General features: G+C 46.2%; 5 protein-coding genes and 1 long non-coding RNA gene across 11 annotated transcripts in view; 3 read left to right on the top strand and 3 right to left on the bottom strand.

Annotated features, from left to right (window-relative positions):
* The window catches only part of LOC100680661 (uncharacterized), a 16,455-nt gene extending 2,240 nt beyond the window's left edge, over positions 1 to 14,215 (bottom strand). Inside the window, 13 exon segments of one of the 2 annotated variants that reach the window (NM_001246858.2) lie at positions 2,087 to 2,200; positions 3,098 to 3,136; positions 3,222 to 3,245; positions 5,404 to 5,430; positions 6,142 to 6,204; positions 6,302 to 6,325; positions 7,700 to 7,741; positions 8,493 to 8,537; positions 9,445 to 9,474; positions 9,961 to 9,990; positions 10,338 to 10,361; positions 12,493 to 12,564; positions 14,162 to 14,215. In NM_001246858.2, coding sequence (NP_001233787.1) covers positions 2,087 to 2,200; positions 3,098 to 3,136; positions 3,222 to 3,245; positions 5,404 to 5,430; positions 6,142 to 6,204; positions 6,302 to 6,325; positions 7,700 to 7,741; positions 8,493 to 8,537; positions 9,445 to 9,474; positions 9,961 to 9,990; positions 10,338 to 10,361; positions 12,493 to 12,552 — 522 coding nt within the window. In that variant the 5' untranslated portion in view covers positions 12,553 to 12,564; positions 14,162 to 14,215. 2 annotated transcript variants of the gene reach the window in all.
* Positions 14,216 to 25,962: 11,747 nt separating this feature from the next.
* On the top strand, positions 25,963 to 36,798 carry CSN2 (casein beta). Its single transcript, NM_001246850.2, is given in 10 exon segments — positions 25,963 to 26,010; positions 28,758 to 28,820; positions 29,548 to 29,577; positions 30,515 to 30,538; positions 30,775 to 30,804; positions 31,407 to 31,433; positions 32,179 to 32,220; positions 33,960 to 34,304; positions 35,722 to 35,765; positions 36,791 to 36,798. Coding segments are annotated over 8 exon segments (570 nt in total). The 5' UTR covers positions 25,963 to 26,010; positions 28,758 to 28,769; the 3' UTR covers positions 35,743 to 35,765; positions 36,791 to 36,798.
* A 6,662-nt stretch (positions 36,799 to 43,460) lies between these two features.
* Positions 43,461 to 58,746, bottom strand: CSN1 (uncharacterized LOC103170570; the record flags this gene model as incomplete). Its single annotated transcript, NM_001291854.1, is given in 13 exon segments — positions 43,461 to 43,468; positions 45,101 to 45,148; positions 45,966 to 46,172; positions 47,587 to 47,628; positions 47,719 to 47,739; positions 49,518 to 49,544; positions 51,258 to 51,296; positions 51,389 to 51,412; positions 53,561 to 53,590; positions 54,953 to 54,994; positions 55,079 to 55,102; positions 57,222 to 57,251; positions 58,681 to 58,746. Coding segments are annotated over 12 exon segments (546 nt in total). The 3' UTR covers positions 43,461 to 43,468; positions 45,101 to 45,139.
* A 29,301-nt stretch (positions 58,747 to 88,047) lies between these two features.
* On the top strand, positions 88,048 to 106,392 carry SULT1E1 (sulfotransferase family 1E member 1). Of its 3 annotated transcripts, none has more exons than XM_029073465.2 (8): positions 88,048 to 88,269; positions 95,666 to 95,824; positions 97,641 to 97,766; positions 98,237 to 98,334; positions 100,722 to 100,848; positions 101,700 to 101,794; positions 103,549 to 103,729; positions 105,280 to 106,392. In XM_029073465.2, the coding sequence occupies exons 2-8, from the start codon at positions 95,680 to 95,682 to the stop codon at positions 105,411 to 105,413; spliced, it is 906 nt and encodes a 301-aa protein (XP_028929298.1). In that variant the 5' UTR covers positions 88,048 to 88,269; positions 95,666 to 95,679; the 3' UTR covers positions 105,414 to 106,392. The 3 variants fall into 3 exon arrangements, with proteins under 3 accessions (XP_028929298.1, XP_007667397.1, XP_007667398.1); XM_007669207.4 differs by lacking the exon at positions 88,048 to 88,269 and adding an exon at positions 88,367 to 88,571; XM_007669208.4 differs by lacking the exon at positions 88,048 to 88,269 and adding an exon at positions 91,016 to 91,153.
* Positions 105,315 to 127,198, bottom strand: LOC114814651. 2 transcript variants are annotated; one of them, XR_005660409.1, is made up of 3 exons: positions 127,174 to 127,198; positions 108,988 to 109,029; positions 105,315 to 105,485 (listed from the first exon to the last, which is right to left on the bottom strand). It is a non-coding gene; the product is annotated as an uncharacterized LOC114814651 (long non-coding RNA). The 2 variants fall into 2 exon arrangements; XR_003762405.2 differs by lacking the exon at positions 127,174 to 127,198 and adding an exon at positions 116,620 to 116,727.
* On the top strand, positions 116,740 to 141,640 carry SULT1B1 (sulfotransferase family 1B member 1). 2 transcript variants are annotated; one of them, XM_007669210.4, is made up of 8 exons: positions 116,740 to 116,797; positions 126,840 to 127,141; positions 129,086 to 129,214; positions 131,024 to 131,121; positions 132,674 to 132,800; positions 136,077 to 136,171; positions 136,608 to 136,782; positions 140,611 to 141,640. In XM_007669210.4, the coding sequence occupies exons 2-8, from the start codon at positions 126,994 to 126,996 to the stop codon at positions 140,721 to 140,723; spliced, it is 885 nt and encodes a 294-aa protein (XP_007667400.2). In that variant the 5' UTR covers positions 116,740 to 116,797; positions 126,840 to 126,993; the 3' UTR covers positions 140,724 to 141,640. The 2 variants fall into 2 exon arrangements, with proteins under 2 accessions (XP_007667400.2, XP_001510100.2); XM_001510050.5 differs by lacking the exon at positions 116,740 to 116,797 and adding an exon at positions 116,978 to 117,465.
* The last annotated feature ends 1,383 nt before the right edge of the window (positions 141,641 to 143,023 follow it).

The following is a 143,023-nucleotide window of genomic DNA, read 5'->3' as shown; positions in this document are numbered from 1 at the left end:
GTCTCTGTTCTGCAGTATCCTTATATGCAAACTGGAGATTAAATACCTGTCCTCTCTCCCCCTTAGACCATGAGACCTGTAGGTGATAGGGATTGTGTCCAATCTTTTTTTTAAAATGGTATTTGCTAAACTCTTTGCCAGGCACTGTACTAAGAGCTCTAGTATTTAGCTAATTAAGTTACAAGCTAATTAAGTCATTACAAGCTAATGAAGTTGGACACAGTGTATGTCCCATATGAGGCTCAGGATCAAATCCCATTTTATAGATTAGATAACTGAAGTCCAGAGAATTGAAGTGACTTGCTCAAGGTCACCCAGTAGACAAGTGGCTAGGCTGGGATTAGAACCCAGGTCCTTCTGATTCCCAGGCCTGTGCTCGATCCACTAGGCCATGCTGCTTCTCTGAATGTACCGTATCTGCCCAATGCTTAGTACAGTGCTTGGAACACTATAAGATAAACCCTTAAGGAATTCCATGACTTTTGTTTGTGTGTACAGTGGTACTATGTGCTAAACACTTAAGGAACATATAAAAGAAATAAAAGATGTGGTGCTTGCCCCCAAAGATTTTATAATCTAATGGAGCAGATAGTAGACTAAAATTGATGAAATCGATGTATACAATTAATCCACAACATTTGTGTCAAAGAAAACAGTTTTCCTTATTAGAAATATTTCTGTCATAAGTTGATAATTGCCTCTATTTTCCCCCTAGTTTTTCCGACGTAGGTACAACCTAAACATAGGAGATCATTTCATGTCCCTACAGTCAGAACCTCTCCAAAAACCAGTCCTTGCTCATCATCTAAGTTTGAGTTCTAGCTTCCAAGGTAGAAATTGTCCCACTAACTGCCAAGGGAGACTGGCTCCCTTGGATGTTGGGAAAAACCAATTGGTCTGCAAAGGCCTGGTAGACCACTGTAGCTGCATCTTGCTCTGAGCAGCTTCTTTCCTACCCAGAGCTTGGAGCAAACTCAGAGCTACTGATCCAGGGAGGAGAGCTGGAAACGGAAGCAAAATAAATTCCTCTCCTGAACACCACCTCTGTAAGTTTCTGTCACAACATAATGGCCTACAGCCCCACTGGAGAGGAGGAAAGCCTAGAAGAGAATTAATTTCCAAGCTTCAGAGCATTTCCTTTTCCCAAACCAGGATTCGTGCCACTGTTGGGAACGCAATGAAGTACCGGGATTCTTGGGGCTGCCATGGATTCTTGGGGCTGCTGCCCAAGGCTGGGAGCACCTGCATTTTCACTCTGCTCTTGGCAGGGGATGCTTTTCCCCAGGGTAAAATTGGGATGTCTCCTCATGCTCACCTTTCCCTTTCCCAACGTACAGAACCCTGATATCTGTAAACTCCCACCAGCAACCAAGGATCCAATAAAAGCCTAGGAGCTGCTGAATCAGTGGCATTTAGGGGTGCTCTGTATGTATGCTCTGTATGCTCTGCTCTGTATATGCCATCTCGATTGTTTTTGTTACCATAGACACCCCTCCTCCAGCACTGTTTCCAGAGTTGTAAGCTCCTCGAGGACAGAGATGATGGCTTCTACTTCTCTTCCTCTTCTCCTCCTCCTACAACTGCTATTACTATTAATAATAATAATTGTGGCATTTATTAAGTGCTTTCTATGTGCCAAGAACTGTGCTAAAATCTGGATTCAAGATAAGTAGGTCTGACCGTCTCTGTCTCCCATGGGATCTCATCTCTGTCTCCCATGGGATCTCACAGCCCAAGTAGACACTTATTGAATCCCCATTTTACACATGATAAATCTGAGGCCCCGAGAAGTTCATCGACTTGTCCAAGGCCTGGAATTAAAACCCAGTTCCTCTTATTCCCAGATCCATGCTCTTTCCACTAGGCAACGCTGCTTCTCTATTCTACTAACGCTGTTGTACTTTAGTGCTCTGTGCAAAGTAAGAGCTTATTAAATACCACTGATTGATTGATCTGATTATTAATCCCAAAGGCAAATTTATGTTATTTGCTCATTCTTTTTGACTGACTGATTGATTGGTTGATTACCCACAGGGGTAATAGTTAGTCCCCAGAACTTATATGTAAATAATTCAGCTGAACTTACCGGAAGAGGGAAGGGTACTTCCACTGGTTGGTGGACCTGGAGTCCGGCATAAGGGAGGGGGTGCCGTTGAAATGGAACTTGGTGGTTAGGATAGAATCTGAGGGGCCGGAGCTTCTAAAAGGAAAGAAAACCATTTTTCAATCGTACAGTCATTTAAGCCATTCTGATTCACTTGGGGCAGGGTTAACCTCCTTTGAATTCTCTGAGATCATCATTGGATTTACACATACAAACTATGTGGATAGTTCAGGGCACTGAAATTCACTTTTATCTGGCATATTCTGGTGACTGGGGCCACAGGGTTCTTTTGGAACCCGAATGATCACACTGATTTTCTAGCCTGGACATGAGCAGATGTTGGGGCTGAATGATCGAAAGGGCAAACATGGTCATTCCCAGGGTTGGTCATTCCCAGGGTAAATCGCCATCTGCTCTGGAAGTAAACTGATTCCTTTCAGGAGGCGAATGGTCTTTTCTAAAACATGGTTGAGTGAGGCTCTGATAGTCTCAGCAGCACAAGGGTCTCAACAGCTCAAGAGTCCCAGCAGCCCAGGTCTCAGCAGCCCAAGTCCAAGGGTTACCCCACCTGGGAATGATCACAGGCTTTGATCACCAATGATGCCGAGATCATTCATTCATTAAATCGTATTTATTGAGCACTTACGGTGTCCATAGCACTGTACTAAGCGCTTGGGAGAGTACAACACTACAATAAACAGACACATTCCCTGCCCACAATGAACTTACAGTCTAGAGGGGTCCTGTGACTGAATGTCTGCATGATAGAGGAGGACCTCAAAAGCCCCCAGACAGGCAACTAATCATGGCTTAGCCCAGCCTATAGGTTTGGGACTAGTGGCCTGGTCCATATGGAACTGTCCTGCACAATAGTTACTCGCTCTGGGAAAATGGGAGAGAAGAGGAAGACTGGATATGGGGGAGGGAAACAGGTGACTTCTTTTCAGTTCTGCATCCTAAATCACCACTTCTAATTCCTTAAAGAAAGTGTACCTGGGGCACGTGGAGTTTCCTCAGTCTCAGAAGGTGCTTCTGTTAAAGAAAAAACACAGAGTGTAAAAGTAGGGAAGGTACTGCCAAGAGTGGAAAGAGTTTCATTGAAGAGAAAGGTTCTTACTTCAACGGGTACTTGGACAGTTTCCTTTAGTCAAAATAAAAAGAAACCGATTAGATTCACAACCTGTACAAGTTGCTTTGTCAACATAAGCACTTATTTATATTAATGCCTGTTTCCTTTTCTAGACTGTGAGCTCGTTGTAGACAAGCAGCATGTCTATCAGCTCTTGTACTTTACTCTCCCAAGTGCTTAGTACAGTGTCCTGCCCATGGTAAATGCTCAAATAGATGCCACTGATTGATTGATTGGTAAATTGTGAACATCTGAGGTGAATAATTTTGGTGTCAAAATTTTGTTACTGAGAAAGAAAAGGGTATTGTTTTAAGCTGAAGCAATCGAATGGGCTGTCCAGATAGAAGAGATTCACCTGATAATTTTTCAGTTTCCCCACGGGCCCAAGGAAAAGAGAAAAACAATTCAGCCCAGAGGCTTGGTCTCCACTGCCAAAGGGAACTTGGACAGAATGTCCAAAGCCTGCCCCAATAATATAATGTTGGTATTTGTTAAGCGCTTACTACATGCAGAGCACTGTTCTAAGCACTGGAATATACAGGGTAATCAGGTTGTCCCACATGAGGCTCACAGTTAATCCCCATTTTACAGATGAGGTAACTGAGGCACAGAGAAGTTAAGTGACTTGCCCACAGTCACACAGCTGACAAGTGGCAGAGCCAGGATTCAAACTCATGACCTCTGTCTCCCAAGCCCGGGCTCTTTCCACTGAGTCACACTGCTTCTCTAATATAATATAGAAAAATAGATTCCAGAGCAGAACTCTGGAGCGGTGAGGGGCGTAGGGAATTGACTTGGGTGATCCAGCCAATCCCTGAGCCTCCATATTACGTGGCTCATGGCAGACCTCAGGTCTCGGGGTAAATGATGGGGGAATAATGTGATATATTCCCTCTAGACTGTAAACTTGTTATGGGCAGGGGGATGTATCTGTTTATCGTTACACTGTACTCTCCCAAGAGCTTAGTACAGTGTTCTGCAAACATTACGAGCTCAATAAAAAGGATTGAAGGAATGAATGATTTAGGCTAGAGAAATGACAAGTTAGATCAATAGCTGCATAGTGAAATTGTGGGATTGAGAGGATCCCAGTTCTAACCCCAGTCCCGCCACCAATCTTCTCTGGGACCATGGGCAAGTCACTTAACTTCTCTGTGCCTCAGTTACCTCATCTATAAAATGGGGATTAAAGCTGCGAGCCCCATGTGGGACATAGCTGTGTACAAACCGATTATCTCGCGTCTATCTGAGCACTTAGTATAATGTCTGATGCATAGTAAGTGCTTAACGAATATAATTTTTTTAAAAGTAAAAAATTAAAATAGTTATCTAGGTGATGTTCAGCCAAAAAAAGGTATTTCGTCTGCTTGAACCAGGAATTGAAGCAAATTGGAGCTTTGGGGGCTGTAATATCCAGATAGTAGATTTGGTTCTCTGCATTGTTGTGACTTTGGGGGTGACTAGCAGTAACTTGTAGTACAGTGCTGCGCACACAGGAAGCCCTCAAAAATTTCCCCTGATTGAGGAGCCCTGTGAACAGGTGCCATTTTAGGCCAGGAGACTCCAGCAATTGAGAGAGATCAGAAGGGAAGGAAGAACTCTCTGGGTCCAGGATTGTTAGGCTGCAAATTCTCTCTGTGCCCTCTCATTTTCTCGTACTCTCCAAGGTGCTTAGCATAGTGCTCTGCCTATAGTAGGTGCTCAGTAAATGCTGTTGATTGATTGGGTGATGTCACTTCATTGGATTTCCACTTTCATTCCAGTGTCTGGCTGCTCAAGGGAGAGAGAACTCCAGGTCTTAGTATAAGCCTCAGGGAAAGTAGAACGAGGGAGTTGAGGAAGATGAGTGAATATAGTATTTATTAAGTGCTTATTGTGTACAGAGCACTGTACTTAGTGCTGGGAAAATTACACAAAGGGGAATTAGACTTCATCCCTTTCCCTCGGGGTCCACAGTCTAAAAAAAGGAATGACAGATTGAGGCAAACAAGATTAAACTCTCTTGTAGGCCATCTTGACCGCCCAGTGTTGACACGTTTGTGTTCCATGCACTTCCTTGCCGACCCACTGATTCACTGACTTGCTGACTTGCTGATCTGTTAACTGGACCCTCTGAATCAGAGAGTTAAAGCCCCAGACTGAACAGTTACAGCAGTACAAGGTTTCTTACCTCACTGGAGGAGCTGCTGTCTTCCTTCTGCAAAGGAAAAGACAATCGACTGTAGTTTCATCGGTTAATCATGTTGCGAAGGGGCATCTCTAGTTCCTCCCCTATCAGCGTCAGGGAGATTCTTGGTGGATTGAGATCCAAAAACTGACCCAGGAGTCTATGTTTTGTTGTTTTGGTTTTTTTTGCGGTATTTGTAAAGCCCTTATTATATACCAGGCAGTGTACTAAGAACAGGGATAGACACAAGATTATCAGGTTGGATACAGTCCATGCTCCACATAGGGCTCCCAGTTTCAGTTCTCATTTTACATTTGAGGTAACTGAGGCATAAAGAGGGAAATGACTTGACCAAGGTCATACAGCAGACAAGTGACAGAGCTGGAATTAGAGCCCAGGTCCTTCTTTTCCCAGGCCCGTGTTCTAATGTGTTAGGGGAGGAGGAAGAGAGGATGGAATGAACCAATGATTCGGACAGTCACTGTTCATCTCTGTTAAAGATGGAGCAGCCCCTCAAGCAAAGAGGGTAAGACATTGACTAGCCCATTATTTTTCTCAATATCCCCAATCAAGTCACTTCCAACATCTCTCCCTAAGAATGTTCACAGCACTATTCTTGCTCCCCGGGAGTAAGGAAACAAGTGGCTTATGGTGGAGTTAGAAAAACAATAAAGAGGATAAATATACTTTTAAAATATACATTTTTTTCAGTTATACCTTTTTCCTGAAAAAAAAAATTACCTCGATAGGTTGATAGGCCTCAGGCAGTTCTTCAGGAAACAAAATGTTTCTAAAGGGGTGTCTCTGCTAACAGAAAAAGTAGGCATTGTCATAAAATACATCATGAATGAAATAATGAAATACTGAAATATTTCCTGTGAAAGGAAAGAGGCAATCTTACCTCAACAAACTTATTGACAGGCACCTACAGGGAAGAAAAATAAATCGGTGTTAGTGATTCTTCCCTTTCACACTAGCTAAAGGTCTTTGGAGTTAGAGGGTGAAAACAAAAGGAAATATTTTTCTCCCAGAGCTTGTGGCAAGCAAAAGGAATTTATTCCCACAGGAAATTGGGGAAGCAGAAGATATCAACACGTTCAAGGAGGGTTTGGATAAATTCATGAAGAAATCTCAAATGGGTCATTAAGTTAGGCCTAAAACAAGTTTAGATGGATTTGTGGATGATAATTTTTGATGGCCGATCAGAGAGAAATAGAGGTGCAATAGGGCAACTCTGCTATATTGTTATAGTGTACTCGCCCAAGTGCTTAGTACAGCGCTCTGCACACAGTAAGTGCTCAATAAATGCCACTGAGTGATAAAGTACGGGGAAAAAATTGAACCATGACACAGTTTCTTCAAGAATCAGAGATAGAATTCTGGACTGCAGAAACTTCAGGGAGATATTTACGTCTCCAGTGAGCACTTACCAGGCTGGAAGGGGAGAACACTGTTGTACTCTCTCCAGCGCTTAATTTGGTGCTCTGCCACAGTAAGTGCTCAATAAATGCGATTGATTGAATGATTAACACTGAGGATTTGCAGCAGCACTTTCTCAGAACAAATTGCTGAAACTAGATGTGAGAGACTACGCTTCCTCTAAGCCAGGCCGAGGTCTTCACCAGGGTGCATCATTCCTGCTAAGTCCCTCTAAAAACACTGAAACAATTTGCTCAGCCATTACTTCCACTCACTACAGCTAGGCTCTCGACAACCAAATATAGCTTTTAAAAAAATATATATAATTGAGCCCATTTGATTAACTTGTAGGTGTCTTTCAGAAATAAAAAGAGCCAGTTCAGGTCAGAGAGGGAGCAGGATTTGGTGGCAAGAACTTAATTCTGAGAGCCAGAAGGTTTGGGTTCTAGTCCCAGATGTACCACCAACCTGCTAGGTGACTTTGGGCAAGTCACTCCACCCGCTAAAGTGCCAGAACCCTCTGTTAAAATGGTGATAGTAATACCTGCCGCACTCTACCTCACAGGGATGGTGTGTGGACAAAAACCGATATCAGTAATGTGAAAGTGATTTGGAAAAAAAAAATCTATACAGATTGAAAGTAATATTGCATCAGACTCCAGGGAGCTGGGATTCGAAATTGAAGTCTAACTTGGTGACTTGTGACACAGTAACGCACTCTGGAGAACTCTGTAAAATAGAGCGATGTCTTAGCTTAAATGACACACCGCAGTGGGCATGTGAGGGACAGGAAGAGAGATGTATTTTTTTTCAGTTTCCATCCCAAATACTTCTCAGCTAAAAATCCATTTGCTTTGTAATGTCATAAGAGAAGTTGTACCAGATAGGTAGGTTTGAACAGTCTCAATCTCTGTTGATATTTCTGTGAAAGATAGGTAGAACAAAGGTTATAAAATCACCCATTGCTCAAGAAGATAAAAAAATTTGATCACTTAATGAAAGACTTTTCTCATTTCAGTACATGGCTTGACATGGTCCTTAGGGAGGGATATAGGGAAAAAACTTAAGTTCTTTGCCAGTACATGAGTGAAGAGTACTGAGCGAAAAATAATCAGAGAAGTGGCACAGTTTAGTGAAAAAGCATGGGCCGGGAAGTCAGGAGACCTGGGTTCTAATTCTGGCTCAGCCACTTGCCTGTGTGTGACCTTGGATAAGTCACTTAACTTCTCTGTGCCTCAGTTACCTCGTCTGTAAAATGAGAATTAAGACTGAAAGCCCCATGCGGGACATGGACTGTATCCAATCTGATTAGCTTGCACCTATCCCAGCACTTAATTATAGTGCCTGGCACATAGTAAGTGCTTACCAAATACCACTGAAAAAGAGCAAAAAGCCATAAACAAAAGATAAATTTCTCGGTGCCTCATTTGCCTCATCTGTAAAATGGGAATTAAATCCTCCTCCCCTCAACTTAGATTGTGAGCCCCATGTGGGATAAGGACTGCATCCAATCTGATTATCTTGTATCTACCTCAGTGGTTAGTATATTGTCAGGCACACAGTAAGTGCTTAACAAGTATTGGGAAAAAAAAGGAAAGATATTTCTAAAATATAATTTTTACTATCATAACATATTAAGAGATTTCACTATCACAACACACTAGGAGAATTACCTCAAGGGGCACGTAAACCTCTGGATGTCTCAGAAATTGCTCCCACTAAAAAAGAAAACATTCACTGTAAAATCACTATAAAATCACCATGCACACATAATCAGAAAATGAAAATATCTTAATATAAAGGAAAGTGTCTTGCTTGTTTCTCGTATTTGATATTTTCCTTAAGGGAGGAAAAATATAAAGAGTTTTATTTTGATGGATGGAAAAAACTGATTGAGAGTTCTGCCATGACCAAGAGTAATGGAAAATTGATGCAAACGCTTGAACAGATTAGGCTACAGAGTCAGTTTGGGGCTAAAATACTTTGTATCCTCAATTATCCAGCTAATATTCCTTGTTTCCATTTTACACAGTGCAGTTTCTGTCAGGTCTGTGAAGGGAAGTTACAAGGGAGCAATACGAGTGGGAGAGTCAGGGTGCCCACTGGTAATTGAAAGAAAAAAAAATAGAGCCATTTTCTGTAGGATTTTTAAAATGGTATTTCTTAAGCCCTTACTATGTGCCAGGCACGGTAACTAAGTGATGGGGTAGAAACGAGATAATTAGGTTGGACACAGTCCCTGTCCCACATAGGACTCACAGTCTTAATCCCCATTTTACAAAATAAAGTAACTGAGGCACAGAGAAGTTAAATGACTAGCCCAAGGTCACACAGCAGACAAGTGGCTGATTTGGGAGTGCATTGGAGACTGAAGGGAAAGGCACATTTCCAGTTGGGATCGCCAGTGTATTGAGGATTGAAGGGAGAAGCCAGCTGGGCCTCAGACATTGAGGATCACAAATTCAGTTTGCAGTTGTCTACTCTTACTATCCCTGGAAAATTCCTCCCTCCTCCCTTTCTTCCGGGTGAGAAAATGGCGGCACTGAAAAGGGTGTTTCAGCAGCAGGAGGAAGATCACTGCTCTTTCCTGCTCCAAGCAGGGGCACTGGCTGTCTAGTGACTTACCTCACTGGAGAAGATGGTAGGAAGGTCCTTCTAGGAAAAGGAAAATCCATTTCAGTGAAAGGACTGACCGAGGGGGAAGTGGTTTTTCTCCCGAAAACCAGCCCTTCTCCTTGGATTGGGAGGGCTTTTAGAGGGCTGCCAGCCAAGAATCATCACCGTGAGGAGTCAGGAAAAACCTGGCCAAAGGTGGTCCCACATTACGAGATTGTAAAGGGAAGGGAAGACTAGAGTTTCAGGTTGTGGGCACTCCAACTGACTAACGGTGAATAGTGTGGTGTCCCAAATCAGCCTAAGGATCAAGGAAAGCATTTTCCCATCTCCACTTTGTTCACTTCTTGCCAGGATACACCCAGTCTAGTGAATAAAGTCAGTGGCAAACAAAAGTCCACCCTGGGTCTAGTTATTTGCCTTGGAAGGGTGGGTAATGGTTCATAGGAGAAAATACACTGTGAAGCTTAAGTCCCTCTAATTCAACACAGGAAATAATGATAACGAATATCTTAAAAGAAAAGTTACCACAAGATCTCTGTGTTTCAGGAGTTTCTCCTATAGAAAAAATGTAGAGTGGAAAAGAAAAATCAGTCGGTCAATGATATTCACTGAGTGCTAACTCTGAGTAAAGAACATTGTTCTCAACTGGGAGAATACAAGAGTAGGTAGACACGATCCCTGTCTTCATGGAGCTTGCAATCTCATTTGGGGAGGCAGACACTAAAATAAATGATCAATCATGTATATTGAGCTCTTACTGTGTACAGAGTATTGCGCTAAGCACTACCTTTAATTTAGTCTTAAATTATTGGTGTGAGAGGCCCCAGGGTTCAAAATGTAGACAAATGTACTATGATAGTGGAGGTTTGAGGATTCAAGAAACTTTCAAGAAAGTACTTTACCTTAACCAACAGCTTGTCAAATTCCTAGGGAAAGAAAAAGATGAGCAGTTTACCTGCATGACGTAGCAAGGTGGAAACACTGATTGACAAAGTCAGAACTGTTAGAGTGAAATCGAGAACTGAAGACTTTATCTGTAAAGCTGCCCTGGTGGACTCAATTGACTTTGAGGCAAGGCTTGGGGTCCATCAGTGGGGTGGGAGAGAGGAAGGGGAGGCGACCCGGGCTTGAAGAAGAGAATGGAAGAGAGGAGAAGAGAACAGAAGAGAAGGGAATGAAAGAGAGAAGAGAAAAGAAGAGAAATGAATGGAAGAAAGGAGAAGAGAACAGAAGAGAAGGGAATGAAAGAGAAGAGGGAGAAGAATTATAGAGGCAGCAAAGTGAGGGGCTCCATCCTGGTTTGGGAGAGGGGCGGATCCAGGTTCCATTCATTCATTCATTCATTCATTCATTCATTCATCCATCCATCTATTCATATTTATTGAGCGCTCACTGTGTGCAGGGCACTGTACTAAGCACTCGGAAAGTACAATTCAGCAATAAAGACAGACAATCCCTCCCCCCCTGGGTTTACAGTCTAAAAGGGGGGAGGCAGAAATCAAAACAAGCAAACAGGCACCAGTATAAATAAATAGAATTATACCTATATATACATCAAAACAGACTGTGAACCCAGGGGATAGGGTGGGCTCGATGCCACTGGACCAAATGGTCAGAGACCCCAGTAAACCATGCTGACCACGAATTCACTTGGTTGTTGTCTTCGCTGCTGCCGGATCATTGCTCCCTCCCCCAGCACCTGCATTTGGGTGTGGTTGTGTGGACCTAGCTCACTGCTTGAGGTGAGAGGTCAGGGGAGCCCGGCCTGGACTGTAGCTGGGTCAACCAAAGCTGTCCAGGCCCAGGATTTGACCCTTTATTGAAGGACTCATGTCAGTGAAGGACTCACCTCACTGGATGAGCTGCTGCTAGGTAGTTTCTGCAGAGGAGAGACAATCTGTTCAGGGCCAGGGCTGATGCAGGGGAGGACACCATATTCTCCCTAGTCCCCTTCCCCCTTCCTGCCTGGGAAGGGTCCTCCACTTGGGGATGGAAGGCCTGGGCGGCCAGGGGCCACCACTTCTCAACTATAAGTAGATCATTCTGTGGTTGAGGGGCAGGATGGGGAATGGATCTCATTAGAAGGATTTCCAGCAAGAAAACCTCCCTGTCCGGGCATCACTGGCGTCATCGGGGGCAAACTTGCTGCTGAGCGAAACGAGGTCTTTGTGGAAGTGTGAATCAGGGCACTCCTGATCCCCAGCTAGCCTGCAGGAGACTCCTGGTCCTCATATCTCTAGGGCTGGTCTGTGCTCACGGGCAATTGCCGGAGCTCTGATGCCAGATTATTTCTAGTCACAACTACAGTTTTTGATCGCCTCCACTCTTTGGTCTTATTTTACTCTGTTTCCTTCCACCTTTTGGTCTCTCGGTCCTTTGAGGATTGTTTGGGACTTGGGCTAAGCCCTATATGTGGGTACGGGGGAAGCCCTACCGGCTCTCCGTTGTCCTCTCCAGGGTTCCACAGCCCTAATTCCCAGGCAGTCACTTGCCATTACCTCAGCCTCCAATTTAATGAATGGAGAGTGAGTCGCACAGCTCTTCTTCCATTTGGAAATCCTAGTCCTTTCCTCATCTCTGAGAATAATAATATGAATATTATATGATAATAATAATGATATTTGTTGAGCACTTTCTATGTGTCCAGCACAGTTCTACGTGTTGGGGTAGATACAGGTTAATCAGGTGGGACACAGTCTCTTTCCCAAATGGAGCAACTAAGTAGGAGGGAGAACTGGTATTGAGTCCAATTTTAGTAATAATCATAATTATTATTATGGTATTTTTTTCGGTGCTCACTATGTGCCAAGCACTGTTCTAAGCACTGGAGTAGGTACAAAGTAAGCAGGTTGTCCCACGTGGGATTCAGACTCTTAATCCCCATTTTACAGATGAGGGAACCGAGGCCCAGGGAAGTTAAGTGGCTTGTCCATGGTCACACAGCAGACAAGCGGCAGATCCAGGATTGTGGCAGATCCAGGTTTAGAACACAGATCCCCTGACTTCCAGTCCTGTTTTTTTTTGCCCCCGGGCCGTGCTGCTTCCCCTCCAGCCTACCGTGCTCACGGGAACTGCTACTGCAGCAGCCACCAGGCAGGCGAGGATGAAGACCTTCATGGTGATGGAGTCCTGCAAAGAGAGATGAGAGAGGTGAGAGATGTTTTTCCCAACAAGAATCTACGGGGTTGTGGATTTAGAGGTACAGAGCAGAAGATCACTTAAGGAAACATCCAACTTGGGGGGGCCAAAGCAGAGTAATTGTAATTACAGCATTCTAATTGCCCACTAAGAGGTACACTGAGTCCTCCCTTTTCAAGATCCATCAAGACCTAGATCCAAGGTCATAAGAATAATAATAGATTTTAAGTTATCCATTTATGTTAATGTCTGCCTACCCTGCTGGACTCTAAGCTCACTGTGGCCCCAGAACATATCTACCAACTCGATTGTACTATACTTGCTCAACTGCTTAAAAAAGTGCTCTGCACACCGTCAACGCTCAATAAATATCATTAATGATAAGGATGATAAAGGTCATCCACTTCAGAATTTCATATTGAGGGAGGAATTCTTTCAGATGAAAGTTCCTCTTTCCAAGCTGTGAATCCACTAATAATTTACCCTTGAGTAATATATCAGCACTTTTCCCACATTATTTTATAAAACTCTTCTCTGCCCTCATGTTGATGAAATGATGATAACTCTGCAAGAATTCCTGAATCTGAACAAGAGATTTTTCAGCTACTTTCCCTCATCACAGGGATTTCCAAAATAGCCGCGTCTGCTTTACTCTCTTCCTCTTCAAAGAGACATCGCAGCCCACAGATGTCACAGAGATCAGGGGAAAGCAAGCAGAAATCTCTATGGTCCCCACCTACCTAGAATTTCCCTATTTTAGGATGACAGGAGGAAATAGGAGTATTTTAGACTAAGTAGCATTACTTTCTGTCTGCTATACCTGTAATAATTTGAACACTTTCTCAGGTTAATGCTTTAAGCACTTTTATGGCTAATTATTTTAAATTTTGGTTTAGTTGAATACTACCCCAATTTTCTAAATAAATGCTCCACCATCTATTCTATTAGGGCTGTATTGACGTAGCTTGTACATTCAAAATCAAGTCATATTTCACCCTCATAGTATAATTCTCTTTTTTCGAAGGCTAGTCTCCCCAAAACAAAGCTACTTGATTCATTCTTGGGCTAGGATCATTCTTAAAGATGCAACTATTTCAGAAGGAAGTCATCTTTGAATTATTTTTTTTTCAGTTATCGTATTGTTCACACCCTACCCGGGGAGAATCTGAAGTCTTGAAAGGAGGATAAACTAGTTGCAATTGCTAAGTGAGTTAACAGTTGAGAGGAAAGCGCACCCAGGATATCAGATCTGGTAAATCCAACAGGCCAATAGCTAATTCAAATAGCAACGTGAAAAATATCAACCATTCTCTTTCCTCATTAGAAACTTCCCTAGAGAATAGTGAGAGTTTCTTTGATTTAGGGGTAAACTTCTTAAAACACTTACAATAGCCAGGTATCGGTCCCATTTACTCCAATACTCAATCTCAAAAATGATTACCAGTATTATCTTAAATTCATTTTTTTCCCCAGAAAATCATTATAAATGTAACCTATATAGTTTTATATGAGAGCTAACAGAGAAACCTACCAAAGAAAATGAGCTAGGATAATCCAGTATATTGAAATGATAAAAAGAAGTTAGTACCTTGTTTCCAAAATGGGAGGAAGAACAGAAGGAAAATCTGTGATCAAGATGATGTGTTTTGCTTTGTTTCACAACTATTTAAACTCTGGGTTTAATGATATGCAAATTCTGTGGTTTTCATTATTCCACTAGATAGAATTCTAAGAATTAGCTCTGATTGGAATTACTGTACTGCACATTTTTTGTCCATAGAAATTCCAAGGAGTATTGAAACAGCAGAGTGATTTACAGGAGGGTAAGAGGAAATTGTACAGGAAATGAAGAGGTCTGTTTCCCATTTGAATGGACTCTTTCTCTGTGGGATTTCAGACCCCCTTTAGTCATGTCAATGAAAATAACATTTTAGTAAGAACTGGTGCTCAAAACCACGGAAAGGACAACTATACCTCTGTTGACATCCCACATGGCCTAGTGGAAAGAGCAGGGAACTAGAAATTTAGAGACGCCAGTTCAAATTTCATAACTTGCCTGCTGTGTGATCTTGAACTAATCACTTGACTTCTCTGGGTCTCAGTTTTCTCATCTGTGAAATGGGGATAAGGCACACGCGTTCTCTCTCCTTTAGAATGCGAGCCCCTTGTAGGGCAGGAACTGAATATGATTTGATCATCCAGGTCCTATCCCAGTGCTTAGACACAAAGTTGGCCCTTAATAGATACCATAATTTTAAGTTTTAAACATCATTATTTCTACTATGGATACTACTACTAATTAATATTAATCATATATGTGTTCAGTGTTTATTATGTGCCAAGCACTGTTCTAATTGCTGGGGTAGATACAGGGTGATCAGGTTGTCCCACATGGGGCCCACACTTTTAATCCCCATTTGACAGATGAGGTCACTGAGGCACAGAGAAGTGAAGAGCTTTAAGATCTTTGTTAAGTGCTTACTCTGTACCAAGCACTGTACTAAGCACTGGAGTATGTGCAAGCTAGTCAGTTAGGGCACAGTCCCTGTCCTACATGGTGCTCACTGTCTTCATCCCCATTTTTCAGATGAAGTAACAGAGGTGCAGAGAAGTTAAGTGACGTGCCCAGGGTCACAGAGCAGTCAAATGACAGAGCCAGGATTAGATTCCAGGGCCTTATGACACTGGGGACTCTGCTCTATACACTATGCTTATTAACCGTGAGCCTCACGTGGGACAACCTGATGACCCGGTATCTCCCCCAGCGCTTAGAACAGTGCTCTGCACATAGTAAGCGCTTAACAAATACCAACATTATTATGATTATTACTGAAAAGTGAAGGCTGGCGTTTAGTCTGTCCGGCCTGCGCCCAGGATTTGAAGAGGATTTTTCAGTTTGGGGTCTGAATGGATGTGATACCAAACTAAGGGAAATTACCAAGCATAATGTCAGAGGGAATCGCAAGGTTCCAAATGGAATGAAGACCTGGAATTCTCCCTCTTCATATCTGACAGACCACCACTCTCACTACCTTCAAAGTCTTATTAAAATCGATCTCCTCCCAGAAGCTTTCCCCAACTAAGCCCTCATTTTCGCTACTCCTTCTCCCTTTGCCTTCACCTCTGCCTTTGGATCTGTACCCTATAAGCATTCGATATTCATGCACCCTCAGCACTAAGCCCCTCAGCATTTATGTAAATAACTGTAATTTATTTTAATATCTATCTCCACCTCTAGACTGTAACTTCTTGTGGGCAGGGAATGTGTCTCCCTACTCTGTTGTTTGGTTCTCTCTCAAGTGCTTAGAACAGTGCTGTGCACACAGTAAGGACTCAGCAAATGCCATTTGTTAATGGATTGATTGATTCCGAGGGACATTACCGAGTGCTTAGTTCAGAGTTCTGTATTCAGAATTATTAACCCAACAGCCACCTCCAACACCTATGTATTATTAATACCCATTAACCACCACCTATGGATAGATGCATTCTCAGTTGTCCATTCGATTATTTATTCTGGTTCCACTATCTGTAAATATTTTAGGTCTCTCTTCCTGAATAGAGTGTAAGCTTCTTGTGAACTAATGGGCTGCAGAGAGTTAGTAATATTAATGATTGTGGTATTTGTTAAGTGTCTGCTATGTATCTGGCAGTGTTCTAAGCGCTACGGTAGATACAAGATAATTGGGTTGGATGTCGTCCCTGTCCCGCGTAAGGCTCCCAGTCTTAATCCCCATTTTACAGATGAGGGAACTGAGACACAGAGAAGTTAAGTGACTTGTCCAAGGTCACGAAGCAGACATGTGGCAGAGCCGGGATTAGTACCTCAGTGACCTCATCTGGAAATTGTGCCACAGTGACCTCATCTGGAAAATGGGGATTAAAAGCGTGAGCCCCACGTGGGACAACCTGATCATCCTGTATCTACCCCAAGCGCTTAGAACAGTGCTTGACACATTGTAAGCGCTTAACACATACCATAATTATTATTAATTATTAGTAGTAGTATAAATAGTAGAAGTAATGATGTTTCTTGAGCACCCTCTGGGAGCAGTGTACCATACTAAGGTCCTGGACAGTTACAACAGATTGTAGAGATATGTCCGTCCTCCGCTCACGCAGAGCTTATACTCTAATGGTGGGAACGGAGAAGCTCGGTAATAATGTTGTAATGTTGGTATTTGTTAAGCGCTATGTGCCAATCAAACCTCACCATGACACAGAGGAAGAAATTTAGGTCTCCGTGGCAGTGAAAACACTCCGCTTGGCCTGATCTTTCCACAGGTTTTTAGGAACACGAGGACCCGAACTTGGTCCGCCTACCCAGGGCTCTTGCCCACATTAGAGGCTGTGAAATTTCTGGGAAAAGGGCAGTGTGGGGAAGAGTATTCTGGATGCTCTTTGTTGCCCCACATCCAGGTGGCCATCCAGAAAGCAGCCTGCTGAGAAATGGACAGGTTGCTGTCCTTCTTGGCTTTTCCAGGAACCCGCCCTGCTACCTGTATCAGCCCCGGCAGCCTGGGAGCGAGGCCCATCCTGTCAGTGAGCGTCCTCACCTCTGGAGGACAGCGGGAGGAGAGGAGTGTCAAGGCTCTGCTCGGTTCAGAGGGGCATTTCATGTCTTCCCATGCTGCCCAGGGACACAGCCCCCAGAGCAGAGGAAAGCAGAGGGCCCGGGCAGTGTCTACAGAAGCTCCTATCACTTGCCGTGGCCTGCATCATCTGAGCAACGTGGAATAGCCATGAAAATAAGCATTGGCCCACATGCCCAGTGGGTGTTCACTGATGCAACGTGAGAATACTGGACACTCCTCTGTCACCCTGGGAGCAACAGGGGTGAGTTGTGGGTGTTAGATAGGCTTTGTAGCATACCTTGATGACAACGGAAGGGCAGATCAATTTTCTTTTTTCGGAAATCCGCAGAATCTACCATTTGTCACTGGGAGGGCCTCTGATACCTCCCTAGGCCCATCGTCAGGGTGGACCTCTCCCAGGCCCCGTTACCGATCTGTGGAACTTGGAGATAGGAGCCGAGGAGAAGGGAGGCTGGAAGTTTAAAATAAAAATAACAGACATAAAGTCAACGAATACCATGTTAGTATGGGACCAGATGGAAACTGGATTGTCTCATATAAACCACTCAAATGGCCATTCTGGAACTCATTTCCTAAATTACATCAGGATATCCTAATGCAAATAAATCTTATTCTTTTCTTTTTTTTTCCCAGGATAATAAATTCCCTCGAAACTGTAAGCTCATTGTGGGCAGGGAACGTGCCTACCAACTCTTGTTTTTGTACCCTTCCAAGTGCTTTAGGGATCTGCACACAGAAAGCTCTCAATAAATTCCATTGATTGATAATAAATAAATATACGGGGACCCCTTTGCTTTTGGCAGTGGTGTGCTGTTCTTTTTCTCTTTGCCTGGAGTGGAGAGATGGAACTGGGAAAGGAGGTGAGGGCAATGATGGTAACCTGGCAAGCCAGATGGAACTCTTAGGGCCAGATGGCTCTTGAAGTTTTCAAGACTGGCAGCGTCTCGAGAACTGGGAGCAGCTTTGGGGTTGAAGAGGTAAAGGAAAAGAGGAACCCATTTTGTAGATGGATATCCATGTTTGGTTGCCATCGTGTGAGTCAGGATCCCGGTTTACACACCCTGAGCAATCCAGGACTGCAGGGGGTCGTTCCATCGAGTCTCTTTTGGTCTCAACACTGTTTTTCTGATAGAGCGGCTCCCTGCTGGACTTGGGAAAGAGTCCTCTCTCAGTGAATCAATCACTGGTATTTATTGAGGATTTACTGTGTTCAGAACACTGGACTAAGCACTTGGAAGAGTACAAGAGAGTTGTAGAAGTGTCTGCTTCATATCCGACAGGAGATCACTCTCAAAGCCTTATCAGAGGCATATCTCCTCTAAGAAGCCTTCCTTACTAGACCCTCATTTCCTCTTCTCCCACTCCTAAAATTTGCACCTTGTATTCACCCCTCCTTCAGCCCTGCAGCACTTATTTCCATGCCCATGATTTTTTTTTAATGTATATTAATGTCTGTCTCCTGCGCTAGGCTGTAAGATCATTGTGGGAAGGGAATGGGAGAGTTGTATTTTACTCTCCCAAATGCTTAGTACAGTGCTCTGTGAGCCCGTTATTGGGCGGGGTTTTTCTCACCTGTTGCCGAATTGTACTTTCCAAGCACTTAGTACAGTGCTCTGCACCCAGTAAGCGATCAATAAATATGATTGAATGAATGAATGCTCTGCACAGAGTAAGAGCTCAATGAATACTGTTTATTGATATGAAAAGCAGCACAGCTTAGTGGAAAGAGCATGTGCTTGGGAGTCAGAGGACATGGGTTCTAATCCCGGCTCCGCCGCTAGTCTGTGTGACCTCGGGCAAGCCACTTCTCTGTGTCCCAGTTACCTCATCTGTAAAATGGGCATTAAGACTGTGAGCCTCACGTGGGACAACCTGATTACCTTAGATCCATCCCAGCGCATACAGCAGTGCTTGACACACAGTAAGCACTTAACAAATATCATAATTATTATTAGGATTGGTTGATTACTGACCTCAAGGAGCTTACTATCTCTCTCTAACTCCAACGTAGATAGTCTGATCCCAAAATGGAACCAACTCAAGTCTCCTCCTCCCCCTCGCTTTCCATCCTTCCTCCTTCCCTGGCCTTTCAGATAACATTTGGGATGGTTGGCCCATCCTGACCTCTGAGTCACATCCTATAAATCTATCACCCATCTTCTTTCACCTGGAGACCAAGTCCTGATAAGAAGCAGCGTGGCCTAATGGGAAGAGCACAGTCAGAGCAACTGGATTCTAATCCCAGCTTTGCCACTTGCCTGCTGTGAGACCTTACGCAAGCCACTTAACGTCTCTGTGCCTCAGTTCTCTCATCTGTAAAATGGGAATTAAGACTGTGAGCCCCATGAGGGACAGGGACTATGTCCAACCTGACAACCTTGTATAATAATAATGATTATTATTATTATTATAGTATTTGTTACGCGCTTACTATGTGCCAAGCACTGTTCTAAGCGCTGGGGTAGAGACAAGGCGATCAGGTCGCTATGGGGCTCACAGTCTTAATTCCCTATTTTATAGATGAGGAACAGAGAAGTTAAGTGACTTGCCCAAGGTCACACAGCAGACAAGTGGCGGAGTTGGGATTAGAACCCATGATCTCTGACTCCCAAGCCCGGGTTCTTTCCACTAAGCCATGCTAATCCAGTGCTCAGTACAGTGCCTGGTGCATAATAAGCATTTAACAAATACTATAAAAAAATGAAAGGAGGAGCTGTCTGGCGAATCTGTATCTTTAGAATCCACTCGAAATTTGGAACCAGGAAAACTGAACCTTCATGCTGGAGGCCAGGCCTGGAGGGGATGGTGTGGTTTCTAAGAAAAAAAGCAACTTTCACATTCAGCCAACAAGCTGGTTGCTGATTGCGATTAAGGGAGTGTGAGCACTAATTCAGGAAAGAACCCCGCGGGGGAATAAAACCATCAATAGGGAATAAAGCATTCTCTCATGAGTAGGCAGGCAGGACCCAAATGGAGAGCAAAAGTCAAAGAGGTGGGAGGGTTTGGTGAGGTGTGACTGACCAGTCTCTGACTCAATTTCCCTCTCTGGCCCCGGGGCCAATTCATCCCTGGGCAAATCAGATGATTTCCCCCTGCAGGGCAGCCTTCTGTTGCCCCTGACTAGCCCAATGCCTTCGGGCATCTCCTCCCCCTTTTCTAACAACATTCTCTTTGTCAGTCAATCAATTACTCATATTTATTGAGCACTTACTGTGCCTAGAGCATGCCAGAGCTCTTGGGAAAGTACAGTTCATCTCTATGCCAATGATTTCCAAATCAACATCTCCAGCCCTGATCTATCTCTTTTTCTGCAGTCTCATATTTCCTTCTGCCTTCGGGATATCTCTACTTGGATGTTCCACCAATACCTCAAACTTTACATGGCCAAAACAGAACTCCTTATCTTCCCAACCAAAACCTGTTCTCCCTTGTGACTTTCCCATCACTGTAGACAGCACCACCAACTTCCCGTCTCACAGGCCCTTAACCTTGGTGTTATCCCCGACTCGTCTTTCTTATTCAACCCACACATTCAATCTATCACCACATCCTGTTGGCTTAACCTTTACGTCGCTACAATCCTCCCTTCCCCTCCATCCAAACTGCTATAGCTTATCTCACCTGGTTTACTGCATCAACCTCCCCGCTGACCTCCCTTCTTCCTGTTTCTCCTCACTGTAGTCCATACAGAATGAAGTGTGCCCAGGACGGTTTTCTACAAAATGATTCAGTCCATGCTTCCCCGCTCCTCAAGAACCTCCAGTGGTTTCCCATCCACCTCCTCATCAAAGAGAAACTTCCTACCGAAAGCTTTAAAGCACTCTGACACCTTGCCCCCTGCTTTCTTACCTCCCTGCCCTCCTACTACAACCCAGCTCACACACTTCACTCCTCTAATGCCAATTCCAAAGTATGCTCCAATCCCACCTCGACCCCCTCGATCCTATACTCACCTGTTGAAACCCTAAAACAGTTTCATTGCCTTAGGGTAACCCCAGTTTTCTTTTAATTGTATTTAAGTGCTTACTTTGTGCCAGATACTATATTAAGCACCGGGTAGATACAAGATAATCAGGTGGACATAGTCCTTGTCCCACCCAAGGCTCACAGTTTTGATCCCCATTTTAGAGATGAGGTAACTGAGAGAATTAAAGTGACTTTCCTGAGGTCTCACGGCAGACAAGTGATGGAACTGGGATTTGAAGCCAGGTGATGATGATGATGATGGTATTTGTTAAGCGCTTACTGTGTGCCAGGCACTGAACTATGCACTGGGGTAGATACAAGACACAGTCCCTGTCTCACAATCTGCTCATAGTCTGTAAAATTCCCATTTTACAGATGAGGAAACTGAGGCCCAGAGAAGTGAAGTGATTTACTCAAGGTCATACAGCAGGCAGGCGGCAGAGTCAGGTTTAGAACCCAGGTCCTCCTGACTCCCAGGCCTGTGCTCTATCTATTGGGCTGTGCGGCTTCTGAAGAGCTGCTTGGGGCAGGAATGAGGGTGCAGGAGGGCTGGGCTTTAGAAATTCGTGGCCCGATAGTGAAGTTTTCAGGTATAATAGAGAGGGCCGGAGTGCAAAGTACAGAGCAGACTATAGCTTGACATATTGTTTTTCGATGTTGGCGAACAATGCTGCTCTAGCTGATGGAATCCCATCCTATCACCCATCGGCCAGCGGGTTGTAAAGTGAATGAAGCCATTTTTGCCTAGTTCACTAGGCCAAGGTCACTGATCTCCTCCCTCCGCCCAAACTTGGCAGCGCCTGGCTTTACGACGGTCACGACCTTAACATTTCTCAGCAAGATTCTTTCCCAGAACCCTCAGCACGGTGAACTCCGAAACGGGACCCGCTCACCTGGATTGGCGAAAAGTGGAGTCTCCATTAATGACTCTACGCTTGGCTCCACTGAGCTGCAGACTTCCTGGGACACCCCGATGGAGGAAGTCGATGTCCTCGAGACTGAAGATCCCCGGACCCTTTTCCCATAACTGGCGTCAATTTCTGGGTGGGGTGGAGCGGGGGAGGGTGTTCTACATTGGGCACAGAGACAGACACATTTAATCACCTGAGCTTTCTTCCCCAGTGGGAAGACCTGGTGGGTGGAATCTGGGCAGGTTTCCACCACTCTCTTCTCATCCGTCCACTCCAGATTCCACGAGCTTTCCTAAATCAGGGGTATTTTCTGAGCACCTACCATGTGCAGAACACTGTACGAAGCACTTGATATTCACCCCACTCTCAGCCCCTCAGGACTTGTGTAAATATCCTTCATAGATTTATTTATATTAATTTCTGTAACCCCCTTTAGACTGTAAACTCCTGGTGATCAGATATCCCATATTCCAATTCTGTTGTATCATACTCTCCCAAGGGCTTGGAACATTGCTCTGCACACAGTTAGTGCTCAAACAATACCTTGATTGGTTGATTGGGAGAGTATAAAAAGGGATTTGGTAGACAAAATAGTTGCCCACCGGGATCTGACAGGAAGAGTTTACAATCCCCATGAGTCATGTGTCCTGGGTGCTTTGTTACTCTAGCAAAATGAAGCAGGGAATGGAAGCAAACCCATTTTTCCTCTTTGTTATCCAGGTAACTCAAGCAAAGTTAGGAAAGCAGTATGGCCTAATGGAAAGCGCATAGGTCTGGGAGTCAGAGGACCTGGGTTCCAATCCAAGCCCTGCCACTTGCCTGAGGTGTGTCCTAGGGCAAGTCACTTAACTTTTCTGAGCCTCGGTCACCTCATCTGCAAAATGGCGATGGAATCCTCCTCCCTCTCATTTAGATGGTGAGCTCCCTGTGAGACTGACTATGTCCAACCCGATTATCTTGTAACTAGCTCAGTACTTAGCACGGTGCTTGACGTACGGTAAGCGCTTAAAAAATACTACAAAAAAGGCAGCGTGGCCTAGCAGATAGAGCATGGGACTTGGAGTCAGGAGTTATGGATTCCAGTCCTAGCTCTGCCACTTGCCTCATGTGTGACCTTGGGCAAGTCACTTAACCTTTTTGGCCCTGAGTTTCTTTGAACTGTCCAATAGGGAAAAGATAAGTGCCTCTGCCTGCCTTTAGTTTATAGGCCCCATGCAGGCAGGGACTGTGTCTGCTGTCATTACCCTGCACCAAGCTCAGCATTTGCCAAAATGCTTATCATATGGTAAGTTCTTTATAACTATCATCATTCAAAGGAGGAAACTTGCCCGAACGACCAAGATAACCATGGTAATTCTTAGCTTTGCTTTTCCACCTGGACACTCAGGTTACCAGAGAGTGACCAAACTAAAACCAAACTGATGGCATTTATTGAGAGCTTACTGTGGGCAGAGTGCTGTACGGACGCTCGGGGGAGCACGATACAACAGATTTGATATATATTTTTCCTGCCCACAGGAACTTAAAATGATCTCAAAGAGGCAGGAAAATCATAGCAGTATTGCTATGCTGATTGATGATCAGCCTCAGTAATTCTTGGACCTCCAAGCATTACTAAGGTCAGATCTACCAGCATAGAGTAAAATGGTGAATTGTGCAATAATCTGGATAAATCTGGGAAAAATCCACTTTAGACCTAGGAAACTCTGAAACATAGATAGGCAAGTAGAATGTCCTAATGGAAAGAACACAGGTCTGGGAATCAGAAGATCTGATTCTTCATGGCTCTAAACTAACTGTGATCAGGGAATGTGTCTGCTTACACTGTTGTGTTGTACTCTCCCAAGTGCTTAGTATAGTGCTCTGAACCTAGTAAACATTTGATAAATATCTTTTATTGATTGATTGATTGACTAATTTATTCTCGGTATGATCTTAGTCACTTAATTTCTCTGTGTCTCAATTTCCTCATCTGTCAAACAAATGGGGCCTGTTCTCCTTCCAACTTAGACTTCGAGCCCCATGTGGGACTGGAACTGTGGCCAACCTGATGGTCTTGTGTACATAGGAAGTACTTGATAAATACTAATGCAGACTATTCGAGAAACAGCGTGACCTAGTGAAAAGAGCATGGGTCTGGGAGTCAGAGGAGCTGGGGTTCTAATCCCACTTGTCTGCTGTGTGACCTTGGACAAGTCATTTAACTTCCCCGTGCCTCAGTTACTTATCTGTAAAATGGGGATTAAATGCTACTCCCTCCTACTGAGACTGTGAACCCCATGTGGGACTGGGACTATGTCCAACCTGACCGTCTTGTTTCTACCCCAGAGAAAGTCCCTGAACTCTGACCTTTGACTCCAGGGTTATAGAGAAGCCAGTGTGACCCCAAGACAGTACAATGTTTGGCACACAGTAAATGCTTAACAAATACCACTGAGGAGGAAATGCTCGTCCTCCATAGAAATTCTCTGAGACTCATGGGGGATTTCCTGCTACTACTTTCCACCGGCACTAAATGTACCGCAATACAATATTTTAAACTCCTTCCCATGCCTAAACAGGCAAGGTAAAAAATTGGATAATTATCTGGTCAATTGGATCCATGTAGATATTCATTCCAAATCACCTAGTTTCATGGGGACTTAATTATCTAAGGAATAGGTCTATGCTACCCCAGTTCGTTACATTGTCAATAACCTCTCTTCTCTGTTGAAACCTGACCTTTGACAGAGTATGTCGGCTTCATGACTTACAAGAATCTGGGCACAATGTAGACATCTCCCGGATTGCCCCCCGCCCACCCCCCAAATATTCCAAAGAGAAAAGTATCGATTAGAGATCCAAAGGTTCTAGTTAGAGTGTCAGGCTTTCATCTCATGGTGAGCATTTCCTGAATTAGGAAGGTGGGTGAAACAGTCGATGATGTTCCACTCTTCTTCACCTCGAGACTGCGATGATTTAAGCAAACGAGAACTGAAGTCACCCTGTCACTGGATTTATCCTCCAGGGAGGAAGCGCTTCTCACTGAAATGGCCAACATATGCACAAACCTTCAATCTATCAATCAAGTGAATTTATTGAGCACTTACCGTGTGCGGAACATGACCGTAAGCACTCAGAAGAATACAATATAACAGAGTTAGTAGATATATTCCCTGCCCACAATGAGCTGACCATCTAGAAGTTGAGCTTACAGTCTAGAGGAACCCCATGACAGCAGGAATGTATTAGCTTTATCCATAGTTTACTCTCTTTCTGACAGAATGGAATGATATTTATTGAGTACCCATTAAAAACAATGCATTATCCTGAATTCTTGGGCAAGTAAAAGAGAATCACAAAATATCTTTCCTGCCTACAAGAAGCTTGTACTCTAAGTCCCTGAACTCTGACCTTTGACTCCAGGGCTATAGAGAAGCCACAGTGTGACCCCAAGACAGTTGGGATCTGAAGTCCTTCCAGATACCAGATCAGAGATTCCCACTCAACCCCACATTCTCCATCCAGGATCCCAGAAGTTGCATCTCACTGGCACAGATCGGGAGGGTGGGAGTCACCTCAGGAACCCCCTGTAGGGTGAGGGGCAGACCACCGTTCCTCCTCCACCCACCCTCTGAGGACAGGTTGGAGTGCCTCAGTCTAAAGAAGGTTCCGTGCGTTCTCGGCGACTCTGGCATGAATCTGGGGGGCTGCACCTAGGGCCATGGGGTTAGGTTGCCAAATTCCAATGGTTACATTGTCAGTCACACCGTTGTTCAACAGTCCTAGGAATTTCTTGGGACATAAATTGGGCAGAAAAACGATTTCGTATCAGAGGGAGTTCTGAGAATTCAAGCTCTCAATTGGCCTTTCATAAAACCACAGAATTAGCATAGCACCAAGTTAAGGTTTAAATAGCCCTGAGACAGGCAGAACACATCTTCTCGGAGATCACCACCTTCCCCACCTCCAACTTCGGACACCAGGTAAAGATCTCTAGACCCTGTTAATCTGCACTCTTTTTGTCTTTCTTCAGAGCTAGGCCCTACGGAAAAACATTTATTATAGTACATGCTAGCTTTCCTCTTTTGGGCTGGAAAGGGGTGGAGTATGGGCCGAATATTGGCTGGAAAGGGGGCAGAGCTTTTTTTGTTGGGGAGACAAGTGGGTGGGGCAGAGAGGATTCAGAGAACAAAAAGAACCGATTTGGGGTCTTTCTAACTCCATTTGGAAACTCATTTCTTTTTAGGTTTCCTTGGGAGGGCTCAGATATTTTGGAGATCTGGAATAACCAAGATCGGGAGGTCAACCCAAATGGGTGTGGGTGAAAACAAGGATTTCACCCCAAATCTGGGAATCCATGGCCATAATGGCCAGGAGTTCTCTCCCTGTCCACCCCAACCTCTCACCATGGAGTTAGGATCCATGATTAGTTCATCAGAATATTCTTCTGAGACATTAATGCAAGGTCATTCTGGTAACTCCTTTAAAAGCCAGACTTTCCAGGAGCAAGAATTCAATGGTTTATTGGGTAAAAATCATTATCTTTAGGAAGAACCAATCTTGTCAGCCTAATTTAGTTTCCTTCCACCTGAAAGTGGTGAACTTGAAAAGTAGTAGACTTGAAAAATCAGAGGCCACAATGTAATACTTGTTGGCGATAGAGTATTTGTTTCTGAATGATTGACGATGAGGGCTGAGGGTGCAGTTGTTTCAGGGGTTGTAGTCAAAAAGTGATTTTCACTATCAGTCTAGGGGAGCATACTGAATTGAATTCTTGAGGTAGGTCCGGAGCCAGGAGCTTCAGGATGTTTTTAATATTAACCTGGAAATTAGACAATATCCATTGCTCACTGGATTTACCTATGATTGCCAGAACTGGGTAATATTTCACAGAGCTTTGATGAGTTGGGAAAACTGGGTGATTCAAGGTAATTTAGCTACAGTTGAAAGAGAAGCTACATGAATTCAATATGGGGCAGGGAGGGCTATTTTAGGAAAAATAAATATCTGGGGATCACGGTGGACCCCAGCCTTAACACGATATATTAAATACCGAGTTTAAAAAGAGGACATGTATCTGGGGGGTCCAGGGAGATAGTGAGCTAATCATTATTTGACTTTGGACAGACCTATTACTAGAGTTTTGTACCACACCTGATCAAGGGTTTGGCAAGGGTTTAGTGCCTAAGTTTATTTTCCCTAGATGACTGAAGGCTGAGAAATCACAGAGCTAAGAGCCTTCAAGTGATTCAGGAAGAGAGTTTGGCCAGCAGGGAAGGACTTCACTGTGTCTCCTGAGGTCTGGTGGAAAGCAAAAGCCTTCCATTTCCCCAGCAGGCTAGTTTAGGTTAGACCCCAGGATGACTCTCTGGTTTACGAGCATTCAGGTTCACTGGGAAAGGCAACTACAGAACCTTTTCTTAGGAGCTAGTTGAGCAAAGGGTGAACAGCTATCCCTTGAGAAAGCCTAGCTGATGCCATTCTAGAAACAGGAGGATGGGTTTGATGACTTTGAAATCCTTTACCCACCTTTGATTCTACCTGGGTTAAACAGGTCCGAAACATGAGTATTGAATTTGCTTCCAAGAATCCCTCCTAATGATCCCAAATTTCTTGTTTAGAGGAACAGCGGCCTCTTCTTCTGGAGAGGATTTCTAAAGACAACAGACATTTGGTGTCTTTAGCCACTTTCTATTGTTTTAAAATGCCAGGAGACTGAGGCTGCCGTTACCTGCACCCAGGTTTTGGATGGCTGAGGTCAAAAAATATGTTCTTGATTTTGATATGCTGGAAAACTTTGAATAACTCCAAAAAGTGAGGGCAATGTCCACTTCAAGTCTCAATTCTTTCAATAGTAGTTGAAGATGTAAACCCAGCTCTAATGATGAAGAATTTTGGTCTAACAAGAGCCCCATCAATCAATCATTCATTCAATCGTATTTATTGAGCGCTTACTGTGTGCAGAGCACTGTACTAAGTGCTTGGAATGTACAATTCGGCAACAGAGACAATCTCTGCCCAACAACGGGCTCACAGTCTAAAAGGGGGAGACAGACAGCAAAACAAAACAAGTAGACAGGCATCAATACCATCATATTTATTGAGAGCTGCTATATGCAGAGCACTGTACTAAGCACTTGGGAGAGCACATTAGATTTGGTAGAAATGACCCCAGTCCCCAAACACACTGAAGATAGTAGATGCAGGATATAATTAGTATTATCATCTGCTCTAGATGATTGCTGTATTTATTGCTGTATTGTACTTTCCCAAGCATTTAGTACCGTGCTCTGCACACAGTAGGCGCTTAATAAATATGATTGAATCAATGAATGAATGAATACTATAATAGCTTTTTCACTGTAAAACTAGCCACTGGAAGAATTCACAGTTTACACTTGAATTATGATACTGTAGACAGCCACACGATTCTGAAATGTGAATTTCCACTGAAACGGGATTGTCAATTTCAACACTATCTACAGAAAGATGAACACAGATAATGGATGCCCATGCTGAATATCACAGACTTGCAAACTCACTTCCTTCTACAAAGGATTTCATTGTGCGTTATAGTAATAATAATAATAATACTTGTGGTATTTATTTAGCCCTTACTGTGTGTCAGACACTGCACTAAGGATTGGAGTGGATACCTCACAATTCTGTTTTGTAAAATTAACGATCTTTGCCCGAGTTCAACTCTCATCATTCCCATCTGCCTTTGCAGGACTCAATCACCATGAAGGTCTTCATCCTCTCCTGCCTGCTGGCTGTTGCCATGGCAATGCCCGTGAGTACGGTGGGCTCGGAGGGTGGGCTTTTGCCAGTGATGAGGGTACGTCTGGGAGTTCTAGGTGGAAACTGAGTTCTCGGCCTCGCTCTCCACTCGTCATATTGGAAGCTGAGTTTACTGGGAAGTGATTGCCTGGGTCATATGGCTGAGGACCCCTGGAAAGGAAATGGAGAGCTAGTGTCCTACCCCAAAGTCAACTGAGGAGAGACTCAGCCACATCTAAGATTTATCCCAGGTCTCCAACAGCTCTCGAGAGGGCAGAGAAAGAGAGAGATAAGTAAATGTAAGGAAGCAGAGCCCGAAGGGAAAAAAGGAAGAAGGAGACGAAAAGTTGTAGCCGTGACTAGAAATACTCCAACATCAAAGTTCCGGCAATTACCCAAGAACACAGGCCGGCCCTGGAGAGACGAGGACCAGGAGTCTTGGGCAGGTTAGCTGGGGGTCACGAGTTTCATGATTCACACTTCCACAAAGGCCTCGTCTCCCTCAGCGGCAGGCTTGCCCTCGATGAGGCCGATGATACGTGAACAGGGAGGATTTCCTACTGGAAATCCTTGTAACAAGGTCCCCTCCCCATCCTGCCCCGCGACCACCGACGGGTCTACCTACAGTTGAGCAGTGGTGGCCTCTGGCTGCCCAGACCTTCCAGTCCCCATTGAAAGGGGAATACGGTAGCCTTCCCTGCGTCAGCCCTGCCACTGAACGGATTGTCTCTCCTCTGCAGAAACTACAGAGCAGCAGCTCATCCAGTGAGGTGAGTCCTTCACTGACGTGAGTTCTTCACTGAAAGGCCAGAGCCCAGCTTTGGCTGACCCAGCTACGGTCCAGTCTGGGCTCCCTTGTCCTCTCACCTCAAGCAGTGAGCTCAGTCCACACAGCCACACCTAAGAGGGAGGGAGCCATTATGCGGCAGTGGAAACAACACCCAAGTGAATTTGAAATCTGCATGTTTCACTGGGGTCTTGGACCATTTAGCTTTCTAAGCCAGTGGCATTGAGCCCACCCCGTTCCCTGGGGGACACAGTCTGTGGGGAGTCCGGTTCTGCCTGTCTCCCGAATCAATCCCCCACAGTCTCCCCTTCTCTTCTGTTCTCTTCTCTTCTGTTTATTTCTCTTCCATTCCCTTCTCTTCCGTTCCCTTGTCTTCTGTTCTGTTCTCTTATCTTCTGTTCTCCTGTTCTCAATTCTTCTCTTCCATTTCCTTGTCTTCTGCTCTGTTCTCTTCCATTCCCTTCTTCAAGCCCAGGGCCACCGCCTCTTCCTCTCTCCCACTCCACAGGCCTTTCCCCAGAGTCAATTGAGTCCACCAGGGAAACTTTACAGATAAAGATTTCAGTTCTCAGCTTCACTGTAGCTGTGGAGACCTCCTCAATCAGTGTTTCCACCATGTTGTGTCGTAAACAGCGTGGCTCAGTGGAAAGAGCCTGGGCTTCGGAGTCAGAGGTCATGGGTTCGACTCCCGGCTCTGCCACTTGTCAGCTGTGTGACTGTGGGTAAGTCACTTCGCTTCTCTGTGCCTCAGTGACCTCATCTGTAAAATGGGGATTAAGTGTGAGCCTCACGTGGGACAAGGAAAACTTGATTACCCTGTATCTACCCCAGCGCTTAGAACAGTGTTCTGCACATAGTAAGCGCTTAACCGATACCAACATTATTATAAACCTAAACGGCTTATCTTTTCCTTTCCCTAGGAAACTGACCAACTGCTGGTTAAGGTAAGATACTTTTTCAAAACTTTTTTGAATACTCAATCCTCCATTCCTAGTAGCACTGTTGTTCTAATTTTGAAATCTGTTGCTTCCTTCTAAGTGATTTTAGTCAGCCGAGCTGGTAGAATCAGGAATAGTGTCTACCTACTCTGTTGTGTTCTTCCAAGTACTTAGAACAAAGCTCTCTACTCAGAGTAAGGAACTAATTGATTTCTCTTTTATACTTAATATTTTTTCTTTAGGAGAAACTCGTAAAACGCAGAGAACTTATGGTAAAATTTTATTTTATGATATTAACCTCAATTATTTCCCCTGTTGAATTAGGGGGACTTAAGTTTTGTAATGGGTTTTGTCCCATGAATCTTTACCCATTTTTCCAAATCAGATGGCCAGTTCCAGGGTGGAACTCTGTGTGCTGCTGATTTATTCATTTATTTATACTCAAGCTGCTAAGGCGTTAGTTCCCCCTCTTTCCTGTAAGCTCATTGTGGGCAGGGAATGTATCTGTACGTTGTTATATTGCATTCTCTCCAAAGCTTGGTACAGTGCTCTGCACACAGTAAATGGTCAATAAATATGATTGATAGAGATGGGAACCTGCCTGCTTTGTCCTTGATGCTGAGGCGATTTTGGCCTGTCTACCATTAGTCATTTGGAGCACCCGCAACCTGAAACTCTAGTCCTCCCTTCCCTTTACAATTTCTTAATGTGGGGCCACTTTTGGCTGGGTTTTTCCTGACTCGTCATGGTGATTTTGGGCTGACAGGCCTCTAAAAACCCCCACAGACCAAGGAGAAGGGCTGGTTTGGGGGAGGAGAACCACTTCCCCCCGAGTCAGTCCTTCCACTGAAACGGGTTTTCCTTTTCCTAACAGGACCTTCCTACTACCTTATCCAGCGAGGTAAGTTACCAGATGGCCAATGCCCCAGCTTGGAGCAGGAAAGAGAAATGATCTTCCTCCTGCTGCTGGAATGCCGTTTCCCGTGTTGTCATTTTCTGACTTGATGTCCAAATCTCCAGTTCGTGGGACGGGAGGAGGAAGGAGGCTTCTGTAAAATTTGGATATTCAGGGTAGCAAAATCAATTAGCAAAATCAATTAGTTGGCTTGCTTGATAATGTCTAAACTCTTCATTCCCTCTGGATGTGTAGGCTGGAAATCTCGTGTAGCCAACTTTTTTTTTCCCAAAGTGGAATTGCCCGGCCCATGGCTGGCCCACTGGTTTGAGATCTATGATGACCAGCCTCCAGAGCAGTGTCCTCCCAGCGCTTAGTACAGTGCTCAGCACATAGTAAGCACTCAATAAATACTATTGAATGAATCAGTTTCTAGAGCAGGTCCACAGCAGCTTTAAGAGCAGGGTCCCTCCAGCCACTCAGGTATGTAAACCAGAACTGACTTGCAGTGGAGTTTGTACTTGGAAGTAATTTGCAAATGTACATGCCAAAGGAGAGTGAAGAATTGAAGTTGATTTTTAAAAAAATTTTTCCTAAATTACTTTGGGCTGAATCTCACTCTCTGCTTAGTTTTGCCAGTGAGTGACTGGAAAAACAGAGATTATTTCACTAGATGATACAGTGAAGCTTATTTTATTAAATCATTTGCTCTGTTTTCTATTTTACACTGTTCTCAATTTTTTTTTTGCAGGAACACGTTATGGAAGAGAAGGAATTCTACCAGCCCCGTCTGGTAAACTTTCTCTTCTCTCAGAAGAAAATGATATTCTCACTGTAGATTTCAGAAGAGGGCAGTTGAGAAAAACATTTTCTTCCAGAATATTTGCCCTGCATTGGCCCCCATTGCACTAAAAGATGTAATTGGGGCATTTAGAGGTCCCATTTTCTCCAAACCAATCAGGAAATCAAATGAGTAATTTTACTTTAAAGGCAGCTCTTGCCTCAGCCCATCCATCTATTGCTGGGTCTTCACAGCCAGAGCCAAGGGGAGAATCGAATCACGTTACGTGAAAATCTAAGTCCAAAATCTTCCTTTACCTGAATTAGCAGCGGAATGTACGGACCTGACCATTGGGGGATCCAGTGTGAATCAACACCTCTATGGCCTGGCTACTCAAGCCCAATTATCCCGGAAATTCAGGAAAGAGGAAGATGATGGACCAGCCCTCCTCTTGGGTCGAGGCCGTGCCAATGAGAACTGTGTGAAGTGATGAGCGTCTCTGAGGATGGGGGAGCGATTCTGGGTAGTAGGAGAAGCATTTTCCTAAATGCTTCTAGCGTATCCTGGAAAAACACATTTACTTCATTCCAGAGAGCAGTTCTTTGGCCAGGATTCATCATAAGACAGATTTGGTTTATCAGTCAGAGGTCATGAGTTCGAGTCCCAGCTCTGCCACTTGTCAGCTGTGTGACTGTGGGCAAGTCACTTCACTTCTCTGGGCCTCAGTTACCTCATCTGTAAAATGGGGATTACCTGTGAGCCTCACGTGGGACAATCTGATGACCCTGAATATCCCCCAGCGCTTAGAACAGTGCTCTGCACATAGTAAGCGCTTAACAAATACCAACATTATTATTCAGCACAAGTGGAACCTAAAATAATCTGGGCCGAACCGATGCTGTTTTCTCTCAGATGGATGGTTTCCTTTGTCCATCTCCACGGTTGCGGATGGACCATGGGAAATGGCAACTCTTCTCTTTAGTGACCCTTCATCAACTTCTCATCTATGAGTTTATCCCAACCCTTCCTGATCCCACTATTTTCTTCATCCACCTATCCCAGGGGGAACGAATGTAAAATGCTCGTCACCTCAGCCCGGGAGTTTAATCCGTAGAAGCAGCATAGAATAGTGGATAGAGTATGGGTCTGGGAGTCAGAAGGTCATGGATTCTATCCCGGCTCTGCCACTTGTCTGCTGTGTGACCTTGGGCAAGTCACTTCACTTGTCTGGATCTCAGTTACCTCTTCTGTAAAATGGGGATTAAGCCTGTGAGCTCCACGTGGGAAAGGGACTGTGCCCACCCCAATTTGCTTGTATCCACTCCAGTGCTTAGTACAGTGCTATACTAATCATACTAATACTTATTATTATTAGGTCATCCTAGAAAGATTTTGATAGTCATATAATAATAATAATAATAATAAAGGTATTTGTTAAGCACTTACTATGTGCCAAGCACTGTTCTAAGCGCTAGAGTAGATACAAGGTAATCAGGTTGTCCCACATGGGGCTCACAGTCTTAAGCCCCATTTTACAGACGAGGTAACTGAGGCACAGAGAACTTAAGCGGCTTGCCCAAGGTCACACAGCAGACAAGTAGCGGAGCCGGGATTAGAATGACTCTCGGACCCCTAAGCCCGTGCTCTGTCCGTGAAGCCACACTGCTTCTCATATGTGAATCTGTGAATTTGATATGTGAATTTGACTCAAGTTTGGCTTGATTGGTTTTTTCTCTCTTTTTTTCTTTTAGAAATATCCCTACCCGTTTTTCCCTCCCATCAAAACCTACGTTAATCCTCACATTTACCAAAAGCCTGCTGTCCTCCCCGTGACTCATCCTGAGACCCTGACTTATCTCCAGCCTCAACAAAATCCCGAAGACATGCCTCTCCCTAAGAAAGAAGTCCTGCCCTACCTGAAGGCTGTAGTGGTGCCCTACCCTCAGGTTCAGGTCATGCCTTACCCCGAGACTGAAGTCATGCCTTATTTTCCACCCATGACCATGTCTCTGGTTCAGCCTGACATCGTGCCCCCCTCATTCTACAGAGAGGCCGTCATCAGACCGGTGGCCTACAACCTTCCTCAACCGGTTCAGGTGAGTTCAGATGAAATCGCCAAATAGTAATGACGGGAATAATGATAATGATATAAACAGCAATTGTGGTATTTGATAAGCCCTTGCTACGTGCGAGACACTAAGGTCAATATAATGCAATCAGGCCAGGCCCGGACTCTGTCCCGCACAGGACTCCAAAGTCTGTCGGGGAGGGAGAACACATTTAATCCCCATTTTACGGAGGAGGAAATTGGAGCAGGGCTAGCTGAAGTGACGTGCCCAGGGTCACACAGCAGGCAAGTGACAGAGCTTGGGTTCGGAGCCCCAGGTGTCCTGACTACCAGGCCCTGACTCTTTCCAGTAAGCCAGGCTGCTAAAAATACATTGATTGCTATTGTCACAGGAAATGGAGAGCAAAAACTCTGTATTTATCCCCTTTTCCTTCTTCCTCCATTCTGAAATTTATTTCAGTGCGGTCTCCCCAGCTAATAATAATAATTATTATTATGGTACTTATTAAGTGCTTACTACGTGCCCAGCGCTGTTCTAAACACTGGGGTAGATACAAGTTAATCCGGTTGTACATATACCCTGTCCCATATGGGGCTCACAGTCTAAGTAGGAGAGAGTAGGATTTAATCCCCATTTTACAGATGCGGTATCTGAGGCTCAGAGAAGTGAAATGACTTGACCAAGGTCTCACAGCGGACACATGGCAGAGCTGGGATTAGAATCCAGGTCCTCTGACCCTCAGGCCCATGCTCTTTCCATTAGACCCTGCTGCTTCCCTGATTGTACATCAGACTTCATTTCTGAGAGGGTCTGAAGCCCCACCCTCATTTGGGCCAGTGTGGCTCCCAAAAGGAGCTAGATGTTTGCCGGCGGGGGGGAGGCCTATCCCAGTGGAGGTTGAAGAGAGTAGCTGATTGCCTTAATAAACAAACACAGCAGCCCTCGGAGTCTCAATCTTGAGAAGCAACATGGCCTAGTGGATGGACCTGGGCCTAGGAGTCAGAAGGACCTGGGTTCTAATCCCAGCTCTGCCACTTGGGCAAATCCTTCAGTTCTCTGTGCCTCAGTCACCTCATCTGTAAAATGGAGAGTAAGACTACCCAGAAAGAGGAGATGTTTTTAATACATCATAATAATAGTAATGCCGGTGTTTGTTAAGTGCTCCTGTGTGTCAAGCACTGGAGCAGTGCAGAACTGTTGACTGGAATTACCCGCACATTTTGACTGAAAAGGAGAGAGAGAGAGAGAGAGGAGAGGAGAAAGACAGAGAGAAAGACAGAGATGGGTAGTCAGAGAGACAGACAGAGAGACAGAGAGAGTGCTACAGAGAGCTTGGTAGCCAGTTGGTATTTCCAGTTCACTCAGGTAGCCAATCCTGGACAACTGAAAATGGGTTTTCCTATTATGTGTCATGATTTGATTTTATGGAAATGTTTTCTTTTAGAAGATCCCAGAAACCAACTGAAGTAATGCAGTCCTAGGGTTCTGGTAAGTCATCCTCTTCATTCAGACTGGTGGGTGAAATGCTTCTAGACTAGATATATTTACAGAGTGCTTGTGTGTGGGTATTTTTATGTGCTGAAACTTGGATGAAATATTGACCAAATCAGCTGAAGCCCCACCCCCTTCCTCATCCAACGGACCACAGCTCTCCCCACCTTCAGAGACCCCTAAAATCCCAACTCTTCCAATCTGCCTTTCCTGATTAACTCACCAAAACCAAGACCCACCAATTCATCAGCCACCTCGAGTAACTTAGAGATGTATATATTCATACCCCGCCTCAGCATCTCTAATAATGTATACGATTTATTTGGCTTATTCTTTTTCCTAATTTGTAGATATGTTTCTGTCAGTCTCCCCCATTAGAGGATGAGCTTCTAGTGGGCAGGGAACATGCCTCATCTTAATAATGATCGTGGTACTTGTTAAGTACCCACTATGTGTCAGAGCACTGGGATGGATTCAAAATAATTAGGTTGGACAAAGTCCCTGGCCCATACTGGGCTCGTAGTCTAAGTAGGAGGGAGAAGAGGTATTGAATCCCCATTTTACAGATGAGGAAACTGACACCTAGAGAAGTGAAAAGTCCAAAGTCACGCAGTAGGCAAGTGGCAGAGCCAGGATTGGAATCCAGGGCCTCTGGCTCACCAGCCTGTGCTCTTTCCACTTGGCCACATGGCTTCTTCTGCTCTGTTAAGGCGATCCATACCCTCTTCTGGGCCACTGACTCCCAGAGGGAGTTAGATGTCCAGGCGTGGAACCTTATCTAAGTGGAAGCTGAAGAGAGTAGTGGATCTAAATGCCTTTATTACTATTTATTAAAGCTTATGAAAGCTCGCGAAAGCTTATCCAACAGAGTGTAGACACACGCATACACAAAAACACACACACATATCTTTATATACACACACCCCCCTACACAAATATAGTACAATAATAAGCATTCATTGTCTGTAATTATTAATCCGAAATGAAAAATGACTAATCTATTATTGTCTATTTATTCACAGGTATGCCTGGAGATTCCAACCTCTTTAATTGATCTCTCTTCTCTCTCTGCTAAATATGTTCTTTTAGAAAAAAACAATTCTGAATAGGAGGAAAACCACGTTCTTTATATTCTCTACTATATATTGACTCCGAAACAGTTTACAGTATCTAAATCCCAGGTTTGGCATGTCAACAGCAAGATGGTTTAGAGTGGAATGTTATTATCAGGAATTTTTCCATGTCTCTATGAGAGGTTCCTTGGATTATTTAATTTATTAGCGTCGCCACTTCTAAAAGGGATGAACATGAACTGTTTTTTTTTCCTTTCTTTCCAATAAAATGACTCTTCATTCATAGTTTACTTTTCTTGTCTTTATTCTCATTGTCTTGAGCCAATTCACCCCATGCCGTAACCTCCATCCCACATTGATTCAAATACCAATCCCCAGACACGTGAACAGAAGCTGGGTTATAAAAGGGAGTTTTTTAGTTAATATCCCCGGTACTCTCTATAGCGTGCTGTTCCTTTAAGCAGCAGACACCTAACAATCAACTGATCGATGATACTTGGGTGATTACTGTGTGCAGAGCACTGTACTAAATGCTTGGGAGAGTACAAGATGACAGAGTTGGTAGACATTCCCTGCCCACAATGAGTTTGCAGTCTAGAAGGGGAGAGTAACCCGCTGATCGGCAGATTGCAAATGCGTGACCAGCCGACTCCCAAGGTATTTAAACTTCCAACCCTGATCCCCGGGTCCAGATCCTGGAGGACTCACCAGAGTGTGTGGAGACCGCTGAATTTCTCCAGGACCTAATGTGAGGTGTAATTAAATTAATGAGAAGCAATGCAGTAGATGCTTAAGAAATTTCACTGTTTGAGAAGAAAGATCCCAGAGATGTCCAAAAGCAGCCTTTCCAGGTCACTATCGTGGCCGAATGTCTGGTGTATTTTGAAGTTAACGAATGTATTATCTATAGGTTCAGGGAGGAAGAAATTGTCAGTAACACTGACAGCGAAATGGGTTCTCCACGAGAGCTAAGGAATTTCCATCTCTGAGGGAACGAATAGAGCCCAGACCCTCCTTCCAGACTCATTTAGACTCCGTGATTCGGAAGACTGATGTCAAAGGGCACCTAAAACCTTGCTATTTCCTATGATTCTGTCACTAGGCCCTGGCTAGGAAGGCCAAGAGACTTTCTGGATGGCAGTGCTGTCGTAGCACTGCCATCCAGTGCTCTAAGATCCAGTGCTCTAAGATCAATCTCCACCCTTTATTAACCCAAACCTTAAAACGAGTTCCTGCATTCAGCAATGACTTACTGTCCCCCGTAGATGCCAACATTTCCTTTTTTAGTGCAGGGGCAAAATGAAGTACAGGGATATGAGATGAGGGTGGGAACTGGGAAGGGCAGGTTTCGAAGAGCTAGCAGGCTGGAAGTCAGTCGATTGTATTTACTGAGCACCTACTGTGTGCAGAGCAGTGTGGCTCAGTGGAAAGAGCCCAGGCTTGGGAGTCAGAGGTCAAGGGTTCTAATTCCGGCTCCGTCACTTGTCAGCTCTGTGACTTTGGGCAGGTCACTTCACTTCGCTGGGCCTCAGTTACCTCATCTGGAAAATGGGGATGAAAACTGTGAGCCCCACGTGGGTCAGTCACCTTGTATCTCCCCCAGCGCTTAGAACAGTGCTTTATTTTGTTAATGAGATTTAGCATTAACATTTGCATTTAGCAAATAGCATTTATTTGCTATTGTTTTAATGAGATGCTCTTCCCCTCGAATCTATTTATTCTATTTAGAAGCAGCGTGGCGCAGTGGAAAGAGCACGGGCTTTGGAGTCAGGGCTCATGAGTTCGAATCCCAGCTCTGCCACTTGTCAGCTGTGTGACTGTGGGCGAGTCACTTAACTTCTCTGTGCCTCAGTTCCCTCATCTGTAAAATGGGGATTAAGACTGTGAGCCCCACGTGGGACAACCTGATTCCCCTGTGTCTACCCCAGCGCTTAGAACAGTGCTCTGCACATAGTAAGCGCTTAACAAATACCAACATTATTATTTATTGCCATCGTTCTTGTCTGTCCATCTCCCCCGATTAGACCGTAAGCCCGTCAAAGGGCAGGGAGTGTCTCTATCTGTTACCGATTTGTACATTCCAAGCGCTTAGTACGGTGCTCTGCACATAGTAAGCGCTCAATAAATACTATTGAATGAATGAATAGTAAACGCTTAACAAATACCATCATTATTACTATTATTATTACTTTACTAAGCATTTGAGAGAGTACAGTATAACAATGAACAGACACGTTCCCTGCCCACAGTGAACTTAAGGTCTGGAGACCCGCAGTGGAGTTTGACCTCCATGACTGGAAGTTCTCAAGACCTGTCAGTCCCTTGCAATGACCCCTAGGCTGAAAGCCCAGTTCAAAAAGTTGTGGGGGGGAGGTGTTGATCACAGGGTCTTGGCTAAAGAGAGGAGGGAGTTGATCATCTGTCCAGGTGCATTCTCCCATTATTAAAAAAAAAAAGTCAGTATTTGTTAAGCGCTTACTATGTGCCAAGCACTGTTCTAAGCGGCGGGGTAGATACAAGATAATCACGTTGTCCCCCGTAGGGCTCACAGTCTTCATCCCCATTTTACAGATGATTTAACTGAGGCCCAGAGAAGTTAAGTGGCTTGCCCAAAGTCACACAGCTGACAGGCGGCAGAGCCGGCATTCGAACCCATGACCTCTGACTCCCAAGCCCAGCCTCTTGCCATGAAGCCACGCTGCTTCTCTATTAGAGAATTTAGTTCTGTTTTATGACTTTTCGATTTTTCAAATTCCTTACTATCTCTTTAGGTCACCGAGGCACAGAGAAGAGAAGTGAAGGCCAGGCCCAGCCAGTTAATGATAATGTTGGTATTTGTTAAGCGCTTACTATATGCAGAGCACTGTTCTAAGCACTGGGGTAGATACAGGGTCATCAGGTCGTTCCACGTGAGGCTCACAGTCTTCATCCCCATTTTACAGATGAGGCACAGAGAAGTTAAGTGACTTGCCCACAGTCACACAGCTGACAAGTGGCAAAGCCGGGATTCAAACCCAGGACCTCTGACTCCCAAGCCCGGGCTCTTGCCACTGAGCCGCGCTGCTTCCCTGGGTTGTGAGCCGTGTGTCCGAGAGGGTCTAAGTCAGGTTTGCTTACCTTGTATCTACCTCAGCGCCTAATACGGTGCTTGGCACGAAGTAAGTGCTTCAGAAATGCCATCATTAATTTAAGCGGGGAGATGCACTTCACTTCATTCCTCGTGTTTCGTTCGACAGGGTCAGCGGTTCCGCCGGAACCACACCTACATCCCAATCTACACCACCTGGCCTAACAGTCCTCTCTAATAATGTTGGTATCTGTTAAGCGCTTACTAGGTGCCGAGCACTGTTCTAACCGCCGGGGTAGATACGGGGTAATCAGGTTGTCCGCCGAGAGGCTCACAGTCTTCATCCCCGTTTGACAGATGAGGTAACTGAGACACGGAGAAGTGAAGCGACTTGGCCGCCGTCACGCCGCTGACAAGTGATAGAGCCGGGAGTCGAACTCATGACCTCTGACTCCGAAGCCCAGGCTCTTTTCCGCTGAGCCATGCTGCTTCCCCATAACTTCTCTATAACACCCGCACCGGCAACCCCCCATACCTCCTGCTCCCACAGTTTTTTCTACACCACCGAAAGCCGCGGCCTTCCCCCATCTGCATCCCATGCACCCCCAATCTCATTTATACCATTAGCACCAGTAGCTAATAGATTCTTCTTACCAGTAAGACCAGCGTCGAGTGGGAGGTTCCCGCCCTTGAAAGGCATTTAAAACCACCCACTGCCTAATGAGGAAGCATTACATCAGATGCTCCTAAGCTTATCGTGGGCAGCGAACGCGTCTGTTATATTGTTGTATTGTACTCTCCCAAGCGCTTAGGGCAGTGATCTGCACACAGTAAGTGATCAATAAATACGATTCATCATTTATTCATTCGTTCAGATGGACGGACTGACTCCCAGAAGCCTTCACTCCACCCTGGAGGTGGAGTGGTCTGGTGAAAAGAGCCTGGGTCTGGGAGTCAGAAGACCCGGGTTCTAATCCTAACTCCGCCCCTTGTTCTCTGTGTGACCTTGGGCAAATCACTTCACTTCTCTGGGGCTCAGTGACCTCTTCTGTAAAATGGGGATTAAGATGGTGAGCCCCGTGTGGGACATGGACCTGATTACCTACCCAGATCTTAGTACAGTACGTGACACTTCAGTCGATCAGTCCTATTTATTGAGCGCTTATTGTGTTAGAGCACTGTACTAAGCGCCTGGGAAAGCACAGTGTGATAGAGTTGGCAGACACGTTCCCTGCCCACAGCGATCTTGCAGGTTAGAGTGGGAGACAGACGTTAAAATGAATATAAATATGAATGAATATTCACTCATTCAGTAGTATTTATTGAGCGCCTACTATGTGCAGAGCACTGGACTAAGCGCTTGGAATGGACAAATCGGTAACAGGTAGAGACGGTCCCTGCCCTTTGACGGGCGCACGGTCGGATCGGGGGAGACGGACAGACAAGAACAATAGCAATAAATAGAATCAATGAATACGGATATGCACGTAAGTTCTGTGATGCTGAAGGAGCGGTGAGTAAAGACTACAAGTAAGCACTTAACGGACACCATTAAAGAAAAAAAAGTTTTAACACGACCCAGGGCCAGATCCCTCGTAATGGCTTCCGCGTCAGCTTCACCCCAAATCGTTCCTTATTCCAAGGACTCGGAATTACATGGGGACCGATTTCCATTTCTCCCTTACCACTTTCGGCTTACTGTCACTGCTGGTGATGGGTAACGAGGAGAGCCGACGTGATCTTGTAACTGAGAAAGGGTCATTTGTCCAAGCTTTCCCGGGCTTTTCAAGTTTGCAGTTCCTTGGGATTTACTTGAAACATTTATTGGTACTGTAAAACCCATTTAGATTCCTAAATAGAATTGGCCTGTAATTTACACGTTACTTTCCACATTTTATTCCTTATTATTATTTGAAAGTTGTCAGATACAAGTCCCTAAATGAGGCTAGTGCATCACAAGATTGAAACAGCAGCTCACTGACCCTGATGGTGGGCACGCTCAGTTCTCAACAGAAAAGCCTAGAGTTGATACTCAATAAATGTCAGTAATCATCTCCTTCAGGAAGGGTATGTATTTTCATTACCCTATTTATTTTGTTAATGAGGTGTACATCACCTTGATTCCATTTATTGCTATAGTTTGAATGAGATGTTCAGCAGCGTGGCTCAGTGGAAAGACCACGGGCTTTGGAGTCAGAGATCATGGGTTCGAATTCCCGTTCTGCCACTTGTCAGCTGTGTGACTTTGGGCAAGTCACTTAACTTCTCTGTGCCTCAGTTACCTCATCTGTAAAATGGGGATTAAGACTGTGAGCCCCACGTGGGACAACCTGATTCCCTTGTGTCTACCCCAGCGCTTAGAACAGTGTTCTGCACATAGTAAGCGCTTAACAAATACCAACATTATTATTATTATTTATTGCTATTGTTTTTGTCTGTCTGTCTCCCCCAATTAGACTGTAAGCCAGTCAATGGGCAGGGACTGTCTCTATCTGTTGCCGATTTGTACATTCCAAGTGCTTAGTACAGTGCTCTGCACATAGTAAGCGCTCAATAAATACTATTGAATGAAAAAAGCACATCTTTAACCTAGTCAAAATCACACGGAGACAGGAAATTTTATTAAAGAAGGGAAACGGCGTGGTCTAGTGGAAAGAACACAGGCCCGGGAGTCAAAGGATCTGGGCTCTAATCCTGGCTCTGGCACTAGAATGCTGTGTGGCCCCGGGCAAGTTGCTTCACTTCTCTGGGCCTCAGTGACTTCATCTGTAAAATGGGGATTCAATCCTATTCCATCCTACTTAGACTGTAAGCCCTTAGTGGCTCAGGTGGCTGTGTCCAAACTTCTTGCCTTGTATCTACACCGTGCTTAGTACAGTGCTTGGCACATAGTAAGGACTTAACCAGTACAGTTAATTAAAAAAAAGCTTCCCTGTCTCTTCCAGAATTTCCAATTTCAGTCTCTGCACCCAGTCTTCTCGGGGAACTCATTCACCCACCTACCCAACCCCCTTCTCGGTTCCTCATGGATTTTGTGATGGATGGTTAGTAACCTCTCTTTGTAGAGAAAATGAACCTTAGCTTCAGACAGTCTCGATTTTACTTTGAAGACCAATTTATAAAAACCGACCAAATTTTAGTGTCATTATGCAGGTCATTCATCTTCAGGACCCAGATTAAGGGTGAAGAATGACAATAAAAACAGGAAAAGCAGAAGTGGATGAAAATTCAATTTATTGAAAAGATAGGAAAGAAAATAACGTGGTTACTGTACACAGCTACTAGAAATGGTGGCATCAGTAAGTTAAATAATTTAAAATTTCCATGGCAGAAGCAGGGCCTACATCCTCTGGTCCCTGAAGATACCGGAGCTCCCCATAGCCCTGAGATTTAGAGACAGCGAACTGTTTGGAGTAGGAAGAACAGCAAAACGATTCTCCTGATCAGTATTGTGTCATTCTAAATTAACAACTTGCTCAAGGTTTTCGGAAATATGGTGCTATATCTTAAACACAGATAGATGAGAGATCACATACAGAGAATGGGATTTTCATTCAGATCTGCAGAGGAAAAGGAAACGTACGGTTAGTTTTTTATAAAGTCATCTGGAATGGTTTCTTTGCAGGTCCTATTATTCGGTTAGAGAAAATCGGTCTCTATAGTTCTCTTGGTTAGTCACGTCCTGTTGTGGACATGCCCGACATAACAGATTTACAAGTAGTCTAGATCAGTAGTTGAAGGCTAGATTGTAAGCTCCCCAAGGGCAGGGAACATGTCTATTCAATCTATTGTACTCTCCCAAGTAATAATAATAGTAATTTTGGCATCTGTTAAGCGCTTACTATGTGCCGAGCACCGTTCTAAGCGCTGGGGTAGATACAGGGTAATCAGGTTGTCCCACATGAGGCTTACAGTCTTCAGGTTGTCCCACGTAGGACTCACAGTCTTAATCCCCATTTTCCAGATGAGGTCACTGAGACACAGACAAGTTAAGGGACTTGCCCAGAGTCGCACAGCTGACAGGTGGTGGATCTGGGATTAGAACTCCTGACTCCTAAGCCATGGAAGTGTTTAGAGCAATGCAGTCTGTCCCCAGTAGATGCTCAGTAAATATTGCTGATAGATTGACTGGAGACTTTGTAAAGTGGCTAAAAGAACGGATGAAGTGTCAAGTTTCCTCTACATAGGATCCGAGTTTTAAAATTTCATACGTAACTGGGAGTTGATCATAAGGAAATAGGAATTAGGCGATAACTTGGAGCAGCATGAGATTTCAGTACCCATCAGGATTTCCAATATGACACCCTTTTCCAGGGATTGCCAGAAAATGTTTTTTTAAAATTATTATTTAAGGTCAGAAGAGACGGAGGAAAACCAAGGTAACCACTACCAGAGCTGCTTTTCCAAATCTAGTCTGGCTCTAGATTTCTTTATGGATTTTGCCCACTGAAGACAACTCAATAATTCAAGGAAACTAGTTGCTTACATTTGTGAGTTTGGGATGGTGTCCTGGCTGAGGATTAGAAAACAATGATTTCTAAGGTTTGGTCTTCAGGGGTTTTCCTACTGTGGGGAAATTCTTGCTGGGAAAAGGCTCCAGCTGAGGATCTTGTTTGAAACAAGGAGACCACCCCAAGGGATCTTCCTGCTACGACCTTTGCTTTGCCCTGGGAGCAATTTTAGATGAAGACCAGTTTCGTCTCTTTGCATAACCCCACTCTGTAGATAAACTCTATTTAGGCAACAAAGACCTCAGTGCCAAACTTCAAATATGTCATCAACCAACCAAGGCCCAGGTGAAATAAATTTTGATAAAGAACACGGCGCAATATGCTTCAGCATATTTTTTAATGACATTTGTTAAGTACTTACTATTTGCCAGACACCGTACTAAGCTCTGGGGTAGATTCAAGTTAATCAAGGTTGACTCAGTGAAAGACCTACATGGAGCTCACAGTCTTAATCTTCTTTTTACAGATGAGGAAACTGAGGCCTAGAGAATTTAAGTGACTTGCCCAAGGTCACCTGGCAGACATGTGGCAGAGCCAGGATTAAAATCAAGTTCTCCTGATTCCCAGCCCTTTGCACTATCCCGTAGGCCACACTCTGTTTCTTTTTGTACCGTGTCTCAGAGAGAAATAGCTTTAGATGGACCACTTTTAGCTTCTATCTCCAATGAAGCAGAGACTTACCAAAGTCTTGGAGGTGGTAGGTATCCCAGAGAAGTCTTCTTACTTCCTCTGAAAGAGTTAGAAACAAAAAAAGAGTTGATGGCTCTCATCAAAGGAGAAGCATTTTCTGTATAATTATGGCATTTGCCAGGAAACAGAAAACTCAATTTTCTCTTTGGGGGAGTTTGAAACGGGAAGCTCATTGGTGTGCTAGGCTTTGCTTAGCTCCAGTAGTCACTTGTGGGCAATACGGAATAATGAAATGACACATTCCTTACCCACCAGTGGCTCACATTTTAATGGAGGAGTGCCAGAATCTGAACTATTCCCTTGGTCTGGCTTGGTTTTACCCATACAATAGACCGTAAGCTCCCGTAAATTCCCTGTGGACAGTGTCACCAGCTCTGTTTCATTACATTCTCCCAAACTCATTAAAAGGTGCTCTGCCCACAGTAAGTGCTCGATTTGTTTATGGTATTTGTTAAGCACTTACTATGTGTCCGGCGCTGCTCTAAGCGCTGGGGTAGATACAAGTTAATTATGTCGGACACAGTCCCTGACCTACACTGAGCTCACGGATCAAGTAGGAGGGAGAACAGAGGTTTTGAATCTCGTTTTTATAGTTGGGAATTGAAGCGACTTGCCCACGGTCACACAGCAAACACCTGGTAGAATTAGAATTAGAACTCATGTCCTCCGACTCCCAGGTTCGTGCTCTTTCCACTAAGCCATGTTGCTTCCCAAATAGCATCGTTCGATTGAACCAAATGCTTTTTCTCCTTTTCCTATGCAATTCATTTAACTGCTGTTTTCTCTCATTTCTACGTTACTCATTTCTTCTGACAAGCCCCTGAAATCACAGTCCCAGCCCTGGAACTGAGCTCACCTCAACGGGGAGGGTTGGCTGAGGAAAAGCGTAGCGGAAACGGAGAGGACTGGGAAAGGTTACTTCTTGAGGGACCCTATATACCAGCTGGGGGATGCTGTACACTGCTGCTTGAGGGATAAAATATTCCAGCGGGTAGGGCATGACTTCTTTTTTCGGATAAGCCCGAGGGTAGAAGTCGGGTTCAAACTGACGATAATATTCATCCTAAAAAGAAAGAAAATAGCGCACTCATAATCAGTTTAGTAGGGTTCAAGCTGACGATAACGTTCGTTGAGTTCATCCTAGAAGGAAAGAAAACAGCACACATAATTTGCAGTTCCCCAAACTGTTCACTATACTGCTCTGCACACAGTAAGCACTCAATAAATACGAACGAATGAATAATAGTATACCCGATACGTTAATCCACTCTAATTCATTAGTGTCACGAGGGCGCTACTCAGTGTAGAGTGGAGTGACCAGGACCAGAGGCTAAAGTTGGTGAGGGAGGGATGGGAGAGAGGAGAGGTAATTAGGATGGTCCCTTGGGTTATTAGGGGGAAACTAATCCTTTGGTCAATTTGGAAGCAATAGTCATGTTATGTGATTAGCCCTATATGGGTAAAGTATGTAATGATATGCTTGAATCCGCACAATCGAGAGTGTGACCTTGGGGGAGGCTTTGGGGGTTAAACCCCCAACGATTTGCACCGTACCCACTGAGCTCTCCTCCCAGGTCCGTAAACACGGGTGCTGCTTCTGAGCTCATTCCAGGGGCCCAGGCAAGGCAGAGGGAACCTGAACGTTTGCAATAAAGATACCAGACATCAAGATGTCCAATGTCTTACCATTGAGGGGATGAGAGCAAGGATTGACTCTCAGTTTTCAACGGGCCAGTTGAAAACATGTGAGATGTCCCCGGACCAGCCTGTGGGACAGGTTGCCACCCTGATCCGGGCTTGGGACCACCATCGGCTATCACGACTGGACTGCCGAGGGCCGGGGGGAAGGGGGCGATGAAGGCCGTGGCAGATGTCTATCGTAAACGGAAGTGAGAGGAAGCAATTTCTTTCCCGAGGTGAATCCTGGCTAGGGATCTTCTCTTCGGCAGGATCCTGCTCATTTTGTGAAGTAAATGAGCTCCTCCAGAATGCGCAAGAATCATTTATAATAGCTAAGCGAATCCTCCCCGTCACCCCCCAAGAGGTTCATCACCTCACACAGTCCTGCTTTCTACAGCCCAACGACAGATGGAGGTTTGGCAATTATCTCCCTCTATTCAGGCAGGTTTTTTTCCCCTGAATTTGCAGGGTATCTGGGCTTGAGTAGCCCGGCCTTACAGCTGTTGATTCCCACTAGATCACGGATGGTACGGTCCATGCATTCTGCTACTAATTCAGGTTTAAGAGGGTTTTCTGTCTAGATTATCAGGATAATTGATTTAATTTTGGTTTTGGTTCTGGCTGTGAAAGCCTGGCCATAGGTGAATAGAGGCAGGAACAGAACAGGAGGATAGTTCTGAGTTTCTTGACTGATTCGGAATAGGGTAAAGGAGTGGGAGGGTCAGAGAGGTAGGAAAACTGTCCTCTCCCAACTGAAGTCACAATCCACTGTCATTAGGTTACAGGGGAATCCTTACCAGCTGCTGTTGATAGAACTCTCTCTCCCTCAGAAGACGTTTCTGAAAAAAACCAGACAAATCACTGATTATAAAACAGAACACCTAATGGAGGACGTTAAAGGGTTTTCAAAGATAATAAAAGTTCCTTACTTCAGCAGCACTGTCAGATTCCTTGGGATGAGAAAAAAGATAAAACAGTTTTAGTTTCATGGTTTGCAAGCATAAAGCAGTCAATGGTTGTCCAGAGAATTTAATCATTCAAGGAAAAGAAATGAGTAATAAGCTACCCAGAATCGCTTGGATAGAGAGCCCAGGACTGGTTAGCATCTATCTAACACGATGCTTTCCTCATGGAGAAACTCAGGTGGGTCTGAGATTGTCAGAACTGTCATGGTTTGGTTTTACTGTTCAATCTGGCTATTGGGTCTGACTAAATTCTGGCCTGTGAATCCCATTTCTTTGGAGACACGATTGATTTGCACCTGGGGATTTTCCAGGGAACAACTATCTAAGATTGAAGTTGGCTCCAGTGGCTCCAGCTTTGATGTACCAAAACTCTACACTCAATTAGAGAAGTTGCATGTCCTGGTGGATAGAGCACGGGCCCGGGAGTCAGAAGGACGTAGATATAATCCCGGGAGATGAGTGGCTGTGTGACCTTGGGCGAGTCACTTCACTTCTCTGTGCCTCAGTTCCCTCAGCTGTAAAATGGGGGTTAAGACTGTGAGCGCCCTATGGGACAAGGTCTATTAGGTAATTAGCTCGTAACTACCTCGGCACTTAGTACAGTGCCTGGCACATAGTGAGCACTTAACAAATATAAAAAAACCGGGTCCTTTAGAGATTACCAAACTTGCTCTCATTTACCCCAAATTTAGATGTTCATTCATTCATTCAATAGTATTTATTGAGCGCTTACTATGTGCAGAGCACTGTACTAAGCGCTTGGAATGTACAATTCGGCAACAGATAGAGGCAATCTCTGCCCATTGACGGGCTCACAGTCTAATCGGGGGAGACTGAGGGACAAAAACAGTAGCAATAAATAGAATCAAGGGGATGTACGTCTCATTAACAAAATAAATAGGGTAATAAAAATCTATACAAATGAGCGGACGAGCACGGTGCTGAGGGGAGGGGAAGGGAGAGGGGGAGGAGCAGAGGGAAAGCGGGGGGGAAAGGGGACTTAGCTGAGGGGAGGTGAAGGGGGACAGAGAGGCAGCAGAGGGAGAAGGGGAAGCTCTGTGTGGGAAGGCCTCTCGGAGGAGGTGAGTTCTCAGTAGGGCTTTGAAGAGGAGAAGAGAGTTAGTGTGGCGGAGGTGAGGAGGGAGGGCGTTCCAGGACCGCGGGAGGACGTGGGCCGGGGGTCGACGGCGGGATGGGCGAGAACGGGGGACGGTGAGGAGGTGGGCGGCAGAGGAGTGGAGCCTACGGGGTGGGCGGTAGAAAGAGAGAAGGGAGGAGAGGTAGGAGGGGGCAAGGTGATGGACAGCCTTGAAGCCCAGAGTGAGAAGTTTTGGTTATGTGCGGAGGTTGATAGGCAACCACTGGAGGTTTTTGAGAAGGGGAGTGACATGCCCAGAGCGTTTCTGCAGGAAACTGTTCAGGACTGGGAGTGGAAATGTTCAATGAAAGGGTAGTCGGTCCGAAGGGGATATGCCTAGCAAGCTGACATTTACCTGGTACCCAAAAAAGCGAACAGACAGGCAAACAGTCTAAGACAGAAGCTTGTGTCAAGGATGAACTCTCAGAAGAGGAGTCCAGGAGTCCAGCCCAGCCCAGCCATAGAGACCGCCTTGCCTATTTTTGAATGTTTATTGTGGGCAGAGAACTGTACTAAGCACTTGGGAGAGTACAATATAGCAATAAACAGTATAACAACAATAAACAATAACAATATAACAATAAACAGACACGATCCCCATCTACAACTGGACTCAAAATCTTACCTCACTTGAAGAGCTCTCTGGAGCCTTCTGTAAAGAGAAACATAGCACCGGTTTAATTCTGTGCCCTTATAGAGAGGAAGTGTTCAGAAGGAAGGAGAAAGAGGAGTGTTGTAATCGTGTGTTACTTTGCCACAGGTCTAAGTAGAGAAGAAGGTGGAGAATTATCCTTCCCTCACCCTGCTAGATTTGGGAAAATTATCTTTATGTGTCAGAACCACCGCTCTTGATGCTCTAAGAACCACCCGGGCCCAGGATCTGCCCAATGTATCCCTGGATCATCCCTAGGAAGTGAAGGAACCTTCCCGTAATGCAAACGAGGTTCAGCACGGCTTAATGGATAGAGCACTGGCTTGGGAATGAGAAGGACCTGGATTCTAATCCCGACTCCACCACTTGTCTGCTGCGGGGCCTTGAGCAAGTCGCTTCACTTCTCTGAGTCTCATTGACCTCAACTGTAAAATGGGGAGTAAGACTGTGAGCCCTATGTGGGACAGGTCCTGTATCCAACCTGATTAGCTTATATCTAACGTAGTGCTTAGTACAGGGCCAGGCAGATAGTAAGCGTTTAACAAATACCATAAAAAATACAATGTGAATGAAGCTTCGGGAGAAAGGTGATGGAGGCTGCCAGCGATAAGGGCTCAATCCCCAGTTAACAAAGTGGTTCGCGGGGAGAATCTAAGAGGCAGGTTTTAAGGCACTCCTTCATTTTTTCCCTTCCTCCCTAACCCCACTAATCTTCCGCTACAGCCCAACCCGAACACTTCACCGCTCCAACGCTCACCTGATCTCTGGCCTATCTCACCGACAACCCCTTGCTCATGCCTTTCCTCTGGTTTAGCACTCCCTCCCGTTTCATTTCTGATAGCCCACTACCAATCTCCCTGACCTCAAAAGCTTATTAAAGCAGATCTCCTCCACGGGGTCTTCCCTGAATGATCGACCGATAGCTTAATTGAGAATACAGTGGGATAGAGTGGGTAGACGTGATTCCTGCCTATAAGGTGCTTACAGAGTAGGAGAGGAGCTTACTTGATCAAGTGATTGATGGAGCAACTTTCTTTGCAACTTGAGACTGCTAGTTCTTCCGAGCTGAGCCGGTTTCTAGGTTAGCTGCTGACTTGGGGAAGATGTGCTATCTACTGAACCCCCACCCCCAATCCCTGAACACTACTGAACACTCCCTCTCTCTCCAATCTCTCTTTTTGCGTGAAAAGCACTCCGGAACTCTTCACTCAAGAATCAGACCAACAGAGTACTCCCTTACATGGAATTTACTGAAGAATCTGTCTCTCCCACTAGACTGACAGGGATCATTATATTTTTCCACTCTTTTGTCCTCTCTCAAGTGCTCAGTTGAGATCTCTGCAAACAATAGTTGCCCAGTCATTGTTATTGATTAACTGGTTGCAAGAAGAAGTGGAAGGATGTAAAGGAGATCGGCCAGTACAAGAGTTCCTTCCATTAAGGCACCACTGCATCAGAGCATGGATCATGTTCTGGTCGGTGTAATTCTATAAATCAACTCTACAGACTCGTCTTCCTGTTGACACCACTGGTCTTCTAGCCTGCTCTCTCCAGAAGCAGCATTCAGTTAGTAAAATCAACGTAATAAGACTTTATAGTGTAAATCGTTACCCACTGTGGGTGAGATAGAAGGGTAAAGGTTTTTGGGAGAACGTTCTAATATCGTTCTACAGTCTGGTCAATCATTTGCAAATGAATCATTGGAAGCATTACCAGGATATGCAAGATGGGTTTCTCTTTCAGAAGAAGTCTCTGTTGGGAAATAGGAAACAAAGCAAGCGTTATACAAATACAAACACACTGGCAAATAGTAGAATAGAATAACTGGAATGATAATGTCTTACTTTGAGTGTGGGACGGGTAGATTCCTTAGGAAAAGAAAAAATACGGAAGTTGTTAAGTGCGTAGAATGTGTTTCAACGGGAGGTTGTGCAGATCGAAAGCATAGGGAGGTACAAGTAAGCCTAGTGTCGGGAGAGATTGTCTCTACTGCTGAACTGTACTTTCCAAGCACTTAGTACAATAAGTGCTCAATAAATACAACTGAATACAGAGGGCTTTAATACCACAATTAAGTGCTTACTATGTGCCAAGCACTGTACTAAGCACTGGGGTAGATACAAGATCATCAGGTCCCACGTGGTCCTTTCATCGAAAGTAGGAGGGAGAACAGATATTGAATCCCCATTTTAATATTTGAGGAAACTGAGGCCCAGAGAAGTTAAGTGACTTGCAAGCGCTAGTACAGTGCTCTGCACATAGTAAGCACTCAATAAATACTACTGAAGAATGAAGTGCCAGAGCCAGGATAAAAACCCAGGTCCTCTGACTCTCAAGGTCTGCGGCTTCTGGGTAAATCTATGGGCTAGAAGTCCAAAGAAGATTTAGGGATGTGTGAGTGGGGAGGAGTGAGAAAAAGATGTAGCCATGTAGCCAGCAACCATCCCATCAACAACGGGGGAGAAATAATTTGGGGCCCATCTAGTAATCCCAGCTCCAACACTAATCAGCTGTGTGGCTTTGGGCAAGTCACTTGACTGCTCTGTGCCTCAGTTCCCTCATCTGTAAAATGGGGATTAAGACTGTGAGCCCCACATGGGGTCAACCTGATTATCTTGTGTCTTCCCCAGGGCTTAGAACAGTGCTCGGCACATAGTAAGTACTTAACAACTACCATTATTGTTATTATTATTATTATTACTATTATGTTCTTAACTTGGTGATTTGCCCCTGAGTTGGAAACATTGATTGGCCAGTGGTGCTTGGTCAAAATTTAAAACAGAATTAATAATCATAGTGATAATAATAATAATTATGGTATTTGTTTAGCACTTACTATGTGCCAGCCACTGTTCTAAGCTCTGGAGTAGATACAAGAAATTCGGGTTAGACACAGACCCTTCCCCACTTAGGGCTCAGAGTCTTAATCCCCATTTTACAGATGAGGGAACCGAGGCCCAGAGAAGTTAAGTGACCCGCCCAAGGATATTGTACTCTCCCAAGCATTTAGTTCAGGGCTGTGCACACAGTAAGAACTCAATAAATACGATTCAATGAATGAATGAATGAATGAATGAAAAGTGGCAGAGCCGGGATTAGAACCCATGACCTTCTGACTCCCAGGCCCGTGCTCTATGCCTCTGGGGAATTCGGGGAACGCCTCAATCGTCTCCCAACCTTTTTTGCAACACCGACCCCGCTCCACGCGCGCACACACACACTCTAGGCCTGAGTGATCTCCAAAAAAGGAGAATAGACTAGTTTTATGCATTATTGGGACATGTGATTGGTTTGATTCTCCCTTGGGCTTGGGAGGGAAGGCCCGACCAGACACACCGAGAAAAAGCTTACACTGGAGTCTAGAACAAGAACTTTGCCCCATAAAACCAACCCCATTGCCTTCGAAATGCTGATCGCCGTCGGAACTCCTCTCGGGGAGCGTGATGGAGAGGCCCGAGGACCTGGACCTCGTGGATTCCCGGGTGTCCCCTTAAGGAATGGGTTGATAGAAAAAGCAGCTGAGGGGACACCCTCTGCCAGCCCTAGACCGTGTCTACACTGCCAGAGCAAAGGGGATCAGTGACCGGGAAAATACAAAAAACAGAGTAGACATCCAAGGAGGCCAAATGAGGCCAAATGTTCACACCGAAAGTGCCTTCTCTCCCCCAGACTCCTAAGCAGCCTGGCCTAGAGAATAGAGCACAGGCCTGGGGGTCAGAAGGACTTGGGTTCTAATCCCGGCTCTGCCACTTGACTGCTGTGTAACTTTGGACGAGTCACGTCACTTCTCTGGGCCTCAGTTACCTCATCTGTAAAATGGGGATTGACAGCGTGAGCCTCATATGGGACAGGGACTGCGTCCAACCCCGATTTGCTTTCATCCAGGGCCGACACATAGTAAGCGCTTAACAAATACCGTCACCCCCCGCCCCAGATATGTCGTTGCCCCCACATGGAAGCAGCCCAACCCCCTCCTGCTCCGTGCTGGAGCACTGACTTTCCATTAGGTGTCTTACCTCACTGGATGAGCTGCTTCTGGATTCCTCCTGCCGAAGAAAAGCGGATGGATTTTAGACGGCCAACTCTGGTCTCAGGAATCCCCGTCTGATCACCTCTAGACTGTCGGCTCCTTGTTGGCAGCGAATGTGACTACCGATTCATTCGTTCAATCATATTTATTGAGCGCTTACTATGTGCAGAGCACTGTACTAAGCGTTTGCAATGTACAATTCGGCCACAGATAGAGGCAATCCCTACCCAATGACGGGCTCACGGTCTAATCGATTCTGCTACGTTGAACTCCCCCGAGTGCTTAGTACAGTGCTCTGCACACAGTAAGCGCTCAGTAAATGCCACTGATTGACTGATTTACCTCCTCATTCTGGAGCTCTGCCAGCCCAGAATCAGCCAGCGGGAGGAACCCAAGTTGAAGCCGAAATATTTCTTCAAAAGGGGAGCAGTGTTGTCTAGTGGAAAGAGCACTGGCCTGGGAGTCAGAGGACCTGGGTTCTAATCCAGCCTCCATCACTTGTCATTCATCCATTCAATCTGATTTATTGAGTGCTTACTGTGTGCAGAGCACTGTACTAAGTGCTTGGGAGGGTACAATCTGACAATCAGCTCTTTGACCTTGGGCAAATCACTTAACCTCTCTATGCCTCAGCATCTTCATCTGTAAAATGGGGGTTCAATCTCTTTATGTAAACGCTTAACACATACCATCACTGTTATTGTTATTATTAATAATGATAATGTTGTTATTTGTGAAGGGCTTACTAGGTGCCGAGCACTGTTCTAAGCGCTGGGGGCGATACAGGGTAATCAGGTTGTCCCCCGTGGGGCTCACGCACTTTTAATCCCCATTTTCCAGATGAGGGAACTGAGGCACAGAGAAGCGAAGTGACTCGCCCACAGTCACACAGCTGACGAGTGGCAGAGCCGGGAGTCGAACTCACGACCTCTGACTCCGAAGCCCGGGCTCTTTCCACTGAGCCACGCATTAGGAAGTAGAGCTAGCACTGTGGGGGGAAAGAGGAAGAGGAGGGAGAAACCGGGTGAGGGCAAAACAGTCACAACGAGGAGAGCTGCAAACATGAGAAGCAGCATGAACTGATGGAAAGAACACGGGCCTGGAAGTCAGACGACCTGGCTTCTAATCCCGTCTCGGCCACGTATCTGCTCTGTGTCCTTGGGCAAGTCACTTCACTCTCCGGGCCTCACTTCCCTCATTTGAAAATGAGGATTCAGTGCCTGTTCTCTCTCCTACTTAGACTGTGACTCCCATGGGGGACCTCATTATCTTGTATCTACCCCAGAGCTGGTATCTTGCAGCAGAGTGCTTAGCACACAGTTAAGCGCTTAACAAATATCATTATTACTAACAACAATATTTTGAAAGTGTTTTTTACCAGATGGGGAAGGTAGTATTCTTGGTTTCTTAGGATGCGCTTCTGTTAAAGAAAAAAAGCACAGTTGTCATAAACCTACAGTAGACACACAAGGCTTTACCATATTTAAAGAAAAAAATACCTTACTTTTGTCAGCAGCCTGGGAGCTTCCTTAAAGAAAGAAAAGGAGAATTCCGGTGAGAGCGTTATCACTGCGATTATCCTTAGCCGTACCGTGTCCTCACAATGTGGAAAGCACTGTTCTAAGCTGTAGGCAGAGTACACAGAATCAATTCAGATGAGACCCCTGGCTGGTAAGGGGCTCCTAATCGAAAGAGGGAGTCGGGGCAGATGGGGGAACAGGAAGAATATAATCTCACCCTCAGTGAAAACTGGTTAAACTACAAGAATTCAATCGATTACATTTCCTCGACGTCTACGCTGTGCAAGGCGCTGCACTAACCGCGGAGCGGAGAATAGCAGAAGTAGATGAAAAGGCCCGACCTTCAAGGTGTTTACAATTTCAGATGGACAAACTAAGCAGTACACGCAGGTGGGAGGGATTCTCACCCCAGAGAAATCACCGCCCGAGACCCAATCCACTGAACCCTGAAGCTCCCACCCCCTCGGGGCTCCAGCTGGAGGGTGTTAATAGTGGCGGTTGAACCAGTATTCATTCGATCACATTTATTGAATGCTTACCCTGTTCAGAGCTCTGTACTAAGCACTTGGAAAATACAATACAGCAATAAAGAGTGACACCCCCTGCCCACGAAGGGCTCCCAGTCTTGCGGGGGGCATAACTACAAGTCATAATTGGAGTAGAAGAAGCATGGCCCAGGGCTTGGGAGTCAGAGGTCATGGATTTTAATCCTGACTCCGTCTCTTGTCAGCTGTGTGACCTTGGGCAAGTCGCTTCACTTCTCTGGGCCTCAGTTACCTCATATGGAAAATGGGGATTAAGACTGTGAGCCCCACGTGGGACAACCTGGTCACCTTGTAGCCCCCCCCCACCCCCAGCACTTAGAACAGTGCCTGGCACATAGTAAGCGCTTAACAAATACTGACATTATTATTATTATTATTAGAAAAGGTAGAAGAAATAGTAATAATCGTGATGGCATTTGTTAAGCGCTTACTTCTAAGAGCTGAGCCCTGTTAGTTGTAGCAGGAGCAGGAATGGCACTTATTAAGCTCCTGCTATGTTGAGAGCACTGTACTGAACGCAAGGAAAATGTACCCAGGTGAGAAAGTAATAATGTTGGTATTTGTTAAGCGCTTACTATGTGCCGAGCACTGTTCTAAGCGCTGGGGTAGACACAGGGGAATCGGGTTGTCCCACGTGGGGCTCACAGTCTTAATCCCCATTTTCCAGATGAGGGAACTGAGGCCCAGAGAAGTGAAGTGACTCGCCCACAGTCACACAGCTGACAAGTGGCAGAGCCGGGATCCGAACTCATGACCTCTGACTCCAAAGCCCACGCTCTTTCCAGTGTACATGGACCCCGGAGGGGGTTCCCAAAATTACTCCCTCCATGGGCTGAGATTTGATTAATTTATAATACTTGCCGTGGCTAACAGAATACAGATCGACCGCCCCAATAAATTCACTCTAAGGCTGCCTTCACAGACCAAAGGTGATGTCCATCACGCCCCTCCTCCCACTAATCTTTGCTGTGTAAAGTGACTGGCAGCTACTGGAGCCTGGATGAGGATGATAATGGTACTAGTTGAGCGCTTAGATGCCAAGCACTGTACTATACACTGGGGTAGATATCAGGTTGGACACGGTCCTTGCTCTACCTGGGGTTCCCAGGCTAAAGGTTAGAGAAGCAGCGTGGCTCAGTGGAACGAGCATGGGCTTTGGAGTCAGAGGTCATGAGGTCGATTCCCAGCTCTGCCATTTGTCAGCTGTGTGACTTTGGGCGAGTCACTTCACTTCTCTGTGCCTCAGTTACCTCATCTGTAAAATGGGGATTAAGACCGTGAGCCCCACGTGGGACGACCTGATTCCCCCGTGTCTCCCCCAGCGCTTAGAACAGTGCTCGGCCCATAGTAAGCGCTTAACAAATACCAACATGATTGTTATTATTAAAGAGTAGGGAGAATGCACTTTGAATTGCCCTTTTTTATTCATTCAGTTGTATTTATTGAGCGCTTACTGTGGGCAGAGCCCTGTCCTAAGCGCTTGGGAAGTTCTGTTCGGCAACAATATAGACAATCCCTAACCATTCGGGACCTCTCGGGGATTCCAGCCTAGCTGAAAGAGGAAACAGGAACAGCAACTCACCTCACTGGATGAACTGCTGCTGGGTGACTCCTGAAAGGAACAGAGAAAAGTTTAGGCTTCATGAGTGACCCCACTGTGTGTGCGTTTGTGTGAATGCGTATATGGGTGAAGGTATAGGATGTGGAGGGGCTGAGTGACTGCCTGAGAGGCAGCATGGCCTAGCAGCCCTTCCTGGGAGTCAGAAGGACTTGGGTTCTAATCCTGACCTCATCACTTGTTTGCTGTGTGACATTGAGCAAGTCGCTTAAATTCTCTGTGCTTCAGCTGCCTCATCTGTAAAATGGGGATTAATACTGTGAGCCTCATGTGGGACGGAGACGGTGTCCAACCTGATTAGCTTATGTCTACCCCGGCGCTTAATAGAGTGCCTGGCACAAAATGAGCGCTCAACAAATACAGTTTAAAAAACCAAAAAACCCTCCCACATCTCTCCTTGAAGAAAGAAGAAGTGCTCGGAGGGCTCTCACCCAAGAAGGCATTTGAGGAATGAAGCACAGGTTTAAGCAAACGATGGAGTTAGGAGGAATGTAGAGGCAAGGACCCCAGCAAGTATTGCTTGTGACAGCGTTCAGCACATTGAATTTTGACGCTTCATTGCTCGGACAATTATATCTGGAGCCGAGGCAGAACCATCTTCCAAAAAATTACCCAAATTGGTGGCATTGAGAGAATACCTGTCCAACTGGGGCAGGGCCACTGCAGCGTTGTGCCTATGTGACACTGTGAACCCCACGCACCGCACCGAGGGACGGGGCTGCCGCCACTGACAATGGGCCTGTCTGACCCGCTGAGCTCCGTGGGGGCCTGGCTGCCATAATGTTGTGTCTTTTTCATGGCTCAGTGGAAAGAGCCCGGGCTTTGGAGTCAGAGGTCATGGGTTCGAATCTCGGCTCTGCCACTTGTCAGCTGTGTGACTCTGGGCAAGTCACTTAACTTCTCTGGGCCTCAGTTACCTCATCTGTAAAATGGGGGTGAAGACTGTGAGCCCCACTTGGGACGACCTGATTCCCCTGTGTCTACCCCAGCGCTTAGAACAGTGCTCGGCACATAGTAAGCGCTTAACAAATACCAACATTATTATTATTATTATTAACTCTCCTCCACCCCGCCTACACACACTGACTGTAGACCAATTCAGGGGTACAACCAGAGTCATGGGAGTTGGAGAGATGCCAGCTTGCCATTCAGAAAAGTGACTAGATTTAAGGTGCCTATCATCAACCATTTGCCGTTCGGCCTCTTCTTATCCCTCTTCCAGATTCTACGCTGGGTCTGCCCTCCTTCCTTCCCAACACGTTCCCTGCCTTTCCCGGGGTTAAGCAGACGCTAAACCCCGTCCAGCCCGCCTTAGCCCCTGACCCCAGTGCGGCTCAAAGTGTGAGCTATTCTCCCGTCCTTCCTTCTGAAACCCAGGGGAAAATAGATTTAAAGAACCGACCTTCTGACTCGCCATACTCACGGGCATTGCCACGGCAACAGCCACCAGGCAGGCCAGGATGAGGACCTTCATGGTGATTGAGGGCTGCAAAGGCAGGTGGGAAAGAAGAGGGATGATTCTAGTTTATTTGCCTCGTAGCCCTTTCTTCTTCAAGAGCGCCTTTTTTATTGCCCCAGAGGAAATCGAGAGGAGGCAGTCGATGAACGTTGGTGCGTTGAGAAGCAGGGCTAATGTTGTAGACCTGCAATACTCAGGATAAGATCCCAAATGGCATTGACTATTTGAGTAGGCGAATCAGGCATTTGATAAGATTCTTTCCACTAAGGCTTTTTTTATGGGTTTTCCCAAGATCCTCCTTATCCTGCATTATTTCCAGAAAGAGGACTCAAACTTCTTCACTCATCCCCATTTTGCTGCTGACCTGCTGCGTGATCTCTCAACTCTGTTGTACTGGACTCTCCCAAGCACTTAATATAGGAAGCACTCAATAAACACCAGTCATGAAAATGATGATGATGATAATGAAGGGCAAGACTCCTAACCTCTCTGGACCTCAGTTTCCTCAACTAAAAAAGAGAGAAAACATCTATTCTCCCTATCTTTTAGTCAGTCAGACAAACCAGTCATATTTATTGAGCAGTTCTTGTGTGCAGAACACTGTACTAAGCACTAACAATATAACAGACACATTCCCGGCCCATCACAAGCTTACAGTCTGCGGGGGGGAGGGGGGCAAACATTAATATAAATATATAAATTATAAATCTAATTATAAATTAGATTGTCAGCCCCATGTGGGTCAGGGACTGAGTCTCAACTGATTACCGTCTACCATCCCCAGGAATTAGCCTGGCACTTTGTACAAAGTAAGCTTAATAAGTACCCAAATTATGATTGATTAAAGTTATCCTACTGCCTCAGGATATCCTTCCTATATATAGCCGTCCTTTGTTTTGGGAGAAGATTCCACTGTCGGTGAAATTCGCTTATGAGCATGTGTGGGGCTGAAAAGGTTAAGTTCCAGCCACGTCGGGCCCAGAGAAAGTAGTATTGCCATAATGTTATATATTTGGCAATCCTTCTAATGCCTAAATGAAACCACTTCTGGTTCAATTAAGGCCCTTTCCCACTGGACTGGCCTTAGAAGACACAGAAATCTTGTAGAGAAGTTTGACATTTGGGAACATTTGGCTCTCCTCCCAACTGAGGCCCCTCTCAGGGTCCATCTGGAGAGTTTCCAGTCCTCTACCAGTCTCGACTACGGGAGGGAGAGTCAAGCAGAGGCCCGTCCATTCCATTCCTAGCTTGGGCAATGGCTAGCGAGCGGCAGGCCATCTGCTTCAAATCAAAACTCACCCTTGCTGGTCAGCAACGGCAAGGGAGAGAGTCGAGGGCGGAGACTTAGGTTTACTGTGCGGAAGGAGGCAGTGGTAAACCGCTTTCGGATTTTGACCAAGAAAACTCTACGGGTCCACTACCAGAATGATTGCAGATGGAGATGGGGCGTTTTGGGAGAGATGGGTCCACGGCATCGCTATGGATCGGAGACGACTCGACAGAATAAGACAAGACCTACCTGAGGGATGTGGTTGAGCCCTGATGGTGTCTCATCAGTCAATCAGTTAATCAATTCATTATTCAGTCAATCCTATCTGCACTGTAGTAAGCGCTCGGGAGAGTACACTAAACAGTCCCATTCCTTGCCCACGATGAGCTTACAATCAATCACATTAACTGAGCGCTTACGTTATGTAGAGCGCTGCACTAAATGCTTGGCAAGTACAATGCAGTGAAGTTGGTAGACATGATCCCTCTCCACAAGGAGCTTACAGTCTACAGTGGAAGACACCTTTATGATAAATTAATGAGAGGGAAAACAGAAAAGTCTCTTGAGGGAGGAAGGTCCCAGGAAACATACTAACTTTGTGGTAACCTCCCTGCCAGCCAAACTCCTCCTCTAGACCATAAGCTCCCTGAGGGCAGGGAAAGTGTCTGCCAACCCTGTTGTATTGTACTCTGTCGGGCCCTGGGAACAGTGCTCTGCACGCAATAAGTGATCAACAAATGCCACCGACTGATTAATTGATTGATTCCTGGCCAGCATGATGCCCTTGCCTCATCCACTCTCAAACTAGCTTCTCCCCTCCCCTCCGTCCCCCACCATTATCAATCAGTCAGTGGTATTTTTTGAGCGCCTATTGTGTGCAGAGCATTTTACTAAGCACTTGGGAGAGTACGTTCCAACAGAGTTGGAGTCTCTGCGAGATGAGGTGGGGGGTGCAGGGAAAAGAGATGTTTAGGTTGTTTCCCCACTGAGCCTTGTCCTAATACCTTCCCACAGAATCGCCACATATTTCAGCTCTCAGGTGTCTAAAGACGACCTTCTACTGCGCCCAGGTTCTCTAAGTAGGGTCGTCACGGATGCTGGCAAAGATAGATTTGTGCATTGTTTGGAAAACAGCAGCAACAACCTCTCAGGCTATTTTCTCAGAAAAGAGTTCATTATGCAATTTTCAAACCTAAGAATCCAAACCATCCTACCACCGGAGGCTGGAAAATAATAGGGAAAGAGAATATGATAAAAGGACTATTACCTACACAGGTATTACCTTGTTTCCAAGTTGGGAGAAGAGTAGCGGGCTCAGTTGAGGTGATCTAGATGATGAGATCTACTCTATCTCTTGGTTATTTAAACCCTGCGCTTCATGAAATGCTAATTCTGTGGTTTTTAGGGAGACCAATGGGGAATTCCAGTTCTAAGAATCGGCTCTGCCTAGAAATGGCTCTTCCGCCTATTTCTTTCCCAAGAATTTCCAGAGGTGCTAACAAGGGAGCGATAGATCACATGATATCGGACCAGCTCCTCGGGATACGGTGATGCCATATTCTACGATGAACTGGGGCCGGACCCGTGCCCTACATTGAATTAGACACAAGGTAAACTGGTCAAAGAGAATGGTATCCTTGGAACAAAATTGGGAGTCAGTCAGTCTGATCATCAGCGATATTTATTGGGCACTTACTGTGTGCACAGCACTGTGCTAAATTCATTCAGTAGTATTTATTGAGCGTTTACTATGTGCAGAGCACTGTACTAAGAGCTTGGTGCTTGAGAAGGTACAATACAACAAGTTGAGAGGTATTATTCCCGCCCAAAGGAGCTTACGATCGATAATCAGTCAGTCATATTTACTGAGTGCATATGGTTATGTAGAGCACTGTATTAAGTGCTCACTAGTAGAATCTGGAGTTATGAATGGGAAGCAGCATGGTCTAGTGGGAGGATCGTGAGACTGGGAGCCAGGCGTGTGAATATCATCTCCATAGCTGACCTACTGTGTGACCTTGGTGAAGTCATTTAACCTCTCTGGGCTTCAATTTCCTTCTCTTTAAAATGGAGATGATAGACGGTGAGTCCCTTATAGGACAGAAACTGTATCTGATCTTGTAACCTTACATGCACTCCAACATTTAGCTTGTAGTTAGTCCTTAAAGAATTCCATAATAATTGCAATCCTTATCCTCAAGAACCTTAAAATCTAGTAGAGGGGCCACTTTAACTCTAAAATAAATTACTTGGTGGGTGAAATCGTTCTTTCTCTCGCCCAACAGACTTGGTACAACACTCCCATACCTTTCCTCCACGACTCCAGAACGATCCCCATAACGCTTTGAGGCTCCCTCACTGCTTTACAATCAACTTAAAAGCATCAAATCAGATGACTGATTTTTCTTTGAATTGCAAGCTGGGGCCGGTTCTTACCGAGTTTCTAAAATTTTGCAAGTTGTGAAAGCATCTTTGAATATGCAACTCAGAAGACTCAGGAGAAAGTGGATTTTTGTTCCTTAGTCTGTTCTCTGGTTGTCTCAGTTCCCCACTCCCCAAGGCCGTGTAAGCAAAGGGAGGGAACGTAATAATCATGGCAACTGATAACGACTTATTCCAAGCACGGTACCAAGTTCTGGAGTAGATGCAAGATAATCAGATCATTCATCCCCATTTAATAGATGAGGAATCTGAGGCGCAGAGAATGGATGTGATTTGCCCAAACTCACAGAGTAGGAAAGTGGCAGAGCCGGGATTAGAACCCAGATCCCCTGACTCATGCTCTTTCTACTAGGCAACACTGCCCCACCAGTTTGCGAAGTTGGGGTGAGGGTAATAGCAGTAATTATAATGATGATGATGATGATAATAATCATACTAATAGTGGTATTTGTTAAGAGCTGATGATGTGCCAAGCACAGTACTAAGCACTGAGGCAGTTACAAGATAAGCAGAGTGGACACAGTTCCTGTCCCAGAAGAGGCTCACAGTTAAATAGGGAGGGAGAACAGGCATTTTATCTCTATTTTTTAGAGGAGAAAAAAGAGGCCAATGTCAGTGGCTGGCACACAGTAAACACTTCATAAATACCAGAAAAATTTAAAAAATGATGGAAAGAGCAATGTGTGGCTGATATAGCTCGCCAGTTGTATGCTGGCGTGGATCCTTGCCGTGCTAATGGCTTTGTCCATATGTGTTATCAATCTGGACATTGGGTCTCCCAGTTTTCACTCTGCCCTTACTCAAGAAACAACTCCTCTCATGAATTTACTAGGCTTCTTCAGGCCTAAAAGAGCTGAAGGGCTTCAGGGGGCTCACTGACTTGCAGAATGTGAGCCGGGCACTGGGGAAAAAGAGAATCTAGATCCAAATGACTGAAGTGCCTCTTTGGTTTCATTAGTAAATCGTATTTCCCATTATTTTTAGTCAACCAACCAAATCGATCAATCAACAGTGTTCACTGAGTTTCAACTCTCTAATTGATTTTAGTACTGGTCTCCCCCAGCAGACTGTAGACTTGGGGATAAGGATCATGTCTACCAACTCCACTGTACTGTACTTTCTCACGTGATCTGCACACAGCAAGTGCTCATTCAATACCACACTGATTGAAGGATTGACCTTGACCGCTGTGCAGAGGATTGTATTAAGTGCTTGGGAGAATACACTGAAGTCGCAAGGTGCAATCCCTGCTTTGAAAGAGCCGATAGTCTAGGGTTCTTGCCTTCTATCTTGGAGCTCATGGGACTCACCCAATTTGCTTATATCCACCCCAGTGCTGTATAGTACATAGTACAAATACCATATATTTAACTAATTTGACTATTAACTAATGGTCAGGATGAGGATTAGAGTGGGGTCCAGGTCGCGGTGATCCGCTCCGTGGAGTCCGGGTCCTCAAAGAGTTAATGCACCTTCCTTACATAACTAGACACAGAGCTGGACCTTGGGATTCCTGGCTTGTCATCTCCTAGAATGTTTTTGGTGAATGAATTCCAGCTGGAATGGACAGAAAACTTGGCAGGCCAGAGAAACAAGGACAAGGATAAATACAGTAAGTAAAAGGTCACACTTCCCAGCATTCTGAGAAAAAGTGCTTGGACCACATTCAACAGGATCTTTTCGGGATACGGGATGAGCTAAGGAAAGGGTGAGGGTTGCTTTGTATGACAGACTGAAACAGCAGTAAAACACTTCCAGTAAAATCAGCCACCCAGTGCAAAACATTACTTTATTCAGCATTTAAATGGAAAAATCACTACCTTCCTAGTTTCTGTCCAAACACTCATAGACACAGTCCTTCAGAGATTCAAATGACAAGAAAATAGTTTGTAGGGAGAGGGAAGAATGGAGCGGACATGACGTTTACATCCGCACAGGCCCGGGAGTCACCTGTTGCCGAATTGTACGTTCCAAGCACTTAGTACAGTGGTCTGCATACAGTAAGCGCTCAATAAATACAACTGAGTAAATGAACTTGTCTGCTGTGTGACCTTGGGCAAGAGACTTCACTTCTCTGGGCCTCAGTTTCCTCCTCTGTAAAAATGGATATTAAATCCTATTCCCTCCTGCCTAGACTGTGAGACCTATGTGAGAAAGGGACTGTGTCTGAACTGATAACTTTGTATCTTCTCCAGCACTTAATAATGCTACCTGTAAAGTGCTTACTATGTGCCAAGCATTATTTTAACCCCCGGAGTAGATACAAGATAATATCAAGATACAATAACATATATATCAATAACAAGATACAAGAGCTCACACTCTTAATCCCCGTTTTTTACAGATGAGGTAACTGAGGCCCAGAGAAATGAAGTGACTTGCCCGACGTCACTCAGCAGACATAGGGCAGAGTGGAATTAGAACCCAGGTCCTTCTGATTCCCAGGCCCATGCTGTATCCACTAAGTCATGCTGCTTTTCACTTAGAAAGGTGGTACTTGAAACATAGTAAATTCTTAACATATATAATGATAATTATCCAAGGAGGAACGCAGGGGTGATGGGTATCGAGGCGGAGGTGAAGGTCACAGTGTCCTAGGGGCAATGAAAGAGGCAGTTGGGGACAATTGATGCAGAGGAAAGATAGGATGATAATAATAATAATAATGTTGGTATTTGTTAAGCACTTACTATGTGTAGAGTACTGTTCTAAGCGCTAGGGTAGACACAGGGGAATCAGGTTGTCCCACGGGGGCCTCACAGTCTTCATCCCCATTTGACAGATGAGGGAACTGAGGCCCAGAGAAGTTAAGTGACTTGCCCACAGTCACACAGCTGACAAGTGGCAGAGCTGGGAGGGTAGGATGGGAGGGTAGAGGTATATGATGCCAAGTTTTGCCAGTCAGAAGCTTGATAACCTCACTTTACCCAGACCAGGGGTGGTCACAGCAGAGGGGCCAACTGGATTGGATAATTAGTGTTTCCACTTGGGTCCAGGAGAGGGATGGATAAAGTGCGGTTACTCCCTTAGAATCAGCCACTATCAGACCCCAACCCTCTACAACTGAATAAAAACAAAAACCAAAGAGAAACCAGCTGGAGTGCTGAAATATCTCCTGGTTTGAAACTTTAATAAGAATAATGATAATGACTACATTTGCTAAATGCTTACTATGTGCCAGGCACTGTTCTACTCGGGTAGATACAAGGTCATTGGGTTAGACACAGTCCCTGTCCCCCACAGGACTCACAGTCTTAAACTTCATTTTACAGATGAGGGAACTGAGGCCCAGAAAAGTGAAGTGACTTGCCCAAGGTCACACAGCAGGCCAGTGGTGGAGCCAGCAGGAGAAAACAGATCCTTCGGACTCCCAGGCCCGTGCTCTATCCAGTAGTCAATGCTTCTTTTCCTTCCTGTGGATACGGTAGGGAACTTGGAAATTTCCTTTCTGGGCTTAAACTTGGAGAACATTCATTTCTTTCTAATCTTGAAGTGCGATAGGTGGAAACTTCCTCAGGCAGAGACTCAATCGCCCCTTTTCCTTCAGGCTTCTCCATTCCCAGTAGTAGTAATCATGATAGAATTTATTAAAGAAGCCAGGCACATGTATGTTTCCTGCCCTCTAGGAATTTCCAATTCACTGAGGGAGGTGGGCGGCTATCTAGCTTCCTTACAGAAAGGAAGATGTTAAGGTCAAAAGGCTTTAGTGAAAAATGGAAACCGACGACACAGAAGTTACTCTCCCTCTGAAACTCAGAGGGCCTCAGGGGCTGCCTTAGCCCCGGACAACTGGGGGGCTTGCCAGGTTTTTGTCGATTCCGTCCTGTGTAGGGTGGGGTTTACTCATGTCAGCGGAGTCGGCGAGACTTTCCCCTACTTCTGAATTCAGGAAGAAGGTTCAAAACATGAGGAAGGAGAGGAGCGGGGTCACTATGGGGAAGAAGGTGAAGGTCGTGTCCGGAGAGTGGTTCTGAAGAGGAAGAGTCAAAGGATTAGATTGTGAGAATCTCCAGAGCAGGACACTGACTTCTACTCTTATTGTACTTTCCCAACTCCCTAGTGTATGGTCTGCAAATCCTGATGAAGGAAAATTGAAGGGAGCGATGTGACGCTACCCCTCCGTTCATTTGTTCAGTCAGTTGCATTTATTGAGCGCTTACAGTGTGCAGAGCACTGTACTAAGTGCCTGGGAGAGTACAGTACTGTGAATAATTACAATCCCTGTCCTCAAGGAGATCACAGTCTAGCTGGGGAGACAGACACTGAAATAAATTACAAGAAAGGGGAGTTTAAAGGGATGGACATAATTTCTACAGGGGGCTGGCGAGGAGGGGTTTGAATTCCAAGTCATCAGTCAGCCAATCGTATTTACTGTGCGTAGAGGACTGTACTAAGCGCTTGGGAGAGTACATTATAGCAATATAACAGACACATATCCTTCCCACAGTGACCTTACAGTCTAGAGCTTACAGCCTACCCGAGTGCTGAGGACACCTTGGAGTTAACCACTCAGGAACAACTCTTCGAGCCCACGGAGCAGATATTTAATTTCTACTATACCCTCTCAAGCACTTATTTCACTGCTCCGCAACTGCAGGTGCTCAATACATGCCATGCGATGAATACTCATGCCATCTCTCTCCTCAAGAGAGCCTTCTGTATTGAGTTTCATTGAATAGTGAGGGTAGTTTTTTGCTCATGCCACTATGTCCACATGGAATAAAGAAATGTTAGGAGGTGTTAACGAAGAACATTAAACAAGATACAATAGGCAGAAGAGAGCAGAGAAGTAGCGCGTGGTGTTACCTTAGTGAAAGTGCTGTTGTCATTTGCTGTTTGTGGATTTTTCGTTCTCCAGTGACGTCTGGCTCCTTCATCGTCTTCCTTCGCCCCTTGGCCCCCAGATTGGACTTTATCGTTGCTTGAATTTTTTCCACCCTTCAAAACTTTGTCAGTTTGGACATATAGACCGGTATTTGGGAGCTCACTTTCTTTGGTATCTTCTCTGACTTTTAAATCTCCTTTGTCTTTGGTGTCTTTTATAAGCTTTAGGCCTTCATGATCTCTTGTATCTTTGGTCACCTTCATACCCTGGTTTTCTTTTGGATCAGTGCAGACTTGTGAACTATGTCTCACGGTTGTGTCCACGCCAATCCTCGGTTCTTGGTTACCTTTTGTACCTACGTCAACCTTCGCATCTCCGTTGTCTTTTACATCTCCGGTGAACTTTTTGCCTTCGCTACGTCTGGCATCCTTGCTGACCACGTCCATTTCGCTTTCCTTTGTTACCACACTGACCTTTGATTTTTTGTTTACTTGGCTTACACTTCTACTTGTGACGGGAGACTTTGGATGGAGAGGTCTATAAAGATAAAATATATCTGAAGCTATGATTGAGACAGTGGAACAAACGAGAGGGGTTCTTTTTCGGGGGCGTTTCTTTTTTGTTTTTATAAAATATTATTTATTATGGGGGCTAAGGATGAGAAGATGATTCTTAAGGAGACTTACAGCTTTTGGCAGAAGAATGTTTTCTTCTCGTCACAGTTGGCATTGTTCCATTTCGGGAGTTCTGTAAGGATGTAGATTGTGTGCATTCAGTAAGCTCCGCTGAGGGGGGCAGTGGCAGGGGGCGTGAGAGGTGGGTTAGGTGGGTTGGGATGAAAGAGAAAAGAAAGCTAGTGGCACGTATTAAGCCCCTTGGATTCACATAGACTGAACTGCCGGTGATTTCATTTATTCTTATGAGGGCCGGAGCGGAAGCTGGCTCGCCCTGAAACTGTCTAAAATAATAATAATGATAATGATGTTGGTACTTGTTAGGCGCTTACTATGTGCAGAGCACTGTTCTAAGTCCTGGGGTAGATACAGGGTGATCAGGTTGTCCCACGTGAGGCTCACAGTTAATCCCTATTTTACAGATGAGGTAGCTGAGGCACAGAGAAGTTACGTGACTTGCCCGCAGTCACACAGCTGACAAGTAGAAGAATCAGGATTCGAACCCATGAGCTCTGACTCCCAAGGCCGGGCTCTTTCCACTGAGCCACACTGCTTCTCTGGTACCATTTGTCATTCTACCAAATGACAGTTGGTAGCAGTCTCCGTTCCCATCTGCTGATCATGTCCACCTGCCTACACTGCCCCTGGGCCTCATACTTTGAAAACTGCCAATCTATTGAGTCAAGGTGGTCTAACCCCACTTCCAGCTTCAAGAATCAACAAGTTAAAAAGGATCCAATCCCCAGAGTCCACTGGAATCACCAATCTTGGGGAAATCATTTAATGCCGGGCAAGCTTTCACCAGGAGAATTTGCTGATCTATCCCCAGTTGGAGTACCAGCCGTTACCTTGAGAAACCATGAGTTCCACACACATCTCACTCCTTTGGGCCTTTCCCTTCGGGTCGGGTACTAGAGAGCGTGGTCTGTTTATAGGAGCTTCTTGGTTTTTCCATTGTTCGTTCTGAAACAGGATCAATCAAGCAATCAGTGGTATTTACTGAGCACTTACTACGTGCAGAGCACAGTTGTAAGAATTTAGGGGAGTACAATATAACAGAATTAGTCAACACGTTCCCTGCCCATAATGAGCTTATAGTCTAGAGGGAATTTACAGCCTAGTTTACAGTCCCACCTACCTATCAGAGCCTATGCTCTCACCGTTTTTAAGAGAGCAGTGTAACCCTAGTGGCTAGAGCACGGGCCGGGGAGTCAGAAGGACCTGGGTTCTAATCCTGCTCCGCCACTAGTCTGCTGCGTGACCTAGGGCAAGTCAATCTTCTGTGTCTCTGTTACCTCTTTCGCAAAATGGGGATTAAAATTGTGAACCCCATCTGGGACGAGGACTATGTCCAACCTTATTGGCTTGTATCTTAAACTACCTCATTGCTTGGTACAGTGCCTGGCACATAGTAAACACTAAACAAAACCCATAAAAAAATCATAAAATAAAGCCCAACATGTTGGATGTTGCACATTTTGATGCTGCAGGTACACATGCTTATATGCATATATAAATACGTTTGCAGTATGTTCTGGACACAATGTCAGAGGTAATTACATTTCTAGAAGGACCATCCCACAGAGCAGCGGGGGACCCGACGGTATTTTTTTTGAGAGCTAGAATAGTGGCACTAGAAACTCTTGGGTTTAGAGAGGATTAAAATTAAGAGGAGCAATGATTAAGGGATTCGGATTAAGAGGACCAAGGTGATTTTATCTGGGAATCTTGGCCCAAGAAGAAGGCACCGGAGCTGCTAAGATTGGAGGCAAAAAGATCTTCTGACACTCCGGGACCCCAAAACTATCTAGTATCCTCTGGATTTAGGGCCCAGGCTTAAGGAAATGGTAAATCACCAGATGATAGTGGGATTGACACTGTCTTGTGATGTGCTGAAGAAGTGAAGCACTGTAGCCTAATGGATAGAGCTTGGTGCTGGGAGTCAGAAGAATCTGGGTTCTAATCCTGACACCCCCATTTGCCTGCTGTGTGGCCTTGGGCAAGTCACTTCCCTGTACCTCGATTACCTCATCTGTAAAATGGGGATTGAGACTGTGAGCCCCATGTGAGACACCGACTGTGTCCAACCTGATTAGCTTGTTGCTCCCCCGGGGCTTAGAATAGTGTTTGACACACAGTAAGCACTTAACAAATACCATGAAAATAAAATATGTCAGGCTACCTCAGGTTGCCGCCCTTCACTGACTGCTCTTTGTATTAATGCAAACCAACGAGCCCGGCAGGAATCACAGGCTCACTGGGTGCCAATCCTCCTGAGTTTCGTGCCCAGAAATTGGCTCATAACAGGGATTATTGTTTAGGAATCATCATTTCTAAGAAATTAACAATGCAGCTTTCTAGGTTGAACGAGGTGGCATGTACAGGAAGCTGAGCCACAAAAGTAGTCTAAATGCCAGTCCTATAAATCTCCTAAAGGAATCCCGGAAAAGGATTTAGGACTTTTCAGGAGCCCTTTGCAAGAAGGGAGAATGGTCGGGGGGAATATCAGAATTAAGGTCCAACCTTGGTCAGTGGGCCTTTATCGCTCTCTGTTCTACTGAACAACCCTCATTCCACAGATGTATCCAGTCTTGGGAAAGGTATTTTAGACAATAGACAATACCCGAGTGAGGTTGTTTGGTCCAATCCAGATGTTCTCGATGCCCGGCAGGTACTGTCTAATCACCGTGACCACCTCTAAAGCCTCCCGGTCATTCTGGATAGAGACCAAGTCGGAGTCTTCTTGCTGGCAATTATCCTATGGGGGTGGGAAAAGGTGACCATTTCAGTTTGGTTGGATCCAAGCTTTGGGGGCAGAATCAATCAGTCGATCATATTTATTGAGCACCTAATAGGTGCGGAGCACTATACTAAGCGCTTGAGAGAGCACAATACAACAGAGTCAACAGAAACTCAAAAGGAGCTTACAGTCTAGAGGGGGAGACAAACAATACGATTCTAGAGACACAAAGTGGGGTATTAAATGGGGGTGGCAGGCTCCTAGAGCAGGGAGAGCCCCCCACCTTGTCCCCCACCCACTTTCTCCATTTTAAGTCCCTTCTCAGAGATGTCCTAATCCTGGCTCCAATCAGATAGTGACTATGGATGAACTACTGAACTTCTCTGGGCCTACTCCAATGTGTGAAATCGTTTGATTGATTGAACTGTTGGTTTCTGGGAAGAACTCCTCAGTGGCAGACCCGCAGAATCCGAACTTTTACAGATGACAAGGTAGTGAGTCATCTCCAGAGAGATCCCATGGGAACTAGAACAAGGGACCCAGTGATCTGAGAAGGCTATTTCTGTCGAGAACACGTACCCGTGCCTGAAACCAGCTCAGGTTCTGGTTCATGTAGATTAAACAACTGGATAAGAATGCAGATGAGCCTGAGGGGCAGATTGAGTCATCTTGGGGAAGGCCATGCGCCATGTTGATAAGCAGTAGTAGAGGAACCGCCAAGAGCGCCATCTCGAATCGTCGAAGACTCTCGGGAAACCTGGAGATCACATTCGGTCAGAGGTAGATGAGGGGATCCGTTCACAAGCCAGGCCGACCTTTTAAGCAGCGCGTTTATCTGCACGCTTCCGACTCTCAACCAAACGCAACCGTCTGACAGAGGTAGTTTTAAAGAAACGCTGAATGTATATACTCTTGGTAGGTGGTCAGGGTACAGAACAGGATAAAATGCCGGGGATATTCTCAAGGTGTGATATAGTGAAGGGTTGCTTTGGAAACCCAGCAAAATTGCAAATAATTGGCCTGGACTTGACCGGTTAGCGGCAATGCCAGAACACAGGCCTGTGTTTGAAATGGGATGGTTGTCTTTGAGCATTCACCTCATCATCCACACCCACTGATCCACAGTGTCATAGTGGTTATTTTGGCTCTGAACAACAGTGGCTCTGTTTGAATGCGGGTGTCTTGGTGGGAGTCACTTTCCCACACACCCCTTCTACTCCCTACACACAGGCCCACTCACACGCCACACACACAGAGGAATTTTCAGGCCTGGAATTTGGGCTGAAGTGGATTCATTTTTCCGACAGCTTTGCCTAACTCCCCTGCCGACTCTTTGCAACCCTCCTAACATCAGCAGTAGCCCTCCCCCTCTCCCCGCCATGTCTGAAAAACACATCTCACCACGGCGGGAAAGTGAAACAAATGGAAAAGTGGGGGAACGTCCACTGGAGCTCTGTGGAGATTTCCGACTCAAGAACCACCTATAGAACATGCCTACAACATAGACAGGCCCAGCGGGAAAAGCGGCTTGGCCTGGTGGAAAGAGCGTGAGTCTGGGAGCCACTTGTCTGCTGTGTGACCTCGGGCGAGTCACTTCACTTTTCTGTGCCTCAGTCACCTCATCTGGAAAATGGGGATAAGAGCGTAAGCCCAATGTCCAATCTGATTAACTTGCATCCCTCTTAGCACTTAGAACCGTGCTTGGCTCATAATAAGCTTAACAAGTACCGTAATTATCATTATTATTATTTGAGACTAGACCGAGGCTCGGCCACCGTGCTTGATGTGAGACTCCATCATCAATATCTTCGTCATCGTCATCATCTTCGTCAGCATCCTCAGTACAGCTCAGTGAGGGCTGGGCAAGAGAAATGAGTGAGGAACTTCCGCACTTCAGCTGTCTGCTTTAACCGCAGCCCTAATAATAATAATAATTATAATAACAGCTCTAGAAACTGGACCATCTGAAAGGAATTTGGACAGTGAGGATAGGGGTAGGACCCGGGCCGTCTGAGTAAGACTCAGGCCTGGTCGGAGGCCCAGCCCACTGGAGCAAAGCTAGGCAGGTCACCGGGCGGCAGGACTGAAAAGTTTCTTTCCTGAGGAAGGAAGCTACCTCGTTTGCACCTTGCTGACACCATGCAAAGAGTCGAGGCAAATGACATTTGTTGAGCTGTGAGGCAAACAGACTTCAAATAGTGTTGACAAATTCAACATCCTCTAGATAAATGTTTTCTGACTGAAGTTTTCAGCCCGTGATAAGAGTTCTGAGGATGACTCCTCACCGAAGACCTCTTCTGCTACCTGATATTAGAGAGCATGATTAGAGGGCTATGGTTACGACCCCAGCTGAATTCCGTGGTCTCCTTTGTAGTAAAGTAAGGAAGATCATTCGCACCGATGTGGTTTTCTACACGATTCGAGAAAGGGAAATGGAAGACCCTGAGTTATAAATCCTTCTGAAACTTAGAGGACCCCAAAATGACACTCTAGGTGTGTTCTCTGGACCTTCTTCATCTTAGAAGCAGAGTGGCTCAGTGGAAAGAGTCGGGGCTTGGGAGTCGGAGGTTGTGGGGTCGAATCCCGGCTCTGCCACTTGTCAGCTGTGTGACTGTGGGCAAGTCACTTCACTTCTCCGTGCCTCAGTTATCTCATCTGTAAAATGGGGATGAAGACTGTGAGCCTCACGTGGGACAACCTGATTAGCCTGTATCTACCCCAGCGTTCAGAACAGTGCTCGGCACATAGTAAGCGCTTAACAAATACCAACATTGTTATTATTAGTGACCTCTCTGTGGTAATGAAGCACCCTCACCGTACTAGGAGCTGGAATAAAAAGACATGGGTTCTCCCGGGACATGGGATAAGAAGACATCTGTTCCATGGGGAAGTGAGAGGAGAAGAGATGGGTTCTATCCCTGTAGAACTCATTGAGGTAAGAATCACTCAACCAATAAATCAATCAGTGGTGTTTATCGAGCACCTATTATGTGCAGAGCACTGTGCTAAGCTCTTGGGAGAGTACAACACAATTAGCAGACCGGTTCCCTGCCCATAACGAGCTTACACAATATGAGTGATCCCGGGAACCGGGATTAGATTCCCCTCACCCCCCGATCCTCTACCTGCAGATGTGTTTGAACAAATGCTGTGCTTGGACTCCACGCTGAAGTACCACATGGAGATTATGATAAAAAATGACAGATAAGGCCAACTCAGAATCAGGACAGATAGCCCAACACTTCTCATTTCTCCCAATGAGAGCTTGAATACAGTACAGGACTGTTTTATCTCCAGTGCTAAGGGTCTAGAAAGTTTACTAGCTGGTGGCCCAAGAGGGAACATGACTTGTAGAGGAAAGAGATAGACAGAAAGTAGATAGAGAGCTAGATGGGCTGACAGACAAATAGTTAAACAATAATAATTGTGGTATTTGTTAAGTGCTTACTATGTACCAGGCACTGTACTAAGCTTTAGGGTGGACACAAGGTATTTGGGACAGTCTCTATCCCACATTGGGCCTCACAACCTTAATCCTAATTTTCCAGATGAGGAAACTGAGGCTTAGAGAAGGGAAGTGACTCACCCAAGGTTACCCAGCAGAGAAGTGACTGAGCCGGGATTAGAACCCAGGTCCCTCTGACTCCCTGGCTTGTGCTCTATCCACTAAACCATGCTGCTTCATAAATAGATACAGAGCTCAAGAGAGCGGTCTATATATTCCCAAGGCCACACTGTGGGATAGCGACAGAGCCGGAATTAATCCCGGCTCCGCCACTTGTCTGCTGTGTGACCTTGGGCAAGTCACGTCGCTTCTCTGGGCCTCAGTTGCCTTATCTGTAAAATGGGGATTAAGACTGTGAACCCCCACGTAGGACTACCTTGTATCTACCCCAGCGCTTAGAACAGTGATTGGCACATAGTAAGCGCTTAACAAATACCATAGAAAAAAATAATCAAGCATTCAGCATTGAACTACATGCCCCGTACGTCATAAGCACTCAATAAATACAACTGAAAATCATGTGGGTTAGCACATTCAAATTCAGGGAAACAAATAATTGCTGGAAATTAGCAAACATCATTCAGGGTTGAGGAATTGGAGAGTTCATCCTCCATACATTTTTTAGCAAAATAAAACTTAACACAGTTCTGAGAGAGGTAACTCAGTACTAAGAAACCAAATGGGAGGCCTTGAATAGGGCCGAGGTGTGACATGAGAAGGAAGGCCACTGGAGCCTCCGTGACTGTGTCTAGAGTGAGAAAATCCTGAAGGTTATGGCAACGAGATCATCGGGAGCGAATCACCACTCTCAGGGTACGGGCCGTTTCGCTAAACATCACTTCTAACTCAAACCAGACGAATCTTCCCTCCCCTACCGGGTTCTGGTTGAGAGTTGATTCCACTGAATTGAACGGACGAGAGTAGCTTGAAGCCACTTAGAGATACCATCTCGGGCATCCGTTTCCCAGCTTCATGGTTAACTACTCCATTGTGTTGAGGAGGAAACGGAGAGGTTACTCACCCACACATCCAAAGCGCTGGAGCTGGAAGAGACCTCAACTTTTCTGTCCCTCGAAGGTCTGGTTCCAGGGTGAGTTAAGAGGGTGGATGGGATTTGAGACTGTTGGTTTTTAAGATGTTGAAAGAGCTCCATTCAAATGGCCTGTCGTTTTGCATAGTTCTCCTGGAAGGATGTGGACGTTTATTCAAAGCGAGTTCTGTCTCGGCTTGGGTTTATCCTGAAACCTTAGGTTCAGGAAGAAACGGCATTGTTGGAAAAACCAAACAAAAACTATGTGCAAAAATGCCAACCTGGTGTGTCCATCCACTGGCTCAATCTAAGAGTCTGGTGGGAAGCGAATCCCACTCGATGAAGCACTTAGAAGGGTATAAGAGAATTAGCAAACGTGATAATAATAATAATAAAATTTGTTAAGCACTTGCTATGTGCTGGGGTAGATACAAGATAATCAAGTCGGAAATAGTTCCCGTCCCTTCGGGGGGCTAAATAGGATGGAGAAGAGGTATATAGTCACCATTTTAGAAATGAGGAAACTGAAGCCCCGAGAAGTTAAGTGATCCCTGCTCTCCCGCAGCTTAAAATCTAGCGAGGGGGAACGACACTTAAATAATTGCGGAGAGGAGGACCAGGGAAAATGGAATTTGTATATAGGTTAGTGCTTAGGGAGTAAGGTAGATTACATATAGGTAAGAAATGCTGTTGGTGATCACGGGTACATGAGTGAAAAGTTGGCGTTGAAGTTGAAGTTGAAGTGAAGTGGGAAGCAGCGTGGCTCAGTGGAAAGAGCACGGGCTTTGGAGTCAGAGGTCATGAGTTCGAATCCCAGATCTGTCACTTGTCAGCTGTGTGACTTTGGGCAAGTCACTTAACTTCTCTGTGCCTCAGTTACCCCATCTGTAAAATGGGGATTAAGACTGTGAGCCCCACGTGGGACATCCTCATTCCCCTGTGTCTACCCCAGCGCTTAGAACAGTGCTCGGCACATAGTAAGCGCTTAACAAATACCAACATTATTATTATTATTAAGTTATTGAGAAGGTAACTGCCGGGGGAATATAACCTGGGGAAAAGAGAAAACAATTGGGGAAAATCTCCTGGAGGAAATTATTTCAGGAGTGGCTTTCTTTTTCTCTCCTTCCTCTTTCCTTCCTGGCTTCCATTCTCTTTGTCCTCTAGTTCTTATTTTCCCCCTTTGTTAATGGTATATTTTAAGCACTGGAGTAGATGCGAGGTTGGAGTCAAGCTGGACACCGTCCCTGTCCCACCTGGGGCTCACAGTCTTAATCCTCATTTTACAGATGAGGTAACTGAGGCACAGAGAAGTGTAGTGCCCAAGGTCACACAGCAGACATGTGGCAGAGCTGGGATTAGAACCCGGGTCTTTCTGACTCCCAGACCCCTGTTCTATCCACTAAGCCACGCTGCTTCTCTGCTCTATCATACTCTCTCAAGTGCTCACTACAGTGCTCTTCGCATGGTTTTTCCTCACTTGCTTGACTCTTTGCCTTCCGGACTCAGTCTGACCAATTATCACATACTTACAACGGCAGCAGGGTCTCGAGGAAAGGGCCCAGGCTTGGGAGTTAGAGGATCTGAGTTCTTATCCCAGCTCTCTCACCTGCCTCCTTTGTGACCTTGGGCACATCACTTAACTTCTCTGTACCTCAGTTTCCTCAACTGTAAAATGGGGACTCAATACCTGTTCTCCCTCCTACTTGGACTCTGAGCCTCATGTGGGACCGGGACTGTGTTTGACCTGATTAACTTAGACCTATCCCAGCACTTGAAGCAGCACTCGACGCAGAGGAAGCGCTTAAGGAATACCACGATTATTCTTCTTAAGCTTCTTCTTATCGTCATCCTCGGCCCCCTCAGACTGACCCAGAATGGAGAGGACCGAGGGACCGCTCGGAACTCCAAAGGCAGAGTCGGAATCTCCCAAGGGTTGGCGGAAAGGCGGTGTAGTGGATACGGTACAGGCCCCGGAGTCAGAAGGTCATGGGTTTTAATTCCAGCCTCATCACTTGTATGCTGTGTGACCTTGAGCAAGCCACTTCACTTCTCTGTGCCTCACTTACCTCATCTGGAAATTAGGAATTGAAGTTGTGAGGCCCCCATGAGACAGGGATTGGGTCCAACCCGATTTGCTTGTACCCACCCCAGTGCTTAGTACAGTCTCCGGCACCTAGTAAGTGCTTAATAAATAGCACAGTTCTTTTTATTATTCTCCTTTCCTTTCTTCCACAGTTCTTTAGGAGGCCCCTGGGGAGTCCCAGGGTCACACAGCTGACTCCGATTTTCAAAATTCAGCAGCGGCTCAATCACTCAGTCAATTCATCGATCCACTATGGTTCTGTTAGTTGTAGAGAAGCGGCAAGGCCTAGTGGCAAGAAAACGGGCTTGGGGGTCGGGGGGACTTGGGTTCTAATCCCTGCTCCACCGCTTGTCAGCTGTGTGACCTTGGGCGAGTCACTTAACTTCTCGGTGTCTCAGTTCCCTCATCTGGAAAATGGGGATGAAGACTGTGAGCCTCACGTGGGACGACCCTATACCCTATTACCCTAAATCTCCCCCAGCGCTTAGAACAGTGCTCAGCACATAGTAAGCGCTTAACAAATACCAAAATTATCATTATTAAAATGGGGATTAAGACTGCGAGCCCCACATGGGACAACCTGATGGCCTTGTATCTATCTACTCCAGCACTTAGAGGGGTGCTTGGCGCATAGTTAGTGCTTAACAAATACTATTATTGTTATTACTAATGACTATTATTATTACCGCAGATGGATCTAGGTGGGAGTCACGTGCGTAAATCCTGTGTTTGGGCCTCGGGAGCTTCTGATCCTGGACTCTGCCTTCCAATTCTCAGTGACCACTTCCTAAACCAGTGAATGGCGAGTGAATGGCGAGCAGGACCTCTGGTGGACGACAAGTAAAGGAACTCCATCCGGCACCATTCATCTCGCACACCATCATCTCCCCGGCCAATTGGTTTCAATTCAGCCATAGTTTGAAATTCCAAGCAAAAGACCGTAATATAACACCACATCTTTTTTCTCCTGAGTATCCCCAACCTGCAATTAAAAATTCAACAGGAGTCACCTAAGTGATTCCCAAGTCACTGATAGAGCATAATGATGTGTACATACAGTAATAATAGTAATAATGATGATGATGGTATTTGTTAAGCACTTACTATGTGCAAAGCGCTGTTCTAAGTGCTGGGGGGCTACAAGGTGATCAGGTTGCCCCACGTGGGGCTCACAGTCATACTCCCCATTTTACAGATGAGGTAAATGAAGCCCAGAATAGTTAAGCGACTTGCCCAAAGTCATACAGCTGACAAGTGGTGGAGCTGGAATTCGACCCCATGATCTTTCCACTGAACCATGCTGCTTCTAATTCTATTTGTTTATATTGATGCTATCAATGCCCGTTTACTTGTTTTGATGCCTATCTCCTACTTTCTAGACTGTGAGCCCGTTGTGGGCAGGGATTGTCTCTATCTGTTGCTAAATTGTACTTTCCAAGGGTTTAGTACAGCGCTCTGCACACAGTAAGCGCTCAATAAATACGATTGAATGAATGAATGAACAAGTCTACTTTAAAACCTGTTTGAAATATAAAAACAAAACCCCCAAACTCTTCAACTGCAGTTAAGCCACACTCAGGTCACTCCACGCAAGCAGCCTAGAATCCAGTCTCAGGTATGGAAAAGATTGAATGAAATATGGATCCTGACATTGGTTTTAATCCCAGCAAAGGAAATAGATGACGATGATAATGGTATTTGTTAAGTGCTTATTATGTGCCAAGCACTGTGAACACTTACTGTGTGCAGAGCACTGTACTAAGCGCTTGGGAGAGGCCAATACAACGAAGTTGGTACCGATGTTCTCCGCTCGCTTCGAGCTTACAATCTAGAGACTAAGAAACTCTTGGCGATGAGGAGTGGCGGGAAGTTGATTTTCTTGAGCTATTGGACAAATAAAGACAGAGCCTTGGATCCCACATCCCCCTATAATTCCATTCGTATATATCCAGGTCCCACCTTCATTCCTCACATAACACTATGTGTAACTGTATGTGTTATATCTTAACCCAGACACTCGAAAGTCTGCATTTATCTCCTAAAAAGAACACCTCATAACAATAAACCTGTGAGATAAACTACTGAGTCCATTTTGGTATACTTTTATTCCTCTTACTACCCCTTCTCCCCTCCGGCTACAAGGCCAGACCAGAATAATAATAATAACGTTGGTATTTGTTAAGCGCTTCCTATGTGCAGAGCACTGTTCTAAGCCCTGGGGTAGGCACAGGGGAATCGGGTTGTCCCACTTGGGGCTCACAGTCTTTATCCCCATTTCTACAGATGAGGTCACTGAGGCACAGAGAAGTTAAGTGACTTGCCCACAGTCACACAGCTAAGTGGCAGAACCGGGATTCGAACCCATGACCTCGGACTCCAAAGCCCGTGCTCTTTCCACTGAGCCACGCTGCTTCCACCTCCAAAGGGGCACGAGATATGGGTGTGGTTTAGGAATCTATGACCCTCAAATTTGAAAGGCCGTCCAGGAAACCTGTGCTATTTTATTTCCTCCATTTATGATATTGCTTGACAAGTTGTCCTTCCTGACTCCTCTTCTGACTAGTTTCCCCAAGACAGGATCTGATTGCTGGGGAAGTCCTCCCGTTGAGTGAGCACCACACCTCTTCCTCTGATTAATCCCCCACACTTGTAAAGCCCCACCTTGGACTGGTTGCATGAGGCCAAATCTGGTTGGAGGATGAATCAGATAAAGATAAGGCACACGCACACAAATTCCCACAAGGACACAAACTCTCTCCCTCTCTCGACTGTAAACGCTCTGTGGACGTGAAATACATCTGTTCATTGTTATACTCTCTCCAGTGCTTAGTACAGTGCTCTGCACGCAGTAAGCCCTCAATAATACGACTGATTGACTCTCTCTCACACGCACGGACACACACACTCCCGCTCATTTAGGTGTCGGTGCTCATTTGGTCTACACTTATGGCATTTCTTCAGTGGTGTCTGCTGGACTAGTTAGAAAACCGTAGTGATCACAGTCCCTGTCCCTCATGAGGCTCACAGTCTAAAAGGGAGGGAGAACACATTTTTAATCCTCATTCGCAGATGAGGAAACTGAGGCACCGAGCAGTTAAGTGACTTGCTCAAGATCACAGAGCAGGCGGGTGACACATCTGGGATTAGAACCCAGATCCTCCTTGTGACTCCCAGGTCTTTCGCTTGGGCAGACTGGGAATAAGGTCTTGGAATATAGTGTTTCAGGGAGCGGGCTTTTCCAAAGGTCTGAGTCGGTGGACACGAGAGAAGGGCTGCAAGGAGCTTCAGGGGGCCTGAAAAAAGTGATCCCGCAAGGCTCCCACTTCCCTACACTTTCCCCATGGCTCAACCAGAGTGGGTGGAATCACTGTCCTGGGGATTTTCCACCAATCGGACCCCGACAGAGGGAAGGGGCAGATAGACAACCTGTGTTCCCGCTGGAGGGATCTGAAAAACAAAAGTTGCCTGGAAGCCTTGCATCATCAAGGGAGTTGAAGATTAATATCACATTATCTCTTGGAAGGTTACTTGGGGACGAGAGAGATCAGATTAGTCACACTTGTCTCCTACCACTCCCTCCCCTACCAGTCATTACATTATATTACGTGCGTATGTGTGTGTGCCTGTGTGTGGGTGTGTTTGTGATTGTAACCCTTGGGAGCATAATAACTCTTCCCACTTGATGTCTTCCATATTTAATTTTAGCACAGGCTGAATAATCAACCTTTGTCCTGCCTGGGTGGGGATTGGGAAAACCTGTAACTAAGAATCTCGGTCTCGGGGATGGCGATATGTGGCTTCCAGCCTTGGAGGGAATGTCGGTAGGGGGCACCTGCCCACGGCCCCACCCCAAGACCATATGAGCCACCCAAGGAGCCTCCCGCCAGCAGACGGGGCCTCCGGCCCGATTTCCGTCGAGCGGTTGGGAGAGAGGGAGAGGGTAGATAGATACCCTCCTGCGGGGGGTAGATCGAGAAGCAGAGCAGGAGCAGAGGCAAGAAGGGAGGAGGGAAAAAATAGAAAGACGTGGGCCACTAGTTATGGTGGAAGGGAGACAGGGAGAGAAGACTGGGAATACAAATTAATTATTGCCCCATGACCCTAGTTCCTAAGTTGAATTCTTTCTTTTCCTACTTTTCCTCCTCTAGACTGTAAGCTCCCTGTGGACAGGGAATGTGTTGACCAGTTCTGTTATATTGTACTCTCCCAAGCTCTGCACATAAGAAGTACTCAATAAATACAACGGATTGCTCGATGGATAGGTGTCAGCTGCTTCACAGAACAGCAGACTATGGAGAGGACAGAGGATATTAACTGAAAAACTCTCTTTAATCCAGCTTCTGTTCTTTACAGAGTTGAGGTCTCTGAAGCACACTGAAGTTAAATGATTTGCTCAAGGTTACGTAGCAAGCAATTTGCGGAGCCAGGCTTAAAAAAGAGGTATTCTGACTCCCAGGCCCGTGCTCTTTCCACGAGGCCATGCTGCTTCTCACGTCGTTCTTTCCCAAGTGCTTAGTACAGTGCATTGCACCATTATTCCTACTACTGTAACCCCTACATCTATTTCTACTGCTTTAGAAATTCTATCCCTGTAGACTTTAAGGTCCTTGTGGTAAGGGAACGTGTTTACTGACTCTGTTGTTTTGTACTCTCCCAAGCACTTGGTACAGTGCTCTGCACGTAGTAAGCACTCAATAACTACCTTTGATTGAATGAGCGTGGTTTTGGGACTGAGAGATTGACTGGAGTGGAATGCTTCAGTGCCCCCGATCTTGGATTCGTTGATGGTTGAACTCTCTGCATGGAGAGCTTTACTTTATTAACGTGTGTACTTGCTCGCCAAATTCATCATCATCATTATCATCATCAACATCCTTTTCATCTTCCTCCTTCTCCTCATCAATTTCATCATCATCTGCAACATCATCCCCATTACCGTTGGATTTGCCTTAGACCTGCATTTTTACAAAACCTTATCTAAGCTTGACCTCACCACCTTATGACATAGGGAGTCATTACTTCCATTTTACCTATGAGGAAACTGCGTTCCAGCAAGGCAAAATGGCACGAGAGAGTCATCTAAATGAGAGTTCCGTGTTCTTTTCAATGGGCCGGGAGGCCCAGCAAGATCAAGGGATGTTTTAATAATGTTGGTATTTGTTAAGCGATTACTATGTGCCGAGCACTGTTCTAAGCGCTGGGGTAGATACAGGGTAATCAGGTTGTCCCACATGAGGCTCACAGTCTTCATCCCCATTTTACAGATGAGGTAACTGAGGCCCAGAGAAGTGAAGTGACTCGCCCACAGTCACACAGCTGACAAGCGGCAGAGCCGGGATTCGAACTCAGGACCACTGACTCCCAAGCCCGGGCTCTTTCCACCGAGCCACGCCGTTTTGGCTTGGGATGGGGCTTGTGACAGCCTGTGTCCCATTCAGACCCTTGGAAACCAGTGGAACCATCACACAAGTCTCTTCACAAGCATCCATCGACTTGACATTGGCAGAACGACATGTAGAAGGCACGCTGTTGGGCGTCAGCGACATTCATTAATCTTTCTGGATGGAACCTGCACTGCCTGGACCCACTGGGGAATCAGCAACCAAAACTAGGGGAGCAGGGGAGGCAGATAGGAGCGGGAGGGGGGGAGAAATGACTGTCTAAATTCAACAAAAACCACCGCAGGACAAAGAACTTCATCAATATCAGGAAAAAAAGGCAGCATCTCGGCCTGGAGACAGGTAATCAGGCAGTCAGAAGGAGGAGTAGTATGCTTTACTGGCCTCTGGGCTGGGAAATTTTAATTATGTGTGGGTGATATTTATTCAATTATTTTTTCAATTGTATTTATTGAGCATTTACTGTGTGCAAAGCACTGCACCAAGCCCTTGGGAGAATAAACTATAACAATTCCCTGCCCAAAATGAGCTTCTAGTCTAACCACGAACTTACATTTTAAGCACTTACTTCATGCCAAATACTATTCTAAGTGCTGCTGTAGATAGAAGTTAATCGGAATGGACAGTCTCTGTCCTACATGGGGTTCGCTGCCTAAGTCGGGGGGAGGAGGATTTAAGCTCCATTTTACAGATGAGGTAACTGAAGCACAAAAGTGTTATGTGACTTGCCCACACAGCAAGCAATCAGAACAGTTGGAATCATTCATTCATTCAGTCTAATTGATTGAGCGCTTACTGTGTGCAGAGCACTGTACTAAGTGCTTGGAATGTACAATTAGGCAACAGAGACAATCCCTGACCAACACTCACAGTCTAAACGGGGGAGACAGGCAACAAAACAAAATGAGTAGTAAGGCATCAATACCATCAAGATAAATAGAATCATACATATACATTATTATTAAAATAGAGTAATAAATAATAAATACAAATACGCACAAGTACCGTGGGGAGGGGAAGGGGGAAGAGCCAAGAGAGGGAGTAGGGGGAATGGGGAGGGGAAGAGGGGTAGAGGGAAACGGAGGGCTCAGACTGGAAAGGCCTCTTGGAGGAGGTAAGGCTTTGAAGAGGGGAAGAGAGTTAGTTTGGCGGAGGTGAGGAGGGAGGGCGTTCCGGGACGGCGGGAGGACGCGGGTCAGGGGCCGACGGCGGGACAGGTGAGAACGAGGCACCGTGAGGAGGTTAGCGGCAGAGGAGCGGAGTGTACGGGGTGGGCTGTAGAAGGAGAGAAGGGAGGTGAGGTAGGAGGGGGCGAGGGGATGGAGAGCCTTGAAGTCAAAAGTGAGGAGTTTCTGTTTCGTGCAAAGGTTTATAGGCAACCACTGGAGGTTTTTGAGGAGGGGAGTGACATGCCCGGAGCGTTTCTGTAGAAAGATGATCCGGGCAGCAGAATGAAGAATAGACTGGAGCGGGGAGAGACAGGAGGAAGGGAGATCAGAGAGAAGGCTGACACAATAATCTGGTCGGGATATTACCTTGCACCAGCAAGGTAGCAGTTTGGAAGGAGAGGAAAGGGCGGATCTTGACGATGTCGTGTAGGTGAGACCTGCAGGCTTTGGTGATGGATTAGATGTGTGAGGTGAATGAGAGAGCAGAGTCAAGAATGACACCAAGGTTGCAGGCCTGTGAGACGGGAAGGATGATAGTGTCGCCCACAGTGATGGGGAAGTCAGGGAGAGGACAGGGTTTGGGAGGGAAGATGAGGAGCTCGGTCTTGGACATGGTGAGTTTTAGGTGGCGGGCGGACATCCGGGTGGAGACGTCCCGGAGGCGGGAGGAGATACGAGCCTGGAGGGAGGGGGAGAGGACAGGGGAGGAGATGGAGATTTGGGTGTCATCTAAGTAGAGATGATAGTCGAAGCCGTGGGAGCGAATGAGTTCACCGAGGGAGTGAGTGTAGCTAGAGAACAGAAGAGGGACGAGAACTGACCCTTGAGGAACCCCTACGGTTAGTGGATGGGAGGGGAAGGAGGAGCCCGCGAAGGAGACCGAGAATCAACGGCCAGAGAGATAAGAGGAGAATCGGGAGAGGACGGAGTCCGTGAAGCCGAGGTGAGATAAGGTGTGGAGGAGAAGGGGATAGTTGACAGTGTCAAAGGCAGCTGAGAGGAGGAGGAAGATGAGGATAGAGTAGGAGCCGTTGGATTTGGCAAGAAGGAGGTCAGGTGACCTTCGAGAGGGCAGTTTCAGTGGAGTGGAGGGGACGGAAGCCAGATTGGAGGGGGTCCAGGAATCAGAACTCAAATCCCAGGTCCTTGCTCTTTGTACTAAACAAGCGATCTATCGAAGGCATTTTTTGAGGGCTTACTGTGTGCAGAACACCTGGGTAACCAATAACCAAGTCTAATCATGATAACTGTGGTATTGATTAAGAGCTTACTATGTGGCAAGCAGTGTACTAAGTGCTGGGTTAGATACAAGATAATAAGGCCCGAGAGTTCCTGTCCCTGTAAACTCACTGTGGGCAGGGAATGTGTCCGTTATATGGTACTACCATACTCTCCTAAGTGCTTAGTACAGTGCTCTGCACAGAGTAAGCATTAAATAGATATGATTGACTATTGTGGCTCACATGCTAAGGGAAAGTGACAACAAGTTTTAACCTGCATTTTTACAGATAGGGAAACTGAGGCCTAGACAAGTTAAGTGACTCGAGCAAGGTCCCACAGCCGGCAAGTGAGAAGCAGCACAGGCCAGTGGATAGAACACAGGCCTGGAAATCAGAAGACTCTAGGTTCTAATCCGAGCTCTGCCCCTTGTCTGCCGGGTGACCTTGGCCAAGTCACTTCACTTCCCTGTGTCTTGGTTACTTCATTTGTAAAATGGGGATTAAGACTGTGAGCCCCATGTGGGACAGGGATTTTGTTGAACCTGACAGTCCTGTATCTACCCTCAGCAGTGAGAGCAGTGCCTGGAACCTAGTAAGTGTTCAACAGATACCATTTAAAAAAAGGGGTCGAGAAAATTGCACATTGGAAGTGTATAATAATAATAATAACAATAATAATTATTGCTGTATTTGTTAAGAACTTCCTACGTGCCAGGTTTTGGGATACCAAATAAATAGGTCAGAGAGTCCCTGTGTTACATGGGGCTCACAGTCTAATTAGGAAAGAAACAGGAAGCAGTCTGGAAAGCATGGGCCCGGGATTTAGAGAACCCGGGTTCTGATCCTGACTGTCATTTGCTTGCCGTGTGACCTTCAACAATTCACCAAATTTTCTGTGCCGTGCTTTCCTGCAAAATGGGGATTTCATTCGTTCGGTCTTATATATTGAGTGCTTACTGGGTGCAGAGCACTGTACTAAGCACCTGGGAGAGTACAGTAAAACAATAAGCGGACGTATTCCCAGCCCACAATGAGCTTACCTCTTCTCCCTTCTAATTAGACTGTGAGTTTTATGTAGGACAGGGTCTGTGTCCGACCTGATTAGCTCGTATCTACCCCAGAGCCTAAAACAGAGCTTGATACAGAGTAAGCACCAAACAGATACCAGAAAAACAAAACAAACCAGCAAAAAAACAGGTATGGAATCCTCATTTTATAGATAAGAAAAGTGAGGGCCAGAGAAGTTAAATGATCTGCTTAAGGCCACACAGCAGGCGAGGGGCAGAGCCAGGGTTAGAACCCAGATCCTCTCACTCCCACGGGCATGCTCTTTCTGATTAGACTACACTGCTTCACTCTCATTAATCGACTGATTCATTATCTGTGTTTGAATTTTTGAAAGAAGAGCCCCTTGGAATCACAGCGATGATTCATGACTGCTTCTGAAAGCCAAACGGATTAGCTTTCTTTAGTTTACAAAGCACTTCAAGTCATCAGTCAAGCCATGAGACTATCTTAGGCCAGTTCAATGAAATGTATAAACTATGAAGGCTGTTATAATGGCATTAATGAAATTATCAGTTACATTTTGATCGTCATTTTTATTATCAGGAATAAGTAAGAGACAGCAAAGGTTGGCTGCGATTAAAGATTGCATAGAGAGCCTTGGCAGAGATGACCACGCACGACTCGGTGAAGGACACGTTATCATTTCACAATCACTTTCACAGTTCGTCTATCCCCTGAATGACAACACAAATGAACAGTTCCTCCTCAAAGATTCGCCACTTCCAGCCACAAGGACTCATCCTTGATTAAGAGGCGAACTTAATAAGGTTTTGAAGATGGGGGGAGTGGTGGTTGGGTATTTAGCGAGTGGGAAGGAGTTCCAGACCACGGAAACTGGTCAAGTCTCGGCTCCTCAGAGGATCCAAGTACACTTGTCAAGGCCATTTACGTGACGTCCCATTCCACCAGACAAAGAGGGACTACAAGGTCTGGGAAGGCAGGAAAACCTCAAACCTATGAAAGTTAAAGGAAACCAAATGATTCCAAGGCAGATTTTTTAGTATCCACAAGTGCCTAATAGGTTTAATGAATTTTCCCCGGGCTCACAGTCTTAATCCTCATTTTACAGTGAGGTAACTGGGGCACAGAGAAGTGAAGTGACTTGCCCCAAAATCATAGAGCAGACAAGTGACAGAGTTGGGATTAGAACTCAGGTCTTCTGAACTTGAGGTTGGGGCATCACGTCTACCAACTCTACTGTACTTTCTCATTATTGTGCTCTGCACACAGTAAATGCCGATTGATTCCACTGAGTGGTTGATTGATTGATTGATTCAGTTTTCAGGAATAATGAACAATCATAATAACAATGGTATCTGTTAAGGGTTTACTATGCTCCAAGCTATACTAAGGGCTGGGGTGGATACCAGCAAATCGATTCGGACACAGCCTCTGTCCCACGTGGGGCTCACAGTCTCAATCCCCATTTTACAGATGAGGGAACTGAGGCCCAGAGAAGTGAAGTCACTTGCCCAAGGTCACACAGCAGACGGGTGGTGGTGGCGGAATTAGAACCCATGACCTCCCAGGCCAGTGCTCTATCCACTCTGCCATAATGACCACTTCTACTATTCATTGGGTTTTTATGTGCTGGGGAAGGTACAGGTTGGACATAGACCACGTCTCCCACGCAGCTCCCATTTTACCGATGAGGTAACTGAGGCACAGAGAAGTTAAGCCACTCGGCCAGGGCTCAGAACCCAGGTCCCCTGAATCGCAGGCCCGTGCTTTTTCCACACTGCTATCCATGCGTGCACGGTCGGTTTTCCATTCCCCATGTGTCTCTACACTTCCCAGTCGGGATGAGCTGATCTCGATTTCACATTCCGCCTTAGGAGAGGGCTGGGTTTCCTCTGCTGGCTGGGCTGACATCTGCCTGTCCTGACTCTTTTCTCATGTGCAGGGCTGGAGCAGGGCTGAGCCATCTGGTAGCAGAAAGAGGCAGCCCCAGTCCAAGAAGGCAGCACTCACTAGATCGTGCCCTAGGTAAATCGGTTAGTGCTTGTCAGCGAACAGACCAGCCAAGCTCCTTTCGTGGGAGGAACCTTAGCACACCAGCGGTGGAATGGAGACACGAAGAGGTGAAATTACCGGCCGCCGGCTCCAGCCCTAGCCAGTAGCAGAGGTGGGAATGGCTTCTCCCCCTCGCAGATTCTGCTTTCGAGCCCTGCTCCCCCCCCCCCCCCCCCCGTCCTATCCAGAGGGGCCAGAGTCTGAGGAGGCTCATAACGGGAGGGTTTGGAGTAAACCTGAGCCTTCAATGACCCAGAAACTTGATCTGACATGGGAGGAGTAAAAAAGAAGGATGAGAAAAACTCAGACCCTCCCACTAGTTGAGGGAGGGGAAATTTGAAAAAGAAAAAATAACCGCAGCTTTGGAAAGTTAAAGGAATAGACGGACTTGATCTGAAATCATCCCAATACCAGGTAGGAGGTTGTGTGTGAGGGTGTGTGTGGTGGGGTGTGTGTGTATGTGTCTGTATACACACATGTGTGTATATGTGTCCGTGTACACAAATGTGGGTGGGGGGTGTGTGTATAACATATGCCTCAAGACTCTTTTTGTGAAAAAATATTGTATCTAATACCTTCCGTCTTTCTATGTATAGTAGGTGATTTCTACATACATTTCTAGGGCTAAAGTCAGTATTTAAGGACCGTATTTAAAGCAGGCTCACTTCAAGCTTTTCAAAACGATTCCTGAGGGATTTTTGGCTGTACAAGCTCACATTTGTTCCTCTTTATGCTGGGGACACGTGCGGGTAATATATCAGGGCAAAGGGCAGGGGGAGGCCGGGGAGGAAAGTGAGGGAAGTTTTACTCGAAATTGCTCTTCGATTTAAGGTCTGCGAAAGGCGACCCAAGGAAAGCAGATGATTGACTCTCAAAATTTTAATTCTGAACAGGGCAGTGTGGATCATTCAGGACATGTAGATAACTGTCAACATGCAGAACTAGTCTTAGATGCAAACGATCAAAAAGCGACACCATAAATTCATTTAAAAAAAGTCCAGGGAAAACAACTGTTATGCTTTTCTTGGGTCATTTGAGTGGAAGCTTTGGGAACAAAGCCAAGGCTGGAATTCCTGTTCTTCTTCCTAGAGTTTTCCAAGTGCTCCCTCTGAATTTCCCTCCTGCCAGAACCTCCATCTGTTCTTAATAATAATGATGGTATTTTTAAGCACTTTCTTTTGAGCCAGGCACTGTAGTAAGCTTTGGGGTGGATACAAGCAAAACAAGCTGGACACAGTCCCTGTTTCACGTGGGGTTCACAGTCTCAATTCCCATTTTACAGATGAGGTAACTGAAGCCCAGAGAAGTGAAGTGACAAGCCCAAAGTCACACAGCACACAAACGGCAGTGCGGAATTAGAACCCATGATCTTCTGGCTCCCGGGCACGGGCTCTATCTGCTACCCTAAAACGACCCTCCGAACGCAGAAGCCTACTTTCCTCTCGCATTCCATCCTCTTCCCAGTGACCTTAGTGCCCTAACAAAATATTGTCCCCTTCATTAAGGTGGTCATTAATGGCTCCCGCATGTTTCAGACCAGGGGTCACATGTGAGCCCACACGCCCCACGCCAGGCACGCACTGAAATTCGATCACGACATATATGCGATTTCGTGCAAGTACGAGGTTTCCGCCCGACTCTAGAAAGTTTATCCAAGGTGGGTGTCATGGGAGTGGTACGGGAGGAGGGGATTATCCAGTGTGTTTGCACACTTCCCCACCCAGCCCCGACTCCCTTAGAAAATGAGTGCCCCTCCCAAGATTTGGAACTAAGAGGCTGTTTCAGTACTGGACGTAAAAACTTCCAGTGCGGTATCCGTACTGGACAGCAGACATGCCAGCTGGAAAACTGACTGTCCAGTGTAAAACCAGACCCTTGGCCAGCATTTCCTTCCAAGAATCCTTGGCTTCAGCCTTGATCCCTGCACCTGGTCCCGTTCCATCTACTCATCCACCTCAACTGATTGCTTCCCCCAGGAGCCATGATTCCAGACAGTGGCCTCCTAGAACCCCAATGCCCCGAACCCCAAACCCTTAAACCTACCTCTTATTTCCCACAAAAGCCCTCCTTGCCTGCCTGGACCATCTCACCCTCAAGCTCACTGTGGGCAGGGAATGTGTCTGTTTATTGTTAAACTGTACTCTCCCAAGCGCTTAGTACAGTGCTCTGCGCACAGTAAGCACTTAATCAATACGATTGAATGAATTCCCAGCCACCCTCTGTGGGCTCATCAGTGCTTAGCTAGGGGCCGTTCAAGGATGAACAATGGGGCTCAACGGAGCAGCCGAGTGAGAAGAATCCGGACCTGGGAGTCAGGGGATCTGGTTTCTACTCCCAGCTCAGCCAGTTGCCCTCTCTCTGACCTTGGGCAAGTCATTTAACTTGCCTGACCTCCGGTTTCCTCATCTGAAAAACTGGGATTTGATACCTGTTCTCCATCCCCCTCAGACTGTGGTCCCCACCAGGGACAGGAACTGTTTCCGATCTGGTCAGCTTGCATCTACCCCGGTGCTTAGTGCAGTGCTTGGCACAGAGAGAGCACTTAAATACAATTATTATTATTTTAGTGATGATTAAAATGAGAGGGGGCAGCGTGAGGTAGGGAAAGCACCTAAATACAATTATTATTATAATGATCATTAAAATTAGAGGGGGCACCTTGAGGTAGGGTAGCATGACTCCGTTTTATTTTCACATCATTGTCCTGCTTCCTTCTAACACTGTTGTTTAGAGACTGCCCAAGGCTTGACAGGGATCATTTGGACAGCAGAGTATACCTTGGACCTCCATACATAATTAATCCTTGCCTCCCTAGGAGTAACCCCCAGGAGCGATAACCCGCCTCCTTTTATTCTGTGTGCTCAGATAATATCACTCCAAGAAACATTCCAACCATATGAACAGCACACAGCCTCCTCGTTAGTAGACGGACTCTAGCTCTCCCACCTTCAGTATCACTTCATCCTTCTGTCGAAAGCCCGGGAGCAACCAGTCAGGTTGTAACTTCTTCTTATTCCTTTTGGAATGTAGATTTTCAGAAATCGGCCTTGATTTAGCCAAGTCTTAAAGTCTACTCCTGTCATCGAGACTGTCTGATTACTGATATTACTTTTCTATTTCTTGCATGTCTTCTAATCCTGTGTGTGCTTTGGGTTGCTTTTTCGGGGGAAATAGAGGTCAAAGTGTACTGTCCTTTAGGCTGTAAGCGCGTTATGGGGAGGGAACCTGTCCACTGATACTGCTTTATTGTACTCTCCTAAGTGATTAGTAGGCACTTAATAAATACTATTGATTGATTGAACGTGGTGTAGACAAGGGAGGTTGCGTTGATTCGATTTCCATCACAGAGGAATTTCCAGCAAAGCTTGGGAATTCCCAGATGTTAGAGGAGCCTCCTAGATGGGTTTTTTTCTGAAATACAATCTTTCCTTTCTGGATCCAGTCACGGGAAAATTTCCTGATCTCATCCGAGGTTTGCTTCCTGGCATAAGATTGAAAGGCCCCTTGCTACAAAAATGAGGACAAATTCAGGATTGTAGGAGGAAGGGAATTAGCTCGCTTAAGAAGTAAGCTGAGAGGGGTGGGTATGAGAGGCAGAGAAAGATTTTGAGTCTCAGTAGGGTGGAGGTGGAGGTGCTTTGGAGTGGGAGGTGGAAATGGGGAAGGAGTCAAGATTGGGAAGAGAGAGAAAAGACTCCTTGGAAAGGTTTCATAAGGAGAAGTCCAAGTATGAGAAAGCATGAAATAGCAATAGCAATATTGAGCATTCATTGGGTGCAAGGCATTGTGCTAGGCGCTTGGGGAGTACGAAGAGGGCAGTGGCAATAATAATAATATTAATAATATTTGTTAAGCGTTCACTATGTGTCAAGCACTGTTCTTAGAGCTGGGGTAGATAAAGCTAATCAGTATGGACACAGTCCCGCAAGGGGCTCACAGTCTTAATCCTCATTTTATAGAACAGGTAACTGAGGCAATCGAGAAGTTCAGAGACTTACCCAAGGCCACACGGCAGACAAGTGATGGAGCCGGGGTTAAAACCCAGATCTTTCCGACTCTCAGGCCCGTGCTCTACCCACTTGGCCGCACTGATTCATTCCCTGTCCACAAGGAGCTCATTATTCTAGATCAATCAAAAACAAATACCACTAAAAAAAAAAATTGTATGTATTGACTGGCTACCTGTATGCAGTGAACTGTACTAAGCCCTGCAAAATATTATATAGGTGGTAATTAGCCAAGGACCCTGTCCCTTGAGGGGCTTAACATGCGCAGAACACTGTCCTAAGCGCTTGGGAGAGTACGGTATAACGGAGGTGGTGGATACGTGCTCTGCCCACAAGAGAATAGACTGTCCCTAGACTTTTGGGAAGCTGGGTAAGAATTTGGTTATGGGAAGGAGCTGTAGCTAAAAATGAGATATATATATATACATTCCTGTACTGCTTCAGATCTTTAAGCACTGCTTCAGATCTTTAAGCACTTAGATTTTCTGCTCCACACACGGTCGCATGTTTCTACGTTCTCCAAGTGCTCTCTCTTCAAACAGAGGGAGACAGTATAATCAAAGAAATAAACAGGGACTCGATCATTTCCGCAATGGGTGAGTGAAGGGAGAGTGGAACGAGAACATGTGTCAAAAGCCAGTTTAAAGCCATCCATCCCGCATTCTTCTGTGCTCCGGTTACTCACGAAGCTTCTAAATAAAACCCCACAAAAAAACCAAACACATCAGTCATATTGCGTGCAGTTAAGATCTATACAGGCATCTGCAGTTAAAGGTCAAGATCGTAAAAAGATTAGGATTTAATGAACCTTAACTTTAGCCCTAATTATGACTTCATTTGGTTTGCCTTTTATCTTATCTTGCTGTTCTAAGATTATAATATGCAACTGGCCTGATAATAAACAACTAAATGCCCTTGTGGGAAACAGAGGACAAGGCTAGTTCTGAGCCCAATCTAAATTTTCCCTGGTGGGATGCCTATTTACAATCCCCTATTGAGTGTCTGAGATTGAACCATTTATGACCTTGCTAAACACTTAGGACAGTGCTCTGTACACAGTAAACGCTCAATAAATCCCACTGATTGATTGATTTAACCAACTGAAGCAGCGGGGCCTAGTTTAAAGAGGACTTGGGGGTTCTAATCCCGGCTGGCCAACCGCTTGCCGTGTGACCTTGGGTAAGTCACTTAACTTGCGTGGGACTCGACTGTAAAATGGGGATTAAATCCTATTCCCTTCTACTTAGAATGTGAGTTTAGTCATCCCCGCTCTGCCACTCGTCAGCTGTGTGACTGTGGGCGAGTCACTTCACTTCTCTGGGCCTCAGTTACCTCATCTGTAAAATGGGGATTAAGACTGTGAGCCTCATGTGGGACAGCCTGATCACCCTGTATCTACCCCAGCACTTAGAACAGTGCTCTGCACATGGTAAGAGCTTAACAAATATCAACAAATACCGACATTATTACAGCCGTAAGGATGGTATTTGTTAGACACTTACTATGTGTCGGGCACTGTTCTAGGCACCGGGATAGATACAAGCTAATAATAATAATAATGTTGGTATTTGTTAAGCGCTTACTATGTGCAGAGCACTGTTCTAAGCGCTGGGGTAGCTAAAGGGTGATCAGGTTGTCCCACGAGAGGCACACAGTTAATCCCCATTTTACAGATGAGGTGACTGAGGCACACAGAAGTTAAGCGACTTGCCCACAGTCGCACAGCTGACAAGTGGCAGAGCCGGAAATCGAACCCATGACTTCTGACTCCGAAGCCCAGGCTCTTTCTACTAAGCCACGCAGATCAGGTTGGACCCCTCCCTTGTCCCACACGGGGCTCACCATCTCAATCCCCATTTTCGCAGATGAGGTAACTGAGGAACAGAAAAGTTAATGACTTCCCCGAGGTCACACAGCACAGCAGAGAAGCGGTAGAGCAGGGATTAGAACCAGGTCCTTCTGACTCTCAGGCCCGTGCTCTATCCGTTCGGCCACGCCGCTTCTCGTGTGAGACGGGCGCTGTGTCCGGCCTAATGAACTTGTACCTACCCAGCGCTTGGAACAGCATCTGATACATAGTAAGTGCTTAACAAATATCATACGAAAGAGGATGGTGAGGCCACTGGGTCCCAGTGGGTTAAAATTGCAGCCACTTCAATGCTGAGGGAACCACTTGGGCAGCGACCAGAGAGGCTTAAACCATCCTGCAAGAGAAACAACTGTGAGCCAGCCAGCAAACAAAAGGCCAATGAGATTCATTCATTTATTCATTCAATAGTATTTATTGAGCGCTTACTATATGCAGAGCACTGGACTAAACGCTTGGATTGTACAGTTGGGCAACAGACAGAGACAATCCCTGCCCTCTGATGGACTCACAGTCTAATCGGGGGAGACGGATGGACAAAAACAAGACAACTTAATCACGATAAATAGAATCAAGGGGATGGACACCTCATTAACAAAAATAAATAGGGTCATAAAAATCTATACAAATGAGGCCAGTGCTGAGGGGAGGGGAAGGGAGAGGGGGAGGAGCAGAGGGAAAGGGGGGAAAGGGGATTTAGCTGAGGGGAGGTGAAAGGGAAGATCCTCACACCTTTTTCCTGCCACTGCTTATGAACTTGACAAATACTCCTTTTCATGGTACTTGTTAACCACCTACTACGTGCCAAGCACTGAACTCGGTGGTGGGGGAGATGATCAGGTTGGACGCAGCCCCCGTCCCACATAGGGTTCACGGTCTAAGTCGAACAGGGGAGGATCTGACCCTCATTTCACAGATGGGGTAACTGAGGAACAGAACAGTTCGAGGACTTGCTCAGGGTTACATAGCAGATAAGTGGCAGAGCCAGAATTAGCACCCGGGTCCTCCGACTCCCAGGGGAAAGGAGAGCGTGTGGTGGAGCTGGGTAGCGCCTTCGCGGGAGCTCACCAGATGTCCCTCTTGGAGCTGCCGGACCACCGTGCTTTGAGCGTTCTGCCCTGCCCTCCGAAAGGGGTCGTGGCGGGGGGGGAGGGTCTCTTCACGTTGGGTGGGGGTGTTGAGGAAGAATAAGGATGGCCCTTACAGCCGCACCACTGTGACTGGACCGACTCCCACCGCCATGGACTGGAAACCTGGGGCCAGATGCTTGTGATCCCAGGCCGGTGACGGGACACTTGTGATCCCAGGCCGGTGGGGCCCCGACACGGTGGGGCCTACTGTCCGCTGCCTGATGGAGGCAGATCTGGTGGCCGGAGGCTGGGGGTTGGGGACTGAGGGCCGTGGTCCGTCGGCTAGGGGCTGGGGGTTGGCATCCATGGCTGCTGTCAGCTGAGGCCACTGGGATGACAACAGATGATCACCCCCCGCCCCCCAACTCTTCCCTTTTCACTCTTTCTCCTCCAACCCCTTTCCCTGATCGCATCTTTCCTCTTTTGCCTCACCATCGGGTGAGAAATGGAAAATAGATATTCCTATTTTAAGAAAGGTAAGTTCTTTGCTTTTTTTCCCCTAAGATTTCCTCTCGGAGATGGAATCCACATCGTCTGAAATAACAGAATTAAAAGAGATCCACGGCATACCCATCTACGCATCGTTTTGGGAAAATTGGGAGCGAGTGGAAACGTTTCAGGCCAGGCCAGATGACGTTGTCATTGTTACCTACCCTAAATCAGGTGAGCCCTGTTCTCGAGTTTAGAAATTGTTCTAATGGGTCTCTGTGGAAGTCCAGGGAGAAAGCGGAGAGATTAATTAAATCCTGGGCTCCGCCCCAAGGCTGAGAAGGTGCATCCCTTGAGTTTCCTGCCTTTCTCCTTCCCCTCCGTTCTTCCAATCTCAGCCTCAGATGAGGCTAGAGCACGGGCCTGGGAGTGAGAAGGACCTGGGTTCTAATGCCGGCTCCACCACTTGTCTGCTGTGTGACCTTAGGCAAGTCCCTTAACTTCTCTGTGCCTCAGCTACCTCGTCTATAAAATGGGGGTGAAGACTGTGAGCCCCAAGTGGGCTCCGTCCAACCTAATTCGTTTGTGTCCAACCAGAGCTCGGAACAGTGTTTGATCCATAGTAAACACTTAACAAATACCGTCGTTACTATTATTTTTAGGTAGCCTCTTACAGGGAGGATACTATGGGCTGGTGACGGTCAAATATTTCAGTCGATCAATTGAGTGCTTAGTGTGTGCAGAACACTGTACTAAGCACTCGTGAAAGTACAACTCAACGGAACTGGTAGACATGATCCCTGCCCACGAGGAATTTACTGTCTAGAGAGAATTTACTGGCCGTGCTGCCTATCTGGACCAGTGGCCTGGGAGGGTAGCATGGTTACTTTGCAGAGAGAAGTCCAACTCAGGTATACCGTACTCTCCCAAGTGCTCAGCACAGTGCTGTATACACCTTAAGCGCTCAATAAATTCGACTGAAAAAAAATAGGACAGTGAAATCAGAGGTCCTTTTAAGAATAATAATGATGGTGGTTTTGTGAAACACTTAGGTACCTGGCACTGTACTAAGCGCTGGTAGGTACAGGATAATCAGATAATGCACTCTCTGTCTCATCTGGGGCTCTTGGTCCAAAGGAGAGGAAGAACAAATATTTCATCCCATTCTGTGGGTGAGCAAACTGAGGCACAGAGAACCTAAATGACTTGCCCGGGGTCTGGGACATTGCCAGCGGTTCTCAGCCCTAAATCCTGGCCCTAAGAGCACAAGGAGTCACTGAAGGAATGCCCGGGATGCCCGTCGGCTTCCACAGGGTTCTTAAACCCCTTCAGTTATTTCAGTTTCCTAACACGAGTTTTGGGGGCCTTTTCTGCTCAGTGCACCCTTACATTCCTTCCGCTGCCCCTACCCTTCCACCGAAGCCCAGTAAGGCTTTGGCTCAGCGAGCCGCGTAGCTTCCTGACTCCCTTACTTCCCCCTTAATCCTCCTCTCTGATCGACTCGGCGAAATATTTAGACTTCCATCCGGGAGGGACCCCGCAGAGTGACTCTCCTGGCTTCCTCCTCCCTCTCCTGAATGGGCCGTCACCTGTCCAGCACCCCTCCAGGTGCTCCTCTCCTGGTCCCGTCATGAGGTCACCCAACCGGCAAGTGGCCGAGTCAGGATTAGAACCCCGGTCTCCTGACTGTGGGAGTGCTCTAGGCTTGGGGATTCTGGATGATTTCTGCGGGGCACCATTACATGGCGCTGCCTGGGCACATGACAGGATAAAAGAGGTGTCACGTGGAACAGGAGGACCAGCTAATTCTCTCTGCCTCAGGGGGTCAGATGTCAAAGGCCGGAACCGTGCGTTCGGCCTCATTTGTCCAAGTCTACACAGGGGCCTCGTCGTGGTCTGCTCCCTGAATATCCAACACCCTTCCTTCCTTCGCTTTCCCCTCCCTCACTTTCTCCTCCCTTGGCCTCCCATCCCTCCCTCTCCCCCCCATCTCCCTCCTTCCCCCCTCGGTCCCTCAGAGGCTGAAATGGCTGCCGACTTGTGTTTCTAGGAACTACCTGGATCAGTGAAGTTGTGGACTTTATTTACAATGATGGCGATGTGGAGAAATGCAAGCGGGATGTGATTTTCAACCGTGTCCCTTACCTGGAAGTCAAGTCGCCCGACATGAATGAAGGTGAGCGACTGGTAGAGATGGCCAGCCTGAGAGAAGAGGGAAGCTTCCTTTCACGCTCCCCTCCTGGTGGAAGAAGAGGGCAGAGGGGATGTCTAGTCCCGGTCCCTATTCCCAATCCAGGCCAAATTCTCACCTTGCAGTCTCACATGGGGAGAGCACTGTGACGACTCCTTGAGTCCAACTATGTGGATAAGAATTCTTGAAAACCACTCTGGGGCTCGCAGGCGTGAGGGAACACAACTTGGAGATCTTTGAGGCCTCAGTTTCCCCATTCGTAAGACAGGGTGCATTATCTAGGCCCCTGTCCCCCAAACCCCCATGACCAATTTAGCCTTCCCGGAAGAATGGGAGGGCAAAATGAGAAGTGGAGAAATGGAGTGAAGAAAATCCAAGGGATTTTTTTTTAAGATTCCCCAGGACCACAACAGTTATCACAGCTGGCTGTTTTTAACTCTTCGTGTGCTCTTTAGGGGTCCAGCAGTTGATAGAGATGCCATCTCCCCGTTTGGTGAAGACCCACCTGCCGGTTCAACTCCTTCCGGTTTCGTTCTGGGAGAAGAAGTGCAAGGTGCCCATACTGAGGGGGAGGGAAGGGGAGGTGTGAGTGACTCCAAGGGAGGAAGATGGAGAGACAGAAGAACAGTCATCCAGGCATGAGTTCGAGAGACTAGTCTAACGGCTTGGCTCAATGGCAAGAGCCCGGGCTTGGGAGTCAGAGGTCATGGGTTCGAATCCCCGATCCGCCACTTCATTCATTCAATAGTATTTATTCAGCGCTTACTACGTGCAGAGCACTGTACTAAGCGCTTGGAATGAACAAGTCGGCAACAGATAGAGACGGTCCCTGCCGTTTGACGGGCTTACGGTCTAATCGACGGGCTTACAGTCTAATCGGTCAGTCTAAGCCACTTGTCAGTTGTGTGACTGTGGGCAAGTCACTTAACTTCTCTGTGCCTCAGTTCCCTCATCTGTAAAATGGGGATTAACTGTGAGCCTCATGTGGGACAACCCGATTACCCTGTATCTACCCCAGCGCTTAGAACAGTGCTCTGCACATAGTAAGCGCTTAACAAATACCGACATTATTAGTATTATCAGGCTCTCTGATTCTTGAGTAGCAGGGAGAGTAGCGATTTGCACAGCCCTGTACCGAATGCTGGAGGAAAGGGTACGGCATAAAACAGACAAGGTGGCTGGTCCTCAAGGGGCTCCCGATCGAGGGATAAGATGGGGAGTTGAACAAGAGACCCCAGACCGGAAAACGACATCAGAAGACAAAAAGAAAAATAAACACTCAAGTTTGTATAGTTTCAAGCGCTTCACCCTCCAGGCAGGACTGTTGAGAGCTGCCATCCAAATGACAAATGCCGATCCCGGTATTCTAAAAATAAAGGAAGGCCTCAGGCTGCTGCATTTTAGCAGAGTGGACTCAACTTCAGGTCTGGGGAACCCAGGTGATCCAGGGAGAGCTTGAGAAGGCTTCAAACTCCCAGGGGGAGTCCAAGATGCAAGGGACCCTCACCCCGGGAGAGAGTCGGGCATTCAGGGTGTCCACCTTGGGAGAGAGACAGCATATCGTGGCTCAGTGGAAAGAGCCCGGGCTTGCGAGTCAGAGGTCATGGGTTCTAATCCCGGCTCTGCCACTTGCCAGCTGTGTGACTGTGGGCAAGTCACTTCACTTCTCTGGGCCTCAGTTCCCTCATCTGTAAAACGGGGATAATAATAATACTGTTGGTATTTGTTAAGCGCTTACTATGTGCAGAGCACTGTTCTAAGCGCTGGGGTAGACACAGGGGAATCAGGATGTCCCACGTGGGGCTCACAGTCTTAATTCCCATTTTACAGATGAGGTAACTGAGGCACCGAGAAGTTAAGTGACTTGCCCAAAGTCACACAACTGACACGTGGCCAAGCCGGGATTCGAACCCATGACTCCAAAGCCCATGCTCTTTCCACTGAGCCACGCTGCTTCTCAATTAAAACCCTGAGCCCCATGTGGGACAACATGATCACCTTGTACGCCCCCAGCGCTTAGAAAGGAGCTTCGCACATAGTAAGCGCTTAACAGATACCACCATTATTATATAGGTATGCCCATCCTAGGATTTGGGGGGTCAGGTTAGAAAGGGGTTATGGCTTTTTGGGCTGGCCAGTGCTGGCCTTTTCATCTCCCCTCAGGGATGTGCAAGAACTCTTCGTATCACTGGGACTCAACTAGCTCAGGGCAGACAAAAAGGAGAAAAATGGAAGAGAGCATTGCCCAGCCATGAGGAGAAGGTTCAGTTCCTTCATGACGGAGACTGCGGGAAGAGCTGGGAGTATTTGGGCCGTGGGCCTAGAAGAAAGCATTTTTGGGAACCCAATAATTAATTCTCTCTCCTCCCTCCCTCTCTCTCTCTCTCTCTCTCTCCCCCTCGATCTTTCTCCATCTGTATCTTCCATGATCTCTTTGTTTTTCTTTCTCTCTTTCTATCCCTCCTCGATCTCTTTGTCTCTTTTTCTGGTGGCCTCCTTCTCTCTGCCTATTTCGATCCCTCTCTGCTTCTTTGTTTTTCTATTTGTCTCGGTCTCTTCATTTGTCTCTCTGTGTCGGGTTTTGTCTCTATCATTCTGTTCCTGTGTCTGTCTCTATCTTTCCTCTGCTTCTGCCACTTTCTCTATCTTCCTTTTTTTTTTGTTTTGCCTATTTCTGTTCCTCATTGTCTCTCTCTCTCTCTATCTGCCTCTCTGCCCCTTGGTATCGTTCTCTTTTTCTCACTCCACCTATCTCTTTGTCACTCCCTCTCTCTGTCTCTCCAACTGTCTATCTTTCTGTTTCTTTGGCTCTATCTTTCCATCTATCTCACTGTCACTCTGCCTCCGTCTCTCTGTGTGTCTCCATTGGTCTTCTTGCCTCTCTATCTCTCCCTCTGAGCTTTTCTCTCTCTGTCTCTCTGCCCCTTCTCCCACTTCCAGATGATTTATCTGGCCCGGAATGTCAAGGATGTGATCGTCTCTTTCTACTATTTCCACCTAATGGCGGACGGGCACCCCCCTCCAGGCACCTTCACGGAGTTCACGGAGACGTTTATGAAGAACAAGGGTAATGTCGGCCTCTTAGTCACCTGAATATTTCTAATATTCCTGACCACCCTTCTCCATCACTGAGGTTGAGACCAGATAGCTGCTCTTCTGTCAGGGTCACATTAAGTTTTGGAGAGGGGACCAGGAAACCCTCCCCCTTCTCCATCCCCCCACCTCGCCCCACAACCACAGTCAGGTGAAAATTGAGGTACCCCTTCTCAGGTTGTCAATAGCCCTCATCAGCAGCAGGACAACATTCGATGAGCAAACCCTGACCTTGGGCTGCGGCAGGGTCTTAAACAAGATCACATGCATGTGGTACAGTGCTCTGCACACAGTAAGCACTCGATAAATAGGACTGACTGGCTGAGTCAGTAGCTGCTGGCTTTTCTCTGCTCCCCTCCGGACTGCAAGCTCCATCTCTAGACTGGAAGCTCAATGTGGGTAGGGAATGTGCCTGTTATACCAGTATGTTCTATTCTCTCAAGCGCCGTGTACGGTGCTCATACACAGTAAGCACTTAATAAATGCGATTCACTGATTGATTCTTTCCTAGGGAGAAATAGTGGGCATGTGAATCGCGATTCTCCCTACGCGATCTTCTTCTTCTCTTGCTAATCACTTCCTCGTCTGCTCACGTGCATTGCAGTTTCAGCCTCAGTTTTATCAATTACTCGATCAAGGGTATTTATTGAGCGCTTACACTGGTCGGAGCCCTGTACTAAGTGCTCGGGAGGGTTCAATAGACTAAGCAGGCATGATCTTCCCCTTATTTTCCATACATTTTTGGTTGACCCATTTGAACAGCACTTTCTATAGTGATGCAAGCCCTAGGGTCCACAGTCACCTCTCTCTCTGGTTTTATTTTAGTACCTTATGGGTCCTGGTTTGATCACGTAAAAGACTGGTGGGAGAAGAGGAACGATCAAAACCTTCTCTACCTCTTCTATGAGGATCTGCAAGAGGTGAGATGTGGACCTCCATTTCCTCGGTCTGCTCGGACTTACTTGATCATTTCAAAATGGGGGCGTTTGGGCTGTGCTTTGGAAGCCTTCAAAATCTGTCACTTGGAGTGGAAAATTGGAGTGGCCGACCACCGTTTTAGAACCTCACCATTTCTAGGCAGGAGGTTGGATTTGGAGAATATCACGTACTTGCTGTTCACCCCACCCCCAGTCCCACAGCTTTTGGTTCCATATACATAATTTATTTTAATGCCTGTCTCCCACTCTAGACTGTAAGCTCATAGTGGGCAGGACGGTATCTCCCAACTCTTATAGTATTATCTCCCAAGTGCTCAGTAGATATGATAGATGGATTGATTGATTGCACAGAGCGAAGCCCAGCTGGCTTGAGTTATTACCAGGTCTTATCAGGACTGAATTTACTTTCTTTCTCAGCTCTGGGAAAGCAAATGAGAAGGAAATAGATGTTTGTACAACTCCAGCAGAGATGGAAGAGGGAGTTGCATTCAAGGTGCAAATGAAGGTTCTTACGGACAGGGATCATATCTACCAACTCTGCTTTACTGCACTCTCTCAAGCACTTAGTACGGTGCCCTGCACACAGTATGTACTCGATAAATACAATTGATCGATTGACTGAAGTGACAGGGCAGGGATTAGAACCCAGGTCATTAAACCCAGGTCCTCTGCTTTCCAGGCCCATGCTCTTTCCACTAGACCTTGTCGCTCCTCTATTTGAGACGCTATTATTACAGTATTTCCTTTAATCTGTTATAGAGGCCCAATTACATGAAACAGAAATGGTGTCGAACAGGAAGCTTTCCTGTCCTCCCTCCAATAAGCTTCCTTCTCTTCTTGATTTCCTCCTTCTACTCGTCTTACCAATGCTCAGAGAAAGGAGAAGCAGTAACAATCAGACCTGAAACTCTCAAATCCTTGTCTCTTCCAAGATTGTAAACTCCTCAAGGGGTCAGGAATTGTGTCTAACTCTCCCAAGTGCTCAGTACAGTGCTCTGCACCTAGTAGACATTTCCTACATACTCTCATTTGAAGGATTGGTGTTTCACTGGAAACTCCAAGGCTAAACTTAGTCTGGGCCTTACAGATGACTGAGGAAGGGTAAGCATGCTTTATTCAGTCACTTTGTATTTATTGAGGGCTTGCTGGGTGCAGAGCACTGTACTAAACGCTTGGGAGAGTACAATATAACAATAGAACTGACATATTCCACGCCCACAATAATCTTAAGGTCTAGAGGGGGAGAGAGACATTGATATAAATGAATAAATTACAGATATAGACATAAGTGCTGTGGGGCTGAGCAGGGAGTGAATAATAGAGCAAGTCAGGGCGATGAAGAAGGGAATTGAAGAAAAGGAAAAGAGGGCTTAGTCAGGGAAGGCCTCTTGGAGATGTGCCTTCAATAAGGATCTGAGGAGGGAGGGTGCTCCAGGCCGGAGACAAGACGTGGGCGAGAGGTTGGCAGTGAGGTAGTTGATACTGAGGTGCAGTGAGAAGGACAGCATTAGAGGAATAAAGCGTGCACACGGAATGAAGTGTGCAGGCTGGGTTGTACTAGGACACAAAGTGAGGTAGAAGGGGGGGGGGAAGAGTGGGGAGTTAATATGAGTCACTGAAAAGCATCTATGCAGGATGAATTTCCCCCGTAGTGCTAAAATATATGTGGGTCACACGCACACACAAACACGTGGACCCCTTACCCCGTGACTACTTGTCTGATTTTCTCCCCATAGGATCCAATGCGGGAAGTGCTTAAGGTAAGCCAATTCCTGGGCAAGAGTTTGTCACAGGAGCAGCTGGAAAGAATCCTGAAACATACCTCCTTCAAAGTGATGAAGAAAAATCCTTCTACCAATTATTCGACCCTTCCAGAAAACTCTATGAACCATGATGTGTCTCCCTTCATGAGAAAGGGTAAGAAGTTCCTCTCTGGAGAAGCAGTGTGGCCTAGTGGAGAGAACACAGGCTTGGGAGTCAGAGGACCTGGGTTCTAATCCCGGATCCTCCGCTTACCGGTTGGGTGACCTTGGTCGATTCACTTGGATAAGTTTTCCTCTTCTGTAAGACGGGGAATTCTCCCTCCAACTTTGCCTGGGAGCCCCATGTGGACCAGGGTCTGTGTCTGACCTGATCATACTGTTCATAACTTTGGTATTTGTTGTGCTGAGATGGATTCAGGCAAATCGGGTTGGAATCAGACCCTGTTTCCCTTGGGGCTCACAGTCTCAATCCCCATTTTACAGATGAGGGAACTGAAGCACAGAGAAGTGAAGGGACTGGCCTAAGGCCACACAGCAGACAAATGGCACACTGGGATTAGAACCCATGACCTGCTGACTCCCGGACTCATGCTCTATCCACTATGCCATGCTGCTTCCCGGGATTAGAGTACTAGTGCTTAGTACAGTATTTGACCCAGAGTAAGCATTGAACTAATCCCATCATTATAGTTATCTGATTCCTTCCCTCTGGCTGATGAGTCAGCCTGGGAAATATTAGGGGTGACAGTGAGTTGGACTAGCCCATGTTACTAGACTATTATGACTTTCATGCACACCATTAAGTGCTTTGTTTAAAATTTAGTCAGCTCTTGCATGCCCTTGAGCGTCTATAGGCCCTGTGGGTAGGTAAATGAAAATGAAAGTTGGGCCAGACTGGGGAGACAGTTCTAGCCCCGAGGAGAAGTAAACTGAGGTAATCTTTCTCCCCTCCAAACTGGGCTGATGTAATCCGCCAGGTAGACTGACACGATGCTGGAAAATGTCTAACTCACACCTCAGTGGCAGCTTTTTTTTTCAAATATTTCGGGTCCCCCAAAATAACTGCTTGTATTCTATTTAGATAACTTCCTCCTTGACATCAGACCTCACAGGTGTGGCTTTGTCAGGACTTCAAGTATCAGAATAGCTTGACTCCCATATTTCGGGAAACCCTTAGAAGTCATCTTCCATAAGCTTTCACCTACACGCTTTACTCCCCGTCCAGACCTCCGCCCCGACATTCTGGCAGAGAACTTGGGCCCCAGGGAGTCAGAAATAGGGTGGCTGTTTGTCTCGTCTGACACCAGACGGTTCTGCTTTCAGCTGATCTGCCCCTGTCTGGCATTGGTACAGCGCCGGACACTTTGCATTCTAGTATTTTTGATTTTCAACGTCCTGCCTCCCTTCACCTCAGTTCCTGCCGCTGAGTTCTGTGGCTTGGAAGTGGTGTTTGTATTCAATCATCTGCCTGATATGAGGAGGGACGGCACTCCAGGCCAGGGGTAGGATGTGGGGGAGAGGTCGGCGGTGAGATAGATTAAATCGAGGAACAGTGAGAGGGGGAGCAGTAGAGGATGAAGTGAGCAGGCTGGTATGCTAATAAAGACCATTGATGGATTAAGGTAAATACCGTCTCTAGGGGGAATCTGTGGCTCCAGGATGGTGGAGAGGCATATTTAATCTTCACATATTTTTCTCTGGCAGGAATTTCTGGGGACTGGAAAAATCACTTCACCGTGGCCCTGAATGAGAGATTTAATGAGCATTACAGACAGAAAATGGAGGGCTCTCTGCTTAAGTTCCGCACCGATTTCCAAACGGAGCCGGCTAAGATTTGAACCAGTTTCTTCGTCCTGATCTTCTCCCTTCTTCATTTACGCTGATTGGCCTAGCATCTTCTGCTGTTCTTTCTGATGAGTAAAAAGGGATGAGAAGACAAATGGACAGGAAATAACCCTGACACAATCGGTCCCTCTCGCAAACTGTCGCTTCCCTCTCCCCATCACTCACCTCTACGTGGCAGAGGGGAAAAGGAGGATGGAGGTTGATGACCCCTCTCTCGGGGCCCCATCATCACCAGAGCAACCAGCAGAAAGGATCCGCATTGGAAGTGACAAGGACTCACATCCTCAGAGATGTAGTCCCGCTTCCCATCCATGGGCAACAGTGGGATCTGGGCTCCGACTAGGGTGACTCGCTCTGCTGGAAAGTGAGGTCTCAGTGGCCGCATCTCTGGGATATTCAAGCCGACAACTGGATCCCTTCACCAAGAATGTAGCACTGAACCTCAGATTTGTCACATCCATTATGGGATTGTCTCACTTCCAGTGGCCTCCCAGGTGGACACCTCCTCCCCGCCATGGCCCCGTTCCACCTCCTCCTCCTCCTGGCCCTTCCTTCTACCTCTGTCTCATCTACCAGCCTGCCTGTCTCTTCCCAACTTCCAATTCCACCCCTCCCACTGCCTTAGGTGAGTGGAAGGTGGGGACCGAGACAGAATTGAAAATGATGGGGGAAGCAGAAGGAGGAAGAGGGGGTTGGTTCACCTTCTACTGTTCCTGAAAAATCTCATCCAACCTCAGTCACTCCATCTGGAAAATGGAGGAATAGCATTTCCCTCTACTTCACTCTTTCCAGAAATTTGTTTTGAAGTAGGAGTCGGTGGCAGGGTCACCGTAGATAAGTTGCAGGAAAAATCTGCTTGAAAAGTAAATTTTCTTCTTGTTGATAATACAACTTTCAGTGATCTCTCATTTAGTTTTCTGATCTCTTACCCTCGTTATGTTGCTATTCAATAAAAATCATTGTAACACCGGCTTTTTCTTGTGGGGATTTAATAGATCTTCATTTACTGAAACTGTGGGATATATTTTTTAAATGCTAATCTTGAAAGAAGGAGAATCTGGAAACAGCATGACCCCATGGAAAGAGCACGGGCCTGGGAGTCAGAGGACCTGGGCTCTAATTCCGGCTCTGCCATTTTTCTGCTGAATAACCCTGGGCAAGTCACTTCACTTCTCTGTGCTGCATTTTCCTCGTCTGCGAAATGGGGATTCAATTCTTGTTTTGATCGAACAGTAGTAATTGAAAATGACGGGGGGAGCAGAAGGAGGAAGAGAGGGTTGATTCACCTTCTACCGTTCCTGACAAATCTCATCGAACCTCAGTCTCTCCATCTGGAAAATGGAGGAATAGCATTTCCCTCTACTTCACACTTTCCAGAAATTTATTTTGAAGTAGGAGTCGGTGGCAGGGTCACCGTAGATTGTGAGCTCCTTGGGGGATCTGATTATTTTATATCCAACCCAGTGCTTTGACAGAGCTTGAAACTTAGTAAGCTCCTGACAAAAATCTTCTTACTGTTATTATTATTACCATTATTACTCCTGCTGCTCCTACTCCAACTTCCAATACTACTATGAGTAATAGTAAAGTGTTCTGGGTTCGGCAGAACACATTTCCAAGATGTCTGCCCCAAGCGAAAACCACCAGTCGGGGTGAGAAATGGCGATGGTCACTCTCACAGTCTGGCTGCGTGCTCGTATGGAGGGAGCAAAGGATTGGGTCAGGCTCATGATTCCACCTGGATATTTGGCATCAAAACTGTTATTCCGCTGAAGATGGTCTGCTGTTGAGAACTCTAGACTGTAATCGCCCCCAATAATAATAATAACGTTGGTATTTGTTAAGCACTTACTATGTGCCGAGCACTGACAGGGTAATCAGGTCGTCCCCCGTGAGGCTCACAGTCTTCATCCCCATTTTACAGGTGAGGTAACTGAGACACTGAGAAGTCAAGTGATTTGCCCAAAGTCACCCAGCTGACAGGTGGCGGAGCCAGTATTAGAGCCCATGACCTCTGACTCCTAAGCCCGTGCCCTTTCCACTGTGCCACGCTGCTTCTCTAGACTGTAAGTTCATTGTGGGCAGGAAATGTGTCTGTTTATTGTTATACTGTACTCTTCCAAGTGCTTAGTACAGTGCTCTGCACACAGTAAGCTCTCAATAAATACCACGGAATGAATGAATGAATGACTTAGCAGCAAGTTCCCACACCTAGACATAGGTCAGCCAACCCAATAGTCCGGGGGCTGGGTGGTGCTCTGTACCCTACATTACATTATGGTTGAAATTGCCAGTTCCAGAGGTTTCCACTGGAAGCAGTGTGGCCTAGTGGATAGAGCACGGGCCTGGGAATCAGAAGCCTGCTGTGTGACCTTGGGTAAGTCACTTAATTTCTCTGTGCCTCAGTTACCTCACCTGTAAAAGGGGGATTAAGACTGTGAGCCCCATGTGGGACAGGGACTGTATCTACCCTGATTAGCTTGTATACACCCCAGTGCTTAGAACAGTGCTTGACACATAGAAGCGCTTAAAAAATACCATCACCATCATCCATACTGTCACATGACCTGAGAAGGAGCATACCCTGTTGGAAAGAGACCTAGCCTGGGAATCGGAGGACTTGGGTTCTAATCCCAGCTCTACCATTTGCCAGTTGTCTGACCTTGGGCGTGTCATTTAACTTCTCTGTGCCTCATTTTACTTCTTCTGTTAAATACCTGTCCCCCTTAGACTTGGAGTCCTACATGGGACCAAAACTGTCATCATATAGGGTCTACATAATGGTAGGTATAGGCTCTCCCAGGTGTCTGTAGATGATTTACTCCCTCGGGGAATAAGCAGAAAGAAACCGGGTGTGAGCTTACTGTCAAAGATTAGTTTTGACTTGGTAATGACATATTTAGGAATGAGATTTGGCCTTTCAAGCATTTTCAAATTCCTTTCAGAGTGCAATTATCTCTGGCTTGTTCTTCTGAATGCCTGCAGCACCACCCTAGATAGCCGGGCATTACAGAATTGCCTGAGGATGATGATGATGGAGAAAAAGCAGCATGGTATAGTAGAGTACAGGCCTTAAAAACTAATAATGCTAATAATGTATTTGTTAGGCACTTTATGTGTCGAGCACTATTCTAAGCGCCGGTCTAGGTACAAGTTAACCCGGATTCTTCCTCAAATGGGGCTCACAGTCTCAGTATCTTGAATACCCATTTTACAGGTGAGGAAACAGAGGCCCAGGGAAGTTAAGTGACTCACCCAAGGTCAACCAGCGGGTTACTGGCAAAGCAGAGATTAGGACTCAGATCCTCTGACCCCCCAGGTCCTTACTCCTCCACTAGGCCCCACTAAAATGATAATAAAAACAATAACAACCATATAGACCACCTACAAATCTCTGGTTGTTGGGTGGAATGAAACTTTGTACTGTTAAAGAAACACATGAGCTGGAAGAGATTTTCCCAAACCATCGTTGTTTTTACCCAAGGTGGACTATGACTGTCCCAGTCACTGTCATTAGATTCCACAGGATCAGCAGAGATGCCAGGTTGAAGTTTCCATGACACTTACGCGTCCTGCCAATGTTGTCTCTGGTCACTCTTTTATCAGGGTCTGCTGGGTAAATAAATCCATCAGTCACACATCTAGTTTTTCCCAGGCTTCTGATATGCTTTCTGAGAAATGGACGATAAGTCCTGCTGAGTGCTCAAATGAGGAGGAATCTCCTGAATTATCCCTTTCCTAAACACGTTCAGTAGTCCTCTGTATCCAGAAAAATGCTCATTAAACAACACTGATTGACTGATTCATTACTAAACTGGTGCCTTCCCAATATGGAGTCTCTTTATTAGATCAACCAACAAAAGCCAGCACCTTAACAGTAAAAAGAACGTCTCTATCACCCTATTCAGCTTTGTTTCCGTGTATACTTCCCCCCATTTTTGTTGCTTGCTTCTGAGAATTGGACTTAATTTGACTTGGCTTCCTTGCTCCATTAATCACAAGGTCCTATCCCTCTTCTTTACCTATCATTACCTTTGTCTTTTTCTTGTTTTTCATTCAATAGTATTTATTCAGCGCTTACTATGTGCAGAGCACTGTACTAAGCGCTTGGAATGAACAAGTCGGCAACAGATAGAGACGGTCCCTGCCGTTTGACGGGCTTACAGACTAATCGGGGGAGACGGACAGACAAGAACAATGGCAATAAATAGAGTTTTTGTACTTTTACTGTTTTTTCTTTATGTGTCTTTTGCCTGTCCCCAGCTCTGTCCCTTATTCTTTAATCGGGAGCCCCTTGAGGGCCAGGGACCGTGTTTAGTTTTCACCTACATACTTGTTCCCAGCACTTAGTCCAGTGCTTTGTACAAAGTAATCGCTTAATAAATCCCATTACTTCTACTGCTTCCGTCATCTCCCGAACCCCGGATTGCTACCTCCTGAGAACAGTTACCATAAAGGCAGCAAATTCATATTTGGGCTTTTTGAAAAGTCAAACCAAAAGAAACAAACTAGAGACTGTGGGTCACAGAAGTCCACGGGGATCCAGAAATCACATATTCCCCAAGACAACCTTGGACTCTGAGCATCTGCGCATGCGCAGAGACCAGGATCTGGCCCTTGGGGACAATTGGCTTTGGTGCCCTTTGACCTTCAGCACCCATGGCAATATCCATGTCCACCTCATCCCAGGGGACTGGAGACAGCGGGCGGAGAACGCTTAGTGTGACCTGTGAAGGCTGCATGAGGGCAATCTCAAAAACCTGCCCTAGCTATTACTGGGGCAAAACAATTTATCCACACATCATAGCTGAGACGGTTTCCCTCAGGACACAGCCAAGGGGACTGCGATTTCCGAAGCCGGGATGGGCCAGGCTGCGGTTGGAGCCACCCTGGACTGTCCCACCCCGTGGGGAGAGAAGCCAGAGGAAGAAAGATGATGGGTGGGCAGATAAACGGAGAATTAGCAGCCTGGATTTGAGATTGTTTATGAAAACAGCGCAGCTTTGTTCCCACCTCCCAGAAGGTTTTCCTTATACTTACACAATCCAAGCAGCCAGTGATCTCTGACAAAGGACAGAGTGTTACTCCAAAGGAATATTCTAAATTATTCCTTGAGGGTTACAGCAGCCTCAGGGACTCATTAGGAAGGGGAACATTCATGCTACATCTGAACAAGCAAGGACTGCCTCGACCAAGGACAAATCCGTACCAAAAAATAAACCATTTTATTTATAAGCCGCTCGGACCAGCGGAACAAGTATACTCAATAAAGCGATCCACAGGGACCTGACTTAGAATTCTGGATCCAAAAGGTACCTTGAGAAGTCATTGGATCCAAGGATAGCAAAACAATCTCTGAGCTGACCTTTCTAGGTCTTGGGCACATCCATGAGGTTGCTGTCTTATCTGGAGTCGTGGAACAGTGTGAGTGCTTCCAGACATGTGAATGGCACATTTGCTGAACAGATGTAGGTCACTTCTCTCTGACTTTACTCTCCTGTGGTCCGATTTGGTTTTTTAGTGGTATTTGTTAAATGCTTACTAAGGGTCAATCGATCAGTACGAAACAGTGAGCTGGGGTAGATACAAACTGATTAGGTTTACAATCTTAATCTTTGTTTAATAGATGAGGTAACTGAGGCACAGAGAAGTGAAGCGACTCGGAGAGTCATTTGGAGAAGCTTCTTTGTCCTCTTCCACTGACATGGACCCCTCCCAGAGCTCCCTTGTCTCTCTTCTGTGTCACCCTTCTGGGCAGAGACATCAACATGACTTCTCCCAGACTCCCTATGGAGGAGGGACTCACACATGTTTGGCAGTAACGTCGACAGTGTCTTTCCATGACCAGTGGGAGGACAAGACTGTGCAAAGGATACTGATTTTAATTTTTCAGAACCATTTTCTGTCTCTGTCTCTCCCTCTCGCTCAGTCTCTGTGCCCTACTATGATTTCACCTAGTCTTAAGATTGGCAGATCTTCCGATCAATCAGAGACTGTCTGCCAAAATCAATCGGTGCTATGCCCCTAATCCAATCACATGTAGTTTAGCCAGTACACACCTGTATCATGTACCCCCTGGAGCCCTCTGAATTCTCTTGAGTGGCTTTCAATTTTAAAAGTCTGCTGCCCCAGCCGTAAACATCCAAGTAGAGATTTTTCTGAAGCCAGGAGGGAATGTGAGGCTGCAGAGAAGGCGAGAGATTCAGGGCTGAAGAGGGAGATTTGGGGATCCTCCGCAGAGAGGGAGTAATTGAAGAAATGAGAGCGAATGACTTCTCCAAGGGAGTGAGTGTAGATGGAGAATAGAAGGGGACCCGGAACTGAGACACGAGGGACTCCTTATTAGAGGGAGCGAGGCAAAGGGGGAGTCTGTGAAAGAGGCTGAGAAGGAGCAGCCAGAGAGATAGGAGAAGAACCAGGAGAAGACACCATCAGTGAAGCCAAGGGTAGATAATGTTTTCGGAAGGAGGGGGTGGTCCTCGGTGTCAAAGCAGCTGAAAAGTCAAGGAGGATTGAGTTGGAATAGGGGCAGTCAGATTTGGCAAGAAGAAAGTCAGTGGTGATATTTGAGAACTCATAGCTCTAAGGATGGCGGAAGTCAGACTATAGGGAGTCAAGGAGAACAATTTGAAGAAAGGAAGAAGAAGAGGCAGGAAAGTGGAGGGAATGCAGAGGAAGGGGGGAGATTTTAGGGAGATCATGACTGATGGTTTCAATTTAATTAATAAAGTATGCGGCCAAGTAATTAGGGGCCAGCGATGAGGAGGAGGGCGGGAAGACAGGAGAAGTGGAGGGACTTGTTTTCATTGTCATTACTGGGCTCCCAGCTCCCACTGTTATTATGAGGGGAGGTGTGAGGTTTCAAGGGATGGACTCAGATTCCCGAGGGCCCTAGAGATGCTCTCTGGAGTCAAATCTAGCTCTAGGCAGAAGGAGGGGAGCAGGTTAGTTATGCCATTTCTGACATTTAGATTGAGTGGTTATTTCATGGTGTTCCTTCTGTTTTTATTTATTTGGCTCATGAGGAGTTAGAAGCTTCCTGGCCAAAAATGCCTCAAAACAATTAAAGGAACTGAGTGGGTCCAACTGTCAACCACTGACTTGCAATTATTCTAATAATAATGATCAGAAATTTTAGATTTCTATACCATTACAGAACCAGAGAAGCAGCATGGCATAGTGGATAGAGCAAGGGTCTGGGAGTCAGGAGGACCTGGGTTCCGATCTCGGTTCCGCCACTTGCCTGCTGTGTGACCTGGGGCAAGTCGTTTAACTTCTCTGAGCCTCTGTTACCTCGTCTTTAAAATGAGGATTAAGATTGTGAACCCAATGTGGGACATCGACTATGTCCAACTTGATTAGCTTTTGTCTACCCCAGCGCTTAGAACAGTGCCTGGCATCTAGTAAGTGCTTAACAAATATAAAAACAAACAAAGAGATAAACGACAAAAAACCCCTAACATGGGACACTTGGTTACCTAATTCCATCACTGGCTGAGGATGAGAGCAATAGAGCATCTAGTTCCCCCCTAGACTGTGAGCTCGTTGTGGGCAGGGAATGTGTCTGATGTTATATTGTACTCTCTCAAGCGCTTAGTACAGTGCTTTGCACACAGTAAGCATTCAATAAATATGACTGAATGAATGAATGTGGTTGTGAGGTGCAGAAAATGGATCAATCAATCAATCTATTTATGAAGTATTTACTGCGTACAGAGCACAGTACTAAACCCTTAGGAGAGTACAATATAACAGAGTTGGTAAACAAATTCCCTGCCCTAAAGGAGCTTGAAGTCTAAAGGAAGAGGCAGACATTTATATAAATACATTACGGATGTGAATTTATATATCTTAGTGTCTGTTTCCCCTTCTAGACTGTAAGCTCGTTGTGGGTAGGGAATGTATCCTTTTATTGTTGTATATTCTCCCAAGTGCTTAGTACTGTGCTTTGCATACGGTAAATGCTCAATAAATACAATCAGATGAATGAATGAATGAATGAATGTGAACAGAAATGTCGTGAGGCTGAGAGTGGAATGAATAAAGGGTGCAGAGAAGCAGTACGGCGCAGTCGAGAAGCAGCATGTTGTAGTGGGTAGAGCACGGGCCTAGGAGTCAATAGGACATGTGTTCTAATCCTGGCTCTGCCACCTGTCTGCTATGTGACCTTGGGCAAGTCGCTTAACTTCTCTGTGCCTCAGTTACTTCACCTGTAAAATGGGGTTTGAGATTCTGAGCCCCATTTAGCACATGGAATGTGTCCGATCTGATTAGCTTGTATCTACCCTAGCGCTTAACAGCACTTAACAAATACCATTAAAAAAATAATAAAGGGTACAAATCCAAGAGCAAGCGGGACCCGGGGGGCGGGGGTGGGTTGGAGGGAGAGGGGTGGAAGTGAGTCGAGTCCTTGGGTGAAGAACTGTCAGGATGAAGAGGCAGATTGACTGTGGTAGGTGAAAGACACAGAGGTTGCAAGCATTTGGCATGTTTGTGAGTGATAAGGTTGTTGACTGCTTGAAAAGTTAGGGCAAAGGGCAGCATTAAACACACTGAGAGTAGCCAAACAGGCTACCCCATAAAAGTGACCTTTCCTTTGCCACATAACTATCAATTCCAGCTAAAAACGATGAAGTCTTGTTAGTGTGACATGACTGACATGATTGAGAATGGAGCAGTGTCTACCCCAACTCCCCGCCCAGATGTCTGATTCATCCTTCTTGGGTTTCGTGTCTGGTTTGAGTTAAGGAAGCAAAATGGGTTCAAATCCCAGTTAAGCCCCATAAAGCCAGAGAGTGTGTAAAATAAATTTGTAATAACATCTCTTCGTATTTAGTTACCTATCAAGTAATTCCAGGAATGCCTGACTGACAAAACAGGTTATTTTCTAGATGGAGTATCAGTGCACTCCTGGGCATATTAGAGAGAAAGAAAGTGAGAGATGGAGGGTGGAAGATAGAGGCAGACAGACAGAAAGGCAGAAAGACAGAGAAGATATTTCAATTAATAGTATTCTTTGAGCTCCTACTGTGAGCAAAGCCTAATACAAAACACTTGGGGAAGTAGAGAGGAAGTAAAAGGTGCGAACTCTGCCCTCAGAGAAACTAGAATCTACCTGGAGTGACGAGCAGAAACAAACTATTTTCAATTAGGAGGAAACCCAGCAATAGAACTAATTATAAAAAGAGAAGGAAACAAGGAAAAAGTGAATAAATAAGTGAATAAAGTGTGGAGTTAAGAAAACGGTAAGGATGTAATTGCTATGAATAGCTATAAACAGGGAAAACTTTGAATTATTGACTTCTATGTTTGGCTGGAAGACCAGGGTTATGGGCTAAGACTCTCCAAAAGAGCTGATCACAGAAGCTGATTAAAGGAAGATCAAAACGATGCTCTTCCTCTACCTCCTATCCCCAAAACACCCTCGCATTTTCTTAGCATTGAGGTTTCCTGTAAACTCCATGAGGTCAGAGATTGCGGTTCCAACTCTATGCCATTCTCCCAAACAGTAGCGTGCGATCCACACAGTAGGTACTCAATACTACTATTGATTGAGGGACTGAGGGATTTCCTTTTCCCTTAGGCTTTTTCCAGGTTCCTCCCGAAATGAGGTCCCTAGAGTGGAATGAAGTTCTTTGCTGAGCCGTAGAGAAGCTCAGGACACCAGTCACCTGACAGGCATGCTAACAAAATGATGTCCTTCTCAGGTGGTGACCTGGTTCAGTCCAGCGTGGGGCAAAGCAAACAAAAAGCAGCATGGCCTAGTGGATAGAGCACAGGCCTGGGAGTGGGAAAGTGGGAGGAGTTGGCATCCCTCTTGCCCTTAGTGCCACTTTACCCCATCCCATCCCCTACATCCTTCTCTTTCCCTTCTTTCTAAGCCCAGATTACTCTCCTCTACCAACCACCGGGCTCCTACCTACTTTCCAACACATCTCCACCCCACAAAGCTCTCCTGTCCCCCCCCCCCAGAGACCCCGATCTCTCAGTCAGTCGACTGTATTTATTGAGGGTTTACTGTGTGCAGAGCACTGTACTAAGCACTTGGGAGAGCACAATGTAACAGACACATTCCCCGCCCACAACCAACTCTTCCAACACCCATTCCCAGGTTCTGGGCTCCAAACCCCCCTCCGCTACTTGTCTACGGTGTGACCTTGGGCAAGTCATTTTACTTCTCTGTGCCTCAGTTACCTCATCTGTAAAATGGGGATTAAGACTGCGAGCCCCATGTAAGACGTGGACTTGGCCCAACTAGCTAGTGTCTACCTCAGGGTTTAGTACAGTGACTGGCACAGAGTGAGTGCTTAATAGGTACCATTAAAAAAAAAAAAAGAAGGGAGCAGTTCAATGTGCTCGGTCGCATTGGGGAGACGAGAAGACAAAAGTGAAAACAGCCGAAAACGACAAATGTGGTGAGGCAATAAGAGGCAGTCTGCGGGTGCCCAGACTAGTTGGAATCGTGGGTCTCACACTGGTCTTTTCACCTACGCATGCCCCCCTTCTCCGTCCGTAGACTGCAAGTTTCTTGTGTGCGGAGATCGCACCTACCAACTCTGTTGTATCGCTCTTTCCCAAGCACTTAGTACAGTGCTCTGCACACAGTAAGCGTTCAGTAAATACCACCGATTATTTGATTGGAAGACTAACTTCACAAGTTGTGGTTTCCTTGAGCACGGATATTATATACTAATTTTTAAAGTTAGTTGAATAGGTCTACGTACATACAGATCTATTCAGAGAGGTAGGTAGGTAGATACAGCCCAAAGAGGCTATAATCCCTGATTTTTTCTGCACAAAGGGAGCACTCCATAAATACCACTGATTGATTGACTGATTGATCCCCTCCCACCCCAGTTCCATAACACTGATTTTTCAGAAACTCTGAAACTCTGATTTCTCCCCATTGATTTTTCAGAAACCCTGAAACTCTGATTTTTCCCCTATCTGCAATTTACTGTACAGGCTGTCCTCCTGATAAAGTGCATGCCTCTTGGCAGCACAGATCCTGTCCAGCACATCTTGTACTGTCCTCTCCCAAGTACTTAGTTCAGGGTTCTGCCCTCAGTAAGTGTCAATAAATACCACGGACTGATTGATCGATTGAGGGGTAGACCAAGGACTCTAGGACCCCCTCACCCTGAAAACCTCGTTTAAGTCTTCTTGTGTCTTAAGTTTTCTTGTTTAAGTTTTTCACACCTTACTGAGATTCCAGGGATGGTTTAGGAGATCTGTGATTTCTTCATTCCCCCCTGCTGAGGTCCTCGGTGGCAGAACTTTCGTGGCTGGCACTGAGACCAAAAGAAGGGCCAATGGAAGGACAGAAAAGGACAAACCTTTCAGATTTGGCCTGGAATAACCTGGAAAAGGGGGAGAGGTAAGATGGGCTTTGAAGAAGGGAACTTCCAATCCCTCCCTCCTTTTTCGCCTTTTCCTTCACCTCCTTCAGGGAAGGTGATCTTTATTTGTCCCTCCAGTTGCTGCCTTTTGGTGGGCCATCTCCTTCTCTTTATAAAGTCAAGATAGTCACTGTGGTCACCGACTGTATTCACAAGGTATGGAAGATTCCCCCTCCAAAGATTTACATGTACAGAGCCAACTTTATCCAAAAGCTCCATTAGGTCATGACTGACATCAGCCGGGGAGAAGGAAGCATAAGAATGATACATGTGGGTCATTATTTCCTGCACGTCCTCCTCTCCTCAGCCTCATCTGAACCGTCTCAGGGACCTTCAGAGCCGACTGTGACTTTGTTCCCAGCTAGCCTCCGCCCAGTCTGCATTTCCTCCTTCATCCTGCCTGCCTTAAATCCAGCGCTGGAAGAGCAGAGATTGTGCCTCTCCTGCTATTTCACACCAGATTCTTGAAATTGAAACTTCATTTCTTAGTCTGGAGGCCCAAAGTGGCTCGCTCTTGGCCAGTTGCTTCCTCAGCTTTTTCCTCTCCCTCCCCCCAACCTCCGGTCCAGAAATCTGACCCTGATTGTCAGGCCTGGCTTCCAGCTGCTCAATCCTGGGGCCTTAGGAGCGACCAGAGAGGAGAACGGTAAATCATGACTTTGTTTTCGGGGAGGTTTGTTTCTCTCTTCGTGTCGAGGGACGTTTCTGTTTCTAGAACGTCGGGCCTGGGTTTTTTCTGCTGATTTATGTGGTGGGATACAAGGGGATCTTCTGTCAAGGCTCAAAATGACCTAGGAGTTTCAGGATTGTTGCTTAATCCATGCTGAATCCCTGAGGATTTTCAATTCGGAGTCTTACTGGGGGAATGCCACAGGAAGAGACTGGGAAATTCATTCTTAAGGTCGGCACCGAAAAGAAACAATGCTACGGAAGTACGGTGATCTACAGAAAAAGGCAGTGACAGCAATCTAGGGAGTTTGTAGAGTTGACGGTGGACCTGGGTCCTTCCCTTTCTCTCCCAGTGGTCTGCTCTGTGACCTTGGGCAGATCGCTTAACTCCTCTGTGTCTCCCTTTCCTATTCTGTAAAAAGCCGATGATACAGGGAGTCCAAGATTTAAGGCGTTTTAACTGAAGACAAGTGACACATATATTTCTAAATGTAGGTACAATTGCAGCTTTACAACACGTGAGTTACAACATTTGCTTCCCCGATTGCCCTAGCACCAGCGCCAAGGCCAATGTTCTGGAACCACGGAAAATGAGGAAATCATTTTAAAAAACCAGCGAGGGGAGGGGAAAGATAAGTCTGTAGTGTTTGGGATGAGAGATAGAGGAGGGAAACAAAGTGAGAAAGGCTGAGAGATGGGAGGGAAGGGTGACTTGAATGCCAGGGAGAGTCACCGGGGAAGGTTGACGTGTCCGATTTTATGGTGAAGAGAGAGAGCCCTGTTGTTGGTTCAGGGGAAAGGACGCTGCTCTGGGAATCAGGATACCTAGTATTCTAGTCCTGCTTCTCCCTGGAGGTGGAGGCCACAGATGCCCTTTGCAAAATGCTCCACCCCTGCCCGCCCGCTTGCTCGTTGGTCTCCGAGCCCCAGCGGGTACGTGACTGGCAGGATGAGCGACTGTGAGAGGTTCTGCCCAGGCCACCAGTGCTATCAGCACTTAGAACAGTGCTTGGCACATAGTAAACGCTTAACAAATACCATCATCATCATTAATCCTTTCCTTCAGGCTCTCTGTCAAGAAGACTCAGCCCTTGCTCATCCTCCAATCCTGATGGTAGATGAGTATGGCTTTTAACTCAATCATCTTGCCCCCTCCTATCAGCCCGCACATTTTGTTCCTCTTATTCTAACCTTCTCATTGTACCTTGAACTTGTCTGTCTCACCGCCAACCTCTTGCTCACATCCTGCCTCTGGCCCGGAACGCCCTCCTTCCTCAGAACTGACAGACGACTACTTTTCCCCTACTTTAAAGCCTAATTGAAGACACATCTCCTCCATGAGGCCTTCTCTGACTGCGCCCTCCTTTCCTCTTCTCCCACTCCCTTCTATGTCACCCTGACTTGCTCCCTTTATTCACCCCCACTAGCCCTACAGCACTTATGTCCATGTCTGTAATTTATTTATATTAATATCTGTCCCCCCTCTAGAATGGAAACTCACTAAGGGCGGGGAATGTGTCTGTTTACAGTTGTATTGTACTCTCCCAAGCACTTAGCACGGTGCTCTGCACACAGTAAGCGCTCAGTAAATACAACTGACTGACTGATGGGCAGAGCTTCCTCATCCATCATTTCTGATGAAGGAAAAATTGGCTATTCTATCAGAGACCTCTCGACTTCCGTTTGAGAACCTGTATGACTTACGGGAAAAAAGCACGGGTTTGGGAATCAGAGGACCTAGATTCTTATCCTGGCTCTGTCACTTACCTGCTGTGTGATCTTGAACTTCTCTGTGCCTCAGTTTCCTCATCTGTAAAATGGGAATTCAATACCTGTTTTTTTAATGGTATTTGTTGAGCACTTACTATTTGCCAGGCACCGTACTAAGCACTGGGGTAGATACAAAATAATCAGGTTGGACACAGTCCCTGTTCCACACGGTGCTCATTCTCTTAATCTCCATTTTAAAGATGAGGTATTTGAGGCACAGAGAAGTGAAGTGACTGTCCAAGGTCACACAGCAGACTAGTGGTAGATTCGAGATTAGAATCCAGGTCTTTCTGACTCCAGGCCCACCCTTTATCCACTAGGCCATGTTGTTTATCCTTCCTACTTAGACTGTGAGCCCCATATGAGGCAGTGACTGTTTCTGGACTGGTTATTTTGTGTCTACAGTGCTTGGCATTTAATAAATGCTTAACAAATACCACGGTTATTATTAGTAATAGAATTACATTATTACGGCTATGTTACTCGTCTCCAAATATTTGAGTACCCGATTCTAATTTTAGTAACAATTAATGTGTCAAACCTTGGCTCAGAAACCAACTTCCCCAATTATAAGCTTATTTCTCAGGGAAAAGTGGTTCTAATTTACAACATCAACCCACAGGCTGAAGGAATCGATGGTATTTTATGATTCAGAACTGAGAGTCAATCCATCACTGCCTTTGAAGCACACCATCGTGCCCGATGATTACCTGAAATACTTGCTTCTTTCTACCTCACAGGAATGTTGTGAAGATTAAACGAGATACATAGTCAAAAGCACTTGAGAAAAATTAATCAATCTATCAGTCATATTTATGGATTGCTTACTGGGTGCAGAACACTGGACTAAGTGCTTGGGCGAGTACAAAATAACAAGCGTCAGTAGATACACTCCCTGCCCACAGTGAGCTTACAATTTAGAGGGGGAGGTGGGCAGTAATATTAATAAATACACTAAATTATGGTTATGTACATAAACGCTGTGGGATATTGTACGGTATTGTACTTTCTTAAGTGCTTAGTACAGTGTTCGGCATAAAGTAGGCATTCAGTAAAGACCACTGATTGATTATTATCATTAGTATGATGATTTAGATCTTCACTATTATATTTATGAAGCATTTACTATGTTTGAGGCCCTGGGGTAGGTGCGAGATAAAAAGATAGGACACCATCCCTGTCGCATCCGGGACTCACAGCCTAAGCCGTAGCGAGAACCGGTATCTCAGCCCCATTTTAGAGATGAGGAAACTGAGGCCCAGAGAGGTTAAGTGACTTGCCCTAGGTTAGACAGTTGGCTAGTGGTAGAGCCAGGATAAGACCGTTCGTCTCACTCCTCCCAGTTCCCTGCTTTTCCCACTGAGCCACACTGTCTCTCTCTTATTATTTAAACCCTCTGTGGGATGGTGAATACTTCAGCTGTTGATTCCTGTGAATAGCCAACATGTATGAGTGCACGTTGAAGAGTTATGGGGGTGGGCTGATTCAGACTGGAGAAGCAAAATAGAAGAAAGGGGAGGATGATGTGAAGGAAAGGATAATTTCCATTTCTCCTAAGGAGTACTTCTGGGCCAAGCTTGGTTGGTTCACATTCTTTTCTGCTCTAGAGAGGCTCAGGCTTTTGGGCTGGTTCTTTCCTAATGCCTGCTTGCTTCACTTTTATTCCTAAGGGGCTTATTCCTTTTCACGAGCAGGAACTAAACAAGGCAGGGGATTGTTATATTGTACTCTCCCAAGCTCTTAGTTTGGTGCTTGGCACACAGTAATTACTCAATTAATACGACTGAATGAATGAATGAATGAATGAATGAAAGACTTGGGATGCTTTTTAGCCAGATTCGGGTGCCCATTCATTATGTTTTCTGCCACGGAGTCCAGTTTTCAGCTGGTGTACCCCTTGTCTGGTCTGGAAACAGCACCGGGTGCCTGTATTTCTGACAAGCTAATTTTCAATAACAATAATAATTACTATTATTATGGTATTTTTAAAGGGCTTATAATGTGCCAGGCACTGTACTAAGCACTGGGATGAATACAAACAAATCGGGTTGGTCACAGTCCCTGTCCCAAGTGGGGCTCACGGTCTCGATCCCCATTGTACAGATGCAGTAACTGAGGCCCAAAGAAGTAGAAGTGACCTGCCCAAGGTCACACAGCAGACGAGTGGCAGAGCCGGGATTAGAACCCATGACCTTCTGACTCCCAGGCCCGGGCTCTATCCACTACACCATGCTGCTTCTCACTACACTTCAATGCCAGCCTCGCTCCACCTCCGCTTCCGTCTCCTAGTGCCTCGGCTCGGAAGCGGTGCCCGTGTTGGCAGGGACCCTGGAGGGGAACCGGAGGCTTTGGGGCAAGTCGGGGGGCCAGAGATCCCCTGGGAGAAACACTCTAGTTTCTTGTGGCCTCTGACAAGACTTCTACGAACTGATACTTGTGACATCGGGACCTGATAGGTAGCACCTGCCCGGTGTCCCTCTGTAATACCCCGGGCAGTCTTCTTGTGGGGCATTCTAAGTCAGGCTCTACTGCTCTTTGCAAACTGAAGGTCCATTCCAGCTCTGCCACTCGCCTGCTGTGTGACCTTGGGCGAGTCAATAAACTGCTCTGTGCCTCAGCTTCCTCATTTGTAAATGGGGAAAACCATCTCTCCTCCCTCCCGCTTAGACTGCGAGCCCCATGTGTGTCAGGGGCTGTCTGCCCAGATTACCTTGTAGTGACCCCGGCACTTAGTACGGTGCTTGGCACATAATAAGTGCTTAACGAATGCCACAATTATTATTATTTTCATTCCCAAGGCTGTCTTCTGGGGCCCACTAAAAGGATGCCAGATTCCTCCAGAAAGGATGTTGGGTTGAGAGTCAGCTTTGGGTCCCTGTCTCAGCCTCTTGTATACTCTGCTTCCTTCTCGGACTAGATTACTAGGTTCGGGTCTCTTCCACTGAAACGGTGTGGCCTGATCAAGAGAGCACCTGAGAATCAGAGGACCTGGATTCTAATTCCGGCTCCGCCACTCGTCTGCTGTGTGACCTTGGGCAAATCGTTTAACTTCTCTGTGCCACAGTTATCTCATCTGTAGAATGGGGATCAAGACTTTTAGCCCCATGAAGGACATGGACTGTGTCCAACCTCCATTAGCTTGTTCCTCCTCCTGTGCTTTGAACGGTGCTTGACGCGTAGTAAGGGCTTAGCAAATGCCATCGTTAGCATTAATAAATACCACTGATTGATTGAGCCACCCTCCGCATCAAACCACCGTTTTCTGAGTCTCCAGGTAGCTCCTCAGTGAAGAATTTGCATTTCCAGGAAACAAAATGCCTGTACGTGGCACCCGTGCAGTTGAGAAATTCTCCAGCTTTGGGAGACGAGAATTAGCCGCAGTCTTGGGAGTTGGTTGGAATCCAAACATTGACTTCGTCTAGGTGTGGCTGAATGACTCGAGCTGTGCAAATACATTGCTTAGAGAAAATCTTTTTGTTCAGCTCACTCTGTTGCAATATAAAGGGTGATTTGCTTATACAATGATACGTACAACATATTTTTCTTGCTTGACTGGCGAAGGGCCAGATGAAGTCAAGAATGACAGTGAGATAGCCATTTTAAGGATAAGTAAAAGCTACCAAATGATAATGAGAGTGGTATTTGTAAAACACTTACCATGTGCCAAGCACCATATTAAGCACCGGGATAGATGATAAGATAATTAAGTTAGGCACACATGAGGCTCACAATGTAAGGGGTGGGAGCTGGGGGGTGGCAGAGAACAGGTCTTTCATTCCCATTTTGCAGTTGGGGAAATTGAGGCATAGAAATTCTGAAGTGATTTTCCCAAGGCCATACAGCAGGAAAGCCTCAGAGCTGGGATTAGAACCCAGGTTCTCTGATTCCCAAGCCTGTACCCTTTCCCCTAAATCACACTCTTAACTCTCCTGCCGTGAGATAAAGTTGGAAAGTAGCCCTAATTCCAATTTATTGCTGGAATACCTAAGGCATGACTTTACTGACCTTAGAATAACACAATATATGGATTGCTTTTCTTAAGCTCTTTCGACCCAGGGCCAAGACAACCAAGAGAGGCAGGGATTTCGAATCTGGTTGGGGCAGTAAACCCTGATTGAGGATTCTAGATCCTTGACCACTTGTGGTGGGTCTGAGTTCCAGATTTATGCCAGAGTTTGAAATACCACCAGTCTCTCAATCAGATCCTCCTCTTCCAAACCCAAAACCTTGTTACCCTTGACTCCTCTCTCTCATTCAACTCGCATATTCAATCTGTTACTAAATCCTGTCAGTTTGACCTTCACAACATTGCTAAAATCTGCCCTTTCTTCTCCATCTAAACTGATGCCATGCTAATCTACGCACTATTTTATCCCCCCTTGATTATTGTATCGGCCTCCTTGCTGACCTCCCTGAATCCTGTCTCTTCCTACTCCAGTACATACTTCATTCTGCTTCAGAGGTCATGAGTTCGAATCCCGGCTCTGCCACTTGTCAGCTGTGTGACTGTGGGCAAGTCACTTCACTTCTCTGGGCCTCAGTTCCCTCACCTGTAAAATGGGGATCAAGACTGTGAGCCCCACGTGGGACAACCTGATTCCCCTGTGTCTACCCCAGCGCTTAGAACAGTGCTCTGCACATAGTAAGCGCTCAACAAATACCAACATTATTATTCTGCTTCCCTGATCATTTTTCTACAGAAACGTTCAGGCCATGTTTTCCCACTCCTCAAGAACTTCCAGTGGTTGCCCAGTCAGCTCCGCATCAAACAGAAACTCTTTAACCATCGGCTTGAAAACACTCATTGTCTTTGCTGTCTCCTATCTCACCTTGCCCGTGCACTTTATTCCTCTAATGCTAATTTCTCACTGTACCTTGATCTCGTCCATCTCACAGATGACCTCTCTCGCCCACGCCCTGCCTCTGGCCTGGAACGCCTTCCCTCTTCATGTCTGACAGACAATTACGCTCCCCACCTTCAAAGCGTTATCGAAGGTCCATCTCCTCCAAGAGGGCTTCCCTGACTGACCCCTCCTTTCCCCTTCTTCCAGTCCCCTCTGCTTTGCCCTGACTTGCTCCCTTTATTCATCCCCGCTCCCAGCCCCACATCTGTAATTTTATTCATTTATATTAATGTCTGTCTCCCTATCTAGAATGTAAGCTCGTTATGGGCAGGGAATGGGTCTGTTATGTTCTTATATTGTACTACCCCAAGCACCTAGTACAGTGCTCTGCACAGAGTAAGCACTCAAGTAAATATGACTGACTGACTTTTCCAGTCTCTGCAGTCAGTTTTATTGGCAAATCTTAGCCCACCCAACCATGGTTTCCGGCCCAACCAGGAAGTCAACAAGCAGCTTGGCCTAGAGGAAAGGGCACCAACCTAGGAGTCAGAGGACCTGATTTCTAATCCTGGCTCTACACGTGCCTGCTGTGTGACCTTAGGCAGGTCATGGAACTTCTCTGGACCTCAATTTCCTCATCTATAAAATGGGGATTCAGGAACTGTTCTCCCTTCTCCTTCCACTAAGAGTCTTATGGAGGGGAGGGACCATGATAAATTTGTACCTACCCCAGTGCTTAGAACAGTGCTTGCCACATAGTAGGCACTTAACAAATACTGTAATTATGAAATGACTCCTTCATTTTTAGTCCCTCCCCGCACTTACTAAGTATAGTCTATTTTATTGCCTGTCTCCTTCTAGGCTGGTAAAGTCCTTGAGGGCAGGGATCATTTATGCCAACTTGACTGTACTAAATCTCAAACATTTAATACAGTGCTCTGCTTCAGATTAAGCACTCAGTGATAACCATTCACTGGTTAAGTAATAATAATAATAATGGTATTTGCTAAGGGCTTAAATATGTGCCAAGCACTGTTCTAAGCACTGGGGTAGATATAGGGTAAACAGGTTGTCCCATGTGGGGCTCACAGTCTTAATCTTTATTTTATAGATGAGGTAACTGAGGCACAGTGAAGTGAAGCCCAAAGTCACCCAGCTGACAAGTGGTGGAGCCGAGATTAGAACCCACGCCCTCTGACTCCCAAACCCGGGTTCGTTCCACTAAGCTACGCTGCTCCTCTTCATCACCGTCTCTGTTCTTTCCATTGTTCTCTTCTCTTAAAATCTGCTGTGTTATGCCTTTCCGTCGCATCTGGCTAGATAGCAAGCTCCTTGAGGAGAGGGATCGTCCTTTACCTCTCAAACACTTAGTACAGTATCCTGTCTACAGAAGACCCTCAATCAATCCTATTGATTGATAGACAGTTGGGACTCTCTCCTAGCCAATCCTCCCAAGCTTAAACAGAAGTCATTTTAACCCCCCGCTGGTTATCTCTCCTCTTTGGTTTTACTTTCTAGGGTTTTCTTGTAAGCCAGCTGAAAAGGGTCACTATTCTCCTAACTCTCAAACCATTTAGTTGGGAAACATCTGGGAAAGCTCCAAGAAAATGAACTCTTTCAAGCAAATCAGAAAAGACAGAGAAGTGAAAAGACCAGATTCCTATCTGGTTACTATCTAGGTCATGGAGACCAACATTCTCATCTCCTTGCGATAACCAACCTCTTTCGGGTAACCAGAGCCTTCGGGAAGGTTGGAATTCCCCTCTGAAAACACTGAGGTGGACCATAAATCTCAGTCCATCTGGGTTCACCCAGGATTTTTATGGGACAATTTTGCACTGATCCCCTGGCAAATCTTATCTCCCAACTGCTCGATCAATCGATCTAATAAGAGTTTCTATTGAGTGCTTCCTAAAATGGCCACCGAGGGACCCATGATCTGGCCACACTGCTCCAAAACGGGGTGATGGTGTAAAATCCACCCTGTCACACCGTCTGTAGAGACTCACAGCCCAGGAATGCAGTCGAAGCCCAAAGTCTGATGGAACTGTGGACTTATGCCCTTTTCTTTGGTGACAGAACAGGATAATCTTCCCGTGGTTTGACAAAGAACATTTTGTCTTCCAAATCTAGCCCTCTGGGGTTGCTTTTCTCCGGTACCCGCAACAGGCGTAGTCCTTGTTAATTATTGTAAATGCTCCAGAAATGATTTATGAACAAGTGTGTAGACCTTCCCGAAGACCTTTGTATTCCCAAAGGAACACCGGCATCGATCCAGAAGAACAGGCTGAGCCTTTCTCCATCTGCCCTTCTGCTTTCTCCAACATTTCAGCTGGCTTCCTGTTTTGTTGAAACACTATTTTGGGGTTTGAGTAAAAGCTGAGTTACAGTTTGGGATCTCTGGGAAGGGACATCTCAGCCTGGTGGGATACAAGAAAAGAGAAAGAAGAGAAGGAGAGAGTGTGATGGAAAGAGCACAGAACTGGGAATCTGGGAAGCAGGGAAACAGGAGACTTTTCCTTTTTAAAAGTATATTTTAAGAGCTAATTACACGTCAGGCACTGTTCTAAGCACTGGGGTAGACAAGAGAAGAATCCCCCAACTTCTTAGTACAGTGCTCTTGCACCCAGTAAGTGCTCAGTAAATGCGGTGGACTGGCTGACTAACTATATTTTAATTCATCCCCAGGGATGGTGACATCAAAGACTTTGACTAACTGGCCCCTGTTTGCCATCAGGTGTAACAGCAATTGACCTTTGTCCTTCGTGTCAGACTGCAAATACAGAGGACAGCTTTATTTAATCAGCAGCTGGGCATCCCCCCATTTAGGCCCGCCACTACTCTGGTTCCGTTCAGACAACCGAAGGCTCCCCTACCCGCCCGCCACCAGAATGTCGTCCCTGGAAGGCATCTTGCGACAGGACTTGAAGATGGTTCATGGATACCCCATGATCCTACCGTTTTCATCTGACTGGGAAAGGATCGAGCAATTCCAGGCCAGGCCTGATGACATCGTCATTGCCACTTACCCCAAGTCCGGTGAGCTTTGTGGGTTCTGGAAGGAGACTCACCTGATTCCGCAGTCTCTCACTCGGGTTCTGCCAACTGTCCCCAAGAACCGGATGAAGGTGGCCAATATAAACAAAAGAAGGGCGATACTTGGGAAATCGCATCAGTTCTCCCCTTCTCTCGATTAACAGCTCATTGAAGGAGTTTAGTACAGCGTTCAGCGCACGGTCAACACTCAGTAAATATCAACTATTGATTTGATCTGCCAGCTGCTAAGAAGCAGGGGGTAATAATAATCACAAAAATAATGACGGTATTTGCTAAGTGCCTACTATGTGCCAGGCACTGTTCTAAGCACCGGCCAGATACATGATAATTGGGTTGGACACAGTCCCTGTCCCACATAGGGCTCACAGTCTTAATCCCCATTTTACAGATGAGGGAACTGAGGCACAGAGAAGTTAAATGACTTGCCCAACGTCACAGAGCAGACCAGTGGTGGAGCAGGGATTAGAACCTATGACCTTCTGACGCTCAGTCGCGTGCTCCGTCCTCTAGGCCATGTTGCTTCAGCGTGGCTCAGTGGAAAGAGCCTGGGCTTCAGAGTCAGAGGTCATGGGTTCGACTCCCAGCTCTGCCACTTGTCAGCTGTGTGACTGTGGGCAAGTCACTTCACTTCTCTGGGCCTCCGTTACCTCATCTGTAAAATGGGGATTAACTGTGAGCCTCACGTGGGACGACCTGATTACCCTGTATTTACCCCGGTGCTTAGAACAGTGCTCTGCACATAGTAAGCGCTTCACAAATACCAACATTATTATTCTCTCAGGGGATGCTGACTGAATTTCCTAAAGTCTCCCAATTACTCCTTCAGCACTCTACTCCTACTTCCTCATCTTCCTCCTGCTTTCCAGCTGTCTCTCACAAGTCTTCAGCACGTTCTAAAAATCCACCCCACTTCTCTGCACCCCCACCGTCTTTTCTCAGCTCCTCAAATCACTTTCTCCTCCATTCCCTCTCCTGCCTTCACCACCATTTTCAGCTCTCTGATGGCTCCTTCCCCTCTTGCTTTCAAACATGCTCGACTCCCCCGTTCTTTGAAAGCCCTCTCTCCTCCCCACCACCCTCCTCAAACTATTTATAGCCCCATCTCCCTACCTGGCCTAATGGATAGAGCACAGGCCTGGGGGTCAGAAGGATCTGGGTTCTAATTCTGGCTCTGCCATGTGTCTGCTGTGTGGCCTTGGGCAAGTCGCTTAACATCTCTGTGCCTCCGTGACCTCATCTGTAAAATGGGAATTAAGACTGTGAGCCCCGTGTGGGACGTAGATCGTGTCCCACCTGATTAGCTCGTATCTACCTCAGTGCTTAGTACGGTGCCAGGGACATAGTAAGTGCTTAACAAATACCATCCCAAAAAAGAAAAAACACTAGACTAGAAGATGTTAAGCGTGTTGTGGAACGTGTCTACCAAATCCGTTATACTGTAATCTCCCAAGCACATCATACAGTGCCCTGCACACAGTTAGCTCTCAGTGAGATTGATTGGTTGATTAACTATATCTATCTACTTCCCCTTGCTTCCAGCGCCACATCTCTACTTCAAGATCCTGCCAGCACCTGAACTCAAGTCCTCTGGCTCCCAGAAAAGTGCTTTATCCGCTAGGCCATACTGCTTCCCGCTCTTCTCTTCATCCAACGTTCTCCAACCCGCTGTCCTCATTCCTTCCAAGTCAGGCTTCCGGCTGTATCTGGCTTTAATCTCTCTTGCCTCTATGCCCAACTTGGAACTCTCTCCCTCTTTCTCTCCCCAGATCCGACGGATCACAGCCTGCCGTCAATCACCCCGGCCCCGGGGGAGGGGAGTAAAGGGGACGGAAGAGTCAAACCACCCCGCCGGTGACCCCGTTCTCTTGCCCAGAGTGTTTCGGTGGATTTCGTGACTGACCGTGTTGCCCTCTGACTTTCCTCCAGGGACCACTTGGCTAAGTGAAATCGTGGATATGGTTCTGAACAAGGGTGATGTGGAGAAATGTGAGCGGGACTTCATGAGCAGGAAGGTGCCCATGCTGGAGCTGTCAGCTCCGGGTCAGAGGTTAACAGGTGACTGTTCACTCTCTTTATGTGTGGACCTTTGGGTGGGTGGATCCCTATGAGTAGTACTGGCTATGTATTGCACACCTCCTCCCTTCTTTCTTTTCCTCCCCCTCCTCAGCCCCTCTCTACTTTGCTCTCTTTGGCTTGCGGTTCAATGACACTCCCTCCACTGTGCCTGTCGGTGGTGGGAGGCGAGACCCTCATTCACTCTGCCCTAGTCCTCTTTTTCCTCTCGTGGTTTGACAGCCAAGTCAGAGTGAGGGGCTACAGGGCCATCGCAGGATTGGAGGAGGGGGATCTGCTAGTTGCCGGCCAGTTGGCTTTCTCCAGCAACGATTGGAGAGCGGTTCAGGAGCCACTGGGAGTGGGCTGACGGGGACTCTCTGGGGGATGGGGGAAGGTAATAATAATAATAATGTTGGTATTTATTAAGCGCTTACTATGTGCAGAGCACTGTTCTAAGCGCCGGGGTAGGTACAGGGCAATTAGGTTGTCCCACGTGAGGCTCACAGTCTTCATCCCCATTTTACAGATGAGGGAACCGAGGCACAGAGAAATCAAGTGACTTGCCCGCAGTCACACAGCTGACAAGTGTCAGAGCCGGGATTCGAACCCCTGATCTCTAACTCCAAGCCCGGGCTCTTTCCACTGAGCCACGCTGCTTCTCAAGGTCTATCAATCAATCGATCAATGGCATTTATTGAGTACTTACTGTTTGCGGAACACTAAGGAGAGTACAATACGATGGAGTTGGTAGACATGTTCCCTGCCCACAGTAAGCTTACATTCTGGTGGGGGAGACAGAATGTAATATAAATAAATGATTTACGGGTATATGTACGTAAGTGCTGTGGAGGCCGAGGTGGGGTGAATAATAATAATAATGATAATGATGGTATTTGTTAAGCGCTTACTATGGGCCAGGCATTGTACTGAGGACTGGGGTGAATACAAGCAAAATGAGTTGGACACTGTCCCTGTCCCCCATGGGGTTCACAGCTTTAATCCCCATTTTAAAGATGAGGTAACTGAGGCACAGAGAAGTGAAGTGACTTGCCCAAGGCCACGCAGCAGACAAGTGGCAGAGTCAGGTTAGAAGCCGTGACCTCTGTTTTATCCACTACACCCTGCTGGGTGAATGTCATGTGTAGCAGCTTGGGGTAGTGGAGAGATCACGAGCCTGGAAGTCAGAAGGCCGTGGGTTCTAATTCATACATTCATTCCTTCATTCAGTCATATTTATCGAGCGCTTACTGTATGCAGAGCACTGTACTAAGCGGTTGGGAAGTACAATACAGCAATGAAGAGAGACAATCCCCGCCAACAAAGGCCTTACTGTCTAGAGAGGGGAGGCAGATATCAAAACAAGTAAAAGGCATCAAAATGCTCCGCCACTTGTCCGCTGTGTGACCTTGGGTAAGTCATCTCACTTCTCTGTGCCTCAGTTACCTCATCTGAAAAATGAGGATTGAGACCGTGACCCTCACGTGGGACAGGGACTGTGTCCAACCCGATTTGCTTGCACCTGCCCCAGCGCTTAGTACTGTGCCAGGCACGTAGGTGCTTAACAAATATCGTCATCATTATTATTATTATTTATCATCAAGTGTTCCAAGGGTACAAATTCAAGCACATAGTTGATGGGAAAGGGAGCCAGGGAAGAGAAGGCTTAATTGAGGAAGGCCTCTTGGAGGAAATGCTCCCTCGAAAGCAGGGAGAGTGGTGGTCTGGCATCAGTGGAGCAGGGAAGGAGTTCCGGGCCAGAGGATGTGGAAAAGAGATCTAATGTCCCTGTGCTTACTGGGCGTTTCTCAGGAACGGAGCAGCTGGAAAAGACACCATCACCCCGGCTGGTGAAGACTCACCTACCCATTGATCTCCTTCCCAAGTCTTTCTGGACCAACAGATGCAAGGTAACTGTCCACTTTGGGTAGCGACAATTTACTTACGGGGTCGGGATAAAAATAAAGTCCATTCTCTAGTTCTGATGTGTCTGCCAACTCTGTTACATTGTACTCTCTCTCTCTCAAGTGCTTAGTACCGGGTTCTGCACATAAGTATGACCGATTGATTGACTCATCTGGGTTTATGTGTCGGCTCAGGGATAGAAGCATCTTCTCCTTGGAAAGACCTCTGGCTCGAATTTTCTTCGGATTCACTGAGTTGGAACAGTTCCAAGTGGTTTGGGCCTACGTTTCTGCTCAGAAATAACCAAGCTCCCTGACGTGTACCAGGAAAGAAAACCCAATCCCCTTTTTCATAATCTTTTCTGGCCTTCCCTATCCTTCCAGGATGAAGTCAGATGTAGTCTCCCCCTCAGCAAAAGATCTGTTTTTTGTGGCAGCCGGTTTTATGTTAGGTTGCAAAAGGCACCCTTTTGCAAAAGTGATGTCTCCCTGCAGAATGAGTTTCTAGCTTTTATCTCTCACGTCTCCTAGGCTTCCCGGATGCCTCTGACATCAGGGGTCACGGCAGGGATGGTGGGGAGGCCCCCTGGGGTGGAATCCAAAGGAGCTATTAGTGGTCTTAAATGAGGTGACCATGAGATGCACTTGACCGGGAGATAACGATTGACACAATGTGGGCGGCGGGGACCATCACCCATCATGGCGGAGTGGATAGAGCATGGGCCGGCCTGGGAGTCAGAAGGTCGTGGGTTCTAATCCCGGCTCTGCCGCTTTTCTACTGTGTGACCTTGGGCAAGTCGCTTTACTTCTCTGGGCCTCAGTTCCCTCATCTGTAAAATGGGGATTGAGACTGTGAGCCTCACGTGGGACAGGGACTGTGTCCAACCCAATTTGTTTGCATCCAACCAGCACTTAGTACAGTGTCTGGCACATAGCAAGCACTTAACAAGCACCACAATTATTTTTATTATTATCATTATTATACCGTAGACTGTAAACTCCCTTTAGACTCTAGACTGTACCCACTAGACTGCAAGCTTGCAGGGGACATGACTACCAACTCTGTCATATTGTACTCTCTCAAGTATTTAGCCCAGTTCTCTGCACACAGTAAGCACTCAATAAATGCCATTGATGATGAAGATGATGATGATGATGATGATGTTGATGACCTGGCCCCAGTATTACCCCAAAATGAAGCCACAAGTGGATAATTATGCTTCCAAAGATGATCATGTGGATGACCTGGCCCCAGTATTACCCATAATGAAGCCATTAATTATGCTTCCAAAGCACAGGATAATGACAAAGATTTTCCAGGGAAATTTCTGGAATTTTCCTCCATTTCTCTTACCTCTCCAGTCCCAAGGATCTTCCTGTACTTCACTCTAGCAAATAACTCCTTTAGGCCTTATTATCTAGTATTAGGCACTTACAGGATACCAGTGAGATATCAGTCATTCAGTTATATTTACTGAGTGCTATGTGCAGAGCACTGTACTAAGAGCTTGGGAGAGTACAATACAAGGCATTATTCCTTCTTTTCCTCCCCTTCTAGATGTTCTATCTGGCACGGAATGCCAAGGACGTAGCCATCTCATATTACCATTTCCACCAAATGAACAAGTTACTTCCTCTCCCAGGAACTTGGGAAGAGTTCCTGGAGAAATATATGGCTGGAAAAGGTAGGTTGGGCTGGATGTGATACTCGCTTCTCCCTGATACTTTGAATTTATAAAGTGCTGTAATTTATGTGATTTATCTACATTATTATCTGCAGTGGGGCCTATTGGAAAGAATGCAGGCCTGGGAGTCAGAAGGATCTGGGTTCTAATCCTGTCTCCACTACTTATCTGCTGTGTGACTTCACTTATCTGTGCCTCAGGTACCTCATCAGTATAATGGAGATTGAGACTGTGAGCCCCACGCGGGACAGTGACTGGGTCCAACCCGACCGTCTTGTGTCTATCCCAGCGCTTAACAAATATGCCAGTTATTTCCTCGCACCGCTTCACAAAACCTCGGGATGACTTGGGCGGCGGCTGCTGTTAGCGGTCGCAGTGGCTTCGTTGAGGACCGGGGACTCTGAGCAGTGAGGAGCTGGAGACGGGCGAGGTAGTAAAATCTCTCAGGGACCTTGGAGAGGAATGATAGAAGGAAGGTGGTTTGGTAACTGGAGGGAGTCGTGGAGGTCAAGAGAGGGTTTTTATAGGATACGGGAGACACGTGCACATTTGAAAGCGGTGGCGAAGAAGCCACTGGAAAATGAGGGTTGAAGATGGTGCTCAGGGAGGAAAGAAGAGAGGAGGATAGTGTGTCGTGAATAGAGAAGCGGCGTGGCTCAGTGGAAAGAGCACGGGCTTTGGAGTCAGAGGTCATGGGTTCGAATTCCCGATCGGCCACTCGTCAGCTGTGTGACTTTGGGCAAGTCACTTCACTTCTCTGGGTCTCAGTTCCCTCATCTGTAAAATGGGGATTAAGACTGTGAGCCCCACGTGGGACAACCTGATTCCCCTGTGTCTACCCCAGTGCTTAGCACAGTGCTCGGCACATAGTAAGCGCTTAACAAATACCAACATTATTATAAAATAGAGGATCCAGTTACCTCATCTGTAAAATGGGGACTAAGACTGTAAGCCTTATGTGGGACAGGGGCTGTGTCCAACCTGATCGTCTTGTTTCTACCCCAGTGCTTAGCGTAGTCCAACACTCGTTCCACCTTCAAAGCCCTCCTCAAATCGCACTTCCTCCAAAAGAGTTTGCTTCATTTCTCCTATTTGCCTTCCCTTCTCTTTTGCCTACACTCTTGGATCTGTACCATTTAAGCACTTGATATTCACTTCAAGCCCAGCTCCACAGCACTTCATGTACATAACAGTAATTTATTTTCTTGTCTGTCTCCCCTTCTAGACTGTGAGCTCCTTGTGGGCAGGGAACATGGCCACAACTCTACTGAATTGTTCCCTCTCAGACACCTCGTATGGTAGTCAGTCCACGGTATGTGTTCCCTAAATGCTAGTGATTGACTGACTGATGGTACACACCGTTAGGATCCCTTTTGAAGAGGAGAGCTTGATGTAGGACACAAGGTGACATATCCAAGCACCTGAAATAGATCCTTCTGATCTAAGAGAAAGATCAGGGAGGCATGGTCTGCTTTAGGGGCAGGTATTAAATTCTGAAGAGTCTGGCCCAGTGGAAAGGGTGTGGGCCTAGGAGACGGAGGACCTGGGTTCTAATCCCAGCTCTGTCACTTGCCTGCGATGTGACCCTAGGCAAGCCATTTACCTTTTCAGTGCTTCAGTTCCCTCATCTGTAAAACAAGGATTAAATGCTCGTTCTCCCCGCTACAGACCGTGAGCCCTATGAGGGACAGGGATTTTGTCCAACCTGTTTGCCTGGTATCATCTCCCCCGCTAGACTGTAAGCTCGTGTGGATGGGGAATACGTCTGCTATACTGTTTTACTGTACTCTCCTAAGTGCTTAGTATAGTGCTCTGCACAGGGTAGATGCTCAATAAATATTGATTGAATGATACTAGGCGCTTAGATAGTGTTTGGCACCTAGTAAATGCATAACAAATACCGCAAGTATCACTATTATTACTAATGCAGGCTTCAGAAAGTTGCCACAAGCCCTGCAAATAATAATGATAATAATAATAATAATTATGGTATTTGTTAAGCACTTGCTATGTACCAGGTTCTGTACTAAGCGCTGAGGTGGTTACGAGCAAATCAGGTTGGACACCATCCCTGTCCCACATGGGGCTCACAGTCTCAATTCTCATTTTACAGATGAGGTAACTGGGGCACAAAGGAAGTGAAGCGACTTAACCAAAGTCACACAAAAGACAAATTGTGGAGCAGGGATTAGAACCCGTGACCTTCTGAATCCCAGGCCCAGGCTCCATCTACTTCTCCAATTGCTGCTTCTCCAACTGCTGGCCTCAGTATAGTTTACAGGCAGTCGACATTATTCTAACCCAGGACGCTGGCCAAGAATTAACAGACTGCTCAGGGTAGCAATGTATGGTCATAGTAAGAAAGATAGTAGCTGTGGGATTTTTTAAGTGCCTACTATGTGTCAAGCACTGTACTAAGCACTGGGGTAGATACAAGACAAAAAAGTCCCACATGGAACTCACAGTCTAAGTAGGAGGGAGTACAGGTATTGAATTCCCATTTTGCAGATGAGGGAAGTGAGGCACAGAGAAGTAAAGTGACTCGCCTAAGGTCACACAGCAGACAAGCGTCAAAGTCGGGATTAATAATAATGTTGGTATTTGTTAAGCGCTTACTATGTGCAGAGCACTGTTCTAAGCGCCGGGGTAAATACAGGGTAATCAGGTTGTCCCTCGTGAGGCTCACGGTTAATCCCCATTTTACAGATGAGGTCACTGAGGCACAGAGAAGTGAAGTGTCTCGCCCACAGTCGCACAGCTGATGAGTGGCCGAGCCGGGAGTCGAACCCATGACCTCTGACTCCGAAGCCCAGGCTCTTTCCACTGAGCCACGCTGATTAGAATCCAGGTCCTCTGACTCCCGACCCCTTACTCTTTCCACTAGGCCATGCCGCTTCTCACGGTACGTGAGACATGGTACACGGCCGGTACCAGAGTCGCTTTAGTTTATAAGCACTTTTTTCTCTCAACTCTGCTTCTTGCCTTTAATGTTTCCGTTGTCTTCTGCTTTTCTTTCTCTTGCCTCGGGAGCCGAATGGTCTCAAGCCAGTTCCGCTCCTACTCTCATGGTGAGTTTCCCAAGAACCAGTTTTATAGGTTAATCGCCTCGGCCAACTTTACCTCTGCCTCCTGGGCCAGTCGGAGCTTGGCTTTCACAGAGTCGAAATGCCAATCATCTCGTCTCGTCTCCGCTTAGAGCTGCCCTCTGGAGGTTTATACCTGTCTGTTTTAAATATCTCCAATGTTTTCCTCATTTCTGTCTTTCTCTGGATGTAGTGGCCTATGGTCCCTGGCACGAGCACGTGAAGAGCTGGTGGGAAAGAAAGAAGGACTATCCTCTACTTTACCTGTTCTATGAGGACATGAAAGAGGTGACTGGGGAAGGCCAACTTCTTTGGGTGAATTCCCCACCTGCAGCACTCATGGCGGGGCTTCATTCTACTGGTTGGCCAGAGGACGGTCGGTCTGAGTATCTCGGTGGCTTCTGAGGCAAACTGGCTTCCTGACCTGCAAAACAGTGGAGCAGAAGTCATTCTCAGCCTCTGACAGGTGGTGGGATAGCAAGAAAGGGATCTAACACTACTTCCTCCTCGTGAAAAGCCCCCCACACAAGATATCCATGGGTGACACAGCGGCTAATGCTGTGACTGAATTCTGCCATCAAATGATGTAAGGAAAGATAGCGAGGTTTAAAAAATATTAATTTTTTCTGAATCATTTGGTAAAGGATAATATTCACCACAGTACTACCCAGTTAGGACTTAGCTACCCCTCGTCATCCCTGGGATGTTCATTTGTCTCTTGCAGGATCCAAAGAGGGAGATCCGGAAGGTGATGCAGTTTCTGGGACAGGATCTGGATGAGTCGGTCCTGGATAAGATCATCCGACACACCTCATTTGAAGCGATGAAGGATAACCGGTTCCTGAATTTTACAGATCTTGCAATAATGGATCATAGCATCTCGCCATTCATGCGCAAAGGTGACTATATCTCCGTAGTTTTTTTCAGACCACATCGTGGCACGCCTCCTGTGATCTCCCCCTTCTTTCCTTACCAATTTGAATAAGCTCCAGTCTGTCCCTATTCTTCTTTGATACCTTCGATCACTCTTATCCTGGAAACACTAACCAACTTTGGCTTTTAAGATACGGCATTCTCCTCGTTCTCCTTCCTGTCGTTCCTCAATCTCGTTACCTCACTCGTCTTCTAACCTCTCACCCCTTGACTGTGGACATTCCATAAAGTTCTCTTCTTGATCGTCTACCTTTCTCACCTTGCCCCGCTCACAAGGAGCTTACAATTTAGTGGGGGAGGCAGATGCTAACATCGAAGAAGCAGCAGAGTGTGTCATGGGCTAGGGGTGGGGTGAATATAAAAATGCTTCAAGAGTACAGATCCAAGCACGTAAGGGTTGCAGGTGGCAGGGGAAAGGACTTGAGATCTCCCCCATTGTAAGCCGAGGTACAGTTTAGGAAGCCATGTGGCCTAGTGGAAAGAGTAATTCAGAGGAGCCGGGTTCTGATCCCGCATCCTTCATCGGATTCTGCTGCGTGAACTTGGGCACTTCATTCATTCATTCATTTGTATTTATTGAGGGCTTACTGTGTGCAGAGCACTGTACGAAGCGCTTGGAAAGCACAGTTAGGCAATCAAGAGAGAAAATCCCTGCCCACACTGGGCTTACAGTCTAGAAGCGGGGGAGACAGACATCAAAACAAGTAAACAGGCATCAATATAAATCAATAAAATTATAGATATATACAAATCAAAACAAGTAAACAGGCATCAATATAGATAAATGGAATTATAGATATATACATATAAACATAAGTAATATGGGGCGAGGGGGACGGCAAAGGGAGTGAGTCGAGGTGATGCGGAAGGGAGGGGGAGCTGAGGAAAAAGGGAGCTTAGTCGGGGAAAGCCTCTTAGAGGACGTGAGCCTTCAGTAGGGCGTTGAAGGTGGGGAGGCCCCTTCACTTCCCTGTGCCTCAATTACCTCATCTGGCAAATGGGGATTAAATCCTTCTCCTTCCAATGTAGACTGTGAGCCCCATTTGGGACAGGGACTGCATCCAACCTGATTTATCTTGTTTCTATCCCATGCTTAGTCCAGTATCAGGCATAGTTAACTTGCAGTTAACAAGTACCATAAGAAATAAGACAAAACAAAACAAAACACTCCCTGAATCCAGGGAGAGAGGATTAAGTGTAACTCTATATTCCCAAAGGGAGCTGGCTTTCAAGACCGATAAAGCCAGGTAGGGCATTTCATAAGGCTTTGTTTTCTCTCCTCTGTTCGTGCCACCCTTGAATGTAATAAATTCCAGGTAAGCCTTGGACAAGGGGAACTGTACTGGAGTTTGGACAGATGGTTCCTAGTCCTGCCTCAGAGTGAGTTCAAGTGTCATTACACAACAGAGGCGGAGCTTGCTGCTAGGGGCAGCGGTAGCACTAGCGTGTGTCTTGCCAAATGGTTGCCGAGGCGCTCAGCAGACTAGCGCTGCGGAATAAAGGGTGCCATCACCCTCTCTGAGCCTGGCCTCGGGAGCTTAGGGTAGCGGCGACGGTCTGAGGGGAAGGGAGCTTGGTGCAGGTGGACGAGTCTCCCTCTCTGCTTTCAGACCCCACTGGGCAGCCCTCAAGGCCTGAGAGAGTGGCCAGATCCATTTTTCCCCCGGGTGTCCCTCACAAAAGAGGAGAAGCCAATGAGGCGCTGCGAGGGTCAAGCTGAGACAGCCAGAAGGCTGACGGCCCCTGCCACGGTCGTTCTTCTTGAGACCTTAGAGGACACCCATGGTGGTACAATCGACCATGTCACAGGCATTATCCCTCCCCGCCCCAAGAGGAAATGGTTCAGCATATCCCTTCATTAATCCACATTTTCTGTTGGGCCGATCATTTTCTTCATAATTCCATATAACAGAGGAGTCAGCTGTGAAAGGAAATTTTACAGGGATCAAAATTCAATGGGGCATCTTAATAACAGCACTTCAAATAATAACAATAATCAATCAATCGTATTTATTGAGCGCTTATTGGATGCAGAGCATTGTACTAAGCTTTTTGGAGAATAGTTTGTAACAGAGGTGGTAGACACATTCCCTGCCCGTAGTAAGCTCAGAGTCTAAAGGATAATAATAGCAATACTAATGCTATTTGTTGAGCGCTTGCCCTGAGTACTAAGCTCTGGGGTAGATCCATGATATTCCGATCAGACACGGAGGTCCAAGTCTATAAGGGAGGGAGAACAAGTACTTAATCTTCATTTTATAGATGAGGAAACTAAAGCATGGAGATGTGAAGTGACTTACCCAAGTTAGCACAGCTGAAAAGTGGAGGAGCCAGGATTAGAACTCAGATCTCCTGATTTCCAGCCAAGTGCTCTTTTCCCCAGGCCACTCTTCATTTCTATACATGTCTGAGAACCTATCAATCAATCAATCAATTACTAGTATTTATGGAGAACTTCCTGGGTAAAAAGCAATGTAGTAATGATTTGGGAGAATACAATAGACATTAGTTGACTTGATTCCTCCCCTTGAGGACCTTACTACTCCAGTGGGGAGATGCTGAAAATTGGATATCCTACTGTCTTAAAGTCCTTCCCTGAAACTGCTATCAAAGAGCAGTTATTATTGAACTCCAAGTATAGGTAGTTTAGCCAACGTTGAGATGTGAATTTTTGGGATGACAATCCTGATTATTAAGAGCTGGAGAAAACCAATTTTTTTCCCAAGCCATCTTTTCTCTGTGCCTTAAATGTAAGAACAGTTGGGAGTAAAATTTGAGATGAGGTTACACCTTCTCCTGATTACTGACTTGGATATACTCTTTAAAGAAAACCCTATCTCCTTTTATGGGAAAGATTGACAGAAAAAATTTTCAGCACAGTCTAGGGGAAAGAGCATAGCACGGAGAGTCAAGGGTCCAGATTCTAGTCTCAGTATTGTCGCTGACCTTCAGTGTGACCTTGGACAAGTGACTTAACCAATCTGGGCCTCAGTGATCACATCTGTAAAACGGGATCGACTACTTCTCTACTAGTCTCTCCGGGAGCCCCTTGAGGGAGAGGGGTTGTGTCTAATATAATAATAATAATGTTGATATTTATTAAGCGCTTACTATGTGCAGAACACTGTTCTAAGCGCTGGGGTGGATACAGGGTCATCAGGTTGTCCCTCGTGAGGTTCACAGTCTTCATCCTCATTTTACAGATGAGGTAACTGAGGCCCAGAGAAGTGAAGTGACTTGCCCACAGTCATACAGTTGACAAGTGGCCGGGCCGGGATTCGAACCCATGACCTCTGACTTCCAAGCCCGGGCTCTTTCCACTGAGCCACTCTGCTCTACTCCACTGACTAGCACAATGATTGGCCTAGAGTAAATGCTTAATAAATACCACTTAAAAATGATATTGGCATATTACATAAACCTTTTTAATAATCATGCTGGTATTTGTTAAGCGCTTACTATGTGCAGAGCACTGGTCTAAGCGCTGAGGTAGATACAGGGTAATCAAGTTGTCCCACATGAAGCTCACAGTTAATCCCCATTTTACAGATGAGAGAATTCAGGCCCGGAGAAGTTGACTTGCTCACAGTCACACAGCTGACAAGTGGCGGAGCTGGGATTCGAACCCATGACCTCTGACTCCCAAGCTCGGGCTCTTTCCACTGAGCCACGCTGCTTTTTAAGTAGGATCTGTTCTTGGGGTGTTGAATGGCTTCTTCTGGGGTGTATTGGCATATTCTCTGTGACAAAGAGCATTTGGGCTTTTCTCTCATTGTCTCTTCTTTGCACATCAGGGATGGCCGGGGACTGGAAAAATCACTTCACCATGGCCCAGAATGAGATGTTTGATGCCGATTACCGGAAGAAAATGGCGGGAACCACGCTGAGGTTCCGATCTGAGATCTGAGGGGCCGGGGGCTCCGAGCAGTGGTTGGCTGCTGGGAGACCCTCATCCGCAAAACCTGGCCCAGGCCTCCAGCCAAAGGAAGGGTGGGTCACCCCACGATGCCTGGGACCAAGGGAAACCTGCTTTGGAGGCTGGGGGAGAAAGGGCCCCCACCACCCCGTCAAATAGGGACCTGGGGCTAGAGGAGGGACTCCTTGCCAAGGCCTAGTAGGTTTGTGTGCATATCATGCACTTCCTTGACTCTGGGTGTGGGTGTTTATGTTTGCGTAACTATGGTCATCTTGTATGTTCAATTCTCAATTTGTGTGTGTGTGTGTGTTGTGGTGGGTGGGGGCTGCCTGTATATCTTCCTCCACGACCTTATGCGTGTATGCGTGCTTGTGTGAACATATGAGGACGTATATTGTCACAGAGAATATGTCCCTGTCTCCTTGAGTGTGTGTGTGTGTCTTTGTATGTCTACCTCCCTGACCTTGAGTGTTTGAGTGTTTGTGTGAACATGCACCACCCTGATCCTTGTATGTGTGTGGCTGTGTGTCCATTTCTCCTGCCCCAGCTGCTTCTATGTCTTTTCATTTTTCCCTAGCTCTGCCCCATTAACCTCACCCAGAAAACTCCACCACAAATCTTCCCCTGACCTCACAATAAAATGTTGACCCTCTGCTCAGGGCAGTTTGATTCAGTCTAATCTGATTTCAGATTGAGGTGATTTGCCAGTTTGCACCAGACTAGCAGGATTTATATTGCACATAACTGGTGTCAGTGGTCATACTGATAACTACTGAATATACAGACGATTGTAAGCAATGATAAGGAATTGGCCTTCGGGCCTTTGATTTTCAGTGAATTGTTATAGCCTTCCTGGATTTAACCGTTTTAAATAAAATCCTAAATTGTCTTTGTCCTCTCAAATGGAATTTAACCTGGACTCCTTCTATTTATCTCCCAGTTTCTTTTCTTATGGTATTCGTTAAGCATTTACTATGTGCCAGGCACTGTACAAAGCGTTGGGGTAGACGCAAGTCATCAAGTTGCACACAGTCCCCGTCCCTCATGGTGCTCACAGTCTTAATCCCCATTTTACAGATGAGGTCACCGAGGCACAGAGAAGTGAAGTGACTTACCCAAGGTCACACAGCAGACAGGTTGTCAGAGCTCGGGTTAGAACCCAGATCCTTCTGATCTCCTCTATCCACTAGACCACGAACTGGGTACATTTGTATTTTTATGAAATCGTCAGTGAGAAATTATCCATTTATCAAACGAACCATCTTTTGCTGCTAATCAATACAACTTTCAGAATCAGGGCTGGAGAATAAGCACAAAATGAATCTTTCATCCTGGCCTGGTTCCCACTCTCCCCATGAACCCCCTCGTAGGCTCGATCCATCAATCAGTGGTATTAATTGAGTGTTTAGTGGGTGCTGAGCACTGTAGTAAGCGCTTGAGAAAATATAATGTGACAGAGTTAGTAGACATGATCTCTGCCCACAAGGAGTTGTAATCTAGAGGAGTTTACAGCCTGGAGGTCTCCATCAGATTCTCCTTCCTTCTCTTCATCCTTCAACTGATTTCCTCGGAAACGTCTTTTTAGGTGATCTATTTGAAGATTTCGTATCTTCTGAAGAGAGTTTTGAAATCCTGTCTCCTTTCAAGCCCGATAAAGTCCAGCATCGACTTCTCTCCGTATCATCGTCACCATCAGATACTACCTCTCTAAGACCCTCCTCTTCCTTTTTATAATTGTGGCTGTTAAAGACTACTGTGTCAAGCCCCGTTCTAAGCACTGGGGTAGAGACGAGTCAATCAGGTGAGACAGAGTCCCTGTCCCACATGAGGCTCACGGTCTAAGTAGGAGTGAGAACAGCTCTTGAATCTCCATTTTGCAGATGAGGAAACGGAGGCACAGAAAAGTTCAGTGATTTACACAGCAGGAAGGAAGCAGAGCCGGGTTTAGAACTCGCGTACCACAGTAGGTGGATTGCAAAGTCCCCAAGGGAGAGTCATCAGTATCATCGTCAGTGGTATTTATTTAGTGCTTAGAGTGTGCACACTCCCTACTCAGCACTTGGGAGAGTACAATACAACCGAGTTGGTAGATACATTCCCTGCCCACAGCAAGAAGCAGGATGGCTTAGTGGATAGAGCACGGGCCTAGGAGTCAGAAGGACCTGGGTTCTACTGCTGCCCCCAGCCCTTGTCTGCTGTCTGACCTTGGGAAAATCACTTCACTTATCTGTGCCTCAGCTACCTCACCTGTAAAATGGACATTAAGACTGTGAGCCCCACGTGGGACATGG

The sequence above is a fragment of the Ornithorhynchus anatinus genome, chromosome 10 (genome assembly GCF_004115215.2).
Source record: "Ornithorhynchus anatinus isolate Pmale09 chromosome 10, mOrnAna1.pri.v4, whole genome shotgun sequence".
NCBI classification, from domain to species: Eukaryota; Metazoa; Chordata; class Mammalia; order Monotremata; family Ornithorhynchidae; genus Ornithorhynchus; species Ornithorhynchus anatinus.
This window is presented reverse-complemented; position numbering and strand designations above follow the sequence as displayed.

Coding starts and splice junctions, on each gene's coding strand:
- SULT1E1 (XM_029073465.2), top strand. CDS start 95,680: ATGGAATCCACATCGTCTGAAATAACAGAATTAAAAGAGATCCACGGC. Junction 95,825..97,640: donor TGTTACCTACCCTAAATCAG/GTGAGCCCTGTT, acceptor TTGTGTTTCTAG/GAACTACCTGGATCAGTGAA. Junction 98,335..100,721: donor TCTGGGAGAAGAAGTGCAAG/GTGCCCATACTG, acceptor TCCCACTTCCAG/ATGATTTATCTGGCCCGGAA.
- SULT1B1 (XM_007669210.4), top strand. CDS start 126,994: ATGTCGTCCCTGGAAGGCATCTTGCGACAGGACTTGAAGATGGTTCAT. Junction 129,215..131,023: donor TCCGGGTCAGAGGTTAACAG/GTGACTGTTCAC, acceptor GGCGTTTCTCAG/GAACGGAGCAGCTGGAAAAG. Junction 131,122..132,673: donor TCTGGACCAACAGATGCAAG/GTAACTGTCCAC, acceptor CTCCCCTTCTAG/ATGTTCTATCTGGCACGGAA.